This window comes from Ylistrum balloti, unplaced genomic scaffold, assembly GCF_031769215.1.
Source record: "Ylistrum balloti isolate Yb309-2 unplaced genomic scaffold, AGI_CSIRO_Ybal_v1 Utg370056, whole genome shotgun sequence".
Taxonomy (NCBI): Eukaryota; Metazoa; Mollusca; class Bivalvia; order Pectinida; family Pectinidae; genus Ylistrum; species Ylistrum balloti.
In genome coordinates this window covers 1,061,027-1,202,500 of record NW_026782106.1, presented here as the reverse complement: position 1 = coordinate 1,202,500, position 141,474 = coordinate 1,061,027, and the positions used below count along the sequence as shown (strand labels likewise).

The following is a 141,474-nucleotide window of genomic DNA, read 5'->3' as shown; positions in this document are numbered from 1 at the left end:
TATTTATTCAAGCAGTTTAATGAATAAAATAGAATATGTTTAAGTAAAAAAAAAGATAAAGATTATAGCAAACACTCTGGAAACTGTTAGAGCATTTGATTGATAACTTGAACGTTGATCTTGATCGTGTGAGAGGCGTTGCTAGTCTTGTATGCTACAGGTGTGAATTATAAGATGAAAACGTCAGTTTAACAGTGAACACAGCTCAGTGGTGAGTAGACTGGCGACATCCAGCTACAATCTGGTTCATAGTCAATAGACAACAAATTGGACGGAGAGAGATATAAGTATTTACTAACAACTAAATAATTTATTTCGTACGCTTTAGGGGATAACCCGATTTATAAAACATTTCTGCCATTTTTCTCGTGAGTAACATGTGTCAAATGATACAAATCAAGAGCCACTTGTACTCTTTTTGTAAAAGTACACCTCAAGAACAAACTTTGTCATATTCAAATACTTTTTTTCTGCCACACGCCACGAAGTCTCGGGTCAAAAGAGTTCATCATTGTCTGGCGCTAATATGTTGTTAATTTTACTAACACGGAAACGTGTCAAAAGTTCATTTTCCTTTTTAGTCCTTGAAAGTTAACGACTGATGGTTTCCTTGATCACAATTTGAAGAAAAAAATGATAAAAATATTACCGTACCACAATTCAATGTAAAAAAAAACATTGTGTAATTATAACATAGTCGTTTTACTCTGAAAGGTGTACGGTTCACGGTAAGCTTAGTCACTAATGTATTTCATGTCACTGCATAAAATACACCAGAAATGTTTTGGTTTATGTTAACATATTCACATTCCAGAAAGCATTGACGAAAATTACATTGAATTTGGACAACTTAAACTGAGAAAAAATCACGGATGATGGAATCTTGTAAAATGACTGGACTTCTTTTTGACGATATCTTTGACAGGTTTGGCGATAAGATCTTCCAATACACTATCGATATACTGTGACTTTTTGTTTTCACAACGAAACTGAATTTATCGAAGAATTTATCAAATCAGGCCACACTTACATTACACTGAAGATTTCTCTTATTTGAATAACACAAATTTTATTTATTATGTCCATCGTATATATTCACCAGTCTTAGAAATCAAGGTAAAACAATTTTGTTTCTAAATCAGTCGTTTCGATATTTTCCTGCAACGTAACGAAATAAATTGTATATATCCGTGATGATTTATCTGGGATTCTGTTCAGTTAACATGTTTTGTTTTATGTTCCCAATACCACGACTTCAGCTAGCATATCGATGAACAACGTCAGAATTTCTAAAGATACAAGTAGATAAAGACTGAGGGAGCCACTTTTTTCTTATTGAATATTATTCAGTTTTGATATTTTATAATACTGGGTGCTTCAGTTCTTTTCGTATTTGTATGCGATATAAAGTTAAATGTGTTCGATGCCCCTTAACATGCCTGGTTGTTTCGATTTTGTAAACCTTGCTTTGATTTCAGAACTTGACATTATTTGGATTTTCATGACGAATGTGTTAGATGAAGCATAAGACACTTACCCTACAGGAACGCATAGTCTTTCCCTTTCTATGCCTTTTAAAGGTGTATTTCATTTGTTCACATTTTGTTGCCTTTCATTCCTTTTGTAGTTGCATTGTGTTTTTTATCAAGCAGATGTTTAGTTGGTTTTTTTTTTTTTTCACTTCAACCTACCAGTGAGGATTCTAATGCTTTATTCATTATTCTTACTGGCCAGTGTGGTCGAATAAAAACTCTGGAAGGCCTCATAGCTGTTTATACAGTTGTCATTCTTATTGCCTTAAATTTTAGCTGTGAATAATTTACTATTTTAACATATCTACGTTTTCGGTCACAAATATGACATTTCAAAAGTCGTATAACTTTTCCTGTCCTGTGTATTCAAAGCAATGAGTGCGTGATTAATAAATATCATGATACGTATTTGATTTTCGCAGTTTGCGTGTGTCAACGGGATTCTACTACAATCTCTCTATTACTACTTGTCAGGTAATTATAACTTAGTGAAAAAAAGCATTGCTCAAAAGACGCACAATCAAATATCACCTTTAATACAAATTTGAATAGGATACAGTAGAGACAAACCTTAAATCTAATTGCATTGTGTACCTATTTCATCCTTCCCAAACACGTCAGTGAAGCTAAGGGTGGTGGTAAAAAGAGCAAGTCATCTCTCGGTTTCAAGCAATATTTTACAGGGCAATGAAAGTAGTTTTAAACAAAGGTTTACCTTCTCGCCTTACGCATGCATGGAAATAATGTGACATTATGGTTGATAGAGAAAAACAAGGTTGACCTCCAGTTTCACATAGAGGAAGGCGACATGCAGTCTGTCGATCTGTGTCTTGGTATGTTTTCGGACACAGATTAATGTGAAGTCATGTCCATTTGTAAAAGGAATAATTCATTACACTTTCTATTTCTATCTGATCCTGTGTGAATGTCCGAATGAGAAATTAAATAATGACCTGCGGGTTACGACAGCAAATTGAAGCGCTGTCTTGTGGCAGTCCTATACAAAAGTAAAGTACATATCGTTAAAAGAGGAATTGATGAAAAAATGTATAACAAAGTGACGGATGTTAAAGCTGGAATGATTTTGTTTATTCTTCTTTGGGATATAGACACTTTTAATCGCTCGCCACAAAGTTAAAGATGAATGGAAAGATGATGCCTCTGACTGAGGAATTTTGTAATACTTTGATCCATATTTAACGTTATAATAAGCATATGCCTCATTCAAAATCACGTTGCAATTCAGCAGCGCTTTGTTGATAAGACATTTTACAAAAACATAAAGGCGTCCATTACTGATAACTTAATATACCAAGCAAACGACGTCTTTCACTGTTTAAAACATATTCTTTTTCACATCCTTCCTTTAATTAAGGGCGGTACCTACTGAGGTTGACCAATTTCGTTAAAATATATTTTCAGAGATACTTATAAACATGCAAATGTGAGAGTGATATCTAAGGATGAAGTGATAACACAATACCTTGTTAAGGAGTCTGTTATTGCTGACAAGGGGCTTGAGAATGATAGGTAGGGGCGATAGCTCATGTATTGAAACAGTTATTCCTTCTGCCCTTTTTAATCCTTCTGATATATCCAAAATTTCAATTTCAGGGTAAAATAAGGTTGTTCGAAGAATTTCGAAAAAATAAGGTCTTCATACATATCCAGGATCTACGAACACATTGACTCATATAAACAGCAATTTCTTTCTTTCGTCTCTTTTTCTTTCTATATATTTATTCCTTTCCTTTTGTAAATCCTTTGTAATTATTCTGTACAAAATACTACAAGATATACACTTGTTGACAATATCCATACATTATCCATTATTCATATTGAAATTGAAAGCATGAATGTTATTCATGATAATTCTTGATTCATTTAAGATATAAGTTTGACTTTTTATTTACAACGTTTCACATCGCTCTATAAATATAACATGTTTTCATGAATGTTATATGATTTATGTTATCTATTTGAAATAAAACATAAATGGATGTTATGTTTCATGTCAGTCTCGGTCTCTCTTCTCATGTGTCGTAACTCGTGTCGAATGTGTTACCTGTACAAAGCGCTGTTAGCTGGATCCTTGTCAAAACAGTATGCGTTCCGTAAATATTAAATATCCAATTGGTTGCCTTGTTTGTTGAATATTGATTCAGAAAATATTTCCATTCCCTCCCCGAATTTTCAGAGAACTATCATCCCTTGTGAAAATACAAACTAATAATTCAGACTGTAACCGCAGTCGTTAAGATGACAGTTACGTAAGAAAGAGATAATATTTATTAAGGGATTGGTAGACTAGCGATATCTAATACACTTTTGGAGACTAGAAAAATATATCACGTTTTTTCACATGAAATGTATCATTAACATCTCTTAAGTAAGTAAATGAACAGCGCTAAAGATCAGGACATTGACATGTTTAAAGTAGTTTACCTAAGAAATATTTTACCTTAATTTTCAATTAACTTTAGCGAAAAGGCCGACAAATAACAAAATCTTAATTAAAGCTCAAAAATGACGAAACGAAATACATGTATATGAAAATAATACATCAGAAAAAGTGCAAAGATAATACGACCAGGTTTTCCGACAGGGTAAGCGTTTTTGATTTATCGACGACATCTGCAATGTTTATTTTATCTTGATAAACAATAAGAAAACCACTGTTTCTTGCTTCTTACTTTATGCTTATCATTATATAAACATACTGTAAATTGTCTTTCATTTTCTTAGTCACATGATTTTGTTGATAAAGTTCGTTCATCATGAACATATAAAATTATGGATTAAGAATAACCACGAGATTACAATAAAAACCATTCCCCTTTTCAAAAATGTCTTCTTCGAACCAAAAATTACCCTTTCGGATGCTTCTTCTTTACAGAAATTGACAACACGAAATTATGAAACTTCAATCATCACGCTTCGCAGCATTAATTTTAATGGGAAGTTTTTCTCGTAGGAAACGTTTTTAGACCGAGGTTAGCGGCTCATGAAAGAGAGTTTATTGTCTTATTCTTTTATTTGAAGTTTTTGTGTGTAAATATGATACCCAGGGTCAATTTTTGTAATTTTAGCAAATCACATTATCAATATATATTACCATAAATGTATGGCCTTGCTAAGTCCTTCGATAAGTTCAACCACGTATAAACACGAATAGTTGGGTCAACAGATGGGCATTGGTCGTCCCTAAGGATAAACAAATATTGTTTTAATATCTCCAAAAATTGAATAATTTTCGCGAGTATATCTATCCATGAAAAAGCTGTAGTGTACAGCCTTCTACCCATAGACTTGATTAGACTTGGGTATGGAAGTGACCAGGCTGGAAAACCAAATATACTACATGTCATGGAAGAGACGTCTTACAGATACTACAAATAATCGCAGCATTGGTAGACGGAGACATTGTTCACCTACATAGCAAAATGTAAATATCTTAATGCATTATCCCCAAACCGTTTGTTTGACTATAATTTATAAAAGTAATGATGGTCATTTAAATATGCTGAACTGTAACAAATTTCGTTCTTTTAACATGTTCTGCATGTCTAGCAATACTTCTGGTTTGTAATAATTGCTTGTGTCAACACAGCATGCATTCCCTACACGAGTGTGCTAGAAACCCAGGTGCTCGAATCCTCTACATTCCGTGCGACAACAGAAAATACCTCGCAGTGTTTTAATTGAAGGTGTTATTTGCCCTCTTCTATGGCAATATACTGGAGAAAAAACAGATTTCCTTGCATCGAACAGATAGAAAGGTTCATAGTCTTATGTCGTTCATCTTCAAAATATGAAATAGCAGACAGACACACAAACCATTTGTTTAAACATGCCACTTATCTGAGATTATGACGTGAGCTCAAACCGGATTGTCTGTGTGGATGGCACACAGCAGATACTCGGGGCAGTCAACCATAGCCACAAGGTTACATATGTACATATAACCGTGGGAAAATCATTTTTCTATCTCACCTTCGACGAGCTTTAAATTCTGTAGCATTATTCAACCGGCATGAATATCTCTCATCCTATTTAATCATCCCATCAGCATTACAGACAGGGTCAACAGCTGAAATAGTTTTTTGGGGTCTCGTTTTCGAGAAACGTATGTAATATCATATGAAAACGATATTGTGATCCATTCCGCACATTCAATTACTTTTCAGACAGATGTGTTGTGATATTACCTTGTCTTGTTGCCAAAAATGTCTACATATAAAGATACAGGTAAAAATTAATTTGCATGCAAAACAATGTTTAACGAAACATATCTCTTAATAGTCAATATAAGTAACATGTATACAAAGCAATTGTAAATATTAACAAGCATTCTTATAAAACGAAGGCTTTCTGACAGGCTTTGGGGTCTGTTCCCTTGTCGAAGTAACAACTTCTTAGTTATTATCAGTGCTTAAGGATCAGCATTAGGATAGTGTAACGACTGGATTGTCTGTTGACAGTAGAATGTGAGTTTTCAACTTGATGCCTTCGGCAATAAACATTAGTGTGGTGATATTTCCGTATGAACACACGGATTCTTACTGAAACATATAACAGCCTCCCGAAAACACACGCACTCAACACATGGAGGCTTACCCAAACGTATAACAGCCTCCCGAAAACACACGCACTCAACACATGGAGGCTTAACCAAACGTATAACAGCCTCCCGAAAACACACGCACTCAACACATGGAGGCTTACAAAAACATAACAGCGAAATGACAGAACAGAAAGATAAAAAAAATAAAGAAATAAAACAAATTTGTCAGAAATCATTATTATATTTACATTAAATAGCCATAATTATAGTGAACTAACATATCATGTTAATGAAATCTTGGATTGTACAAAAGACATACAAATGAATAACATAATTTAATATAAATTTAGATTTAAGTACAGTTAAGCCAAATGATGACTCAAACTGCATTTTGTTTGGACCAATGTAAGGTCCACCCTTTCTTTTTGTGACATTTCCGTATGTTCAGTACTGAAAATGGCAGTTGCTACTTCCTGCTTCCTTCAGCATTGTGGTATTGTATTAACTAGTTTGCCATTTGTCAGTGCAATGTGACCAGGTGAGGTGTCTAGTTGGGGGCCTTCAACGGTATACTTCAGTATAGTAGCGTTATAAAATTGACTTCAATCCCGCACTATCACAACTATACACGACCATTTCGCAGCCTTCCAGTAACACGCGCGCAATACGTGCATTCATTTCGCATCAGGAAGTACACGGTGGCCAGAGTAGTCTCATAGGGAAATATTTCATATGCTTGTGATGCTCGTTAGTTTGCCTGTTAGTTCGTTGTTGTATACCTTGTCCTCAATTTAGAATGTGACATAACTTACGAAGATCGACATGACGGGTGTCGTCGAAGGAGAACAAGACACGTACTCCTCCATAACATCTGGCTTTATTTTCGTTGTACTTTTTCAAAAATTTCCGTGAAAAACTTTCATTTGTTTTGGGGTAGTTTTCATTTACTTTTACTTTTGATTATAACTATGTTGACATGTTGATATTTTGTTGTTGTGATTATACTGTACAGTTAACGACTAGGATTCTTGTCATCAGTGCATCGATGCTGTGTCAAGGTGATGGTTCCAATGGGATGGCACTATAGAAGCGTACTTGAGTGACCTTATGTCGGTCATATGTCCAATAAAGTATACTAGAATGCCGTCAAAAAACCCACACCCGTCATATGATATATTTATGTCATACAGCTATCGGGAAGCCATTTCCCATTTTTAGACACATTTGTTAAATTAATCCGCCCTGTATCTTGTGACATAATTCTGGTACACAGCCGTCAAAAGACCTAGCGTCTTGTGATACATATTATACTGTCACACAGGTAGGACGTAAGCTCTGTAAACGGTTTTTATACTGTCTCACGTTAAGCCCATGGCAGGAAGGCCTTGGATTCTGTCATACGGAGACTTACCGTAGCTTCCCTTAAACACCCGCACATGCACTATATGATAGGTGCCGCAGTGACTAAGTGGTTAAAGCGTCTGTCGTTATCCTTATATAAACATTGAAGTATATTGGGGCTGATATTTTATCCTATGCTACATCTATTTTTACATATATCATACTACATCCACAAATGACATAAAGCGTCCATAATGCCTATGTGTCTTGAGACATATATTATAATGCCGTGACTAAGTCCAGAAGTGTCTTGTGACATGTTTCTGTTATACAGCCGTCACAAAGCTTATAAGTGTCTCTTTTTATATATTTCTCCATACAACTGCTACAAAGCATATAGGCGTCTAGTAATGATATTTCCGACATATATCCAAAAAACCTATACATTTTACTTGACACATGCATGTCACACAGCTGTCAAAAATCCTATACAATTTGGTTACAGGCAAGGTGGTCTTTTGTGGTGAAATACTGGACCCTTTTAAGGACGGATGTGATCAGATCTATATCCTCTCATGTCGGCTACCACCAGTCAAAAGTACTTGTGACCCGTGGTTTGACGGATACGTTGACAGTTATGTGAGTGAATATGACAGGACACCAATGGATAAACATTGTAGTAATACATATCTCTTTATCCCTTATCATTATGTTGTTAATGGACAGACATGTATATAATTATAACACCACACAGACTCCATATCACAACCCGATACTCAGATACTCACTTCGGACAAAAAAGCTGATTATTTTAATGCATTGCTGTTTGATTTGATAGGTCAACAGGGAACACTTGTAAATTAATATCATAGTTTTATACACCAATGTGAAATTCTAAAACTGACTTTAAATCACACTAACTGTTGTACCGTTCAGAGTACGCGCTTAATTGACGTTTAATAAGTATGACTTTTAATAAGCATTCAGAATTGAAAAATTAGAAAATTAATAAAGTAGCATTGCTAAAACGTATACATATATTAATTTCTGATTTGGTTGAGTTTGATTTCATATAAACTCCTCCTAGGTTTACACATGTTTGTCTCCTAGCAGCTTTGACGAGTCATAGAAATACGAACAAAATTATGATCCATATAAAATTAATTTTTGACATAAACTCTAACACTACATGTGTATGTAATGGTGCTCTTTACTAACATCCATTTATCATCCATTGATAACTAACACCAAATGATGTAATAGTGATAAAATTGACATCAAACCAGCCCGTAGAGGGGGTGCATTTATGACGTATTCCTACGGGACCCAGAAGACCAGACTAAAGTGCACAGCATCCCATATACAACTACCGGTTAAACATTTCTCATTCGCCTCCGTTGACATTCATCCTTTTTAAAAGTGATATTATCAGACGGAACATCTCCATTTGATACCAGTGCACAACATTTTAAATTACTCGACAATCTAATTAAAATGTATCTAGTTCCGCTCCGTCCATCCCTGCATGTAGATATGTATGAGGAGAGAACGGAGCGAGAATAATGATCTGCATTCTGATCAGATAACTCCAAAGCTGCTGGTCTGTTCCACAAGGTATATTGACATGGCGAACGTCATCAAAGAAGCAGAAGGCGTTTCCCCTTTCTGAACCTCTTGTTGTATTCTTGTCCCTTTTCACGAGTCTCCTTGTAAATCAGTCTCTTTATTTTTTGCCATAGTTTCATCAATTTTGGGTTTGAATTCAGATTCTGCTGACATGTTGGAAGGTTTTTTTTTATTTTTCAACAATGTAAATGCAAATTTGATTACTACTTCTTTTTTGGGCTTTTCTGAATTAGTAGGTTGCTAAAATGAAATTATAATAATCGTCATCATTTAATTAAATGTTAATGTACATTTCTGCTCGATATGAATATGATATTCATTCTCAACTGCAGTACAATAGTATTAGGTTGGAGGTTGGCTTTTTATGATATGAAACCATCCTATTATCCCTATATATAGGATCATTAAATAGCCATGTTGCTTTTCTTTACTGTCGTTTTGTTTCACGTGTAATTATATCGCAATAAAAATGTGTATAAAATAGGTAAATGGGTGTTGGGCGTGAAAAAGACTGGGAACGAATTTTTTTTTATTTTTTTTTATTTATTTTTTATTTATTTTTTTTTTTTTTTTCATGTCCTATTTTGTATATCACTACAGCATACACGAAAAGTTATGTGTATTATGCCTGTTATGTAAACGATCGCACCAGAACGTATGCTGAACATGAGTACCCGAATGATAATAGTATATAATAATCCCGCATCGTAAAGCATAATCAAAAGATTACTGTCACCAGTAACAGAGAAAAAAAGACAGCTTTCTTTCTCGTTTTCTATGCTAATCTTACAACGTCCATAAAGTGCGTATATATACATACTTAATCATTTAAAATATTATTAAAGTCACACCATATGACCTAGGTTTCACAATAACCTATGATGCATGATATCGTCAGCCATATCCTCTATCGTCACTGAGCCTAGCCAGTATCAAAGGCACCGATGAACTTCTATGGTGCAGAGATTGCATTTATCTATGGTGCTATTTAAAAACAAATTTGAATCACTTTAAAGAAAGCATGGTTTCGGTGTGTTTAATTGTGCTTCTTTGAAGTCACGGTATTTGCCGTATCAGATGAAACATTTTCCACCGCACATACAATAGAACACACCGAAACGCTATGGCACGTGCCAATGACGAATACTTATCCTCCTTACCGTATACCCCTCCCCAGGTGAGACGACAAACCACACCTGATGGATTTTGTACATACCTGCTTCGTCAAATAAAACCAAGGTTAGGAAGTACATATCTGTTTTGAAGCTGAAAATTCTCATCGGAAATTTGGATTTCGGATTTAATCACAGGCTCAATGCTCAATGCTCAGGGCAAACCAAATGCAATAACTTGTTGACATTTTGTTCGTTAAAAGATTTGAGGACAAAATATGAAAACATAATGTGTATATGAAACTACCAAGACATTTCAACAGTCAATACATCACAAAAACATTGAGATAATCCAGTCACCACTAAAACAAGACACTATTTAAACATGAATTACCAACACTGAACCACAAAATGTCCACAGAACCAAATTATATACAAAGGCTATCAAATTCATTACATATAATCGGATGTAAATCAGTCACGTGAATCAAAGCGCGACAAGAAACTAAAACAAATTAATTCATTTAATGGGAAAGCTTAACTAAGAATATTAATTAGCCATTCGATGAAGGGGGTTACAAAAAAAGACAGAAAATGAATTAGGTTTTATAATGAACATGAAATCACCCACTACAAAGGTGGTGTAACAAGCACCTGAGACGAATGAATCCATTGAATGGAATGCATTTTAGAAAACAGGAACCGGTTCAGGCACATGAAGGAAAGCATTATAAAGAACCGGAAGTAAATTAGTCCCACAACGGAAATCTTAACCAAGAATGAATAAGTTATTCGAAAGGTCACGGAAGGTGCTTTAAAGAATTTGATCTATCTCTGTCGAAGTCATTGCGTTAAACCGCGACTACTTTGGGCTCAAAAGTTCTGCAAGTAACAAATCTTAATCGGGTACTCGTTCATAGTCGTTCTTACCTATTTTGGATCCGTCATGCCTTGGTAGAATAAGAATGTTTAGCAATCATCAGCGATTTAAGACATGATGTTCGTGTCATCGAATACTTCAAATATTAAAATTGGATATAAGGAAATGATATGATCGATTGATGTCTGCCAGCAAGTCCTGATCAGTAATCTGTCATCTGTTCAGAGGGCTCTTTACTTAAAACTTCCTGTATTTAAAAATGATAGACAGTGGTAATACTTCAATTGACATACCAACAAGTAAGTAACATCTGAAAAAATATGCGTATGAAAAATTAAAACTAAAAATTTATCAACTTGACAAAAGATTAATGAAAACCTTACATTTCTTATTTACATTTTTAAACCACACGTAATAGTTTCCACTATAACAGTGGGGGGCGAGAGTTCATTTTCATTTGCATATGTAATTTTTTCTGGTCAATGAAAATAACATGAGTTATTTGAATAATCAAGAAAACCTATACATATTTCGGGTACAAATCTACAAGTGTCTGTTCTTATACTACAGAGGGTTTTTTCGTCACTTGCCTCACAAGACCAATCATTCAGTATGCAAATGTATTTGTCAGTTTGGTAAGTATTCAATAACAGAGACGTGCACAGATATTACCGCGAGGAGGCAGAGGGGGTAGACATAACATTTAAGAGACATGATTTATGACCAATTTAACTTGCTCGCGTGATTACTTCTCCTGACAAGGTATTTTGAAACTCTCAATAGGTATATGGACAGATGAAATTAAGGAGTGCCGACAGCACCAGAAGATGTAGAAATTGATATTTACCAGATCAATATTAATACTGGATTATATGAACTCAACCACTGATCATTCTAATCATGGCCTCTGTTTGATCAATGTTAAATTATTGCTTCATTGGAAGCTCTTTCATTTTGAAAGTTCATCAAGTTACTACTGAAACTGTTACCGGACATTGGAAAAGTTTGCGCTGTGCAGGTTTTGCGAAAATCTGTATTCTTTCAAATTTCTGCTTATTTAATTTTTTTTTTTTTTTTTTTTGCGATTTCGTTGTCTCAGAAATTTGAAAGTTGAAAGAATTTACATACCTAAGAATGAGAGTCCTCAGGTACATGTAGCTACATCAGTTCTAAAGTGTATTACACGACTAGAGAGTCCTCAGGTACATGTAGGTACATCAGTTCTATATATGTATTACAAGACTAGAGTCCTCAGGTACATGTAGATACATCAGTTCTATAGATGTATTACACGACTAGAGAGTCCTCAGGTACATGTAGGTACATCAGCTCTATAGATGTGTTACACGACTAGAGAGTCCTCAGGTACATGTAGGTACATCAGCTCTATAGATGTGTTACACGACTAGAGAGTCCTCAGGTACATGTAGGTACATCAGCTCTATAGATGTATTACACGACTAGAGAGTCCTCAGGTACATGTAGGTACATCATAGATGTCTATAGACATGTAGTTACACGACTAGAGAGTCCTCAGGTACATGTAGGTACACCAGTTCTATAGATGTATTACACGACTAGAGAGTCCTCAGGTACATGTAGGTACACCAGCTCTATAGATGTATTACACGACTAGAGAGTCCTCAGGTACATGTAGGTACACCAGCTCTATAGATGTATTACACGACTAGAGAGTCCTCAGGTACATGTAGGTACATCAGCTCTATAGATGTATTACACGACTAGAGAGTCCTCAGGTACATGTAGGTACACCAGCTCTATAGATGTATTTACACGACTAGAGAGTCCTCAGGTACATGTAGGTACATCAGTTCTATAGATGTATTACACGACTAGAGAGTCCTCAGGTACATGTAGGTACATCAGCTCTATAGATGTATTACACGACTAGAGAGTCCTCAGGTACATGTAGGTACACCAGCTCTATAGATGTATTACACGACTAGAGAGTCCTCAGGTACATGTAGGTACACCAGCTCTATAGATGTATTACACGACTAGAGAGTCCTCAGGTACATGTAGGTACATCAGTTCTATAGATGTATTACACGACTAGAGAGTCCTCAGGTACATGTAGGTACATCAGTTCTATAGATGTATTACACGACTAGAGAGTCCTCAGGTACATGTAGGTACACCAGCTCTATAGATGTACACGACTAGAGAGTTACATGTAGGTACATCAGACTATAGATGTATTACACGAGTCCTCAGGTACATGTAGGTACATCAGTTCTATAGATGTATTACACGACTAGAGAGTCCTCAGGTACATGTAGGTACATCAGTTCTATAGATGTATTACACGACTAGAGAGTCCTCAGGTACATGTAGGTACATCAGGATGTATTACACGAGAGAGTCCTCAGGTACATGTAGGTACATCAGTTCTATAGATGTATTACACGACTAGAGAGTCCTCAGGTACATGTAGGTACACCAGTTCTATAGATGTATTACACGACTAGAGAGTCCTCAGGTACATATAGGTACACCAGCTCTATAGATGTGTTACACGACTAGAGAGTCATCAGGTACATGTAGATACACCAGCTCTATAGATGTATTACACGACTAGAGAGTCCTCAGGTACATGTAGGTACACCAGCTCTATAGATGTATTACACGACTAGAGAGTCCTCAGGTACATGTAGGTACACCAGTTCTATAGATGTGTTACACGACTAGAGAGTCCTCAGGTACATGTAGGTACATCAGTTCTATAGATGTATTACACGACTAGAGAGTCCTCAGGTACATGTAGGTACACCAGCTCTATAGATGTATTACACGACTAGAGAGTCCTCAGGTACATGTAGGTACACCAGCTCTATAGATGTATTACACGACTAGAGAGTCCTCAGGTACATGTAGGTACACCAGTTCTATAGATGTATTACACGACTAGAGAGTCCTCAGGTACATGTAGGTACACCAGCTCTATAGATGTATTACACGACTAGAGAGTCCTCAGGTACATGTAGGTACACCAGCTCTATAGATGTATTACACGACTAGAGAGTCCTCAGGTACATGTAGGTACACCAGTTCTATAGATGTGTTACACGACTAGAGAGTCCTCAGGTACATGTAGGTACATCAGTTCTATATATGTATTACAAGACTAGAGTCCTCAGGTACATGTAGGTACACCAGTTCTATAGATGTATTACACGACTAGAGAGTCCTCAGGTACATGTAGGTACACCAGCTCTATAGATGTATTACACGACTAGAGAGTCCTCAGGTACATGTAGGTACACCAGTTCTATAGATGTATTACACGACTAGAGAGTCCTCAGGTACATGTAGGTACACGACTCTATAGATGTAGAGCTCTATAGATGTATTACACGACTAGAGAGTCCTCAGGTACATGTAGGTACATCAGCTCTATAGATGTATTACACGACTAGAGAGTCCTCAGGTACATGTAGGTACATCAGTTCTATAGATGTATTACACGACTAGAGAGTCCTCAGGTACATGTAGGTACATCAGTTCTATAGATGTATTACACGACTAGAGAGTACATGTAGGTACATCAGGTGTATTACATGTAGGTACATGTAGCATCAGTTCTATAGATGTATTACACGACTAGAGAGTCCTCAGGTACATGTAGGTACACCAGCTCTATAGATGTATTACACGACTAGAGAGTCCTCAGGTACATGTAGGTACATCAGTTCTATAGATGTATTACACGACTAGAGAGTCCTCAGGTACATGTAGGTACACCAGTTCTATAGATGTATTACACGACTAGAGAGTCCTCAGGTACATGTAGGTACACCAGTTCTATAGATGTATTACACGACTAGAGAGTCCTCAGGTACATGTAGGTACACCAGTTCTATAGATGTATTACACGACTAGAGAGTCCTCAGGTACATGTAGGTACACCAGCTCTATAGATGTATTACACGACTAGAGAGTCCTCAGGTACATGTAGGTACACCAGCTCTATAGATGTATTACACGACTAGAGAGTCCTCAGGTACATGTAGGTACATCAGTTCTATAGATGTATTACACGACTAGAGAGTCCTCAGGTACATGTAGGTACATCAGTTCTATAGATGTATTACACGACTAGAGAGTCCTCAGGTACATGTAGGTACACCAGCTCTATAGATGTATTACACGACTAGAGAGTCCTCAGGTACATGTAGGTACACCAGCTCTATAGATGTATTACACGACTAGAGAGTCCTCAGGTACATGTAGGTACACCAGTTCTATAGATGTATTACACGACTAGAGAGTCCTCAGGTACATGTAGGTACACCAGTTCTATAGATGTATTACACGACTAGAGAGTCCTCAGGTACATATAGGTACACCAGCTCTATAGATGTATTACACGACTAGAGAGTCCTCAGGTACATGTAGGTACACCATCTCTATTGATGTATTACACGACTAGAGAGTCCTCAGGTACATGTAGGTACATCAGTTCTATAGATGTATTACACGACTAGAGAGTCCTCAGGTACATGTAGGTACACCAGCTCTATAGATGTATTACACGACTAGAGAGTCCTCAGGTACATGTAGTTACACCAGTTCTATAGATGTATTACACGACTAGAGAGTCCTCAGGTACATGTAGGTACATCAGTTCTATAGATGTATTACACGACTAGAGAGTCCTCAGGTACATGTAGGTACACCAGTTCTATAGATGTATTACACGACTAGAGAGTCCTCAGGTACATGTAGGTACACCAGTTCTATAGATGTATTACACGACTAGAGAGTCCTCAGGTACATGTAGGTACATCAGTTCTATAGATGTATTACACGACTAGAGAGTCCTCAGGTACATGTAGGTACACCAGCTCTATAGATGTATTACACGACTAGAGAGTCCTCAGGTACATGTAGGTACACCAGTTCTATAGATGTATTACACGACTAGAGAGTCCTCAGGTACATGTAGGTACATCAGTTCTATAGATGTATTACACGACTAGAGAGTCCTCAGGTACATGTAGGTACACCAGTTCTATAGATGTATTACACGACTAGAGAGTCCTCAGGTACATGTAGGTACACCAGCTCTATAGATGTATTACACGACTAGAGAGTCCTCAGTGTAGGTACGTGTAGGTACACCATCTCTATTGATGTATTACACGACTAGAGAGTCCTCAGGTACATGTAGGTACATCAGTTCTATAGATGTATTACACGACTAGAGAGTCCTCAGGTACATGTAGGTACACCAGCTCTATAGATGTATTACACGACTAGAGAGTCCTCAGGTACATGTAGGTACACCAGTTCTATAGATGTATTACACGACTAGAGAGTCCTCAGGTACATGTAGGTACATCAGTCAGTTCTATAGATGTATTACACGACTAGAGAGTCCTCAGGTACATGTAGGTACACCAGTTCTATAGATGTATTACACGACTAGAGAGTCCTCAGGTACATGTAGGTACACCAGCTCTATAGATGTATTACACGACTAGAGAGTCCTCAGGTACATGTAGGTACATCAGTTCTATAGATGTATTACACGACTAGAGAGTCCTCAGGTACATGTAGGTACACCAGCTCTAGAGGTGTATTACACGACTAGAGAGTCCTCAGACATGTAGGTACATCTATAGATGTATTACAGGAGAGTCCTCAGGTACATGTAGGTACACCAGTTCTATAGATGTATTACACGACTAGAGAGTCCTCAGGTCATGTAGTACATGTAGGTACACCAGGTACATGTAGGTACACAGTTCTATAGATGTATACCAGTTCTATAGATGTGTTACACGACTAGAGAGTCCTCAGGTACATGTAGGTACATTAGCTCTATAGATGTGTTACACGACTAGAGAGTCCTCAGGTACATGTAGGTACACCAGTTCTATAGATGTGTTACACGACTAGAGAGTCCTCAGGTACATGTAGGTACACCAGCTCTATAGATGTATTACACGACTAGAGAGTCCCATACATGTAGGTACATGTATAGATGTATTACACGACTGAGAGTCCTCAGGTACATGTAGGTACATCAGTTCTATAGATACATGTAGGTACATGTAGGTAGCTCTATAGATGTATTACACGACTAGAGAGTCCTCAGGTACATGTAGGTACATCAGTTCTATAGATGTATTACACGACTAGATCCTCAGGTACATGTAGGTACACGATGTATTACACGACTAGAGAGTCCTCAGGTACATGTAGGTACACCAGTTCTATAGATGTATTACACGACTAGTACATGTAGGTACATCAGTTCTATAGATGTACTACACGACTAGAGAGTCCTCAGGTACATGTAGGTACATCAGTTCTATAGATGTATTACACGACTAGAGAGTCCTCAGGTACATGTAGGTACATCAGTTCTATAGATGTATTACACGACTAGAGAGTCCTCAGGTACATGTAGGTACATCAGTTCTATAGATGTATTACACGACTAGAGAGTCCTCAGGTACATGTAGGTACATCAGTTCTATAGATGTATTACACGACTAGAGAGTCCTCAGGTACATGTAGGTACATCAGTTCTATAGATGAGTTACACGACAAGAGAGACCTCAGGTACATGTAGGTACACCAGCTCTATAGATGTACATGTTACACGACTAGAGAGTCCTCAGGTACATGTAGTTACATCAGTTCTATAGATGTATTACACGACTAGAGAGTCCTCAGGTACATGTAGTACATGTATAGTACACCAGCTCTATAGATGTATTACACGACTAGAGAGTCCTCAGGTACATGTAGGTACACCAGCTCTATAGATGTATTACACGACTAGAGAGTCCTCAGGTACATGTAGGTACATCAGTTCTATAGATGTATTACACGACTAGAGAGTCCTCAGGTACATGTAGGTACATCAGTTCTATAGATGTACTACACGACTAGAGAGTCCTCAGGTACATGTAGGTACACCAGTTCTATAGATGTGTTACACGACTAGAGAGTCCTCAGGTACATGTAGGTACATCAGTTCTATAGATGTATTACACGACTAGAGAGTCCTCAGGTACATGTAGGTACACCAGCTCTATAGGTATTACATTTAGAGAGTACATGTAGTAGTATCAGCTCTAAAGATGTACTACACGACTAGAGAGTCCTCAGGTACATGTAGGTACATCGGTTCTAAAAATGTAATACACGACTAGAGAGTCCTCAGGTACATGTAGGTACATCGGTTCTAAAAATGTATTACACGACTAGAGAGTCCTCAGGTGTATTTAGTACATGTAGGTACATCAGCTCTAAAGATGTACTACACGACTAGAGAGTCTTCATGTACGTGTAGGTACATCAGCTCTATAGATGTATTACACGACTAGAGAGTCCTCAGGTACATGTAGGTACATCAGTTCTATAGATGTATTACACGACTAGAGAGTCCTCAGGTACATGTAGGTACATCAGTTCTATAGATGTATTACACGACTAGAGAGTCCTCAGGTACATGTAGGTACATCAGCTCTATAGATGTGTTACACGACTAGAGAGTCCTCAGGTACATGTAGGTACTTCAGCTCTAAAGTGTATTACACGACTAGAGAGTCCTCAGGTACATGTAGGTACATCAGCTCTAAAGATGTATTACACGACTAGAGAGTCCTCAGGTGTATTTAGTACATGTAGGTACATCAGCTCTAAAGATGTACTACACGACTAGAGAGTCTTCATGTACGTGTAGGTACATCAGCACTAAAAAAATATTACACGACTAGAGAGTCCTCGGGTACATGTAGGTACATCGGTTCTAAAAATGTAATACACGACTAGAGAGTCCTCAGGTGTATTTAGTACATGTAGGTACATCAGCTCTAAAGATGTACTACACGACTAGAGAGTCCTCAGGTACTTGTAGTCTACAAAATCTACCAAATATTTTTGATAAAGCGCACTACTTCATACTCTTACATCAGTTGGCTAGACCTAACTTCTAACACAATGTGTCTTATTTGGCGACGCTAGATAATATGCGCGAGACTTTCGAATGCAATTTTACGTTCATATCTCTCTACTTTTGTAAATATTTCATATTTAAGTCGACACTCGTCTATTTATTGTATATTTATCTACCTGGTAGATATTTACTGCTGAATGGCAAACGTACTATGACATATGTTGATAGAGGCTAAACATTTCACCGTGGGTGTAAAATACATAAAGTAGATAACACTGTAGACACGTATAGTCTTCAATGATTTCACGTCTAATTACACAACTTTCCTTCAGCAGGTAAATGAATCTCAGAGGTATTGAAAACATTAAGGTTCGTTCACCTTCGTAACATTTCATACAACGATTAAGGTTTTTTAAAGAAAAGGGGAAAAATCATAAATAAACATGAACAAGAGAGGTAAAACGTAACAAACATAGCACTATATTTAATTACAATCCTATCACTGACAAATGTATTCTAGAGGCCAAAGAAAAGATGACGCATACTGCTAGACAACAACCCTTTGGTTAGATGATGAAACAAAGCTTACATGGAAACTTATAACCATGTATGAATCAAACAGACAAAACGAGGTCTTCACAATAGTCAGGGCCGGTAAAAAGAGTCCTTCTTATGTCAATTGCGTCACTAATGATACGCTTGTCGCTGAAAAGGTCGCACAGGAAATGTATATATGTCAGCTATTTGGTATGCTCCATTGCCATATCTGTTTGAAAAAAGACAAAGCGAAAGGCCGCCGACAAAGAAATGACATTGAAATCTGATCTGTCAGTAGACATGAATAGTTCGTTGCTTCTAAGAGGATCATTAAACATAACAAATGTTCATCACAAAAACGAAATATAAACTTTAAAACACGCATTCCATACTCCATATCACAGGTGGCTTCTTCAAATCATTTGTTTTATGAAGGTTTGCCTGACTATGATAGCAGACATATGTAAAGTAAAGCTGATTTTAAAAGTTTAATGAATTATAAAGCACATTAAATGTGTTAGCTATAAAGCACAAAGCGGGATGTCACTACCGAGTATATTTGAATGAATGTGACATAAAAAATCACATGTAAACAATTATTGTAGAAAGTTGAAAAGAGAATATCGATACTGATTACATTTCACAGTTAAAGATATGTTTTTGAAATGAAAGAAACATGTTTGGATATTTCTACTCAATTTTGACTAATTAGATAACAATACTTATAATAAAAGTTCCAAATTATCTCAGCGTGAACTGCGGTGGCCCTAATACAACTACCCTACAGATAATGAAGATACAGTCTTTAAACATCAGAGGAAACTTAAATGTGTTGATAATGACTAATCTCAATTTAAGTGTTACTGATTTCCATGTTATATTTACCCACTTTATTTCAAATTGTCTGAGTCCTGTAGCTAGGATATAAATCTACTGTGCGTTATCTGACAGAGTAATGATAGAACAAAAAAAGTCACAGAGCAATTCAAACCGGCAGCAATGAAGATATGGGGAAAAAACAAAATAAGTATTCCTTGTCAAAAATATTAAAGTCTCCCTCAAAACTCGATGATATCATCTATGTAACCAGCTGGCTGTCGAACTTTCTAACAAAAAGTAACACCAGAAAAGAAAGGTTACAGAACAAATATTGTACGTCACTTATATTTCGCGGTGGTTTTATTTTCGCGGTAATACACTGGGAGAGTCGATTGCGAATTAAAATCCTTCGCAGTTATTTGAACGAAATTAACTCTGAATGATGTCCATATTGGCTACTGATATCGGCGTCCTTCCAAATTCAGTTCTCTGAAAGCTCATCATTCGCGAATTCAAAGTCATTTCTAAATCAACTTTCGCGAAAATATGTAAATAAAAACAAAAAAGATAAACTCCTCATTTCTGTCTGAAATATTTTAGTTTACTAAACAATTGGATTTTGATAAGGTTTTCTTCGATTCAGGTAATTAAATAACACGTTCTCGACCGAGAATTATGTAAATACCAACAAACCATCAGGTATACTAATAGATATTGAAAACATCCAACTTCCTATCACACAAGAAAACGGACGTTTTTCCAATAATATCCTAGAGATCACCACTTAACGTTCTCATTGTCATAGAAAAACTATTCCAAAGATGACATTAAAAACCTATGTTGATATTGATAATTTATTCAACTTATAATGATTAATCAAGGTCTACTGAATTAATGAATCGTGAAGATAAACTTGCACATCACCGATATAGATATCTTAATATGTTCTGTTAAGATATGAAGTTCCTCGGGGTATTCTTGTAACGACACCTATAGAGAATCATACTTAAACCCAAATGGTCGTTAGATTTTATTATCATTGATAAGTGAGTGTTATTATTATAATGAAGGCCATTTTTCCAACCTAACACCTTTCACGTCCATCTGCTGGTAGGATCGTAGTGTGAACATTGGTAATCTGTTCTTGGTATCAACGTTGAGTATAGTACTAAACACGTAAGAAAGATATAGTCGTGATACAGTATAATCATAATACTCGATCTGAATAAAGTTCGGATATCATATAGATCTTAAAAGAACAGTAGTTAATAAATTTATTTTTTGTAAGAAAAAGAAAAAATATAAATAAATATGATCCCCTAGGAAGGAACGGAATTACAATCTATGTACTTAAAAACCTCCGAAACATTCAAATACAACGATGGTACCGATTTTAAGTGCATTTTTGATATTTCAATTTGATAAATTGAAGATACATTTACAACAACAGGTAATTCCACGGTAAATATATTTATCAAACTTGGGATCACAAAATACGACCCTGTGTCGTATCAAATTGATATCTATATTTCGGTTTTAAAAAATGGAGTTTTACTCTATGTAACCTTGCAATTCACATCAGAATTCGCACCTGTGCAAAACTAGAAATGTCACTTCAGGTGTTTCAACCATTGTAAAAAGTTATGCTTGTGATTTTGATGACTTTTGTTCAGGTATATATTACAATGAGGTAAATACACCTGAGTGACCCTTGGAACGACGACGCGTTTAAAGAAAAGACAACAATTAGGCAAACTACGTTTAAAAAACGAGACACAAGCGAATAACACCTTAAGCTACTAATTTAGTATTAGATAAAGTAGAGCGAAATAATGAATAAGCTCCCACCATGATATATATGTTTTTTTTTTATAATCAGGTCTTTTTATACTATTTTTATTGCTTTGGGAACAAAAATGTCTTGTCAAGTCATAATCATTTAATACACTTGCATTTAGATACACAACTTTAGATACTTACTTAAATCACCAAAAATGATAAACACAGAAATAGTTTAATTTACACTGTTTATAAAATCTTGCTAAAGGCGAAAGAGTTTCGCATACAGCCTGTCATACTAAAACATGTGAACGACGCATATAAGGAGGCTCATATATACCGTGTCAGTACAATAGGTAAAAGATGTGCAAGATCACATCACCGGGTTTTTAGAGATGTAGGGAGATAAAAATAATGGGGACATTAAACAATTTTTTTAAAAAAAAAATCTATTTATCTATGCGAAATGAAGTTGGATGTATTTGGTGCTCGTTAGTATACGTGTTGGTTTTGTTGCTGTTTTCTTTGTTCACATTTGGGAACATGACAATATTTATATGGATTGACCAATATTTACTACATGGATTGACCAATATTTACATGGATTGACCAATATTTACATGGATTGAACAATATTGACATGGATTGACCAACATTTACATGGATTGACCAATATTTACATGGATTGACCAATATTGACATGTTTACATGGATTGACCAATATTTACTACATGGATTGACCAATATTTACATGGATCGACCAATATTTACATGGATTGACCTATATTTACATGCATTGACCAATATTTACTATATGGATTGACCAATATTTACATGGATTGACCATTATTTACATGGATTGACCAATATTTACATGGATTGACCAATATTTACATGGATTGACCTATATTTACATGGATTGACCAATATTTACTATATGGATTGACCAATATTTACATGGATTGACCAATATTTACATGGATTGACCAATATTGACATGGATTGACCAACATTTACATGGATTGACCAATATTTACATGGATTGACCAATATTGACATGGATTGACCAATATTTACATGGATTGACCAATATTTACTACATGGATTGACCAATATTTACATGGATCGACCAATATTTACATGGATTGACCTATATTTACATGCATTGACCAATATTTACTATATGGATTGACCAATATTTACATGGATTGACCATTATTTACATGGATTGACATGGATTGACCAATATTTACATGGATTGACCTATATTTACATGGATTGACCAATATTTACTATATGGATTGACCAATATTTACATGGATTGACCAATATTTACATGGATTGACCTATATTTACATGGATTGACCAATATTTACATGGATTGACCATAATTTACTACATGGATTGACCAATATTTACATGGATTGACCAATATTTACATGGATTGACCTATATTTACATGGATTGACCAATATTTACATAGATTGACCATAATTTACTACATGGATTGACCAATATTTACATGGATTGACCAATATTGACTACACGGATTGACCATTAATTACATGGATTGACCAATATTTACATGGATTGACCATTATTTACGTGGATTGACCATTATTTACATGGATTGACCAATATTTACATGGATTGACCAATATTTACATGGATTGACCTATATTTACATGGATTGACCTATATTTACATGGATTGACCAATATTTACATGGATTGACCATAATTTACTACATGGATTGACCAATATTTACATGGATTGACCAATATTGACTACACGGATTGACCATTAATTACATGGATTGACCAATATTTACATGGATTGACCATTATTTACATGGATTGACCATTATTGACATGGATTGACCAATATTTACTACATGGATTGACCAATATTTACATGGATTGACCAATATTTACTATATGGATTGACCAATATTTACATGGATTGACCATTATTGACATGGATTGACCAATATTTACTACATGGATTGACCAATATTTACTATATGGATTGACCAATATTTACTATATGGATTGACCAATATTTACATGGATTGACCAATATTTACATGGATTGACCAATATTTACATGGATTGACCAATATTTACATGGATTGACCATAATTTACTACATGGATTGACCAATATTTACATGGATTGACCAATATTGACTACACGGATTGACCATTAATTACATGGATTGACCAATATTTACATGGATTGACCATTATTTACGTGGATTGACCATTATTGACATGGATTGACCAATATTTACTACATGGATTGACCAATATTTACATGGATTGACCAATATTTACATGGATTGACCTATATTTACATGGATTGACCAATATTTTCATGGATTGACCTATATTTACATGGATTGACCAATATTTACTACATGGATTGACCATTATTTACATGGATTGACCAATATTTACATGGATTGACCAATATTTACACGGATTGACCAATATTTACTACATGAATTGACCATTATTGACATGGATTGACCAATATTTACATGGATTGACCTATATTTACATGGATTGACCAATATTTACACGGTTTGACCAATATTTACATGGATTGACCATTATTTACATGGCGGAGATGGACGATGACGAAACACACGAATACACGTCCACAACACCGGACCTCGGTTGTTCAAAGGCTGGTTAAAGATAAGCAGTGGTTAGTGAAAATTTTCAGACAATGAATCGGAAACATTCTTTATCATGCTGTACGTGTAAATTTGTAACGTCAGGTCATATTGATATATTGTGAGTTTTGTGTTTACATGTCACACTCTTGTTTGTTCAGTGGCAGCAATTGGAATTTTTCACGAATCACTGTTTAATACGATCCTGGTTTTATTATCTTGTACTTCCGCTAATTATTTCTTTTGTTCATATTTTGCCCTAGTACTATTAAATTTGAGTAGTTTGGATGATGGTGACCATTTCTGTCCAATCGCTTTTTTCTTTTTGTGTGTGTGTGTGTGTGTTTTTTAATTAGAGGTGTCAACATTACTTGCGATTACAGTATGCAATGGAAATAATGCGGTGATAACAATTTCCAAAAATAAATATTTTCCTCGTACTATTTACAACAAAATTATTCATACTTTGGCTTATATTCAGTTCATACAATATATTTTTATCACTCTTTTCTCTCTATTTATACTTAGTTTCTTCGAATTTGTTGGGCACAGGTAACTATTAGTATTTACAGAGATATATATCTCTAGAAACTGAAATAATGCTAAATAAGAATAAAACATATTTGTTATTTAAGACAAAGTTATTGCATTGTACGGTCATCTTGATGTTCATTGGTCAGAGTACATGATGATATGAGAGCTGCCCGTCACTTGTGTCTCTTTTCTACAATGTTTTGAATTGAAAGGAGTTGTTCGTTTGTGTGATCTCACCAGCACGGCTATTATTTAAAATGGACGAGTGAAATAAAATGTGCCTCAAAGAAGGCGATACACATATAGCACCTCATTAACAATCTTTGCAGGTTTCTTTATCGCGATCATGTGACCGGTGGCATGACGGACAAGCATCACAAGGACATTTTTATACGAATGATTCACCGGATGTTGGTATACACCTTGTAAGTGCTTTGCATGGTCATGTCCTGCCTATCAAAAGCTGCCATACATTCTGGTCGATGTGGACAGAGCGTGTCATAGCATGCATAACCATCGTCTGTGATGGTGTCATCGCGTTTTTAATGCATCATATCGACACTGTACAATACTTTATTGTATGTTTATGTAGTCTCGTATTGGATTATATATTGCAAATGTGCCAGCAACACTGATAAGAATAATGTGATATTTTATTAGAAAATAAAAGCCAACATAAGTTTGGTTTAATAAAGAAAATGTCAAGTGTCGAAAAAATTGAGATTACATTTGAAATCATAAAAACATATATTTTAAATGACACGCCCCTGTTTGTTATCATTTGACTACATTATAGGAAGCAAAATGTCTCCAGAATACGTTTATTTGGTGTGTATTGACAGACACGCGCTTGATGTCAGATAACATTGATTTCCTGTTTTATATGCTGATTTTAAAATTTGAAAATAAAAAGAATTCTTTCAAAGATCTTTTTTATGATTGTCTTTCCCTTTTCATCAATGACATAAGCGATCCATCACTTGGTCCCAGTTTTACACGTATAAAAATGTATGAACATGGTACATGAAAAATGAGAAAAAATTCAGCTCGGCTGTCTTCACTAACAATCGCAATGGAAAACCTTCATCGAAAAATATCAATAATAATGATTTCGTAAAACCTTAACATCATTATCTGTAACTCTATTCTTAATCCTGTGGCAATAATTCGGAGTCAAGAACACTTCAATGTTTTATTTACCTTTACGGTAAACGAAAGATCCAGGATTTCAGAAAGAAATTCATCTTAAACATAATTTTAATTTTTAGTCTCCGTGTAATACCAACACCACAACCATGTTTCATTCCACTGTCTTTGAAACAAAACAGAATGACAAAGATCTTAAAAGTTAATCTGCATCAAAGAAATTCGATGGGCGTCCTCACATTTTGAAAATTTACTCAGATGGTAAGGAAATGCAAAATCAATGCCAAAATTAAAAAATTAAATTGAATTGCCAAAGTGCTCCAAACAAAGCAAATATTTCCACGCTCTCATGCTTCGCCCACTGTCTAGTCGCACCGCCCGGAACATGTCTATCAGTTCCACATAATGGGACTGCAGTGCAGATGAACTGATTGCTGAAACATTGATAAATTGATTAATTGTATCATACAACAATAACTGACATCAATTACAACTTTTGAAATCTAAATTGTCAATGATTTTAATTTCTTTATATAGCTCTTGTTGTTTGCAGCGAGTACCGTTACACCTGTTGTTTGGTAGAGATCTGGAATGCCAGAAACGTGACCAAACTGTTTGAATGTGTCGCTGTGACAGTGAAGCGTCAAAGGAAGGTGATACCCGAAATCGTGGACTGCTAAGCACATTAACAACACATAAACACGACATATTATTTTAGTCCAGTCGCTCGAAAGGAAATTTCCACCCTGAGACGTGTCATTTAAATTCCAATTTAAATTTCAACCTAAAACGGTCAATTTTACTCCTCTAAATTGCCCATATGATAATATACCTATGGGAGAAATGGTACATTAATTGAAACGTACGGAAAATGTCTCTACCTGCCGCACAATAGAGGGGAAGGACATCGAATGTATATAATATAAAAATCACTTGACAAAAAGGTAAAGTTGAAATTTTCTATTGTTAGCGATTTGATAAATGTCTCGGATAATGTTTAAATCCGATTGCCGTAAAGTGGCGCTATTGTCGTAAACAGTTTGAGGTGTCACCTGCGTCGTTAACACTGATGGTCAAAGAAAAGCAATTTTAACTAAACTCCTTTCACGGGTCAGCCGGTGATCGTTACTTGTGGTACCAGGGTTACGTTTTGACATTTTAATTGGAGATTGATGAAGGTTTTCTCTTCGTTTTGTAGACTGTGCTCGAAAGTTTCTTTATAAAGTCGGGTTTATCTTTTCGCTTTCAATACTGTATGATGAAGTCACTAATTCAATAATGACGTGATACAATTAATTTGCTGATATCAATCCGGCTGACTGCAGGCGAACAGGTTCAAGGTTATTTGGTACACGCTGCCAGTCTCATGTATTGAACAGATGATTAACAACACGTATCATTATACGTTACAATGATTTTTAATTATCATAAACAGTGGCGGTCCTGATTAAAAAATAGGAAATTCTTAGTGCTACGTACTACCATCACCATCATTACTACTACTAATGCGATATGCCATTCTGTTAAACATGAACCATTTAAAACAGCTAATTCACTGGTATTCCTTCCCAACTACAACGGGTTAACTGTTTCACCACCCTTGATGTTCACATATCACTACTTCTGTTAAATGCCAAAATGAAAGTTGACTTAATCCATTATTAATGTTCCGTCATGGCTTTTTAATCTTTGGGAGGTTGATTTCTCCCTTAATGAAAACAACTGAAAATATGTAACTAAATTTCAATCTATTATTTCATTATTTCATGATTTTTGTACATGTAGTCGTCAACACACAGACAAACAAGTAACACAGGATTTCTAAATATGCGAGTTGATGAAATTTAAGGTAAATTATTTACTAACATCATAGTGATCTCATTGAGAAATATTCTATTTTTGTGAGAAAAATGAAGCTTGGAGTGTAAAAAGCCTGTTGGTTTGCTTGTTTGTTCCTTTTTTGTACACCTTGTTCTCATTTGAGAATGTGACGTTACTTACTTAGATAGACCAAGGTTTACATGGTGAGTGTCGTCGACGAAAACGAAGACGGTTACTATCCTGGATACCTGGTCTTATAATCCTTGTACTTTTTCTTATGTCTCCATGCATTTTTTTCTTTTGTTCATATTTTGCCTTTTTGCATCATCGAATATGAGCTTGAATTATGAGTTAGTTGAAATATCAGTATTTGCTTTGTTGTGTTTAAGTAGCTATTACTTTGTAGGGCAAATTTATTATTGTCTGATTATGGTAAACTGTCTGCCATAGGATGGTGTTGTATTTATGGCATCAGGTGAAACATGAATGATCAGAAAAGAACGGTGTTCCTGGTGGTTTTTATCATTGTCTTATCTAATTGCTCATCATTGAGTTCTTTTTTACAGGTGCCTTTATCTTTTCTTGAACTGCTCAAATATCTTATATATGAGTAATATATATATAGGAAATGTTTTAATCGGATAAGGAGTTCCCACCACGAGTCTGTGTGTCATGACGCATTTATTCTGATTTTTGTATTCTTTATTATAATCATAACTCATCTTGTCGGTCCTACCGTTAAAGTTGATTTGACAATGTGTAAGTTATATAACATTGTGGTTAATATTTGCACCTGGAGTAGATTACCGAAACATTGGCGAACAAAACAAACATTGCAGAATAAATACTTGTTATTGTGTTTAATGTAAATATAAGAATGGCTTTCACTAATGTTTGATATGTTCTTCATTTTCATGTGTTTTAAGTTATATATTATATCCCTGCCTTAGATTTAACTAGAAATTTATCTGATATTATTGTAGGTGCTGTTATACTATCGTGTGATGATCTCGAGAGGATGATGTATATTACAAATATATCAAGGTTATCCTAACATGTGTAATGTTTTAATTGTCGTTGCAAATCACCGTTCCAGTTCTTTCATAACCTTGGCCACTTTGAAGGTCTGTTGCTGGTACAACATGACATGAATAAAATGTATGTTGAAGAGGTGGTTATTCAATCAATATAGCACTAGGAGTAATTTCGTTGATAATCTGAACAAAACATCAGTCCAATAAAAAAATGCATCGTTTTCCAGTAATGATTTGTTCTATTAGTACTGTCAGAACTTGTGAGTATTTTAAATCTAAGTTCCGATATTATTCCGGACACCCTTTCCACATCATCATCAGTATAAATGATTGTAAGCTGAATAGCGTTAGAACAAGAACAGTGATGTAGCAACATTTATCGTACAAACAACTGTTATCTAACTGCCTTACAAACAACATAAATCCTTCATAATCAGTCATATAACGGAAAAAATTGTTTTAAGAAATAAGCAAATTCCATGATAGCGTTAGGAAATTGTCCTTTTACGTTTGTGTATTGTTTGTATCTACTTAATATATGGCTACGTTTTGTGTAATGAATTCTAAGTATTTAAGGATTGAATGTAAAACAGATTTATACCATGTTCGTGTAGGAGGAGTTAACACATGTCACTATGTCACATTTCACTACTAAAGAACAATTGTGCCTTAGGTTAAGACATAGGTTAAAACATCGTTTGCAGTCATTCCGCTAATGTCCATTCAATAAGTTTACATTTTCGTTTTTTGTTTTGTTTTCTTTCGCACGATGTACAGATGATGAGGGCGCGAGTTTTCAGTGCGTTTAGTTTTGTTTCCTTATTTTTTGTTTAATCTTTTTAAGTGATGGCTAAATGCCCATTAATATCTTTCCATTCATGTCTAACAATTTCAAGCCCTCGCTTTTCCTTTGTTCGACTTCTTTAGCTAGTATCCCGCTGTGCTTATAGCGTCTGTTTTACGTAAATCGGCAGCGCTCGTAAATTTGTTTTATTTCCGAAGTATTGCAAAAGAGGCGTTTATTTTGATTTTTTTTTTTATAAATATGCTTCATGTTAATAATTGATAATTAGAAAAATAATCATCTTACATGTGATTTTAATGGTATTATTAGCAGAGAGCATGCCAAGCTCTATGTATCAGAAGACAGTAAAGCTAATCAACAATGTTGACAGGTGCGTGCTACAGTTGTCACATAATTGAACCTGTAGCTTAGATAGAGTAACCTCTTCACCTTGACACAACATCATGCCATTCTCAGTGATAGAAAGTGATTGTTAAATTTATCAGTAATTTTCACACAATGTTTCCTATTAGACGTACAGGCCGTGTCTGCTTCACTGTCGCTAAAATCGATCTTACATACCATGACCGCGTATAATTACCGGTAAGTATATTACCGCTTCATACCATCATAACGACCTTTTTTCAATTATATATTTTATGGCATTCTGGGTGTAAATTCACTCATTAAGTCCACGGCATATATATATATGGTATTCTGAGGGTGTGGGCCAGGAATACGATACCTGGTGATTATGTGTGGTGAATGTAGGTTTTGCCATCTTGTGGTGGACGGCAAAGGGCTGTCTTTTCTTGGTTTACGATGACAAACAATACGTTCCCACGGTTAAAGCTGAGCACTGTCGACTCGGATGTCACGAAAATCCAGGTGCTCGTTTTAAAGTTGAGACACTGTCAATAAAAAAGAAACAAGTTAAAAACTGGAAAATGTCCAATGTTACAGACGGATTTAGGGAATTGCTTGGTATAATTCTCACCTAAAAATAGTTAGACGCAGTTTTTACGGTATGGAAATTCAACGCAAAATTTCTTTTCTTTGATTTTAAGTGTCTCACACATAGTTGCAATTTCTGTTTCATACTAAATATTCTAACTATAAATGTTGTCTGGACATAAAACTGCTGGAGAGAAAATAACGATATACTATATGGTGGTCGATGGATAGTGTGGCGCAGCTTCCTAGGTTTCTCAACAATGCGGTGGCAAAGTGGGTTTTTTTTTCAAAAGGTCTTGAATGATATGGTCTTTATGTTAATACATACTTAGGATGATTAAAAACTTACCTGCCGTTGACCCACTTTGATACACAAGATAATACTCAGACGAAGATATGTTTATAATAAAGCGTTTGATAATTTAATGAAAGGGTTTTTTGGCTGTTGATGCGTTTTAAATATAAGTAATGAATATATTTTTAACAATTACTTTACCAGGGACCAACACAGGTCAAAATATTTAATAACGAAAAGATAATTGAAAACTGTATAATCAGCTATTCTGTGTTAAAATTTATCATTTTAATATCAATAAGATTAAAGCTACCAATGTAGTTATCAACGTTTAAATGAATGAAGGTTAAAGTCAGTCGCTAGTAAGTACATACAATATTTCAATTGTTAATAAAGATATATAGAGAATATTGAATAGTTTCTCGTTAATATTATATATATTTCACAAGTTGACAGAATATCTGTATGTTTCACTTGTATGAGTAAACTATATCTTATATTTTAATCATCAAAATTAATTATTTTTGTCGTATATTTCTAAAGGATAAAGACATGAAAATGCCTAATTGGAATAAAGCATTTTTTAAAAATCATTTCGGGAAATATTAGCGTGTTATTTGACGTCAGATAGTTTGACAGCAAGACGACGCCATTTTGCTTAAGCTGATGTACGTCGGTAGTATATTTTTATGCTTTTATCTGGTAAGAATTCACTTCCAAATATTGTTTTCATATTAGAGAAAACAAGTTATGCAGATGATTTTAAGTGCAGTGACTACTAAGTACCTCTCTAATTGATTAAAACTATAAAATTCATTCTTATCTGTTCTTCTTTTTTGTGGTTTGTTTTCAACCATTGGTTATTATGAAGATTATTATCATCAAGATGGTCTTACTTAAACGTTGAAAGGAACGGGTATCTACCTCCTCCTGTGAAAAATCAATGCTTACTTGTTATCGAACATGTGAGGTATTTCTGAATGGACTCAGCATTATCATGTAATTGCTATTCGGTTCATCATCGGTTCCTTCATTCTTGTAAGAATAAATCATCCCTTTTTACAGATGCAAAATTACAGGCAATAATTACAACGAAATTTTATACAATTACAAAAATGTTTGGTTGAACTTTCTATCCTACACCAAAGTTAACAATAGATGTTTATTTGAATTGTATGTTTTGTTCGGGCAATTTTCATCCGGAAATATATATGATACAAACACTAAAATCCCTTACTGATAGCATATACAGGAGTATCTCTGAAGGTTTACCTTAACTTGATTAAATAGAACAAACGTACTGGAGATTTTGAAAGTGTGGACTTTATTCTTGTGTCAAAAGGAAGGCTGTAAACCAAAAATGAATATTCGGCATTAGTATCGAAATCACAATAATCAGTGAACGAATAATAAGATACTTGACCATGAACTGATGCAAACTGGTTCTAGGATTGAGTTTCAGATTCTTTTAATTTGAATAAATGAATATTAAATGATAATTTCACTCAAAAACAAATATATATAAATTCTATTAATAGAGTGACGAAGTATAAAACCATAGCAGGCACAGAAATACATCAACTGTTGATCAATAAGCAGGCGATCTAAAATATGTTATATACGAAGATGAGTATCTAGAAGGGAAATTGGCTTATTCAACTGACGGACAGGGAATACCCTTCATTAAATACGCATGTTCAAAAATAAACATTGTGAATTTCATTATCTTAGAACACAGTTTTTTGGTAACACAATAATCAAAATCTGCAATAAATAAACTTATGGTATCGTTTTCTGTAAAATGTTCTGAAATGTTGAAGGCGACTTGAACTCGAGAAATGACCTTTTCCCCAATCCTAAGATTGCTCATCCGCTACTATATAACAATTGATAATAATATGCTCTCACACCGTCGAATTTATTCTGATGTATTTCTTTTCTTATTTACTATTGTGTATCCTGTTCCAGATTAGCATATTGTACTGTGTATAATCACAGGCACACGGATTTTATTTTTTTGTGTTTTACATAAGAGACAATAGATGCGTTATAATGATAAGATATATCGCATTTTATACGACATTATTTGCAATACGGTGATAAACGATACCATTTTGCAGAACGTCAGGACTTGAAGTTGCCGTGAATTTTTTCGATTTATGTTACCACCGTGCACTTAGCCGTTACTTAAAACTTGGCATTATGAGTTCATTCGGCTGGAAGCTAATACCGTTGAAAATGGCAGTGGACTTCAACAAAAGCTATAGTGTTACTGTGGTATTATAATATGTTGAAAGGCAACATATGAATGAAGAGTGTTTTGAAATAAACCATTGTACACAAAATGCTCTGTTCTAACATTTTATACAAATAACATTTACTCATCATATACTGACACAAACTTTTATTATGCACATGCCATTCTGTTTACAGGATATGGGTATGTTGAGAAGGATGTTGGTTTTAGGCGGAAATGAACTCCTATTTCTCATTCATTGGCACCCCAAGCGAATACATAAAAATCTATTGTGTTCAACAATGTATATTTTTGCTATTCACTTATTTATAGATGATACGAAAATATTAAAATATATTTGATATTACTAAGGACACTATGATATATCATTTATATCTTTTAACAACTGTTGTTATATGCCCATGTCTTGGAAATATAGTTTCACTTCACAAACATTCCGTCTCTTCGCATTGTGCAACGCTGGGAACCAATGAGATATCTGTTCTGGTTGTGTTTAATATTGCTTAAAGTCCAATCGGTACCATGCTCACTTATGGACGTACTCACCATGGTATTTGTTGTGGACTGTCAACAAACGTTTCAAACGTTTATATTTACCCAATATTATTATCATCAATCTACACCTTATCATATCAAGGTGATTATCGGTCAAGGTCAAGGTCTCATTTGAAAACCTTGGTATGTCACTACATTTAAAGGTGTGAGGGCATTACATGTTGCATGTTCCTGTCCTGCATTTAGGACGTAAGAATTGTACCTGTTGTTCCCATGGTTATAAGAAATCTGTTCTGTTTCTCCTTCTATATTGATTTTGGCTCTGTCTCACCTTTTGCCTTTTGTTGAACGTCCGCACCGTTGAGATGTCATATTAGGTGACGACAGGGCCTCCATTGCTGCTGGTTATGATTTCTCCGATGACTTCTGTTTAGGAAATATCAGAGAGACCAAGAATAGGGACTGCTGTTTTACAATTTATGACTATAGATGTTCCTCTTAGCATCCTCTTCAATATGACCCTTGCTGTTGCAAGGAAGTTCTAACCTGTAAACTCAAATCAAAAGTTGTAAGGAAGTCTTCAGCTTTTGTACCCTGGCCGAGGCATTCCAGTCTTTGAAAATGGTAGTTACTACTAGCTGGTTTTAGTTGATGACAGAACGTACAACACTGTAACCCAAACACTCAGCAGAGTAAAGCTACTTATTGACAGCATAATGTGCCTGGTGAGGTCACCGGCTGTGTGCCTCCAGCAGTATGCCTCAGTGTGTTAGTTCTGAAAAGTCGGTTTCAGTTCCACATTATCACACTTTACACTCCCCTTGGATTTAAAGGGAAGTCGTTCTTAAATTATCATAGATTCCTAGATGTTGATAGGACGTAAACACATAAAACCAACCTAAAACATAATTGTATAGTTCATATACACAGAAGCCCTTTCTATTTTAATACATTATAAATATGTGTTATATACATTTTGATATTTAAAACTTTTTTCGATTTTTTCGTTCAAGGTAACCGGTTATACGATTAATGTGGTTTAAAGTGCAAAATTATCACCTTTGATATCTTCATATCGAAATCATTATGTATGCAGTAACATGGATTCTGTATGAAACGTGGTGATTAAGTATAGATAAACAGGTAGCATATATGTAGGCAGGATAATCGACGTCAAAGTTGAGCCTGGTATAATTACTAGTGATGCAGTACTAATACAAAGTATCATATACAAAACTATAACAGATTCACAAAAGGGAGATAATCGGAACTTATTTATTGATAAAATAGTATATACAGAAGGCCTGTACTCTATTATATTTATACAGATCGACTGAACTCTATAATATTAAATACAGAACGATTGTACCCTATACTTGTATATACAGAATAATTGTATTCTATAATGATATATACAGAACGATTGTACCCGATACTGATATATATATATAATAATTGTATTCTATAGTGATATATACAGAATGATTGTACCCTATACTGATATATATATATAATAATTGTATTCTATAGTGATATATACAGAATGATTGTACTCTATACTGATATATATATATAGATATATATATGTATTCTATAGTGATATATACAGAATGATTGTACTCTATACTGTTATATATATAGAATAATTGTATTCTATAGTGATATTGTACCCTATACTGATATATATATAATAATTGTATTCTATAGTGATATATACAGAATGATTGTACTCTATACTGTTATATATATAGAATAATTGTATTCTATAGTGATATATTGTATATATACCCTATACTGTTATATATAGAATAATTGTATTCTATAGTGATATATACAGAATGATTGTACCTGATACTATATATAATAATTGATATATATATAATAATTGTATTCTATAGTGATATATACAGAATGCTTGTACTCTATCCTGATATATATATAGAATAATTGTATTCTATAGTGATATATACAGAATGATTGTACCCGATACTGATATATATATATAATAATTGTATTCTATAGTGATATATACAGAATGATTGTACCCGATACTGATATATATATATAATAATTGTATTCCATAGTGATATATACAGGATGCTTGTACCCTATACTGTTATATATAGAATAATTGTATTCTATAGTGATATATACAGAATGATTGTACCTTATACTGTTATATATAGAATAATTGTATTCTATAGTGATATATACAGAATGATTGTACCCGATACTGATATATATATATAATAATTGTATTCTATAGTGATATATACAGAATGATTGTACCCGATACTGTATATATATAGAATAATTGTATTCTATAGTGATATATACAGAATGATTGTACCCTATACTGATATATATATATATAATTGTATTCTATAGTGATATATACAGAATGATTGTACCTTACCTATATATATATATATAGAATAATTGTATTCTATAGTGATATATACAGGATATATATATATAATAATTGTATTCTATAGTGATATATACCCTATACTGATATATATACAGAATAATATATAGAATAATTGTATTCTATAGTGATATATACAGAATGATTGTACCCTATGTATATATAGAATAATTGTATTCTGTATAAATATTATATATATATATAATAATTGTATTCAGATATATATTGTACCCTATCATATATATATATATAATAATATCATATTATATGATATATACAGTGTTCACGTATATATATATAGTAATTATTATATATACATTAATGATATATATATATAATAATTGTATTCTATAGTGATATATACAGAATGCAAATATATATATATAGAATAATTGTATCATAGATATATACAGATAGCATAATATATACAGAATATATATACAGAATGATTGTACTATATATATATATATATATAATAATTGTATTCTATAGTGATATATACAGAATGATTGTACCCGATACTGTATATATATATATAATAATTGTATTCCAGTATATACAGAATGATTGTAAACTCTATACTGATATATATATATATAATAATGTATTCTATAGTGATATATACAGAATGATTGTACCCGATAATATATAGAATAATTGATACTTTTGTTATATATAGCGTGATATTTAACTTAGGGTCTATTTAATTATAAAGGAATTGATAGTAGTAGCATAATCTAAAAAGTCAAATTTTAGCCTCCATTTGATCGAGTCGCCCATTGTTCGTCGTATCGTCAGTTCTCAAACAATTCTTGCTATCGCTGTTTTAGAGAAGTAATGGAAGGCTACTTAATTCCCTCCCTCTACATAGGTTAGGTTGGAACAGATTGCTAGAAAATGATGCCTTCAGACGGCAATGGTTTCTTTCAGTGATTCTTATCGTGATTTCTTCGACAGTCGACAGTCTTGATTTTGGGACTGATCAGAAAAACTAAATGGCTGACAAGCGGCCATCTTGCATCTGACAGTTAAAGATTATTATCGCCTTTTGTGGATGGTATTCAAATTTTGTATAATCCAGAGCAAATTTAGAGGAAAGAGAAAATAAGGGAAAAGATTAATAGTTGACAGTGTTTAGTGTGATGATATTTCGGATTTGTGTGTCTCATTGTCCCTTAATAATGACAAATATCTGCAAAAAGAAAACATTGTGGAAGAGTGGAAGAATTGACGAATAAATTTTCCAACTTCATGACGGGATTTCACGATAAGGAAATCACTAAATTATCAGAAATATCTCACAATGCGAGAAATGCGCCTACGTTATCTTTGAAACTATGAAAAATTGATATTAAAACGATAAAACATTTTTGTTGCATATTTTAAGTGGAAGCAAAACAGATGCCATCAAAATTACAAAAATTGACCAGTAAAATTCGTCGTTTCTTCTGCATTTCAACATTCATCAAACAGAATAGAATTTTCTTACCTCTGAACCTCTTCATAGCAACAGTATTGACTTCAAACTGTCCTAAAATGATAGTGCGGGTGCATGATTACATTTCGATTATAATTGTTGTTGATCCTTCGATAGCAATGTCTCAGTTTTGAATTATAAAGAAATATATTGTTTTGTTTTGTATCGTTTAATGTTGTACGTTATCGTTAACAGCTATTGTCATTCAAAGACTTATTTAGTTATATGATTTACAGAAAATATCAACGATTTATAAACGTGATATATGGTTTATGTAAATTTTAGAAAAAACTATCGACTTATAAGGAATTCCCAGAAATCTTACTAAAAGCATTTAACATGAAAATGAGAGTAAGACCAGGTGTTTCTTAGAAAAAGAGTCTGTAGATCTAGATCGATTAATATCTCTATTCTCGAAAAAGAACCGTTAAAAGTACAATAAAATTGAACACACAAGAAATCGAGATTCATGGATGATAAAGATACTTTTGTGCCATTAATCTTCAAATGCATATTATTTTATAAAATAGTTAACACACAATTAAGAAATGACCGTCACTGCGATCAACAGTCTGTCGCAAAACCTTGTCATCAAAAACAATCAGGAATCTTGACATTTTTATTTTAATGTATTTCATCTTGTGCTGAGATTGGCTTTTTTTATTCACAACCTAATACATGTATAATCGTTTTTTTATCTTGGGAATGGAATAAATGAGGTATTGGGTTCCAACTGGAAAAAATGTCAAGATGGCGAATAGGTATAGGTTGTTCCACTTTTTTCTGTATTTACCATAACAATAGGAATGTAACATTGGTATAATAGTACAAGATATGGAAGGAGCCTGGGATGAAGCTTGGTACAGTAACTGGTTGGGTAGTATGACTAATTATTTATGTATCACTGAACTTGGATTTCGACTTCTAATCAACTAGGATTTCAATATTGAAAGGTAAGGTTAGGCTCCCACACTATTACTTTATTTTAGTATCACTGAATTTTAACTGGATTTTAACTTGTGAGCTTAATAAAGTCATGTTTAAACATATACCTTCGATAGGTTTCACATATACCTAACGGACAACCTTTATCAGGTACGAAATGACTCATTCCTTCCTTGTCAAGCCATATTAACAAATTTTACAAACACTAGTAATAAATATTCTCTTGGTAATGCTATTCATTCGTAATGCCATTACTTTGACAATTGCTGTGGAGACTTTGGAAGAGGACAAAGAATAGAGAAAAATGTTAATAAAAGTTTACTGACCAATAATCGCACGGATTGCAAATTACGGGAAGGATATGTGTAAACATTGATCTGACATGGGGCAGAAATGCCTAAATAGAACGGCCGGCTTACAATCTTTTTTTATTTTCTAATTACGATACGTATCAAAGATATGATAATTTTGTTCGCTATTGGTCATTTTGATTTAAGAAACTGCATTTACAGGACAATTCAGACTTGTTAGCGAGGTACACAGGTTCTAGACAACAGTCTTTGAGTAAAAAAAGATCAATCAAGCGTATTATTCTGTAATGTATTTCTGTGATGTTCATCAAACGTCTAAACATGTAACAGAAACTGTTAGTGGTCACCGACCTGTAGACTTACAAATCTCCTACCTATCAAACACATAAGCTTTCGTACAAACAGACGTGGTGCTTTAAATCTCGCATAGCCACAAAGAAACGTATGGTGATTCTAGAAATGTTATGTTTGCTTTCATCTATAGTCACCGTGCCGCATATATTTTTATGCCTATTAGTATATCATATGCCTTGTAAGTGTGCAATTCTTCCTGCTTTCTCACGCTCCATGAGTGCGTGCCCCGACGTGAACAGTATCTCCGGGATCACGTCAGCTATTCAACAAGTATAGCCAGGTGATAAAACTCAGGTAAGAAAAGAGGCGTGGCTTTCCCACACTCTGTGTCGCGTGCCAAACTTCGTACCTGTTGACAAGCTTTGTAGAGGAATGATAGTTTTACCTGTGGGGCGTCCGCGTTCCAGAGGTGATACCCAATGAAATGCGGGCAGGCACGGGTCGTGTCTGTGTCGGAAGGCTGAGTGACACCGAACGACAAGGCCAATACACTTTCCCACGAGGCAAAAGTATGCGACATTGCCCATGTCCAAACATGTATTTACTGCTATAGGATTGGGATATGGTGGACTGGCCAAATCACCAAAGAAAGGAAAAGAAAATATGTCTTCCATGGATTCAGACACTGAAAGTATGCTGTCCGAAAAAGTATCATCTACTGCTTCTGAGAGCAGAAAGGTAGGTCCAGCATTAATTAGACTTTTATGTCGTGACGTGAATAGTTGTTTGTTGTTATTGAGACAAGGCGACAGAGTATATATATACTTATATATATAACAGTAAAGCCTAGAATGACTTCATCGATGAAAGTATTGATTATAACGTAAATTCTGTACATACTGTTTAGTAAATGACATTTGTCATCATGAAAATAACCGCAGTGATTAGAATTTAAAGTCGTTCCATGGTAAAATTCCTTCAAAATGTCATTGTTTAACAAATGTATAATAACTGTGCCCAAAATGGCGAATAGAAAGGCAGCCGTCCTTACAACACAATTATTTGACACTGTCTTCATTGTTTTCACGTGATTGTTCCTTGTTATTCAGAATTCGAAACCAATCATGGAGAAACGACGTCGAGCACGAATCAATGCAAGTCTGGCAGAGTTGAAGTCTCTACTACTTGAAGTAATGAAAAAAGAGGTGAGAGAATCCCTTCTCTGTTACAATGCCACAGAGAAGCAGTACTCTGTTGGTAGATTGTTGCCAGGAACTCATTTCAATTAGTTGTGTTGTCACTTTTTGATTCTTGATTACTTTCAAGAATTATAAATTATCTATACTATGTCAAAATAGAAAAAGAAAATCACGAGAGAATATTGTTATATAGTTAAATGCTTGTTGTATTAAGCTATAAGATGCAGTCTTCTAAGAAAACATTACGTCATTTCTTAAAATACAATATTACCAACAGAATGTTGTTTAGTCAGAAACCTTTGATAGATATTAATTTTCTTTTATGACACATAATCTCTCAAATTTTAAAGGTCTTTGTCAACAAAGACATCAGATCTGATATAATTTCCAAAACAAACTTGTTACAGGTGATTGTGGGTTTTGGTGTCATGTAACCAATAAGAGGGAGACTAGACAACAAAGACGTTATTTAAACGTAAACACCCTTCAGAACAATACAACAAGTGTGTGACATGTTTTGAGCACTAACGTTATTTCATATCTTCTTTGTATCGAAAAAAAAATAGGCAAAAACCAGTCGTATCCTCTTTTGTTTATAATAAATTCGATGATATTATAATCAATTTGATATGAAGAGACACTTTTTTCGTAACGAGGAGAAAGAGTCATTTCGTTGCGATTGCTAAAGATACACTAAATGTGTTTTTATTCAGTACAGATTGTGTCCATATCAATGCTGGTGTATAGACGATTGCATACGTAACGCTTATAGCCTATTTACTTATGCTATTTTTACCCCAGCAACGAAAGGTTAATATGATTCATATTGTGAAATATGTTTTCATCCGATAATATATCTCAAATAGGTATTCAGTGTCAATTATCTATGAATATATCAAATATCTTCCGTGTGTTATGTATGAAACGATGGTCCTATGTATGAAACGGCTAATTCACATTATATAGCTGTACCATTCGTCAAGCTTCATTGAATCAATGGCCCAGCGGTCCTCAATACAATCTTTCTTTGTGCCACGTTCACACGATGAAATGATATGGTAAATTACCTTCAGGTGAATGTTTCTAATTAACCAACTCAGATATGTGCGTAACCCATACTTCAGGTAACCAAGGCATATTGTTGTTATTGTCCCCGAGGGTCATTGCTGATGTACAAGACAGTAACACTTCCTGTAGGTTATTCTTCGCAAGCAAGGTTGTCACTGAGGGTTATTGTTTATATATAAAATTGACACTGAGGGTATTTATTGATACATACGATTGTCACTGAAAGTTACTGTTGATATATAAGGATGCCAAACAGGGTTGATAATATTTAAGGGTTATTGATATTTAAGACCGCCTCTGAGGGTTATTATGATAAACATGGTATATTGGATTGATGGAGAGGATTAGAATTTATATATTATACAGTTATCATGGGTCAAGATTTTTACTGGGGGTCTATATTAATGTATATGATACCAATATTGAGTTTTATTATTGATTTGAAGGGACGTTTTAGTGATTTATGAAAATGTCGCTGAGGATTTCGTGTTTAAAGGTTTTGTGTATTGTTTTAATCTCTGTCGAGTATTTTCCCTAAAGTCAGATTACAGTCCAACAATGAGGCTTTGATGTAACAGCACTGATACAGTGAAATGTATAAAACAAAAAGTTAAATTTAAGTTTAGTAAATCATAGAGTAAATAATGAAACCTATTATTAAACCCGTAGTTGTTACTTCTTCCTTCATATCAAACTGTGCTACTTACGTTAGGCTGAATTGCAAAAGGCATTTCTGACAGTGAATATAATTGTAAGACAATGTGAAGGGAAATCCCTGATGTCGGAAAAAAATCGCAGGGGAAAAAATCAGTAAAAATCATGTGAAGTTGTTAAGAAGTCGGTAAAATTAGCCAAAACATTATATGAAAAAGTGAGTTAAAGTGTCACAATGCCATCGTATCAAACGCCAACAAAATGCTTTTAGACATCGTTAAATGTTTATATATAATTACACTAAGACTGGAGAAGGTTCATTTTCCCACGGTCTCCTGTTTATCTTGTCACGTACAAGGCACGCATGACTGATCGGCCGACTTTTCTGGTCGTCTGCTCGCAAACTTTGACAAGCCATGTACTGGTATTACTCAACAAGGTATCTTACCTGGGCAGAAGAGGCCAACTTTAAGGATATTTAAATCTCGCGTCTCTTTTTCTCTTATCAGACAGCGTTCAAAGCTACAGCCTGCAGAAAACATATTTAGGTGTAGAATGAGGAACCAATCAGGAGAAATCAATACTGTACTGTATTTCCTTGTAAGAAGACTTTAGATCCGAGATACCTGATATAAAAGTTGTTTGCTTAAACCTCAATCAAATTAAATGGCTTTTATAACAATGTATAGAGTTTGATATTTAACATGTTTACACCTTGTGTATCGTGAGTGCAATCCTATGAGTGAGACAATTTACAGGAAAAGTAAAGCTCACTTTATATACAATATTTTTTTATTCAAATGTATCTGCAAAGGTTTATCACTTCCATGTGATATATATTAGTTTTTGGCTCATAAATTATTGAAACTCTGAAGTGGCACTTTCAATCCATATCTATTTGAAAAGTCTTTTCCTGAACTTGGATACATTCCAAAACTCTTTTTAATGTAGGAAAATAGAACAGGAATTTATTATTTGATTCTGTATGAAACAAGATTTTCATTGGCCAATCTTTTTATATAATTACCCCATAATGAAAACAATCCACGTCATCTTGTAACGTCACGTTTGATTGGCCAATGCGGCGATGTAAGAAAGAATCACAATTCTTAACAAGAAACATTTTTACTCGCACTCTAGGAATCTACATGTAATATCATCTATTATATATTGTACAAAAAATCCACAAGTTTCAGAAAACTTCGTGTTATTTAAAAATGAATGCAAGACCGATGTATGTTTGTAAGGAAACATGTTTTATATAATCGAATTATGAAATACAGATGTACACTGAATTAAGAATTACAATATGTATTGTGTTACTGCTGAGGTTACCTTTTCATCTTTTTACCTACATTTTACATCTTGAAGGACGGAACTGTCATAAGACATCTCCGTATCTTTCCGGTACTAACATTTATACAGCAGTGGCATTATGTGTCTTATCATAGCAAATAAACAGATAGAACCATTATGAATATTTATTTCATCGACTATAAAGTCGGTTATCACAATAGAGTACTGCAATCTCTTAATATATATATGGATATATAATGCAATTCTACTGAAAATTTAAAAGTAATTTTTCAAAAAGGAGAGAGATGTTCATCTGAAACTGAGTTTAACAGTTATTTAAGTCAAAACGATGTAGGAAATATTTTTTGTATGTATCAGGACATCAATTGGGTAGTTTGTTGTTAATTGACGAGAGTTAAAACACATTAGTACTTAAGTGTTGGCTATTCAACCATGTACGTCGTTATGATTTGTCGTCAGATCTGGAATGGAGAATTGTATAGACCGGCCATACATTTGTATCTGGTGTGATAAACATATTAATGCATCTTTCTATAATATTTGTGCTTGAAATCCTGACGATAGTTGAGCCTATTTATTTGATAGATATTTATCACCAAGTGTGACAAAACTGCAAGATGTTATGATTGTCTGCGTTGTATAAGAAACGGGTCATTGTTATCACCGTGAATCCATTATAGCATGATTGATAATTTTGTCTTATTCCAGGGAGCTCGTCAGAATAAAATGGAAAAGGCTGATATTCTAGAGATAACTGTGCGACATCTTCGAACATTACAGAAGCAACAATTCTCAGGTATGTTTCTTATCTGTTTCTCCTCATTACCTGTATGCGTTGACACTTAAATGAATCTGGGTTACAATAAGATAACGTTGCTGGATGGTTAAGTGAAGTATTTTTGTATACCTTGTTCTCATTTGAGAACGTGACATTACGTACTTGAATTGCTCAAGGTTTACATGGCAGATTTCGTCGATAAAGCAGGAAATGCTTACTCTTCTAGAACACATGGTCTTATGATCCTTGTGCTTTTTCAGGATTATGTTCACATATTAGTATCTTCATGTTTATTCAGGCATGCTTATTTTGATAAAGCTATTATTGTTTAATAACAATGAAATCAACACAAGTTAATTTTTAATATTTTCATTTTTGTAGCTCTTGCAACAAGCGATCCTTCTCTGATCAACAAATACAGGTTAGGATATAATGAATGTGCTTCTGAAGTAAGTTCTTTTCTTGGATCAATGGAGGGATCGGATGCAGAAGTGAGGTCAAAGCTTCTTAACCACCTCGCCAATTGTATGGTGAATCCAGAACCTTCATCACAAACATCGCGAGTACCTTCATCTCAGTGTTTGGATAATCTCAGGTCGTCACCACCTCAAACCACTGTCCTATGTAAAAGCGAGGATATCCAAAACCATCCTCACCAAACGCCACTTCCAGACAACAATGTCGTTCAACATGTTATTCCGAATGGTATGCGAACAAATATTATAGATAACAGGGTTCTTACTATTCAAGCCCCGGAATCAATTGTAGCAAATACCTTAAGTGCCACTATTCCTACCACCACTGCTACGTTACCTGTGCAAGGATTAATAAACACTCAATCTCTTCAAATCCCACAATTCCAGCAGCAGCAACAACAGCAACAACACGTACAACAGCTTCAACAACAAATCGTGCAACAGCCGCAGCAGGTTCAAATTCAGGCAATCCAACCACAATCTACGGTACAGCAACAACCAAGCATGCAAGTACAGAAGCTTGTCAGCGGTGTACAACTTATACCAACCAAAATGTCAACAGGAGAGATGGCGTTCATTATTCCTGCCAATCTCTTGTCCAATGGAAACATGAATAACTTTGTTATTCCAATGTTGCAATCACAAGCGTTAACAACACAGGTTTCCACCGCAGTAGCTCCAGTAACTGTGGCCTGTACGCAGGCTTTAAACACTGTACAGACTCAAGCCATCAAACCCGTTCCCGCCGTTCCCAGCATTCCGACTCGGCCGAAGGAACCAGTGCCTGTTTACGGACAACCTAATACTAATATCAATGACCAACCAGTTATATATGTTCAGGGCGAGGCGCTCAGAAGCAGGACAGACGAACGCAGCGAAGATCATTTTAATATTTCTGTGTCGCCAAATAAACAAGAGGACATGTGGAGGCCCTGGTAAATTGAGCAGCATTCCGATTTATAGTCTATGAAATATTATCAGCATGTCTGAGAAAACAAACAAAGGCGTACGGTATAACACGTTAGGCCTTTCAATCCAATTTAGTGCTACTTTTTACAATAATGTTCATTATTAACATTTATATTGTGCCTTGATATGTTGCTGCACACGTTCAGAACATCACTATAAATTGTTGAAATATTGACTGACTAAAGGTTAGTTATCATATAATGTCGATTAGTTTCTCTTATTTACTCACTTTCAAATTTTAGATTCACTGAATGATAATCTCATTGTTGGTTGTTGAAATATTCGTCTTCCATGCTATAAGATAGCAACTTAGCAAGACATTTTACAAATCGTATGTTTTCTATCATTATTTGTTACAATGTTAATATATTATCAGAATGGATTATTAAGATTGTCGATTATCAGAATACTTTGAATTAAAAGATGATGATTCAAAGATGTATGTGATAATTTGTGATATATTTGTGATTAACTACATTGGCTGTGTAGAAGTATTCTCTATGGAATAAACTGCTATTTTCTAAATGTTTTATTTATAGATTTAACTATGCAATACATACATATCAATAAAAACAATTAACTTCTTTAAAGTGTCTTAGTCTTTTTTTCATTTTCACAAATTTATGGCGTAAGTATGGAACAAACAGTGTACAACGGTGTCTTGACAGTTGGTGGCAACTAGTGATATTCTGAAATAACTTTAAATCTTTGTAGAAATCGTCACAAAATAATTGGCTAAATAATATTACCGAAACGTCGAATACTCGTGTAACCGCACTTAATAAGTTAATATATCAATTATGAGACTGACTGCATAAATATTGTATTGCGTAATTGAATAATAATCATAATAATGTTGATATAAGAAACTGTTTAATTACCCTTTACATCAATTCTTTAACATGTCTAGCTGAATTTACATTTACACCGTGATGAGCAGTGTCTTTCTATTGTACGTAATGTTGAGCTGACTTCGATGAAATATGAAATTCACCTGATTAAAATGTATTTGTAAATGAAAATATATTAATTTTGAAGATTTGAATGGTTTAATGCAAAAGGTGAATTGCCCAATAGGTGAAATCCTCTTCTATCAATTAGAACTACCCACGGTCAATTATCAGCGTGTCGCCACGACATGGAATGGAACTTATGGCGACACAAGATACACTTGTCTAGTAAGGTTGGCCTATTTACGGAACAGTATTTGACTTGACTATTTAAAGTTGTTTCATCAACACAGAAAGGATTTTAAATTTTATGTCTCCTGTTATTTGCAGTACAAATAATTGCTGTTGACCTCCACGCCCTCGACTGGCTTTTTCTTGTTGTAAAGACAGTGGAGCAAAGTGCGTCAATACAAAAAAATATTTACATATAGATGATTGCGTAGAGTTCGATGGAAATATCGACGAAATGAAATAAATCCTTGTTTATTGTAAAAATTATTTTGTCAAATATTCGAAAAATGACAATGGTAACCATACTAGACCTTTCCTTTGAAAAATATACAATATTGTATCGTTATGTAGCTTTTCATCTGAAAATGTTCGTTTGTGAGTTTTCTGATTTCATAAACGTTCCTCATTTTCGTGATGGCTTCATCGTGGTTAGTGCTTTGAATAGTAGATTTTCAAAACAGTAAGTCTATTGATGGAAAAATTGCTCACATATTACATATGGCATGAATGGGGGCGTTCCAGTGACTGCAGTCCGCTTGGCATGTATTTGGAGGAGGTTTTCATTTTGTGAACCTGTCGCAGTATGCTGTCTTTTTATTTCTGGGTGGCAAAATATCTTGTTACAAAATGTCAAATATATTGTATTTTGGCGTGCTCGTTGGCGTTTTAAATCGTCCACTTACTTTCTGCTGTACCTACCGCAGATTGCCCAAAAAGAGAGCCGTTATCATCTGTTAATTCTGTTGTTGTTTATATAAATATATATATACATATATCGTTTTTGTCTGATCGACATTATGCATATGATTGCATTTTAATAATCACACATTAAGTAGTTTTATATTTGCATCTAATAAGTGTGTATGATTAACGTAGAACAGATATATCTCGTTAACCGACTGTTACTCAATGTTGGATTTATCCACTACATTTTGTTCTTACTGTAACAATGGAACTTTTCTGAGTAAAGTGATAAAAAGACATTGAACTCTTCTCCACTAAATTTTGCTCGCCTTGGCTCGCAAGAATAAAACCATTTAAGACTAATTTCATAAAATCACATATAAAAGGAAAACAATTCATTCAAGATTTCAAATGTATGATAAATATTTTTTTCCATGATTCTATTATTGAATGAAGTTATAAAAACTTTTAACCTTCCAACCGTCAAGATTGGTTTTTTATTATTATTATTATTATTATTATTATTATTATTATTTGGGTTTTTTTGGGTTTTTTTGTTTGTTTTTTTTTTGTGTGTTTTTTTTTTTTTTTCTTTTAGAGGCTCTCTACTTTCACGAATTTCAATGCTGTTTGCAATTGATGACTAACATCCCTCGAGTCTTTTGTTATCCTGTATCGTAAACCCACGTCTCCATTGTTTTACTGCTTCTGATATGCCCGCGTGTAACGAGATTTTTTTTATTATTCAAATCATCGTTTTTACCACACGGTGTAAAATCACTGGTTCTGAACGTAAATCTCTGTATTGTAATATATCGGACATTGTCGACATATATTTATAACTTCATATTACGATCAAAATGTGTAAAACAAACAAAATATGTATTTACCAAAGAAACTCTGTAAGAAGGCTGTTACCGGGAAACAACCTATGAACTATTGGTATTAATTGAGATTTTAATGACAGTAGAAATGTTAGTAAACAAGGTGGAGACGAACTGGATTTCGCGTGACGCTTTCCTATATTCATCATTGTGTAAGCCATTGTCTTGATTCTCTGTACAAACATTTTTACCAAAATTCGAACATTACACAACGTTCATTTAGAAAGCATAATTGTAAGAAAACTGAAATCGGACTGAAATTGACCAGCTTCGCATTCATATTGGTGGTGTTATGAGCAATGAGTTAGCCTTTGGAAGCTAACAAAACTGATTACTTTAGATTATAAATATGGGCCCTTACTGTGAAATTAGATAGTGTAGCTCGAGGCAACTGCTAGTAGGAGACACGATGATGCGTCACAGATGAGCAATTATTGATTAGTATGAAAAAACGTTCAAAAGTTCAGATCAACATGTTGGTGTATTTTCCCCTATTGTTATCGGATCTTTTCATGTGGTTTTTTATTTTTTTACTGATATCTTCTGTGTTCCGTTTTTATAATTTCAGGTCTTCAAATGTTTATACACTTGCAACTAAATATCTCACCGAAGCTTCCACTATTTGTCAGATTGTATGACACTGTAGTATATTGTGAGTGACTACTTTGGTTAATACTTATTGAATTTTGCTGTATCAGAGTGTATTATACTTACATAATTACAAACAGTGTCATGGATTCATTTATTCTCATTCAAAATCATTCCCAGAATCGTAATAAATTTATAGTAACAACAAGAATATATCAACATGTCAACAGAACCGTAATCCATACCCCAAAACAAGAATATACCAACATGTCAACAGAACCGTAATCCAAACCCCAAAACAAGAATATACCAACATGTCAACAGAACCGTTATCCATACCCCAAAACAAGAATATACCAACATGTCAACAGAACCGTAATCCAAACCCCAAAACAAGAATATACCAACATGTCAACAGAACCGTAATCCAAACCCCAAAACAAGAATATACCAACATGTCAACAGAACCGTAATCCAAAACCGTAATCCATACCCCAAAACAAGAATATACCAACATGTCAACAGAACCGTCAAACCCCAAAACAAGAATATACCAACATGTCAACAGAATCGTAATCCATACCCCAACATGTCAAAACAAGAATATACCAACATGTCAACAGAACCGTTAACCAACCAACATGTCAACAGAACCGTAATCCAAACCCCAAAACAAGAATATGCCAACATGTCAACAGAACCGTAATCCAAACCCCAAAACAAGAATATACCAACATGTCAACAGAACCGTAATCCATACCCCAAAACAAGAATATACCAACATGTCAACAGAACCGTTATCCATACCCCAAAACAAGAATATACCAACATGTCAACAGAATCGTAATCCAAACCCCAAAACAAGAATATACCAACATGTCAACAGAACCGTTATCCATACCCCAAAACAAGAATATACCAACATGTCAACAGAACCGTTATCCATACCCCAAAACAAGAATATACCAACATGTCAACAGAACCGTAATCCAAACCCCAAAACAAGAATATACCAACATGTCAACAGAACCGTTATCCATACCCCAAAACAAGAATATACCAACATGTCAACAGAACCGTAATCCAAACCCCAAAACAAGAATATACCAACATGTCAACAGAACCGTTATCCATACCCCAAAACAAGAATATACCAACATGTCAACAGAACCGTAATCCAAACCCCAAAACAAGAATATACCAACATGTCAACAGAACCGTAATCCATACCCCAAAACAAGAATATACCAACATGTCAACAGAACCGTAATCCAAACCCCAAAACAAGAATATACCAACATGTCAAATATACAGAACCGTAATCCAAACCCCAAAACAAGAATATACCAACATGTCAACAGAACCGTTATCCATACCCCAAAACAAGAATATACCAACATGTCAACAGAACCGTAATCCAAACCCCAAAACAAGAATATACCAACATGTCAACAGAACCGTTATCCATACCACAAAACAAGAATATACCAACATGTCAACAGAACCGTAATCCAAACCCCAAAACAAGAATATAATCCAAACCCCAAAACAAGAATATGCCAACATGTCAACAGAATCGTAATCCAAACCCCAAAACAAGAATATACCAACATGTCAACAGAACCGTAATCCAAACCCCAAAACAAGAATATACCAACATGTCAACAGAACCGTTATCCATACCCCAAAACAAGAATATACCAACATGTCAACAGAATCGTAATCCAAACCCCAAAACAAGAATATACCAACATGTCAACAGAACCGTTATCCATACCCCAAAACAAGAATATACCAACATGTCAACAGAACCGTTATCCAACCTTCAATTCTATAAAACTAGGACAACAACAAGAATATGCCAACATGTCAACAGAACCGTAATCCAAACCCCAAAACAAGAATATACCAACATGTCAACAGAACCGTAATCCAAACCCCAAAACAAGAATATACCAACATGTCAACAGAACCGTAATCCATACCCCAAAACAAGAATATACCAACATGTCAACAGAACCGTAATCGAACCTCTAATTTGATAAAACTAGGACAAAATATGAACAAATTTAAGCGTCTTTTGCTTCTTCGGCGACACTTGCAATGTTAATTTTGGTCAATATAAATAATACCACGTTACCCAAACAAGAACAGGATACAACATGTATATCGCTGTGTGTTCGATCTAAAGTGGATTACTTATCGTTGATATATAGGAATGACACACCCACGTAAAACAGGTTTTTAACAACTCCATCATAATTAAACCTCATTGTGTCAATGTTGTTATTTTCGAGGATTCAGTTTTTCCGCAGCTAAAAATTGAAATCGCTAAAACAAACACCTTGGGAATAAATTGATTTCCATAATATATTTCATGATTCTGGTGATAACTTGCATTCCGTTGGTTTCAATTTTGTAGTAAAAGTGCGAAAATTTCGATCACCAAAAAACAAATCTTTACAACATCTAACTATAAATGATTTAAGATGATATATTTTGTTACTAGAGGTAATGTAAACACTACTCCAGTTAAGCATTCTCATCACTTATAACAGCTGGATCGGAGACAAACAACAAATATTAAGAAAGTTGACGTTACTGTTGTACCCGTGCAATGTGTGTACTATTCGTTGCCAATCTAAAGATAACTAGCCACTAACAGTCAAAGATACTAAGCGCTGTCTTTCTCATGACTAGGAAATACCTTTTCAAACTGTTTATCAGAGAGGGTTCAACTGAGATTTTTGACTATGGACAAAAGCATATTACAGAAAAGATTTAGTTTGAGTCTTATAATATCAACGCAAATTAATATTAATAGAACTGAAACCATGAAAACTTAAAACCATGATACCGAAATGAAGTGGTTTTGATGATGTATCTAAGATTTATGTATAATTATATTCATATGAGGGGTTAATGGATACACCAACTGCAATCCGAAAATAAGAAGCATAATGCTAAAAATAATCGATGAAAATAATTCTACGCGAAAGTGAAATCTCTCGAAACTAAAGAATCAAGAAATACTTCAGTTCAAGAAATAACGAATTACATTATTTCCTGGTATGTGAAATTTATTAACGAATAAATACACGTTCTTATTACACAGATAAATGTATCATAATTTTAGTTGGAAATGTACATCAAAAGTCAAGTGCTTTTCTATGCATTTGGATTTCAGTCAGCAAATTTAATTTTGAGGAATAATTTCTCCTTCTTCTTTATTGTACTTTCCTTGCAAATTTGAAATTTTATGTACTTTATCATTTCCATTTATTGAACGATGGAACGGATTGCTTCGAATATTTGTATACACTCTGTTGTAATTAATCGAAGTCTTTTTCTTTATCTTGTCTAAAACCTGAAAAACTGATGTAAAGCTATTCGTAATTACCCCATATTAAAGACATAGTTGATTTCCGTTCAAGTATGCACAAGTACTATTAATAATTACATTAAGATTCGTTGTATTTGCCTAGAGTAAAGACATTTCTTGATCTGCTTTCACTTTTGAAATGATTAAAATTAACATGTTTCATTAACAATGACATGGACAATAAAACCATTGCTGAGCTGACTGTTTTTATCAAGAGCGTTATCAACATTTATGCAAGTCTTTTCTTATAGCCTACTCACGATAAAGTTAATTATGGTGGTACCTGTTCACGCATTGTTTTCGCTTTGTTTGGTCTCTCGCTCCGGATGTGACACCTGCCCTTACCCTGAAAGCTATTCTCTGTTTTATATGTGTACACATACATCCGGTCAGGAACTCTGAGCGAAGCCTTACTATAACACTTGAATGTCTTGCGTTATTCATATTCTTCCCTGTCATGTAATAATGTACGTTTTCTTCCCCTCGAACGAACCTTTTTCAGTCTAACGCCCAAAGCCATATGTGTATGCAATGAACGCTTAAATGTGTCATTTAAATCCCCGATTCATTACAATGTTACTCTTTATAAATATTGAACAGATTGCAGCTTAATTGTGTATGCCGTATAAATGCTAGCAGTACACAATGTCATACTTCAGGGACGTTCCCACCTTCACCACCAGTGTACACAGCTTTATGGCCATTCTTTATGAAACAATAAAGATGTTCCGTGTTTCTCATAAAACATATTCAGAGAAGCCCGATAGATTTAAACTAGTTTTTCGTTGAAAATGACATTGATCCAATACAATACATGGCAAATATCCTAATTTATAGTTGTTACATAAAAAAAGGATATCTTTATTTTGCTTGGAAGGTGATAGGGCGTTGTTCATTTTAGAATATACTGGAGTTGTAGTCTGCGCTAGTGTTAAGTTAATACACTTCTTTGTAGTCGATCAATGATGTGTTCAGTGATATTATGAGCAAGTTTTAACTTAATCGTTATGGCAAACTTTTTATCTTATTTCGATATATGGTCTGTTTGGTAATTGCTTGGAACATTTCTGTATCTGCAATTTCTGTCTTGTTCAGTATATATCAGACATAGATATTCAATTGTGGATATCTGATTGGTTCCAAACCGGCTTGGGAATACAAAGGCCCCAGGTTAACTTTCTTTTACAAGCATCTTCTTGATTTGGAGTCTGATTGTGCTGATGCTCAAATACAATTTAGTTGAAATTCACATTATATATATATATATTACACATCTTATCAATTGTTCTATTAAGGGATTGAAATTACAACAAGAAATATTCAAAACATCCAAAATTGATAAAAACTTTGAAAAGTGACTAGGTGCAAACTTCTTTGTAAACTTTCCCATTGTCGTCTCCTATGTTTTACATCACATGTGACTCCAAGAAGTCAAAAATGCTGTATGATGCGCTTACATTAATTATTTATGTAGTGTATCATATTCTGAATTTGAATTCTGGAAAGTGACACTCATGTGTCATTTCCCTTGTTTTGTGTTCAGGAACACCTGGTCTTAACATTATGAATGCACTTCTTGTTATTTTATACCTTGTTCTCTTTTGAGAACATGACATTACTTACATGGATTGACCATGATTTACATGCCGGGTGTCTTCGATGGAGCAGAAGACGCTTATTCTTCCTGGAACAGCTGGTCTTATTCTCCTTGTACCTTTTAAGGAGCCTCACTGTGACTCTTTCCTTTATTCATATGTTGGTCTAGTTATATTGAAATTGAGTTTGGATTATGATTCTGTTGACATGTTGGTATTTTCTTGTTGTTTCTCCAATGGGTTTTCATATATTCTACAAACAAATGGGTTTACTCACGCATATGTATGCCTCTATCAGTTTCAAAACAACTATTTATCAAATTGTGTTTTTATCATTAATTTTTTTTTACAATTATTGCGAAATCAGTTATATCAACCAATCACTGCTTTTGTCCCTGGTGGAAGCGCGGGAGATGGAAGGAAACAGGAGTACAGAATACTCAGTGTCGGAAAGGCGACGCCATTAATTTTCACATATATTTGGGAAAAAACATGAAAACGCAGATAAAGGCTAGTGTGTTACCACCGCGCCATTAGACAACACTGATCATATTATAAAATGATGAAGTGGTAGATAGCATATTTAAAAAATATGATTTCGAGTCATTATCCATAGAGCTGATATTTCCAAAATACAATGTGACGTCAGAAAAAAAACATTGTTAATTATTATGAGTAATACGGTGTCTTGCAAGAGCCCTTAAATGCACGTAATTTTCTAAAACTTTATTATCGTATGTAATATCAATTCGTCTTGTATTGGAAAATATATAAAAGTCGACAAACGCTGTTTTAGGGCAAGCGTTTTCATATTGAATTTGCATCTTCTTTTACTGTGTGCCGAGAGGACCCAAGGTAAACACCTAACTCATCTTTGAATGAGATATTCATTTCTGTAAAGGTAACGGAATAAACAAACAAATGACAGCGACCAATAAAAAATCTGTCATAAATGTCAATGGACATCACAACAATTTATGTTCTGGCGAAGGTCTGGTCTTTACAATCGTGTCATCAAACGTTTGTTGAATATTAAACATCGAGATCCTTACATGAAAGAAGATATGGTTTCCCTTCAAAGGACGTAAACCCATGACCCTAAGGTTTTACAGTATTGTATTGGGGCTAATTATAATGACTTTAAGGTGATTCATATCAAACATGTAACACATTTTAATTTCCTTCCGATGTTGCGTACAAATGATACCAGGAATTGTAACTCGTGCATACAGAGATTAATCTGGATGATGTATGCTGTTTCATTTGATTCGACGATGCAGATAATCAGACTGAACTTATACCAAAGACCTACTTAACATAGCGTGTTCTTCATATTCATAAACCACGTACTATCATATAAGGCACATTCAAGCCAGGTGTTCTCTAGGAAGGTGACTAAAAACATAAACTTTCGCATGTAAATTGGATGTTACAGTATAGCAATTGTTCACGTGCTAGGATAATTTTTATTGAACACAATAAATTTACAAACCAGGTGTTAACTATAGGGGGTGTTGTGGAAGTACCTGATCGTACACTAGACCAAGTCTGTATAAACAGAATACGACCCTGGAATCTCATCGACATCGTGTCTACGCATAGAAATAAACGTTCTCGTCATACTAAAGATATGTCTATCGATTGAAAACCATGACCTGTATTTTATCTTAATGTTGATTTATTTCATAAAAAAAGACCAACTTACAAATCTAATGTAGTAAAACACGAATGATATAGTCGTCAAATAGACATCAGTTAATAAAAAATCCACTTTGAGTTTGGTTTTTGGTTTCGTTTTTAGGGGTTTTTTTCTATGTTAGTTAGGACTATACATATGTGTACCTTTGATGTGATAGGAAGTGTTTTGTCTCTTTTCCTTGTGGTATTCTATATCAATTACTTTTATCAAATGTCCTTCAAAGGAAATGTAGAAATGAGAGAAAGCCGGAATTGTATACAGAACACATTTAAGTATTATTATACCTATAATTAGTAGAAGCTTGCAGGTGCATGAAATAAGATACGTTAGACATGACTGAAGAGTTATTGTTAGTCATAATGCCGCTAATAAGGTAATTATATTATACTGAGAAAGGGTAAGACACTTGCTGACACATCGGAAAATCATTGCATGTATCTCCTTAAGAGTTCGTCTTCTCTGTTGTACCATTGTAACCTGCCATAAAATTATGATGAATTATGATTTAAAGCTAAAATACTGGAGTCAGGAGGAAGGTATTAGATTCATTTATAGACTACATAAGCCACACATAGTAAGTTTAAAGAAATTTGCTATTTTAGTTGCCGGGATTTCCGTTATGATCCGTTTGAAGTGAGTCGTTCTATTTTATAATTTCCATAGGTAATTCAGTCATTTACATGTGGACGACACGCTGGAATAAAAGAAAATCGACCTAAACATTTTATACAGAAAAGATTTCTCATTCAAAGACGAAAGTCTGTGTTCCTTCAAACCAAATTGATAACCAGTTGAAATGGTTTTTCAATCAACATTAACAATAAGGTGTAGTCTTTAAAGAAACTAAATCTTATACTGTACTGCATGTATTGAAACTGAATAAATGATATTCTCATTAAAAAGAAATGAAAAAAATATTAATCTCTTTTTAATGTTTACCTTGAGATTGAATTCGGAATATGACAACAGGTCTATTTCGCGAGCAATGTCAGGAAGTATAATAACATATCAGTATAACGGACACATGATTTTATCTTGTTTGTTAAATTAACTGAAAATTTCTTGACCAGTGTGTCTGTCCTGATGACCAATGTTGGAGTAGTGAATCGCCGGAGGAGGGTACGATAGCGAGCGAGGGCGACCTAACTGATGGAATGATACAGGGTATTGCCTGAAAAGCTGTCAATCAGAAGACAATACATGAAGAATCAAGAGTACACGATTGGTGTATAGAAAAGGATTTGTCACCTTTATAGTAAGTGAAATAGGAAGCAGTTATCATTTATTTCAAATCAATTATGTGAACCAGTTATGTTTATAAAAGCTCATAAATGAACAAGTTTGACATATGATCACTGATGAGTATAATGTAAACCCTTAGGGTACAGGTATCCGGGCTCCAAAAGCAGAATGTCTATTGTGTATTTAACATTTAACTAGTCTCCTCTCTGTCGACTCAAAAAAAAAAACCCAACTGTTTAAACATTTATGAATCAATGGTTATATACATAAACATTATTGCCTTTGTGTATTAAAAGAAATCTATATAAAAAAAACCGCTACACAACTACATGAAAGTTACTTATTTAATAATGATTGTAAATATGAACGGTGATCGTGTTAATTTGACGCTTTCTAAAAGGTATCACCTTTTGTCGTTATGAACTGTATTAGAAATAAGTCAATTTCCCGAAATATACATATTTCTTACTTCATTGCCCTTTACAATGATGATAGATTTTGCCGATTAAAAAAGCAGCATGTGGCTATAAATATATTCTGCTTACAATTTACTTCGTTAATGAAAAGAATATCAAATGTAGTTTTACACAGAGATGACCGATTAAGTAAAATTCTAGTTTTATTTTTTTTCAATATTTAGAGGATTTTTGTATAAAAATATATTTGATGGAAAAAATATTAATATTTAAGCTGAACTTAAAGTGCATAGGCGTCAGAGTGATAAAAATGTCTTATGGATCAGGTAAACGGAGTGATTAATATCTAATTAAGGCTGATATTTGTAAACTCTGTAGTGGCATTAGATATTCACATTAATCTTAACGTTTAAAACTTTAAATAGATACCTCATAGGGCAACACTGAAGACAAGTAGTGCCGTGCTGTCAAATGAAATCAATGTTAATGACTAGTACGATAAAGTAGACTACTGTATAACGTCACACACATACCAATCATAAAGCTGGGTTTTATTGATATATTCTGTCATATGGCATATCCTGCTTCTCTGTTGATATATTCAATACCCATTAGAATAATGAAGAACGAGATTTTTTCACAAATATATGTCTGAAGCTTTTACCTGAACCTGTAGTTCACATGTTCCGATTTGATTCCCCGAGCTCTTATTTGACCATTTCGAAATTTGATTAATATATTTTTAATGAAAATGATGTGTAAAGATTTGTTAGCCTATGGCTGGTAAAAGAACAACTTAACTCCTCCATGTTCTGGTTTAAACAGCAATGATTTCATGATTATAACCTAACTACAACCTGCAAAGGCCACACCTTAAATCACAGATCATAGCAAAGGTTAAAATCACTGTCAGTAACAAAGGAATATCCAAAGACGGCACACCTTCAATAAAATAACTGTCATAACCCAGGTTAAAATCATTGTCACTACCAAAGTAATATCTTAACACGGTTACACTACGAATAAAATCACTTCCATAAACAAAGTTAACCCCAAGACGGCACATCTTGAATAAGATCATTATGAGAGCCAAGGATATATTCCTAGACGGCGCACCTTAAATAAAATCATTATCATAACCAAAGATATAATTTCAAAAAATTGTGTTTTAACTTAATACCACAAGGACACCTTCCTGGTTTAGCTTTAGAAAAAAAAGGTCAAATGCATGAAATTAATATATGTATTTCAAGTTTTGTGAGAGTACTAGCACGTGTACAGTTTTAATAACGCCAACACGTCCATCTATAATATCATTATTTTGAATATGTATTTTATTATCGAAAGATCCATGGGTACTTAGAGAAAGCATATCTAAAAGTTATCTAGTATGTAAATCGGAGTATTTAGTTTAATGAAACCAAGGAAACTATTCTAATGGTTTCTGTGATTTTTAAGATGTTGTGGACAATCACAACTACAGACTGTGGTTTTGTTCTGCCTTTCACGTCCCGTTACTGAAATTAATAGGTTTTAAATGTCCGTGGATAAACGCTCTTATGATAACATCGAATGCCAATTTAGCCCTAATAATTCCCCGGATCATTACTCATTTGTGTTTTAGAAATATTCGAAATATTCATGTTGATCACTTAGTGTTAGAAACTTAGAAAAACATAAATTCCAAAAAGACAACTCCATTGTACAAGGGTGATGAAAACGTGATGTTTTAATTTCAGGCAGTGTTAACGCACTTAAAAGTGATTAATACTCTCCATCTCCATTGTGACGTACAAAATAAACAGCACTGGGGTCGTTTCGAGGGAAATCAACACAACCAGACATAGCCGATGTCTACGCACAATCTGCATTCCACTTCTAAATCCACGAAACAAAACCGATATACTACCAAAATAATGATTTCAATGGAGATTCTTAACTGTTACCATGGTACGCATGAATGAGTGACTTTGTCACTAAGTCAACTTTACTTATGAATCTTGTCTAAATGCATATAACACCACGTTGCTAAAAATGAGCAGTAGGATAATGATTAAAAAGTCTATGTATTAACTATCCACATCGAACACGTTGAACCACAGATAAAAAAGAAACTATCTCATTTATACATCATACACGGCTACGTGAAGCGGCATTCAGTTACATAACAATCGGTTTCATTATTTGACAAATTTGTTTAAGAACTTTTCTTGAAATGGGATGTGTAGCATTTCTATCATGTATAAACTCTAGGGCGGAAAGTATGACAAACCCCCATATCTATACAATTTAGAGCTGATAAAGTAATATATTTATATGTATTTTTGGAAATGTTTGTGAACCATTACGTAACGATAAACATGATTTTCATGTCCAAAATTACAAAGGAATAGCCGAACTGAGCAAATATTACAGAGAACATTTTCATTATATAACAAATAATTTTGTCTTTTTTGTGATTGGCCTACATATAGATGTAAGAAAACTCAATGTCGACTCCGAACACCTGCAATGGTAGTTGATGCAAATTTGTAAACCTAGTCCAATCATGCAGTTTTTAAAAAGGAACCTTACTTTCTGGTCTTTTTAATGACGCATTATTCATTTCTTTTCTATTTTGCTTTTCAATGGATAATTTTGAAGCCAAATAGGTCGTGCTCCCGGATTCAGAAAATAACATACTTATTTTCAGTTTGAAATTGAAATTGAATCTTCTTGTAAACAACAGAAAATAAAATGATATGTTTTCAGGAAGATAGTACAAAAGACGTACAAATGAGTGCAACCTAAATACAAATTTAGATTTGAATACGGTAGAGCCAAACAATGAAGTGAACTATATCATACAGTTGTTTCGTCCGTTTAGGAATTGCAAGTAATGTTGAGGGCCTAAATTTTTAAGCAAGCATCGGAGGCGACAGAGGAAAATCCAAACTGATCAAAAGAATAGCCAAAATAAAGATGGGGAGGTGCGCCATATTTCCCAATTTTCATATATCAGATAAAGTTATGAACATAGAGTTAGTGACAGTAGATGAGCCTTAGAAAATACTTTTTTGTGAACTAGAATATCTTTCAGCAAAATAGAAAAATAAGAAGTGATAAACATGAAGTTCGTCAAGTCACAACACATAAAACTATAATTGGACGATGTCTTGTACTCTTAAGTTTCTCTGGTTTTGTTAATCGACCTGTCAAATACAATAGTATGGCTTTTCTACCATGTCAGTTATCTGTATACAAATGAGCAATATGAGGGTGTGTGGACCTAGTAATGTCTCCGGGTCATTTACAATTTTTATTTGACTTTCAGGTATTGTAGTCCATTATGTTTGTTAAAAATGAAGAAGATGTGCTGAAATAAAAATGATGTTAATGTCAGGACCTTTCATATAATATATATACGCTTGTTGAAAAAGCTTTTGAAATAAATCAAATAAAAAATGTTATTACCTTTTTGGATCTATCATAATCTAACATATATGTTTATTTGCCTTTTAAACTCGCTCATCATATGTTTTTTTATGAAATAGGGGTCAACCAGTAGAGTCTAAGGTAAATCGTCTGGGCGTCTGGCAGCTCTTAACACTTTCAGATATCGTGTTGCGGTCAGACTTCGGACAAAGGCCGGGTCGACCTGACCAATGGACAAGGAAAAGTGACAATGTCACTTTAAGTGTAATTGTCCGAGATATACTATACCATTAAAGAGAGGACGATACCAGACATACAATCACAATTATTGTATTTTAAATTCCGGAGACACTTTCCAGAAGCGAGCGGAACGTGTACAATGGTATACTGATTTGCCAAGTGATTTATGTGTGAAATAGGCTGTATTTAAAAAGAAGGTAATTTTTAAGTTCTCACTCTAATAATTAGTTGTCAACATAAATAAAAATAAATTAAGTACAAACAAAAATGTATTAAATTGCCAAGCATCCATGGAATCGTTTGGATCATGCTGGTATTTATAACTTTTTCGATTGTACTGATATATATCATAGATTATAGGTAGTTATCGATATAAATCAAATCAAATGGAGACAATGATGTTAGCATCAGCTGTAATGTGTATACTTTAATAATGCAACTGTACACTGTGCATTCAATTAAAATAAAATGTTAACACGAAAATGTGAATTAATTTGTATACACAATTTGAACTGAATAGCTAGAGATTATTTACACAAATGGGGATTAATTACAATACCTTATTCAATCTCAGTAGGAGTATATTAACACATAGCCATTAAGAACATCAGAAATGGATACAGGATAACACACTGTTTCAGGATATACTCTTCTGAAAAGGAAAAACTCCATTATTAATTTTTTGTGATTTTTGAAAAGTTTGATTTTAAAGATTGTACATAAAGACACACAAGTGGTAAACACCTTTTAATACAATTTTAGAGTTAAATACAGTAGACTCAAACAATGAAAACTGCATCATACATCTGTTTAGTCCTTCTATGACTTGTCAAGCTATTGAGAAAAATCCAAAGTGATTAAAAGACGGGGAGGTATTCTAGCATCATAATTAAAGAAAAAAAAAAGTGAAGAAGAACACGAAAGATGTTATGTTGGAATTCATTTTCTACTGAAATATGTTTTACTTCAAATCTAACGTCAAAGGAGGTGATAATTAACGTTAATATGTGGTTCCTACATTAATCCATATGTTAGTGGTGAATTATACTCCAGCAGTTTAACAGCAATTACCTTTCGGACAAATGAGATAAATGTACCAGTTCGAAACGATGTCCAGTTTTACAATACATTTTATAATTTTTCTTTAATAAAAAATTGTTATCAATTTATTGTTTTGTTATAAAACATTGTTATTTATGTATTGTTTTGTTATAAAATATTGTTGATTTCCTTAATTACATTTTCAGAAAACATTACTGATTTTCTTAATTGTTTTAACAGGAAACATTTCTTTCTGGATTAATTATAAAACTTTCTATATGGCTTTGTTATAAAACATTTTTGGTTTCTTTATCATTAACATTACGCGTCTTTGATTGACTAAAGAATCGCGTTATCAAGCAACCAATGTTTCGTAAACAACATGAACACATCATATTTTTTAATACTTACCCTCATGCCTGAGAGAAGTACTTTCAGGAAAAACATCATTTCTGATTTCAATATTTTCCACGTATGACATTATCGTTCAATAAATATAGTTTAACATTACAAGCGAATTGATGAAAAAAATACTTGGTAAAGAAAAACACTCGACGTTGACATAAATGCAATTCGGAATATTTCCATAGTTGTGTACTTGACTGATTGTGTTACAATTTGAGTTCATTAACCACGACATCAACTAACATAATGATTAATGTTCTATTTTGATAAATGTTGCGAAAGAAAATTATTTTCGTTCTATCAATAAAACCCACCATCGTCTATATGGCTAAAAGTACTTTCTCAATGAAGACAACTGAAGTGTATCAGCTATGAATGTCTCAGTTTCTTTGGTGGTGTTGATATTAGAATTACCAATATGACCCACATAATCGTTATTTTTTTAACAAATATTCACCTCAAAATACCAAGTCTGATTACTTATCATATCGTTACTGACTACATTATAACGACGAATGTATAATTTCCCTTTATTGCAGCTCTGAATATGAAATGAACTTTGAAAATACAAAAGAAATATATATATGTTAAGTCCAACATAATCAGGTGTGGACGATTCCACATCAAATTGCTGTAATACTACGGAATTTATGTCCGGATTCTAGGCCACCCAAAGATTATTTTAAATAACTTCCGAGACAGAGTACATGTGATATTATTAGAAGAAATAAACCGTGGCATCGCCTTGCAATGTGTTTGCATCTACGATAAAGTGCAAGATACACCTGGGTACAAAAGCTCTAACAATGTGAAACATCAGTCAGTGTAAATCTTAAATATAATGGTAATAAATGCTTTATGTACAGTGACGGAATTTGAAAATAAGTCGTGTTGACTCCCAAATACACATGAATAGGACATTTCAGTACAGTTCAAAATTAGATATACTATATGTCAGATAATGAATTTAACTACGTCATGCATCATTATTTGGTTGATCTCCCACAAGAGTACTAACTATTGCAAAATACTAGATTGTTGGATGTTACTGACGAGGGTTTATTTCTTGGTATCATCTCATCACTATTGTATAGATCATGTTGATTATAAGTGTAAAATTGTACACTGAAATGGAAGTACTGGGGTGGTCTGTTTGTACTTAAAGTTTACTCTCTGTGATATGATACAAAACCTCTGACATTAAAACACTGTTTCTAAATAACATATTGTCTGTGTCAGTAAGAAGACATAAAATGTATAGTACTACATATCTCTTTCTACTTTATCTAGAAATGCTGTATCACTTTTAAGAGCAATTGTGAGCTTTGTTAATGATCGATCTTATTGACAGTAATGGCTGTCAAACTCACCTGGAATGGAGAATAATATCTCAAATATGTCATAACATCATGACAACGTATATAAAACATAACTACACGTTTATCATAAAATCGTGTCCTGAATCTCTTTTGAGATATGGGTAAAAAGATCATGATAAAATTCAACATTTTGTACAATACAGGTTAAGATGTGAAAAGCACTAAAATAGTAAATCGATTCTGGATGATTTTACAAAAGATTATAGAACACTTAAATACAAATTTAGAGTAAGAAACAGTAGCGTAGACTGGCAGTCGACAAGGGAAACTCAAAGGTGATAAAGAAAAAACCAAAATCTAGACAAAGAAGTGCACTATCCCCAGACTTGGATTTAACTCTTTATTTTCATATATCTGAGTACATATGTATATAGTGAAGCGTGCCACTATTTAAATGAATTAAATTGACTTGTTGGCCACCAGAAATCTCAAGAATTGTACAAAATATTTTAGTACATCTCAAAATACAGATGAGGGTAGTCGAATTCAAAAATTAAGAAATCATATTAATAAAGACAATTCTTACAGACAATCTTTTTAAATTTATATGAAAGATTAAAAAAGAAAGCAAGAAAAAATACTATGCAAACACTTCTGAAAAGTACAAAAATAAGACTAGGTGTCCCTGAATAGCAAGCGTTTTTTTGCTTCATTGACGACCCCAATATGCAAGTTTAGTCAATCCAATAGTTAAATCCACCTTCTCAAATGAGATAAAGGTATACAAAAAATGAACGAAAAGACAAACTAACGAGATTTAAACACGTCAAGCTACATATTGCACAAAGAAATAAAGTATTTCTCGATAACATCATTGTGGGTATAAACTTTGTGATTCATTGCTGACATAAGATACCCTGTCTAATCATTCCTGTATATTGCCATTCTATAATTGGTATTCTTCTTACGTAAGGCATGGAAAGTATACGGATATCGATAAAATTATGTAAACCCGAAAATTATTCTACACCTGTCCAGGCATTTAATGCAAGCTAATGAACTCCTCATGCTTCCGTTCCCTTTTATTAACAAGTAATATTTAACCACTTCGTGCACTTCATTTCTATACGAAATAAACCTGATAGGAACATATCAAATGCTGTTATCGCATGATGTGCACGTGTTATCATGATGTCACGAGATCAACGTATTGTTAATCCAAATGTTTGCTTTTATTTCTCTTAATAACGAAACGGAACGTTCGTGAATACTAACAATAAAAATATTTAATCATAAATATTTACAATTATAAACAGTTATGAAATATTAAACCAGACCCCGTAAAATATGCAATGATTTTTTAATATACATTATCATGTATTTGTAAATATTCATTATGAATTAATGTATGTAAATACTTATGTTAATCTATATGTTTAAAAATGTGCCATCTAAAATATGTATAGTTTACGAAACGACTTACATTGGTAAATAAATATATTTAAAATGATTGCATTTGTTCAAGATTTTTTTTTATTAATTCAGTATCCTTGAAAGTACTATGTAGTTTAAAATGTATAACTGTAAATTTTCGTCACATTTAATGTTCGCCCTTTTCGTCCATGAACAAGGAGGGCGAATTTAAAATTGGCAAAAATTTCTTTAATGTATATAATTCTTTTGATGTAATCCTCAGAGGGCAAAATGACCACGATGCGAAAATATCCGATATACAGTATCTAAAATATAGATTACGAGAACAGCTTTTACTTAAGTTCTTGTATTTACTACTCTGTGTAATCAAACGTTTTTAAAAGGTAGACAGACAGTTACGTCTTTGTATAGAGGAAATTTCTCTTCTTTCATTAAGCACAGATGCAATGTTCTGGAACAGTAAACGCCGTCCCCCTGCTGGTTTTAAACGACACACGTCCATCACGGACAAACAATATATCTTAGACCTGTCACTAGTAATTATCCTTGGTTTCTTATCTCCCTTTGAACATCGCTCTCTTTTTAAAATCTGAGGTGACGACCAGCGCTTTGATGTTACCTGTATACATAAAAGGTATGATGGGTTTATTAGCATCAGTTGACTCATCCATGAAAAGTCTATGTCGATAGGCAAACAATGAAGAACGCCGATATCTGGCCCATTTTACTTTTCGCACATTATATCATAAATGTATTTTTTCTCTCAGATATTTATATATTACATTTCACTGTCAATTGTGTATATCCTGTAACGAAGAATCTACTAACAAACCTGACAGCCAAGGCTTGAAATGTTCACTTGGACGAGAAAAGGGGTTGAGAACATAAAAAACGGGGCCAAGAAGATTTGTCAGAGACGATGAAAGAAAACTATAATTTACATCTCGTGTACAATATATTCACTACGTACCATAAAACACATTTTCTATACAAATCAATAGGAATTGATGCCGTTTCCTTAATTGATTTTGTCGCCGAAATGCAAGCCAAAGGCGTAATCGTCGAGACGTTTTTTAATTGGTATGTCACCGACGAGAAAGTACGTTTTTATTACCCTTGAGTTTAGCCTGGTTATATTATAAACAACATTCATTAAAGCAGACATGTGTGTTTTATAGTAAAGAATGTCAGAGCGCCAGTTTTTTGTAAGGATAAGGCATTTTTATCGTAATTTATGACTTTTAGCTAAATATCAAATTTTTTAAATGCTGAAATCTGCAAAAGCGTTAAGACATTCAGCAGATGTTCCTATTTTTTGCTCCATTTCGTTAAACTTTAGGTTGACATTTTATGATGCCAAAGTATTTAAAATTCTGTTCAAAAACATCTTAGGTTTATATAACAATCAATCTGGGTGTCCGTATCACACATCTCTGCTTCAGACCCTCCCAAATCTGAAGATGTTTTCTTTCATTTGTAATATTCTGTTATGAGTTTATTATCTTCTGTGATTAGACAAGAATTCTTCAATGCCTCGCAAATCACAAAATGTTTCCCTTTATTTTCGTTGAACACGTTTTCTTTCACTTTGTACTACCCTGTAAGTTTATTGGTTTACTACCGTGTTTGATTATAAATGAAACAATGAAATCCGGTACATGTTATTTCCTTTACATTTGATCATCAGGGTGACAAGCTAACTATGCTGAGATAAAACCATATCAATCCACCAGTATCATATAGTCATATCTAGCTTAGTTAGAAACACTTACATCTTAATTTTATTCTGGTTAATTCCCACATCTAATATCAAAAAGATTATAAATTCAAATGAAAAGCTCTTTTTAATAAAAAGAGATTGGATGATGAAAGTTAAGTGTTAAATCATTAATTGTCAACATTGTATTTTCAAAAAATGGTATTATTAGTGTTACTGCACTTTTTTTTTTTTTTTTTTAGAAAACAAGGTTTGAATCACTAAATACATCTGAATGTTACGTAATATTCGTATTTTTACTGTATTTTATCAAAATTCTTTATCGCATCTGGTAAAATCATCACCGTATGTAAAATCCGTTTTACTTACTCTTGATATAATTAAGGTAAGATTTTGTCAGTGTTTACACCTATATGTAGTTTGTAAACATGTCTCTCCAATCTTGACCTGTTAATTTAACATATAACCTGACTTGTTGTCATTTTCTAATCTGTTCAAGATATTGAGAAAGTTTCAATCAAACTCACTCTAATAAAACACCGCCCACCAGTCGAAATAATATGTATGTCCTATATCCCGACTAAAGAAACTGTTTAGGAAAACAATTTACGACGGTTTGTAGATAAAATTACGGAATTTATTAACCTCTATATGAAGCAAAATTCTAGAAATATTTAAGCACAATGTTTAATATCTCGGCATATTTCCAAGTATATTTCAGTCGCATCCAATTTAAATAGCCTCCGTTTTGAAATCAAGTGTCAAGAATAAACAAAATTAGGTATACCAGCCACCTGTGCCCCCTACGGGTTTGTTGTAAAACTCCCATAGGACAGATTTGTAAACAAAACGCTATCGAATGTAATCCAACAGACAGTTGAGGGGGTCGGAAACTAGTGTAATCATTGTTTTCTAGAACGTATGAAGTTCAAGTGAGGTGGACACGACGGATTTTAAGACTGTCCACTTCGTTGTGTTGACCGCAAGGACACCTTTTGTCCAGTTATTCAAACCCATCGGTCACTTAAGTCACTGTGGTCAAATCCATTTATTCATTTCAGTCATTTGTGTCGAAATAGGCAACGCATGGTAAGCTTGGCGACAGCTTAAGTATAATAAGATAGGGACAGTTTAATCATTATATAAAACAATTATCGTTATTATTCACAGCTAATATTTACAGATAAATGTAAGCTATTGTATTTTGTTATGCTTTTTTGTGTAGTCAGCAACTTAAAAAGAAAGTTGTGTTACTGAAGTGTGAGAAGTAAGAATAAGCCTCATCTATCTGCACGTCTAGGTTCCCAAAAATGAAACTGTATTTCCCGAAATGACATGACCGTTTTACAATCCTCAACAGTCATGCACACTATACCGTCTTTTTTAACCCTTAGCACTTATATCAGACGCATTCGTTTAAAACCATCAAAAGCAGTGCCCAGTACTGTCTTTTAGGATAACAACAGCCATATTAATGCCGTCTTTTAGGTTAACAACAACCATATTTGTACCGTCTTTTAGGTTAACAACATCCATATTTGTACAGTCTTTTAGGTTAACAACAACCATATTTGTACAGTCTTTTAGGTTAACAACATCCATATTTGTACCGTTTTTAAGGTTAACAACAGCCATATTTTTACTGTCTTTTTAATTACAACAGTGATATACATACTATCGTTAAGAACAGCACTAGTCATATACTAACCGTTTTTTAAGAATAAAAACCATCATATACGCACCGTCTATTAATATTACTCCTCTGTACCGTCACATTTAGTATTAAAGTGTCAGCTAATCATAGAATGTCGTCAATAAAAAGAGACAGCTTTAGTTTCGTATCTATGATAGTAAAATAATACCCAGTTTGAGATATTTCTAGAGTTAAAGACAGATGTACAAATTTATGTGTTTCGTAAGATGCAATGTGGTCTATGTAGAAGCTGACAAATCTTTACCGTCTATTAAACCCGTACTTCACGCTCTCACACCCAAACACCCATGTAGAGTGTCAAAATACTGACCACTCATCTGGCCCTTGTCCAGATTTTGGAAGGTCGAGTAGGGCCACGGACTTAGGTCACACAAAACTGACCACTAACGATGACCGCTGTCCACTCTGATACGCACAAATAATGTCTTATCTTTTGTATCTCGCCTCTAGTCTTAAATGTGTGCCCTCTTTTTCGGGTTTTCTTTCATTTTGAGCCGTGAAGATAATTGAGCAGCTAGATATGACCCGCTCCGCTAAAAAACATGCAATTAAAGGGGCTTTCATCATTTACACCGTCAAATGTCCCCTTCCCTCTGTCGCCTGTTTTATCTACATCTCCGCCACATGCCTTCAGGAAATCAGAAATCGTCACGATTATTTAGCGCAGAGACAAACTCAGCTCTAAAAAAATTATTATCAGTTTAACTTCAGTTTCCCGTAAGTATGAGTGTTTTGTAAACCGTTCACCAATACGCTTTTTGTAAATCTCAGAAGAATGTATATTCAGGTAACATTCTTACATCATTCGGCTGTGTGATGCCATTTAAAAGACAACAACAAAATGCCAACTGGTGAGAATAATCATAATCCAAACTTAAATTCGATAAAACTAGGACACAATATGAACAATAGAAAGAGTCCAAAGTTGGCTCAGTATCTAGAAAGTCTTTGTCATCTATCTCGTGACTTGAATTGATCTTTAAAGTAAGTTTAGTACATGACACCGCCGCACGATTTAAACATATATATACACATTTCCCCTTTGACAAAGCCTCGCGCCAAAGGTACATAAATCCACGCGACGTCCATTGGTCACGAGAGAAGCACGAGGCATGCTCTCAAACGTACGACGGTTAAGAAAAAAATGAGTGATTTTATAAGCGTATCAAGTATATGGAATGTGACAAAGGTTTGCAAAGCACCCAACACAAGTCGATAGTATCTATATAGAATCGTTCGCATGACAGAATACGTCACTTTCCGACCTAAAGAGGAATAATGTTGGTACTTTTAAATAAGGTATGACAATGCCACAAAGAGTTCAGATATACCACCAAACAGTTGAATGACCATAAAAACGTCACGTGACATATTGTAAATCTCATATACATCACAAGTAACCATTCCACTACTTTGTATAGGGGACTTGGAGTAAATATTATGCTACGGGTAGATATTCTATAGTCATAAGTCATATTACCCATTGATTGCGGTGCTAGACTGTAGACAATATGCCCGTTAGTCGGTATCTATAGACAAATTTATAAACATTTATTTATAAAAAGTTATTAATCATCAACGTCTATCAGTCAGTTTGTCAACGTCAGAATTGAATATGCCAACATTTAGACAATATGTATGAGAGCTTTGGTAAGTACAAATATCAAGTTTTGGTCAGTTGGTACATTAACATTTGTCAGTATATAGAAGTTCATTGGTTGGTATGCCAACATTTGTTGGTCAGTATGTCAGGCTCTGAAGCACTATGCCAATTTGACAGCATTTTACTAGCATTTTGCCTGCACGTACTAGTTGATAACTGTTTTTTGTTTTGTTTTTTGTTTGTTTTTTTTTCATTATAATTTTGTTTTGTTGGGTGTTAACATTCTTTTCTCTAATCCAATTTGTCTGTGATAGTTTTAATTTCTCACTGTCATTTATACATAGTACACAAACCACACTGTACCGGTGGAGCCCTACACACCACACCAGTAGTCTGTCCGGAGTTGTGACACCTGTGATTTACAGGTGAGAAATCACTCCACTCCCCGGTCAGTATCAATCCGTAACTTTCACCCTATCACTAGGATTTACTGGTCACAGTGAACATTCATCACAAACCCACACATCAAGTATTAGCCAGTCTAGTGTATTTCCTGAACAGTCGAAACTTCTAAGTCCTTCTCAAGAAAGGAATACACAAAAAATACTTCGATAAGATATCATGTATAATACATCTATTCTGGTGCATTCGGCTTGAAAATCATATTATGGTGACAGTAAATACATGGTTTATATCAGTGTTGAATCAACAGACTATGATGGCCAGACTTTTGACAACCACAACCATTGTTCACCTGTAAATGTACACATAAACATAACAACAAAACAGTTGTTCCTTGTTCTCGGTCTGACTAAGGCACTACACAGGGCGTGTGTAGGAACTTCTCCACGTGTCGCTTTCGCCCAGCTGGTATTTGGAAAGTTGACAACAATAAACTATTTAATCTTTTGCCTGTGGTGAATAAAGTGGAAAAGTCTCAAAAAGGAGACACGTCGAGTTGGTTTCATTAAATATGTGTTTATTGGAGTACCCATTGTTAAAAACTAAATCTTTCTTACCAGTAAAGGGGAACAGTGTTCATATTTGTATTAAGAAGTATTACTGTCCTCTCCCCTGTATTCCTTCCGAATGTTTGGTTTGTATGGGTTTCTCATCTTGTCAGGACATGTAGACCAAGGATTCTCATCTCTGTACAAATCATTGATTGTTATTACAATCAAATTGTGTATTTTCATGGAGCCCAATTTTCGTGGTTAAAAAACACTATTTTATGGTTTCATGGATATATATAGCTAAATAGATCTACTAACTTAACAGGTCATGGACCTCTGAATTCAAGGATTAAGTGTACACACGAAATCGATGAAAATATATCCCCCTAAAATTAATATTCAATATAGTATAAACAATTCTGTGTAGCTTTTCTGTTGTTCTTTTTTAAGGAGAAACATTGATCCTTAATTTAACCCTCCCGTTACTTTAACAGATAACGTTTTTTTAATTTTCTCGGATCACATTAATCAAGTGTTGAAAAATTAATAAAGTAAATAAACAAATTAATAGATATAAAAAAAAAATGATCTTATTATATGATACGGATCCTGCTTAAACACGTATGTTTTCACTATTCAGTTTTCTCATTTTCTAACGTTCTAAGCAACATTTACTATATTCATATGAGTTTCCTATCATTTCTTTGTTTCTAATTTCAGTCATCAAGATCTCGTATTTGTTTATTCACACAACAATTCTTCCATTGGCCAACTAAATGTTTTCCTTTTTCGAGTAAACTTAACCGTTTCAATCAGTGGTGTTCATTCCAGAGTTCAATAGTATTTTCCAAATTCAGTAACACTTCTGGTTTAATAAGTGTGTCTTTTACACAACGATTTGCTCTTCATGAAAGATTCACTATTTTACATTTTTGTTTCTCCTCTGTTTTCATTTTTTTTCTTTTTCTTTCAATGAAAACCTTCTTTAGTTCAATTAAACTTTTTTATGTAAACCACTCGGTGTTTTTGAAGACTAAGTGAATTTGGTGTCCGTTTATTGCTTTGAATAGTAACTACAACATGAATAAATTAGGATGTTGGATTAAAATAATGATAAGATAAAACAGAACAACGCATGTTGTAACGTGTGGATGCTTAAAATCACTTTTTATTAAGGTGTTATAGAAATATTCTAATGTCCATATAAGATACTTTCCATCTGTTTCTCTAAATTGGTTTTATATTCATCTTATATTCTACTGACACATGAACCTGACAAGTTAACTGATTTCCATTCCAAATTCAATGAAATTAGGCAAAAATACCAAGGGAAGAAGACCATGTGGTCCAGGAGATTAAGCGTCGTCTTCTGCTTCAACGGCACCACCGGCCATCGAACAGGTAAAGAAACACCAATATGTTTTTTTTCTCGATTGTTGTATGACCTCGCGGCCACAATGGTAATGATACAGCTTAATAAATTATTTCGCTTTGCTATATCTAATTCTAAATCTTAGTACAGGTGTTATAGATTTTTATAGTCTTTTTAGTAGTATAAAAATTTAAGACATAATACAGACAAATACATATATAACGTATAGATGGCGACTGTAACCACTTTTCAGAATATGTTATTTGTTGGTAGGTCACTTCTTTATAAAAAAAAGAATTTTCCAATTTTCATGGAGATTCGGTAGATTATTTGGTAAAGAAAACTTTCAAATCACTTTTCCTGATACCATCGTCAGGGGCACTGGCTCTGACGTAACGACTTCTTCGATTTTATCGTAAAATCATCATTTTTGAAAATTATCTGAACAATGGTGTAGAATTTGATTTTTCAGATATCCGTGTATCTTGGCTGATTTATAGTGCCAGATATTATCTTTTCAATTAAAGAAGGGACTTTGAAAATGAGTTTAGATTTTTCTTGAGAATGGCTAATATACGAGCGACTGTGTTACACACTTACCAGGGACCTGATACTGGCTAGTTGTCATTAGCTTGTGATAAAGATCATTCCGAAGACGATAGCAACGAAAGTGTATTATTGAAACACGTATCACACTGGAACATCAAAGACTGAAAGCAAGGGTTGAAATAAACCTGGGCATGATTTTATATTTTCTCGTTTATTGATAGCCATCTTTGTATCTATAAAGAATTTCACAACTTTACACAAAATAGTAAGAGTCCCGCCAACACTGATGCGGAACGCGAACTATAAGGAAAAGCGAGCGGTTTAGATAAAGAACAATTCTAGTTTTATTACTGTTGTCGAACCCTTTCCACTACTGTTAAATTGATAAAGATCTGAACAATAATTAAATTCTCAAGATTTCTCATCACACCTTTAAAAACAGAATTAATTGTTCTCAAATTTCTCTCCATATGTATCCATACGTATTTTTTAATGACTTTTGAATGGATCGTGTTTACAAAACTCGTATATATCATATTTCCCATCGTTTTTTAAATGTTATTTTTTAAATGCTATTTTTTTAATACTGCTGTAAGGTTTACGATTTCTTGTCTTGAATATGATGGGTTTCAAACTAGTCCACACAATACAAATGTGTAATATATATACTTTGGAATTATATTTCTCAGGTTAGAATTTTTTTCAAATGCTAATTTTTTTTTATGAAAATGTACGGAATGTGGTAACTTAGTAAAACCTAAAACATTGCTGACAAATCCGTCTAACATTGATATTCTTTACGTACTCCAATCTTACTTTCACATTCACATTTAGATTTTAAGATTTGTCAGGTTTAAAACCATTTAAGAAATAAAAACAAGTACAACTATTTTGGTCTTACCAAACAGAACGAAATCTAGATATATTGCTCCGTAGAAGCACAGTAAAGTGCCTATAAGTAATATTCTTGAAGCAAGACAGTTCCATTTGAACTTTTCGCCATGTCGACCAAAATTGAAGCACATATGAAAAAATATATATTAAATTTATTGTAATAGCAAAAAATTGTATACAGCATTTGACGCAGGAAGGAAATTGATTGTAAACTGTATTTTAAGTGCAGACAAGAAGACTTGTCAGCTGGTGGTAGGAAAGAAAAGTGGTGATTTGTCGTGAAGAAAACCAGACTGGAGACCCTGTAGGAAGACGGGTTGGCTATCACTGTATAATAATGTATAGAGACACGAGTGTAGTCGTGCATGACATATTTCACAACTCATTACAACAAGTCGTGGGAAAGTATCACTGCTTCACAAATACATATAAAGACTTACGCTTGTCTATGAACCGGCTAAACTGGCGCATTTAACACAGGCATTCAATATTTAATTGATATCGTTTTCCCTGGTTCTGGGTATTGATTTGATGAAATAAACATCACTAACATCTATTTATTCAATTTTTAACATATTAAAATGCAAAGGCGAAATAAGTTAATGAATCATAATTTCTTTCTTTGGGGTGTAGTATGTTTGACAGACACCGTAATACCAGTAGCTTGTGAAGTAATTCAATTGAAGAGATACGCTTTTTGACGAAGCTATTTAAATTGGAAATTCCTGTACGGTGAGAGAATTAGACAAACATTTCGCACACATCTGCTCTCGAAATACGTTTTTACTTGTGAGAACGTGTTATTCGGTAAGTCGTTGCGGATTGTACGAAAGCAGTCATGCTGGTGCACATCTACACATTGAAATTAAACTTTACAATATTCTTTAACCATGACCATGTAATTTAGCCACTAAACCGTATCAGACAAATCATCATCATTTAACCTCTTAAGAGTTTTGTCTTCCGTAGATCTTATTGTAATATCTGAAAGCTCCAGCTTTCGAAAAAAAAAGATTTGATAATTATCTATAACTTCAACGACTTTGTACATCAATAGATAAAATGTTTATTACTTCTATCGATGTCTTATTCCTAACTACAGTTTTGTTGTGAATTAACAAAATAGTTTATTGAGTACGGAAAAAATCAGTGGTTTATGTATATTAGTTAAAATTTCCGCTTCAGGTGATTATATATCCAGCATGTGACGAGTCACTAAACGTGTCTTTTGAGACACGGAGGCATTATAGCGATCGTAACAGTTAAAATATGTCGCGAATAGATAGCAAGAGACGTTCGGAACACATTTTCACGTGCAAAGAAGTACCATCTTTATGTGACAATGCCCTTAAAGCGTCATTTGACAACGTCTCAACTTATTACTAGTAAAACCACAGTTTTAGAAACAGTACAACTAACAGCAATAAAATTTTCACGTTAACACTGATATATTCAGTTGTTCATACCTCTGTAGCTAAGTCAGAATGCCGTGTGTTAGGTTTACGGAATTCGAAGTTAAAACCCGCTGATGGGCTTCCGTATAATATTACCAATAAACTATACGATTCATTGATAGAGTCCAATTTAAGTTATGGAACAGCAATTTGGGGAACACAGTACTTTTCAGGCATTGCCGAGGTGGACGCTTCTCTCTCGGAGTTGCTAAAAATACTCAGAGAGTTGAAGAGGCATGTGGATTAAGCTGAATCCCATCTACAGTACGACATTGGATACCAATTATAGTACATTGGCACTCACTTAGAAATACGGATAGCACATATATCAACTTTCGTTGTATCCACTGGTATAGACGTGTCGCTAATCGTAGTTGTAAAATCTGGTATTTTAAAATACAAAGAGTATGGAGGACCTCGGTTTGAATGCCGCTCTAAATACGACGTGATGCATGTAACGTTGTCCGTAATGCCATGAGTGTTCAATTTGACAAAAAATGGCTGGTCTCTATGTAACCCCAAAGCCCAGCTTGGTGTGGGCAGTAATAATTTAAGACCTTATAGTAAAGTTAAACATGTATATCCATGTTAAGTCTCTCTCAAGGTCACAACATAACACACTTGTCAAGGTCAAGTATTGAGTTGCAACACTAAGTCTGGAGACGGAAAGGTATGAGAATGTGCCTAGAACGGACAGAGCCTGTCATTTCTGCGATGACCCTATAGAGGATGAGATTCAATGTTATTATCCAATGTATGACGACATACTGGACAGTTATTTTAACAGTGCTACACGTATTGAAGTTAATTCTATTGATTTCAGCAGGGATGCGAAGGTGTAGTCTGAGGTTATGTTAAACCCCTTCATGATATCAATAAATGTCGGAAAGCTATCACTCACTGTTAGGCGTGGCTATTTTGTTTTATTGATGAATTTATCATGAACTGTGATAATTTAAAGGGAGAGACTCATTCTTTAACATTATATTTCATAACGAACTATGATTTTTATGCGGTATACTATAGTCTCTTTCATAGTCAATCCTTTCTATGTTAAGATTTAGAGTGTAACTGTGCGAATGAAAAAAAGTGAGACTCATATAAATATCTGTATCTGCGCCTTGTATTACTGTCCGTGGTGATTGCTGTATAACACAATAGATTTCTACAGACATTCACTTCATAATAGTTTTTAATATGACCAATCGCTAACTGGAGAGGCGCGTATTAAGCTAGCATCGCGTCACTGTTAAAGTCCTGGGTCCGGATCAGTCGTTCACTGCTTCATAAAACATTCTAAGTATTGATATCATAGTTTTCTAACATTAAACTACAAGAATAAAACTTTAATATTTCTTACACCCCATAAAAACGCATCACTACCCGGATGTGATACCTGGATGACGATATTTGTTTAGGTCTCGAGTAATAGGATACCGATATGAAGTTCCACATCGCTCTGAATGTTACTGACGTGTCTCTGAATCAGACAAAAGACCAATGTTTTCCCATGATTAAGTTTATATCGGAGTAGAGATGGGACAGGCGTGCATTTTTTTCCTTTCCTTATGTATAATCTTTGTCTGAATTCTTTTGTTTTACCTACCTAATAATCTTGGTGTATCTTGATTCTTTAATCATTGCTCTTCTGCCCTATGCTTTTTATGATTTTTTTTTTAAATATTGTTTTGTATGTTATCTTACTCTTGGGTCGATATTATGCTGCATAGCTGCTAATCTAAGCGGTGATGATATTCTCGCTAATTCCCGGTACATTAAAGTGATCGCGAAAATTTAGCCCCTGAAATAATGAGACACATGTGTTTAAGACGTCATTTTACATACAGGGCGCGAAATTCGTATTCTTTAAAGGATATTTTGATCGTTTTAAAAGAAAATCGCGAAAATTTTACCCGTGAAAATTGTAAGAGAAGGAACATCTTTGTAAAACTTAAACATCTACACCATGTACATGAACAAGGAAAGTCATACATACCCGTTGGATTTTTAGCAAAAGAGTATTGATATAGGATGTGTTACATTGGTATATCTCATACCTGGGGGGAACAGAAAAAACCGCTTTAGTCAAAATCAAATGCACAGATTGATTGACAGGTTTTCCGTCTCCGTGACCCCCACCATGTCCGGGTATCGTCTCACCGACGAACGTCAGAGTTCATAAATGCTTCTTCTTAACCACTAAACATGTAACATAAAACGTTCAAGTAAGCACTGGTTTTCTGTTTACTTTTCCGTATGTGGTTTTTAGGAAAACAAAAACTTCCCTAGACTATCAAATTTGTTGTGGGAAAGTGTTTATACCCGTGAGAAATCACGAAATCTAACAAATAGATATTATTTCATGGAATTGTGTTGTATGTTGTATTTGAATTGCAAGAGTTGTAGCATACGCCCTCTTGTGCTACTCATTACATCACGTGTTAAACATGTGATATGATTCTATCATACGCATTCTCTGCCATCATGCCACATGTGTATTCAGACTACGAGCCGTTGAAACAGAGCATACTACAGCGCACCTTCCGTTGGACGGAGACTGTCACAAGTTATGTTCAATAAAACCTGAATCGAACACAGAACTAAAACGTCTGAGGCACAGGATTCAATACTGCATGAAAGGAATTAAAGATGACACTGCTTGTTTAGTTGCAGTGGAGAAAAAAACCCAAAAACGAACTTAAGATAGAGCAGGAATGTTATTGAGGTTACGGAGAAACTCAAAAGAGATAGAGTTTCTGAAGGCTGTTGATAGGAACATGGACGATAATGACCAAATCTTCATGAACCTCCGTACACCGATCAGCTTAGATGTCACTACCGAATTTAAGATAAAATAAGGCCGTTCTAAAAAACACATAGAAAGAAAATGAAAATAACATCTTTATCTTCAGACTTACAATTACCAATCAAATTATAATTTGACTAAATTACTAAATAGACTCGAAAACAGCGACAAAGGCATCGCAAAAAGAAGAAATTGCGTGACTATTATACGGAAGACACGGAATCCCGGAACTATGGAGATCGCACGGAGGGTAGTAATAACACAATATAAGTGAGGGTGGCATTGACGCTACAATATGTTATTTAGATAAGCCAAACTTGTATGGGCAGATCTTTTTTCGAGTCTGTTGAATAGCAAACTTTATTGGTGTAATAGACTTAGCGAGCAGAGGTAAAAATTCTAGGAAGCAGGTTGAATCAGGAAAAGTGTATCCAAACTTTCTGAAATAAACTTATAATAGAAAAGACAAATAAACAAAAATATATACCCTGAAATGGCAGGTCTGTTATTCTGAACAGCACATTACGTAATTAATAAAAGAGGACTCCATGAGGGGGAAAGAGCAATGGTTTCTTTGGAGCGAAATAACTTCCGAGTATACCAATATGGATTATTTCGAAAAGGCAGACTAACTGCACTGCAGCTGATAGATGTGACAACTGGACGAAGGTTTTTTTTGTCTATATTTTATGAATTTTAAAGCATTAGTGGAGACTCACTTGAACACATTGATCAAATCAACAATAGCAATAGCATTTGTAATCCGCCTGGATGTGTATTGGGGACAGGTTGGTTGTTTTTATAACCATAAGATCCAGTGTCTGGGCATCAGACGTTTCTTTTGGTAAAATGATAAAGCAGTTATAGCACGCTTTCTTCGTCCTCGGTCAATATTGGTCTTGGTTGGTGTAATACAATCCTGGACTGGCCTCATTAACGTGATATAATTGTATATATATGATATCTTATTTGGTTGGTTGCCTATATCTCACCAGTGTCGGTTTGTTTCTCACGAAGAGCTGTGCTATCGAGGTTGTCGCAATGTCACTTTTTAGCTGATGGCTGTGGATTCCATGAAGATCTGTGCTATCGAGGTTGTGGAAATGACACTTTTTACCTGATGGCTGTGGATTCCATGAAGATCTGTGCTGTCGAGATTGTGGAAATGTCACTTTTTAGCTGATGGCTTTGGATTCCATGAAGATCTGTGCTATCGAGGTTGTGGAAATGTCACTTTTTAGCTGATGGCTGTGGATTCCATGAAGATCTGTGCTATCGAGGTTGTGGAAATGTCACTTTTTAGCTGATGGCTGTGGATTCCATGAAGATCTGTGCTGTCGAGATTGTGGAAATGACACTTTTTACCTGATGGCTGTGGATTCCATGAAGATCTGTGCTGTCGAGATTGTGGAAATGTCACTTTTTAGCTGATGGCTCTGGATTCCATGAAGATCTGTGCTGTCGAGATTGTGGAAATGTCACTTTTTACCCGATGGGTAAGGATTCCATGAAGATCTGTGCTGTCGAGGTTGTGGAAATGACACTTTTTACCTGATGGCTGTGGATTCCATGAAGATCTGTGCTGTCGAGGTTGTGGAAATGTCACTTTTTACCCGATGGGTAAGGATTCCATGAAGATCTGTGCTGTCGAGGTTGTGGAAATGACACTTTTTACCTGATGGCTGTGGATTCCATGAAGATCTGTGCTGTCGGGGTTGTGGAAATGTCACTTTTTACCTGATGGCTGTGGATTCCATGAAGATCTTTGCTGTCGGGGTTGTGGGAATGGAACTTTTTACCCGATGGCTAAGGATTCCATGAAGATCTGTGCTGTCGAGATTGTGGAAATGTCACTTTTTACCCGATGGCTCTGGATTCCATGAAGATCTGTGCTGTCGGGGTTGTGGGAATGGCACTTTTTACCCGATGGCTAAGGATTCAATGAAGATCTGTGCTGTCGAGATTGTGGAAATGTCACTTTTTAGCTGATGGCTCTGGATTCCATGAAGATCTGTGCTGTCGAGGTTGTGGAAATGACACTTTTTACCTGATGGCTGTGGATTCCATGAAGATCTGTGCTGTCGGGGTTGTGGAAATGTCACTTTTTACCCGATGGCTCTGGATTCCATGAAGATCTGTGCTGTCGGGGTTGTGGAAATGTCACTTTTTACCCGATGGCTAAGGATTCCATGAAGATCTGTGCTGTCGAGATTGTGGAAATGTCACTTTTTAGCTGATGGCTCTGGATTCCATGAAGATCTGTGCTATCGAGGTTGTGGAAATGTCACTTTTTAGCTGATGGCTGTGGATTCCATGAAGATCTGTGCTATCGAGGTTGTGGAAATGTCACTTTTTAGCTGATGGCTCTGGATTCCATGAAGATCTGTGCTGTCGAGATTGTGGAAATGACACTTTTTACCTGATGGCTGTGGATTCCTTGAAGATCTGTGCTGTCGAGATTGTGGAAATGTCACTTTTTAGCTGATGGCTCTGGATTCCATGAAGATCTGTGCTGTCGAGATTGTGGAAATGTCACTTTTTACCCGATGGGTAAGGATTCCATGAAGATCTGTGCTGTCGAGGTTGTGGAAATGACACTTTTTACCTGATGGCTGTGGATTCCATGAAGATCTGTGCTGTCGAGGTTGTGGAAATGTCACTTTTTACCTGATGGCTGTGGATTCCATGAAGATCTGTGCTGTCGGGGTTGTGGGAATGGCACTTTTTACCCGATGGCTAAGGATTCCATGAAGATCTGTGCTGTCGAGATTGTGGAAATGTCACTTTTTAGCTGATGGCTCTGGATTCCATGAAGATCTGTGCTGTCGAGGTTGTGGAAATGACACTTTTTACCTGATGGCTGTGGATTCCATGAAGATCTGTGCTGTCGGGGTTGTGGAAATGTCACTTTTTACCCGATGGCTCTGGATTCCATGAAGATCTGTGCTGTCGGGGTCGTGGGAATGTCACTTTTTACCCGATGGCTAAGGATTCCATGAAGATCTGTGCTGTCGGGGTTGTGGAAATGTCACTTTTTACCTGATGGCTCTGGATTCCATGAAGATCTGTGCTGTCGGGGTTGTGGGAATGTCACTTTTAAGCCGATGGCTAAGGATTCCATGAAGATCTGTGCTGTCGGGGTTGTGGGAATGTCACTTTTAAGCCGATGGCTAAGGATTTTAAGATCTGTGCTGTCGAGATTGTGGGAATGTCACTTTTAAGCCGATGGCTAAGGATTCCATGAAGATCTGTGCTGTCGGGGTTGTGGGAATGGCACTTTTTACCCGATGGCTAAGGATTCCATGAAGATCTGTGCTATCGAGGTTGTGGAAATGTCACTTTTTACCTGATGGCTCTGGATTCCATGAAGATCTGTGCTGTCGGGGTTGTGGGAATGTCACTTTTAAGCCGATGGCTAAGGATTCCATGAAGATCTGTGCTGTCGAGATTGTGGGAATGTCACTTTTAAGCCGATGGCTAAGGATTCCATGAAGATCTGTGCTGTCGGGGTCGTTGGAATGGCACTTTTTACCCGATGGCTAAGGATTCCATGAAGATCTGTGCTATCGAGGTTGTGGAAATGTCACTTTTTACCTGATGGCTAAGGATTCCATGAAGATCTGCGCTATCGAGGTTGTGGAAATGTCACTTTTTACCTGATGGCTTTGGATTCAAAGCAGATCTGTGCTGTCGGGGTCGTGGGAATGGCACTTTTTACCCGATGGCTCTGGAGTATATGTAACGAACCTCCCATATATTTTTCATTGATTTATCGACAACTATTAGGAGTCCCCGCCTCAAAACGTCCCTGGCTGTTCACAGGGGCGAAAATCCCAGCAACCAAACAGATTAGTGTAAAGTAATGTAGAGTATCAGACAGATTTATTGGGGCGAGGTGAAGTCGAGGTTCCCTATAAATCCGACTAACCTCTATATTTCTGTAGGCAGAGAATAAATAACGACGTTACTGTTTGGAGGAATTATCGTATCGATTTATGGTTTTATGGCAATAAGAAAAACTGAGGCAATCACTTTATTATACATTATCTCCAAACGAAGAAACCCGTTCTATACAAACCACGAAGATCCGATTCAATTATGTAGCGACAAGGTAGCAATGACACGTATATTTTGGCGATCAAACTCTCGCAGTGACGTATATCGTAATGACGTCTGCGGTCGCATTGTCTTCTGTCAAGCTGTCTTCTAACGGTATCATAAGACGGTAACAACGTGACAACAACTGTACAGTAGGTTGGTAGAATCTACATCTAGGTAAAATAAACCTATTAAGATATATTGATAATCATTTCTTGAGGGGGGTTTGGTTGATAAAGCATGTGCGATGTTCTTACAAATGTCAACGCTGTAATGAAATTGAAAACAAGGCTCTTGGATAGCACGTTGTCACGTTGTCACAATGGGTTAACGTTATTACAAGTAACACTGTTGTATATTTACATTAATGATATTTGTACATGGCCATTGTCGACCAGGAAAAATGACGTCTCATGTTCGTGGCTTTGAAAAAATAGGATCATGATAAACAGAGAAGTCACGTGGCAAACGTTTTGTACGAACAAAAAGTAACAAACCAAAAATAAATGGTCTGTCTATATACTGTATGTGTTATAGTTAATTATATGAGGAAGAATTTGAAAACATTATTTATCTATATGGTGTTATTATATTACTGTTGTATAATCATAGAGATCAGGGTTCGAGATGTTGGAGAAATGATTTAACTAATTTTGAAATTGTCTCAATGTCTTTTTATAACATCGCCTTTCTTTACTAAAATTCCATCACAATTTTGGAACTTTATATATATAAACTGTTAAACAATTTCATGAACAAAATATAACGAAAGCCATGTTCATCTGAACAGACACCTAAATTGTATACACGCACAGCCGACTTGTTCCCACACTAGAATAGATTGTACTGTATAATTTTCTTTTTTCTTTTTCAATTCTCGGTTGAAAAGTTTCAGTTGGCATGAGAGACAAAATATGACGTGTGGACTGTTCTATCCACCTGTTAGATCGAGACATCTCATCATTCTTTATACACTATCGCACTTAATCTAGTATCTATTTTATAAACAGAAGACGGTTGATGTTAAAAGCAAAGAAAAGAAAAAAACTGATTTCATGCTGATGTCATCTGTTCAATTGTTAAATGAATTCCTGTTTTTAATCATAAAATTGTTTATCATCTTCGAAAATTACGACAGCAGTAAGCGATGTAGGTATTAAAGTATCGTCATTCATTGTTATTGGTAGTATTTTGTATATAGTTTGTCTTTATATCCATCAGGGACATAGTTTGAGAATTATTCAAACTTCAGTGTAAGCTCAAGGTGCATTTGTCCTTCAAAATTTTGGGTGGTGCCCAAGACTGACAGTTATCCGTCACAGGAAAACTGGCACGCGCCAGCAGTCTGGTAGTCCCTCCTCCCGCTCGAGTGATGGCAGCACCTGCTGTCATGTACGAGCCAGCCGCGTCACAGGTAGACACCAGGTAGAGACTACTTACCTGGGGGTACGAAGAGAGCGTGGGAATACAAAAACGCCAGTCCATTTAGGTGTTACCTGATATATGACAGTGTAAAAGGGGCCGGTAATTAAAGCGACTTGGCAAACACTGGTTTTGTGTATGACGCGAGGTCTAACATAAGTCTGATTTCATGTTTGTTTTAAAGCAGCGCCCTCTGTACTTTATTATCGTCGTTGAATTGGAATGAAGTAAACCAATTTTTTTTTCTGTTATATAAATCCTTTAAAATGTACGTTATCTCTTAACATATCTTGTATATGCGATATAAGCTGGGCGTTATCTTTAAATATCCTGCTCATCAGACATAAAAAAATGTAGGTGAATACTCGGAAAAAATACATATTGTTCGGAGTCCAACATGTAAACGTATCTGTAAGGTCATTTATAGGTAAATAAGTGCTAAATACTTACTAACTTCATACATGTGTAATATTTAACCTGTCAGATACTAATTAATACGCCATCTTAAAAGGTTGCAACAAAATAATGACCTTTGAATAGAAATGTTACTTTGACTACGGATTAGATATAGATAAGAAATGGGATGGTTTCATGTATCGTCCGCTACACACAAATATGTATCGTTGAGGGGTGTGGGGCATTATAAAGTTTTTGCAAGAACACTAAGACCATGATACCTGTCCGGATGTGATATGTATATATTCCTGAAACATTATAAGCCCGTGATACGACAGATATCGGCATAACATGGTCTTACCGTCAATCTATTAACATTTAACTAAAGGATACTCACAGGGGGAAAATGAGTTATCGCCCCTAACACTAAACGTCACCAGGCGGACAATAAGCGTAGGTCATCATCCCCCCCCCCCACACACACACACACACAAACCCCACACCCACTCTCAACCACCCCCACACACAAACACACCAACACTCACCCACACACATACACACCCACACAACCCAGGGCAATGAAATTAAGAAGCGTGGGCTACTGTCACTAACACATTACTAAGTGGCATTAACACTAAGTGTGCGCAATTGTCGCTAACATTTCACTTAAAGCGGCACTCACAGTAAGAGTGTGTTATCGCCACTGACATACAACTATCGCTCCTAAAATACACTGGACGTAACATGTTACTGAGTGACTCACATTCCTAGGCGGCAGTCACTTTGTTTATCGCCATTAACACAGGTTGCTAGGTGTAACACATACGTTACTAGGTGTACCACATATGTTACTAGGTGTACCACATGCGTTACTAAGTGTACCACATACGTTACTAGTTGTACCACATGCGTTACTAGGTGTACCACATGCGTTACTAGGTGTACCACATACGTTATTAGGTGTAACACATACGTTACTAGGTGTAAGACATACGTTACTACATGTACCACACAGTTATAAGGTGTAACACATACGTTACTAGGTGTACCACATAGCTATAAGGTGTAACACATACGTTACTAGGTGTACCACATACGTTACTAGGTGTAACACATACGTTACTAGGTGTACCACATACGTTACTAGGTGTAACACAAACGTTACTAGGTGTACCACATACGTTACTAGGTGTACCATATACGTTACTAGGTGTAACACAAACGTTACTAGGTGTACCAAATACGTTACTAGGTGTACCACATACATTACTAGGTGTTCAACATACGTTACTAGGTGTAAGACATACGTTACTAGGTGTACCACATACGTTACTAGGTGTACCACATGCGTTACTATGTGTGCCACATACGTTACTAGGCGTAAAACATACGTTACTAGGTGTGCCACATACGTCACTAGGTGTACCACATACGTTATTAGTTGTACCACATGCGTTACTAGGTGTACCACATACGTTACTAGGTGTAACACAAACGTTACTAGGTGTACCACATACGTAACTAGGTGTTCAACATACGTTACTAGGTGTACCACATACGTTACTAGGTGTACCACATACGTTACTAGGTGTACCACATGCATTACTAGGTGTAACACATACGTTACTAGGTGTACCACATACGTTACTAGGTGTAACACAAACGTTACTAGGTGTACCACATACGTTACTAGGTGTACCACATACGTTACTAGGTGTAACACATACGTTACTAGGTGTACCACATACGTTACTAGGTGTACCATATACGTTACTAGGTGTAACACAAACGTTACTAGGTGTACCACATACGTTACTAGGTGTACCACATACGTTACTAGGTGTTCAACATACGTTACTAGGTGTAAGACATACGTTACTAGGTGTACCACATACGTTACTAGGTGTACCACATGCGTTACTATGTGTGCCACATACGTTACTAGGTGTAAAACATACGTTACTAGGTGTGCCACATACGTTACTAGGTGTAACATAAACATTACTTTAAGAAAATGTGGTTTATACTACCAAACACTTTACTTGATAACACTCTCAATAAGCGTAGATTATCGCCCCTAACACGACACTTAGTGATCGTCACGCGCCTTACACTTTACTTGATAACACTCTCAATAAGCGTAGATTATCGCCCCTAACACGACACTTAGTGATCGTCACGCGCCTTACACTTTACTTGATAACACTCTCAATAAGCGTAGATTATCGCCCCTAACACGACACTTAATGATCGTCACGCGCCTTACACTTTACTTGATAACACTCTCAATAAGTGTAGATTATCGCCCCTAACACGACACTTAGTGATCGTCAGGCCCCTTACATTTTACTTGATAACACTCTCAATAAGTGTAGATTATCGCCCCTAACACGACTCTAAGTGATCGTCACGCCCCTTACACTTTACATAATAATACTAGTACTTAGCAGGAATTCGAACAAACACCATTTAACATAAATATGAAACATTGGACGCTGCAACATTATCCACACGCTTTTATTTATTCTGTTTCATATCATTCTAACAATTTACCAACCAAAAGGTTTACCGTAAAGAAATAGTAACAGATCGATATCGCGAAACATGATCCGAAAAAAAAACAAAGATCTGTAGGAGACTTCAAAGAAGTCGTAAAGAAAAATTCCTACAAGCCAGTGTTGTATCCTCAAGTACCGACAAGGTACACGATACATCGGCAAAAGATGAAAGATCGAGGGCTAAAACAGGGAGAAAATTGGGGAAATTCATTTTCCTTCAAATTTATTTCCGGTATCAGAGTACCGTGTCGACCGTCTACAAGTGAAGGAGCCATGATAATTTCGTAGCATTTCTGTTTCTATGGGGTCATTGGGTATCTACTGTTGTTTCATTGTATTTTACCTGGCTTTTCTTAAGATAATACACACATATCCTGTCCCCCGGGCTCTGATGCTAAATATTAAATTAATAAATGCTGTCCGCTTCCTGTGGCTCGAGGCACCACAGAATGGGCAAGGCGGATTGTAAACAAAGACCTTTATCAATCTAAATACGTATGTGAGTGTGAAACAGGAAAAAAGACAATGAAATATTATGAAATACCTACAATTTTGGAAGGAGGTGTAAACATAAAGTAAACATTTTGGATATATATGATAAAAGCTATGTGTCTTAATAATGATAGTCACGGTGTCCTTATCACATCTTATATATACAAATTGTTTTACAGAATTCTATATCTCACTTTCATACAAAATAGCTTAATCGTTAATTAAAAAATCAGACAGAAAATATGAAGGTTTCAAAAACGTAACAGTGGAATAAATGATGGGAAGCAATCCAGGTGGCAGTTGTGAAATACAATAGATGTATTTAGAATTGACCTAATTACCTATCTTATACGATTTTACTCTTGTATTACATGGTATTAATACCATTTCAATGTCGTGTGTGTATGTCTTCATGGATATATTAACAGGTCGAGGACGAGATTTACACAGGGGGTCTGTTCCAGTTTACTCCCCGCCCTATGTCATGTTTACTCGTCACTATGTGTCATGTTTACTCCCCACCCTGTGTCATGTTTACTCGTCACTATGTGTCATGTTTACTCCCCACCCTGTGTCATGTTTACTTGTCATCCTGTGTCATCTTTACTCCCCACCCTGTGTCATGTTTACTCCCCGCCCTGTGTCATGTTTACTCCCCGCCCTGTGTCATGTTTTCTCCCCGCCATGTGTCATGTTTACTCCCCGCCATGTGTCATCTCCCCACCCTGTGTCATGTTTACTACCCGCCCTGTGTCATGTTTACTCCCCGCCCTGTGTCATGTTTACTTTCATCTGTGTCCTCCCGTGTCCATGTGTCTCCCCACCCTGTGTCATGTTTACTTCCCGTCCTGTGTCATCTTTGCTCCCCGCCATGTGTCATCTTTACTCCCAACCCTGTGTCATGTTTACTCCCCGCCCTGTGTCATGTTTACTCTCCGCCCTGTGTCATGTTTACTTGTCATCCTGTGTCATGTTTTCTCCCCGCCATGTGTCATGTTTACTCGTCACCCTGTGTCATGTTTACTCCCAACTCTGTGTCATGTTTACGTTTACTTGTCATCCTGTGTCATGTTTACTCCCCGCCCTGTGTCATGTTTACTCTCCGCCATGTGTCATGTTTACTCTCCGCCATGTGTCATCTTTTCTCCCAACCCTGTGTCATGTTTACTCGTCACCCTGTGTTATGTTTACTCGTCACCCCGTGTCATGTTCACTCCCCACCCTGTGTCATCTTTACTCCCCACCCTGTGTCATCTTTACTCCCCGCCATGTGTCATGTTTACTTGTCATCCTGTGTCATGTCTTCTCCCCGCCATGTGTCATGTTTACTCCCCGCCATGTGTCATCTCCCCACCCTGTGTCATGTTTACTTCCCGTCCTGTGTCATCTTTACTCCCCGCCATGTGTCATCTTTACTCCCAACCCTGTGTCATGTTTACGTTTATTTGTCATGTTTACTCCCCACCCTGTGTCATGTTTACTTGTCATCCTGTGTCATCTTTACTCCCCGCCATGTGTCATGTTTACTCCCAACTCTGTGTCATGTTTACTCTCCGCCCTGTGCCATGTTTACTCTCCGCCATGTGTCATCTTTTCTCCCAACCCTGTGCCATGTTTACTCGTCACCCTGTGTCATGTTTACTCGTCACCCTGTGTCATGTTTACTCCCCGCCCTGGGTCGTGTTTACTCGTTACCCTGTGTCATGTTTACTCGTGAACTAATGATGTATTCCTGACGTATTGCTTCAATACTCACGTATCGTTTACCTGGAAAGTATGCTTCGAAATCAATTTCTTAAATAAAATATAACAACTTTCACCTGACGATTTCATCATTTTGTTAGATTCAGATCTAGACAAAAGCTAATGTTTATTCTTCGTCATGTTTATAAATTCACGTCACATAATATGTTTAGTAATGTCTGACGAAACGCATTATAGAAGTTACAATTTACCTTAAAAACCGTTGTTCATTATGATTAAAACTATTCATAATGAATAAGGAAAAATGTCGCCTGAAGCAAATTATGTAAAACAGGGTCAAAGAAATACGTCAAACCTGTGGCGAGGATCGTGGGAAACTATCTTCAGCCATACTTACACAGGTAGAGGAAAGGCGACCATTCTAAATTGGCAAAAATTATCAATTCAAGTAAGTGTTTAAAGACTAAATATGGTGTAGTATATGTATGTATGATCCATCATCCCATACCTTGTTGCTAGCTGAGAACACACTCTCGTCATATAGACTAATATCCCTGTTGTATCTCACTGCATGTCGTAAGACGCGACTACTTGTGGACCACCCCCTGCAGGGCCGGGAATGGTTTCTCTATAAAAGGTGACATTGGAGAGCCCGAGAATATTGACTGATGATCGGAATATACCTCTAAAAATATCTTGATATTGTTTGTCTGTCTGTTGTTTTTGTTCTCTACTTTTGGTATCCTTCTCAACCTCCCTCCTCATATAACTCCGAATTTTGAAAGAACATTTGACCCAGTAACAATATATAAATAAATAAATAGCCTGCTACAGTCATTTTGAAAAATAGAATAAAAATGAGACGATTATCTCGTTTTCACGAGTTAGTTTTCTCTATTTCGTTCATCTCTTGTTAAATTGTCCCACTCTTTTTAACGCACTGTTTATATCGTTTACACGCGCTGGTTATCTCGTTTACACGCGCTAATTATCTCGTTTAAACGAGTTAGTTATCTGGATCTCGTTTAATCGCGTTGGTTGACACATTCTTACCTGATGATGTGTCGTTTCATCGCGATAATCATCTCATTTTAACACAACTGCTCTCTCATTTTCCTGTACAAATCACAGCGACCTTTACCCTCACCACGGACACTCCCCATCCATATCGGTTTTACTTTCTCGGAAAACTGAGAAACGGACCCGTCTGTGCTGATGTGGTCGTGTCCTTGGATGACATGCGACGGTCCTTGCGTATGTTGTTCAGCGAGGTGGCCACCATATACTTCAAGAAGACCACGCCTCAAATTGACTCTTGCTATTCACAGGGCGACAAACCTAACAAACAAAGAAATAAACAAACCCAGGGACAAGCCTTGATCTCGGGGGTATTGAAGTACATGATTTTGATTAAGCACATCAACACCTTTTCAGCTATTTGTTTCCAGCGTAGCATGGACTGGAGAGTAAGACTGTGGAAATTCCTGTCAATAGGACCCATTATAACATCGGCCCGAAGTTCTTGGAGACAGGCCGGGGTCAAAAGTATCATAACATCGAAACGCCTTCTCATGGCGATGATATAAATCAAGTTTGAATGAATTCCAATTGAAACAGAACTAAATATAACAAACATGGAGCCCGAGGTGACAAAAAGATCAGTTTTGATAAAGCACCATAACACCCTTCCACTTAAAAAAGTATTGATTTCCGCCATATCTTAGCCTGGAGAAACATTGTTGAAATTCCCTGAGAGTGATGACCAAATTCTTGGTACTTATTTGAATAAAGAAGGTTCCTACTAAATTTCACTGAAATTGTTTGCGGAGGTTTGAAAAGAACTAGCAAATATCAGCTGTTGACGGACGCACGACAGACGGACGACGCCCAGTGACGGAACTAAATGTGTCAGGTGAAAATCACGCCGATAGAATAGACAGTCAATTAAATTTTATCCAAACAAGTTCTCTAAATGGAATATCAGAAAAAAAATCAAATGATACCATAGGACCTTTAGAACTAACCTAACTGGGAATCGTTAGCGAGAGGAATATTATTGTAACTATAGACCGGGATTTCTAATGGTCGTATACTGTATAATATTAAGTCAGGAAATAGTTGGATAGATAGGGAAACTTGTGAACACTAGTAAGACCTTATCTAATATAAATCCGTTTTACTGCGAGTGTCTTAAATCTCAGCAGAGTGAAAACGTATGGAAAGGACATAAAATATATAGAGGGCTACCAAACTGGGTCCTAGTACAAGTTAAGTTAAACACCGACGCATTCAGAACCCATGTCGAAACTCAACCTACCAGAACTACAACACTCGATGACCAGAGGAGATGTGATCGCTGTATTCAAGACAAGGTATCTGGCATTAGAGTGACAAAGAACGTTTACAGATGGAAAAACAGGAGAACTAAAGGTTACTAAAGAAAGTGTCTGATATCTGGTTTTGTTTGAATGAAAGAAAACACTTCTTCAGTTACCAAGTTTTACCATTCCAGAAATTTTTAGATGGACAAAATGAGTTTTCTGTTACTCGAACTGCACTCAGTTCATATGAGACTGTTACACATCATTTTACAATGGTTCTGATTATACAATTGAGAGAGAATGACGGACTGCCAATCAAAGCTCTTAATCAGTTTTGTATGGGAAGGGAAGTAACCCTCACAAAACACTTCGTAACAGGCCTGAAGTTCCCAGTAATAAAGTAATGATTGGACCGGTATGGGTAATGGGATTCACTTAATTCCAGTTTCATCACGGTATTGTGCCATTTGTTCTTAGATAGGTGATTCAAACCAATCTTTTGTTGACTTCAGGACCTGAACATTCCCACAAAGTTCAAACAGCGCCATGTCTGAGATAAATCACATTACTGACCACGATTAATGAACATGTTACACAAAGGCAGACATGTGGCCATGTTGAAAACTGTCAGCTCTATTGTACTGACAGCACTGGAGAACAAGTTTTAAAACGTGTGTGCAGATTTCTTATTATCTTTTTACTTTCTATCAAAGTTTTCATCATCGTAACGTAGTAAAACGTTCACATAAACTTGTTTAATTTTCATCAAATGATATGTGACTAGCCAGTGTCTATTGTTTAATCCGTGGATGAACTTTTGTAACGAGTATAATAGTTCATAAAAACACATACTGAAGGTGTCATCTTACACTGTAATACAGGTTATCTGTCTTATGATATTTAACGTACACTTACAGAAAATAACGAATCAATACCCTGTCCTGTGGGAAGTTTTTGCAGGATATGATAACATGGAGATATTTCATTTTTTGCGATGTTATCATAACTATTCAATAATGTACATCTGAAAACCCTCCTTAAATACCAGTCACATGATGTCATCTTCGATTTTCTGTGTATATGTGTGTACTTCCCACAAATACAAACACATGATGTCATCTTCGGTTTTCTGTGTATATGTGTGTACTTCCCACAAATACAAACACATGATGTCATCTTCGATTTTCTGTGTATATGTGTGTACTTTCACAAACACAAGATGCTATCTTTGGTTTTCTGTGTATATGTGTGTACTTCCCACAAATACAAACACATGATGTCATCTTTGGTTTTCTGTGTATATGTGTGTACTTCCCACAAATACAAACACATGATGTCATCTTTGGTTTTCTGTGTATATGTGTGTACTTCCCACAAATACAAACACATGATGTCATCTTCGGTTTTCTGTGTATATGTGTGTACTTTCACAAACACAAGATGCTATCTTTGGTTTTCTGTGTATATGTGTGTACTTCCCACAAATACAAACACATTATGTCATCTTCGATTTTCTGTGTATATGTGTGTACTTCCCACAAATACAAACACATGATGTCATCTTCGATTTTCTGTGTATATGTGTGTACTTTCACAAACACAAGATGCTATCTTTGGTTTTCTGTGTATATGTGTGTACTTCCCACAAATACAAACACATGATGTCATCTTCGATTTTCTGTGTATATGTGTGTACTTTTACAAACACAAGATGCTATCTTTGGTTTTCTGCGTATATGTGTGTACTTCCCACAAATACAAACACATGATGTCGTCTTTGGTTTTCTGTGTATATGTGTGTACTTCCCACAAATACAAACACATGATGTCATCTTTGGTTTTCTGTGTATATATGTGTACTTCCCACAAATACAAACACATGATGTCAGCTTTGGTTTTCTGTGTATATGTGTGTACTTCCTACAAATACAAACACATGATGTCAGTTTTGGTCTTCTGTGTATATGTGTGTACTTCCTACAAATACAAACACATGATGTCAGCTTTGGTTTTCTGTGTATATGTGTGTACTTCCCACAAATACAAACACATGATGTCATCTTGGGTAATCTGTGTATATTTGTGTACTTCCCACAATTACAAACACATGATGTCAGCTTTGGTTTTTTGTGTATGTGTGTGTACTAACCACAAATACAAACACATAATGTGTTCAATATTTGGAGAGAATTACATATGCAATAACATTTCAAAATTTACATTTCATCGTGTGTATCGTAATGGCAGCACAATGGTAATCTCTCCGTTCCCGACTCTAAAAGTCCCTAGATAGAATGCACCATTGCCATCGTTTTTTGTTTTGTTTTTTGTTTTTTTTTTTTTTGTGTGTGTTTTTTATCACAAAAGGAAAATAGACCGTGTGATATTGAAATATTTCACGATACCAGTTAAATTATTTATGAATGTAGAAAATGAGCATCTTTAAAATATATGTCACGTGTCATTTGTCTTTGTTTTGATTTAGTTTGTATTTCTTATACATGTTTTGTGTTTCAAGAATCACGCAACTAAACCAGCCAGTTATATGTTGTTTCACTAGAAGATAGATGTTATATGAATGTAAACTTCAGCTTGGGTTTTACAGAAAACGTATCTGGCATTATGAAAGTGTACAGTTTTATTGTATTTTAATGTCCATGAACAGATTTACAGGAATGTTCCAACAATCAGTGTTTACCTATCAAAAGGTTGCAACTTAAGATAGTTAAAAATTCAATAAACGGATTAAAAGAGCTTGTAAGAACCACGCATACAGATTAACATCATGCATAGAAAATAACAGAAAATAAAATGATAAATACCACAGACTAAAGCTTTACCAACCTAAACAAAAACTTAAAGAGTATACCGAAATTCAGCAGACCGTAACAGACTTAGCACGACCGAACTCTTAGAAGCGAGTAGGATTAGGGGAGAAAATCGTATTTTAGGCTGATAAACAAAATGAAAAATCATAACTTTAATGTTGAAACGTTATGCTCAGTTTTTGATACTTATGTTAGTAGTGTATTAACATATGCAAGTGAGGTGTGGGGATTCCATAAAGCTACTGATGTTGAAAAAGTACATTCACATTTTTGTCAAAAGATTTTAGGTGTTGCGAAAAGTACAAATCATGATTTAGTTTATTTTGAATTAGGAAGATTACCAATGTATATTGTCAGAAAATTGAAAATAATGAAATACTGGACTAAAATCAAAGATACAGATAATTGTGTGTTGAAAGCATGCTATGAACAAAGATTATTAGATAATGATGAGTGGATTGTAAATATTAAGTTAGAACTAGATACATTAGGATTAGGGTACTTATGGAACAGCAGTCTTAACAGAAAACTAGTGTACAAGTTAATTGAGTGTAAGTTTCAAGAAATTCATATTCAAGAATTGTTGAGCAATATTCGAAAGTCCCCTAAAGGATATTTATATCAGCATTTGATAGACAATTTTGGGCTGCAGTTTCATTTAAGGAAACCTATCGACTATCGATTCAGGAAATGCGTATCAAAAATAAGATTATCATCACATCAGCTCAATATTGAAAGTTGTAGATATAGGAACGTAGCCAGATAAAATAGGATCTGTACATTATGTAATAATAGAGATATTGAAGACGAATTCCATTTTATTTTGAAATGTCCCTTTTATGTAGATCTCCGATCTAAATATTTGTAATCATTATTATTTTCGCAAACCTAGTGTGTTCAAATTAATTAAGCTTTTAAGTATAAACAATGTAAAGAAATTAAATAACCTCGGAAAATTTATTCATTATGCATTTAAACGGCGATCTGAAGTATTATAAGCAAAACCATTATTAGATTTGATTTGTAAGGAGTTCAGTTTTTCATACACAAGGGGTATGTGCGGATTCGCACGTAAGCGAGTGAGTACTGGAGTGTTTTCGCTTAAGCATGTGTGCTTACATGTATGTGAACGTGTGAGGGTGTGTGTGATTATTGTTATTAGGGATTAACGACCATAATAGAGGACGTTGGTCCCAAACAATAATTAAAATAATAGTGATAGGTGTGTGTGAAAACGTACTTTATGATTTATTTACGTTCTGGATATGTATTTATGTGAAGTTGTACATGTTTATTATACATTATTAAGCATACTCGTCAAGGGAGGTCACTCTCCGTATACATTATATGGCAATTATAACATGTTTATGAATGTATGCATAATATTCATGTAAACCTATGGGCTGTAAGGCCCCCCGGAATAAACCTGAACTCGTGTGTGTGCGTGGATGTGTGTGAGAGGATGAGGGTGGATGTGGTCGTGCGTATGAGTGTATGCTACATGGATGTATTATATATTATATATGTTTATGTCTATGTTCTACTTTTGTGCCTATGAGTCGTAAGGCTCGGGGCTATTGAAGAAAGAAAGATTAGGAATACAGGGACAAAATGAACGGTGTTTTCGGGGGCTTTGTTCATGTGACAACCCAGGCTTACCAGGAAAATCACACGACTGCGTTTTGAAGACGTGTTAAAATCCTGCTTTTGTATACAACAGTAAAAAATCTTTAACTCGGTGTTTCAAACTATTCATTTCAAAATACACTATTTAAGAATCCTTACGAACTCAGACAGTAATGTTGGGTATTACATTTTGTAAATTGTGATAATCAAATTCAGTTTCCATACCCGTTAAACTAATTGCGCTCAACTATTTTTAGATGATATCATTGTGTATCATGAGAAAGATAACGTATATTAGACGTATGTAAAACAGATCCACTACACCAGAACCATTAGCTTCTAAAGCTTCCCATGTTTTTGCTTCATTTTTTCTTTTCTTTTTTCTTTTGCGAAAATATTGCTACGTAGTTGTTTTTTTAAACTTGAATACCTCTCGATAGGTTGTTTTTATTCGTTGCATTGAACTTAAGTGGAACAGCACCATGTATGCTAATGACTCTACACCCACATGCACCACTTCAGGAAATCAATATGAGAAATACACCTAATGGAACATTTAAAGGTCACTATGTATGAGGTATTTAAATATGCAAAGTGGATTTTACCCGATATTTCCGGTCTGCGCTAGATCAGATACAACATATTATAGAAAAAAGTAATTAACAAGGACTAGAAAGGTTAGTTTTTAATTGCAGTGATTGGAGCATAAATAACTGTAGATTTACTTATTACCTTTATATTAAACCCTTTTTATTATCATTGAAACGTAGTAAAAGTATCAAATGAACTTGTTTACATTTCATTTAATAATGTCACCAGCTAGTAACAAAGAACTAAAGCACAGATGTGCTTTTGTAAGGATTGTGCATAATTAATGGAAAATGTTAACACATATTGAAAGAGTGATTTTATACTGTAATAGAAGCTATCTTAAAAAACACACAAAGAATGCATACTTCGTTTCCCCAATATCTCAATTATCCGAGAATTGATCCTTGTCTGATTTTAATATGTTGATAATGAAATATTGATTTCATTTTATATAATTTGAAGATGTGAAACTATTTTTACTGCAGAATAATGTTAATAAAGCATACATATCAAACAGAGTGGCAAGTTCAAACTGGCATCAGTTAAAATTCATTATCATTATGGTGGTGGTGGTGGTGGTGATGACGATGATGATGATGAGTCATATGTGTGAATGTTAATATGTGTGTCTTGTCTTGTTATCTTCATGTATAATGCAAAATTTTGAAAAATACAACAAAAAAAATGATATGCATTAATAGTTCCTTGATTGATAAAACTTATATTTCATGTTGAAGGGCAGAAACTTCGATATAAATATCAAAATTTCCACCCTACAAGATGAGATATAACTGTAATTTATCAAGAAATAAAAATTATTCCGTTTATGGCATTTTTTTTTTACACCTTTTGTTAATGCTAGTTTGATTTTTGATTTGTGCTACACACTCGGGGAAAATCTCTCCACCCTACAACGTGAAATATAACTGTGATTGATCAGGAAACAGAGAATATCCTCTCTGTACAAATTCACTTATAAATTCTTCATTTTATTCTGAAAAGAAACTAAACACATTTCTGAAAATTTCTAGAAATTTTATTTACTATATCATATCTTACTATCAAGTTTGCCACATGTTAAAAGTGACCCTCTGGACGTAAAATCATGTGGTCAAAATGAGGGCAGTGTCTGTCAATTTGGGGTGAATACTGTTTAGATCATGCTTTAAAAAACAACCCAAAGTCAAAGTTAATGACCAAATCAACAGGTAGATCACTTTGAAACGATGAGAAAACAGAGCTTGATGTAAAGAATTCTTATTTATAGAATATACAATTTGATACAGAGAAATGTTACTTTAATTTACAACAAAAACAAATTAACTTAAAGTCAAAACGAATCATGTTTTTTTTCTGCTTTATACTTGTTCTTTTTGAGAAATGATGAAATGAAAGAAAATATTTATATTTATGTTAGGTTCAAATGTTATCAAAGTTCTGAAGAATGCAATTGATGAGGAATTTGCTAGTATATAATCTCAGAAAATCCAACTGGTTCACAACAATTCATTTCTATATATATACACACACCATAAAATTTACCTTAAAAATATTGTTTCCTCATAAAAACTACATTCTAATATCACAGTATACATCTGCATACTTGACTTGAAATGATTTAAACACATGTTCATCTTTATAACAAAAATAAAAGACTTGTCTCTGTTGTACTATAAATGTTTCACAGTTACTATTATATCTCCGGTTTATAGATTTTTAATGAAGAAGATTAGTTACATTAAGTGTAGTTCACACAAATGTACTCCTGCATTACAATGAAAATTTTCAATCTTTGCACAAAAAAAAAATATTTATATTCCAACTGCAACACAGGAAATTCACTGTACCGGTCATGAAAATATTCAACACGTTTGTAAAATAAGATATATCATAATTCATTCATGAAAATGAAGTATGACATACACATGTAAAGTATAACATATTTTATAGAAGATAATTAATACATGTATGAGCCAATGCTACAGAAATCCCAAATCATTGTGATTTTATAGATTAGTCATGTAGAATAGGAATTTTACTTCATTCTTGTTATCATTCTGAGAACATACACAGAATTTTTACAGAGAAAAATAAAAGTTGGGTTTTTTTCCTGCGAGAAAGTTTCAAGTTCAGGAATAAGTTCTTGCTGTATATTTCAGGCAAACACTTTCACTACACAGCTGAGTAGAATACTCAATGATTTGCTGTTAACCATCAACATATTTATACTTCATATTTTCAAAATTGTCTGAAGATTTATGGAACATTTCAGTTAAAAACCCTACATTATTTGAGTTGAAAACAGAATTTTTGTCCTGTAGATTTTTTTAGGATAAATACGGTGCATATAAAGGAAAGATTAAGTACAACAGTATACAAATGATATGGAATAGATCTGCACATGATCAACACATATGTCCTCATAAATTGTCCTCACAACATCTCAATATCCTCACAACTAGTATCACAAAATTCATCCTTATTGTCAACTTCATCAAAACAGTCCAGTGTTTTTTTCCTCAAAAACTTCCAAACAGATATTCTAGTTACCCATGCTGAAGTTAGCAGCCATTCTAGACCGACGTTTTGTTGGCTGCCCTGAAGATTTTGACTGTTGGTGGCTTTGTCGGGGAGATTTGGCAGAAGTTGCTTCTTTTGGAACCTGTCCATTTAGTTCAGTCTTGGCTGTCTGAGGCTCCTGCATAACAGATTTTTGAGATTTATCACCAAACAAGTCACGGGCAGTGTTGGGTGGCTCAGACCTGCTGTGATCCTTATCTGACCATGGGCTATTGTCAGATCTGGGGCTTGTGTCCATTAACTGCCCATTACTGTCTCTGCTCTCCGATTCCCGTCGTTTACTAGGTGTTTTACGAGTGACCTGACAACAACAGAACATTTTTTTCTTGACAATTGTCATCAATATGAAACAAGCTAAACATCAAACACAACAATATCCTATCATTAAACAACATGATAAAGATTTCCCGAACCAATTTAACTTGCGACATGGAATAAAAGAAATTAAAACCACAACATCCAAAACAGCAGATAAATTGATGTTTCTGGTATCCTCAATTGTCATAGTCCTTTTTTGAAAAAGATATTCATGAACTGAAATTGATTTGTTTTAATGATAAAGGTTTGTTTCAATCGAAATCTTATTAAAGAAGATCATCTTTATCAATATTCACCTGCATGGGTACAAATGGATTAGATTTGGGAGGAGAGGCATCTTTGCTGTCAAGGCCTTTGTTATCTGCTCGTTGATTGGGTGAGACTTTCTGTCTTTGCATCTGATAATGCCCCTGATTGGGTACATAGCTCATATTTCTGTTATCCTGTTTGGATGTCTGGTAATGTCCTCGACTATCATGATAGTGAGGGGGTGCCTGCTGCTGTTGTTGGTGGTATCTGTTATCTGAATACTGATTGGCTGCTTGGTTTTGTCTCCCCTTCTGTGATTGGTTTCCAGTGTAGTTAGGTGGTTGTGAATGATGACCTCTGGGATGTTCAATAAATTCTGGATAAAAAAATGAAATATACTGTATGTTTATTCCTTGTTTGTCTAAATGTTTGGTAGTATTAACTGATCACATGGCAAAAAAATAATAATGCTGTATAAATGATACAGACCTGTCTATACCTCCTTGATCTGTTGTGCTAATTACATTGTTTTAACAGTAGAAATCACTTGTCAATGTTGAAATTTTGAAGCAAATACAAACAATGTATGTGTATTAATAATATTTACTATCAAAACTCATAAATAAAAGAAATCAGGAGATTACCACACGTTTGATCAATACGAATGGGAGATGGGGCTGGGAAGTGAAAATTGTGAAACTACCGATTGAATCAGGAAAGTTGGCAGGTATCATAAACACCACCACTTAAATCTTAATTACAACTTCAAAATTCATTAACTGTACAGACCCTATATTGCTGCACAAAGTACCTTGTAGTATGTGTACATCTGTAGGTAGAACCATCATTCTTGTAGTATATCAATACAAAGATTTACGTACTACAGCCACATCACTGTAATGCTGCAGCTTTTGTGACAGAATGTTTATTTTAGGAAACAGTGTGTCATGTGATGAAATAAGCCACACATGACAGAAAACAAAAGATGGTGCTGAAATATTTCTGCTGTAAAACAAAGAATGATGAGAATTCTTATCCTTTTGTATCAACTGGTCTAAAGACAGTTTACCTCCAAGTCAAACAGACAAAGTGAATGTATTGCCCAGTTGTTGTTTGTGTCCTGTTAAGACTTGACAAAACATCAGTATTCTTTATTTTTTCAAACATGTAACAGGTTACAACAAGAAAGTCTACAAAAGGTCGCATAGATTCTTCTGTTTGTATACAGTATACCAGGATTTTTTCAAGACGGGTTATTTTTGTCTTTGTACCGTTATACACAAATACACATCAAGATGATTTTGCCCTCTGAGGATTACCCGGTATATAAAAGAGTTATGTAAGTGTAACAAAATGTTCACCACTTCTTAAATTTGCCGTCCATGTTCATAGGCCAAAAACGGCAATAAATAAATGGGGCTGAAAATTTCCTGGTACACAGTTATTCATTTGGCCCCACATTTATCACACAAATGACAAACCTTTAGGAGAAACAGGTTTGAAGGCTGAGTTAGGTGAGGAGAACTGAGGATGCTGCATCATCTGGGCTGGCATGCCACCAAAGGCCCTTGGTGTCATCAAAGGGTGCATGGCTTGTGGAGGCATCTAAACATATCAAACACAGGTAAATAGACACAGTTCATCATAAAACAGATTGCTAAGATGTGCATTCCATTCTCACATTAATCTCGCACAAAAAGAAACCCCTTCACCAAATATAAGTACCAAATTATATTTGTTTACTCTCATGTATAAACCAGCTATATGATGAATGTGCACCTTAACCAAATCCAGGAGTGGACAGGTTCACTAAAAATTACCTGTCCCATGTCAAAGAGAAACGTACACATATTATTTTATCAAAATGAAAACAAACATGGTAATAAAATGATAGTTTTTTTCATCAAAAAGAAACTGACAAATACATGGCATTAAATCAAGGCCTACCAAGTTTCAGTAATATCAATTGAAAACTGACAGAGATGATCTCTAGACATAATCAAACCGCTTCCAAAAAAAAATAAAGGGCAATAACTCTTCCAAAGACTGTCAAAACTTAATGTGGTTCAGAAAAACATAATTACATAAATAGTTGTAAAGCCTACCAAGTTTCAAAGAACCAAATTAAGATTAAAATGTCGAAAAAAAGGGGCAATTACTCTTCCAAAAACTGTTGAACCAAACCAAAATAACTGAAATAGATCACCAAAAACTGAGAGAGGAGATCTTTGGGCAAGATTATGATGAAGACTTTCAAAAACTGAACAGTTCTTCAGGAAAACAACTTCATTTGTTGGTGATGCCACCAAGTTTGAAAGAGACTGATTAAAAAATGTAGGAAAAGATCTCTGGACCATAAAGTTCACATTGGAATGATAGTGCCATATCATAATATGTCCTGTCAAAATTTTTGCAGGCATACAAAAACCAAAGTCATATGTGGACATGTTCCATATAACATCTTCTTGCAAACCAATCACTAGCAGTAGGAACAAAACACAGGCTTGGGTGGCAACTCAAGCACCACATTTTTGCCAAGAGATGAACTAAAACTGATTTGACATTATGATAACTTCAGCCATCATGAAAGTTTGAGTGAAATCTCCCAGATATTGTTATGTTTATCTTATTAGATGCCAAAGGGAGATAATCTGATCACTTACCATGTTTACAAGCACTACACCTGCGGCACTTTCAGCTGCTTCCTCTTTTGTGCGAGTTTTAGACCCCATGAATCTATGTCCATTGGAAAGAGTAACAACACAGCAGAAGGAGCCCACCTGAAATCACAACAACAATATATAGAGATGGATTCACTTACCTTATCTGTTTAAATAACTAAACCCTACAAAACCTTTCCTGAATTAATCAATGAGTATCCAGTAATTCTATTTGTCATTTTACTCAAATACAACAGGCATGTTAGGATCTAACACTTAGAAAAACAAACATTCATGTATTTGCGACAGAAAGAAATGATTCATCATAAACTCATTAGCTGCACCTGTTTGACAATGGAATGTTCTCTTGAAGAAAAGTATAGTCATCATGAGCAGAAAAGCTTGGCTTTATTTTCAAGACTGTTAACTGATTGTAAAGATCTTTGTAACACTTTCTAAATTCATGTATTGTCAGCATCACATTGTGTCATCATCAATCTGCATCATAAGTAGAAAGTTTTATTTAATTTCTAACTGACTTATCATAATATAAAAATAAATATTGTATTTCATCATTAAATCAAAGGTGTCTACTCTACATACACCAGTATGAAAAAACAATGGCATAACTTGATCAGCCATTTTATAAGTAGAAATTTTCCAATCAACAGCCTGAGATGTAAGGCCCTATGTCCAATATAACTGCCATCACATTCCTTTGTTCTTTATCAAAGAGAACATGCTAATAGTTTCTTTTAACTCCTATTACAAGGGGCCCCACCCCATAAAAATATTGGAATTTGTTATGTAACTCAAAGGTCAAAAGGTCTCATTAAAACAGTCAAAAAGCTAGGGTGTTGAGATGTATATCTTTCTCTTCCATAATTTCTAACCTAGTTTTCATACAGGTACATACCTTTCCAAGAAAATCATATTTAGGTTCATGTAGACCCATCATTTTACACCTGGCAACTAACTCCAGCACAGGATTTCTGGTCAATGGAAAAGAAGGAAAAAATCACAATAGGTAAAAAGAAAAACCAAGATGATAAACAAAGCCAGCCATCAAATTGATAATACAATCTGAATCATATTTAATTCTAAAATAAGAGGCCTAAGGGTCTTAACAGTCATCTGAGTCACATTGCTTCGTGTAACATGTCATAGAAATGATTTTGTTAAAAAAGTAATATAACTTTTAACTATATTGTACACAAATGCAAATGCAGATTGTGTATACATTGACTGCTTTCTCAAGCTAAGGCTTCTTACTAAGTTTGAATTTAAAGAAATTTCACCCAAGATTTGAATTTCTCTATATAAGATTTTCCACCCAGGAACAGTAGAACATCTTTGAAATTTCAGTCAATTTGACCCAGTTTTTGAGACTTTGTCTTAGGTGACCTCAAAAGTCAAAGCTGCCTTAGAGGCCATCTGTATATAAAAATACCTGTCTATAAAGACCACTGGTATTTGGTTCCAATGTAATGTGAAAGTTAGTGAATTTCTATATAAAGGCTCTTGTGCTTGTTAAGATCATTTTTCTTTTCTGCAATGAGTGGCCTGCGGTCAGGTTTGACTGTACATAACTATATGACATAGCTTTGCAGAAATGATATCAAATTGCTTATTATAAATTCTAAATAAAGAAAAGAGCTTAAATTACTACTACAAGTTCTCACCATTTTGCTTTCTCTTAGAAAGAGTTATTTTCCGCTAACGTATACTAAAAACAACAAGATAAAATGTGATATCAATCCTGACAGTTTACTCTTCTATACAGAAAGACAAAAACACACATTCTTAATATAATTTCATTGATAATGTTTAATATTATTTAGCATCATCCTCATGAATGAAGTTACCAAATTTCCAAACACTTATCTTGCTTTAAAGGCTTACACAAGACAGCAAAACTTTACCATGAATACCTTACATAAATGTGTCCTACCTTTGTGCTGGTTTTTGTAGTTGGTTGCCTTGGTGATGTCCTCTAAACTGAACATTGGGATGTGTTCCCCTGGCCTGGTATTGTGAAGACTGCTGTCTAGGGCGATTTGTCATTGGATGCATCATGGCAGGAGGCGGGACCTGTAGTGGTGGGGGGTAGGGATGCACTAACCCTGGCGGCAGGGATGTGTTGGAAGTAGTGTAGTTTCCTGCAGATGTGTTTGACTTTGAGGCGGGGGCTTGGGCTGCTGATCCCTGGGGTTTAGGATCACTATGGTGGGATCTGTCATCATTGATTGTCTCTGTTGCATTAGTTTCAGATTTTGCTGCATGTTTAGCTGGCTGCATTATACCTAAACACATTGAATGAAAATAATTGAGATGTTACATATGATGGAAAGTACACACCCCAACAGAAAGAGTTCTGACAAACTGTTCAAAGCTTTGAGTAGTACTATTTCACATTCTTTTCATGCAGTATAATGGTTGTTCTAATTCTTTGTCATTCTCAATCCACCATTAAAACCTTAACAACCACAGAAACCTTAACTATGTAGATACAACTGTCAATCTCATTCGACCACAGAAACCTTAACTATGTAGATACAGCTGTCCATCTCATTTTACCACAGAAACCCTAACTATGTAGATACAGCTGTCCATCTCATTCGACCACAGAAACCTTAACTATGTAGATACAGCTGTCCATCTCATTCGACCACAGAAACCTTAACTATGTAGATACAGCTGTCCATCTCATTTTACCACAGAAACCCTAACTATGTAGATACAGCTGTCCATCTCATTTTACCACAGAAACCTTAACTATGTAGATACAGCTGTCCATCTCATTTTACCACAGAAACCCTAACTATGTAGATATAGCTGTCCATCTCATTCGACCACAGAAACCTTAACTATGTAGATACAGCTGTCCATCTCATTTTACCACAGAAACCCTAACTATGTAGATACAGCTGTCCATCTCATTCGACCACAGAAACCTTAACTATGTAGATACAGCTGTCCATCTCATTTTACCACAGAAACCCTAACTATGTAGATACAGCTGTCCATCTCATTCGACCACAGAAACCTTAACTATGTAGATACAGCTGTCCCTCTCATTTTACCACAGAAACCTTAACTATGTAGATACCATCTCATTTTACCACAGAAACCCTAACTATGTAGATACAGCTGTCCATCTCATTCGACCACAGAAACCTTAACTATGTAGATACAGCTGTCCATCTCATCTGACCACAGAAACCCTAACTATGTAGATACAGCTGTCCATCTCATTTTACCACAGAAACCTTAACTATGTAGATACAGCTGTCCATCTCATTTGACCACAGAAACCTTAACTATGTAGATACAGCTGTCCATTTCATTCGACCACAGAAACCTTGATAATGTAGATACAGCTGTCCATCTCATTTGACCACAGAAACCTTAACTATGTAGATACAGCTGTCCATCTCATTCGACCACAGAAACCTTAACTATGTAGATACAGCTGTCCATCTCATTCGACCACAGAAACCTTGATTATGTAGATACAGCTGTCCATCTCATTTTACCACAGAAACCCTAACTATGTAGATACAGCTGTCCATCTCATTCGACCACAGAAACCCTAACTATGTAGATACAGCTGTCCTTCTCATTCGACCACAGAATTCTTAACTATGTAGATACAGCTGTCCTTCTCATTAGACCACAGAAACCTTAACTATGTAGATACAGCTGTCCCTCTCATTCGACCACTGAAACCTTAACTATGTAGATACAGCTGTCCATCTCATTCGACCACAGAAACCTTAACTATGTAGATACAGCTGTCCATCTCATTTTACCACAGAAACCCTAACTATGTAGATACAGCTGTCCATCTCATTCGACCACTGAAACCCTAACTATGTAGATACAGCTGTCCATCTCATTTTACCACAGAAACCCTAACTATGTAGATACAGCTGTCCTTCTCATTCGACCACTGAAACCCTAACTATGTAGATACAGCTGTCCATCTCATTCGACCACAGGAACCTTAACTATGTAGATACAGCTGTCCATCTCATTTTACCACAGAAACCTTAACTATGTAGATACAGCTGTCCTTCTCATTCGACCACTGAAACCCTAACTATGTAGATACAGCTGTCCATCTCATTCGACCACAGGAACCTTAACTATGTAGATACAGCTGTCCATCTCATTTTACCACAGAAACCTTAACTATGTAGATACAGCTGTCCATCTCATTCGACCACAGAAACCTTAACTATGTAGATACAGCTGTCCATCTCATTTTACCACAGAAACCTTAACTATGTAGATACAGCTGTCCTTCTCATTTTACCACAGAAACCCTAACTATGTAGATACAGCTGTCCATCTCATTTTACCACAGAAACCTTAACTATGTAGATACAGCTGTCCATCTCATTTGACCACAGAGACCTTAATTATATGCCGATAATCATTTAAATTCCTGACAATTAAATGAATGTACATTCAAAACTGGAGGCATTAGCAATCAAGGAAAACTGTTATTTAAATCAATATTGTTAATTTCAGCCATTTTAGATTCAACTAATACATTGTATAAGAAAATTGTTTTGATTCTACAGCTAAGATGAGACATAAGAATACAACAGCCTATAGGTGTCTATCAGAAAAACTCCTAGATACATTGACATTAGCAGTTCTCAATATCATGTCTCCTTTTCCCACTCCATACCTTCAAACAGTTCCTGAACAGACATTTGTCGTCCATAGGTTTTAGGACTAGGATTCACTGTTGTGTTGACTTCCTGCTGTTTAACAGGTCCAGGCTCCAAAGAAGATGCTGATGAACCAATGTTCAACATCTGTTTTATTTCAGCCTACATGAACAATAATAAAGAAGGTTTTAACAATTAAGTGTAAAGAAATTAATGTCAACACATTCGTCAGGGAAAAAAACTTAAATTAATCATTTTTCACCATGTGATGGGTTTATTCAGAAATTATCAAGCAATCATTATGATTGTGTTGAATGATGTATAAAATTTATTTTAATGACTTCATACAATTTTCTAAAGGATAATGTTATAGTATTCCAATATATAAAAATCAGAATCCTTCATTTGTGTGTAAGTTTGATAATTCCACCCTTAAGGGCACATCAAGACTTTTCTAATATTTGATCTTATATTCTCCAGAACTTCAAAAATTTTACCAAAGCAAGAAAACTCACATCAGCATCCCTGGCTGGACTCTTACTACGAACAACAATGGACCCATCCTCCATCGTAAGCGTGGAATCTTGACTGGATATCTCCAGAGATTTAATCATGGCACTAAATTGATCATTGTCTACACTGTGTTGTAATTTATTAGCTTGGCTAAATAGACTCTCCACAGAAATCTTGGAGTCCTCTGTTGTTACAGAAACTAAAGGTTGATCTTTTTCTAATGGAGGCACAGATGGTTTGGGCAGTTTTTCCAGCGCTGCAGCAGCCATACTTAGAGTCATTCCTGGTTGCTCCTTACAAAGAGACTTTCCTGGTTGATTGATACTAATTGATGTTCCTGGTTGATCCTTACTAGGGGACTTTCCTGATTGATCCAAGTTCCCAGAGGATTTTAATTCTTGCCACATATTTAGGAAATCCGAGTTCTGCGGTTCCACGAAAGCCTGTCAAATGACACATATACCACATTACTATCTTGAGCTGGTAATCAGCATTTGATTCCGATATACATTGTTTTTTCCTAAATATCATAATTAAAAGGTTTAGGATGAAGATATGTAAAATTTCACTTTGACCTTTGACCTGGTGATCCACTTTGACCTGATTAGACAACTCAGTTTTCTTCATGATGTCATAAAAGAATAATTATAAGTGATATATTCATTTACAGTTGAACCTGATTATACTGAAGAGCTCAATTAAATTGAAATTCTCTGGATTAAAGTGTACAGTTTTCAAACAAATGGAGTTCAACAACGACAAATAAAATTGGCAACAAATTCAAATGTATTCATGTCCATAAAATGAGGTCTTATATTCCAAAACAAGTTTTTGATCTAAAAATGAAAGAATAAATCTGATACACTTTTATTTAGGTTGGAAGTACATTCATTATATCAGAAAATAAGTTTTACAGTAAAGTACAATCACACATGTTTGATTTCACATTTTCTATTATGAGCCCCAGCCTGACCACTTCTTGGTTCAGGAAACCCCTCTGAAATTTAGCACTGATACCATCACGCCAAAGTTTGAAAACGAGGCAGTTCCTTTTGTAAACACAAACACATGATGGTGGACAGAAACGACAATGACAGTAGTGACGTAGTCAGCACAGGATTTTGTTATGGGTGTAGCAAATGTTGTTTAATAATTCTAAGTCAATTGAGAATAACGAAATAAGTAATTCATTGCCAGCTGTTTCAAGCAGGAAGCCATATTTGTTTACAGGTGATGGTGTTTTGTGCACAAATGTTGCCATATAGGACGCACAAATTAACATATCCTGATTGTTGATCAACAGAAAAGAATTTCCTTTTGTATAATTATTGATAACCTCTTTCTGTGGATATTTCAGCGAACACAAACTGTTATTGTTCATCAGGCTATACACTTGATATATATATGCAATAATAAAATAATCGAAAAAAAAATTGTTTTACCGTAATGTTGCCTTAAAGCAAGAATTTAGATTAACAAATTTTACAGAGACCAAGAAGACATTTGGACAGAAATTTTGTTCTATTTGAAATAAATCGGTATTTCAATATAACTGAGTTTGACTGTATCATGTATTTTTGACAGCATGTTCCAAGTTCTATTTTTTACCTAGCAGTGATCTTGACCTCACCTAAGAAGCTGTATAAACCATTATTGCACAGTGAATCATCATGTGAAATTTCAGAAGTTTGACCCCCCTGTATGGGCGTCATAGAATATATTTTTGTCAGTGTATTTCCAATTCTATTTTTTAGCAACAGTGACCCTTGACCTTGACCCAGAAAATTCAAGTTTAACAAATTTTCTCTTTTTATCTCCGACATGCGAGACTTAAAGAAGGGAAATAACTTTTCACCAATTGTGATAATTCCTAACAAAATAATTTCATTAAATAAATGTTCCTATCTTAAATTCAACATGTTACCTTTCCTGTTTGGCCTTTGGTTCCATCCCTCTTGCCTGGTGTGGATTTAGCAGACTGTGTGACCTTTGGAGTGACAAACTTTGGAGAAGATGCTCCACCCTCTGCGTTGAAACTTTTCCAGTGTAAATCAGACTGCTGGGATGGGTTTTCCAACTGTTAGAATCAAATCACAAAATATATAAATATATATACATATGTTAGGTGATTCTGTATAAATTGACCTTGGCACCCTGAAACACAGATACCACTATGCTGTATAGTCCAATTGCCTAAAAATATCAAGAAAAGATTCCAAGGTCCTTTACTATTTAGAGGAATCATAAAATGAATCTCTCCTGTTATTACTGTGTTGTCTGTTCTCTCTATTTCCCTCTTTATTATAACTGCTTTTCCTAATAAACATCTACCTTTGAGTGTTGGCTGTATCATTTACTTTCCAGTATCTACCCAATGTAATCACACCTACCTTTGGGTGTTGGCTGTACCACTTACTTTCCAGTATCTACCCAATGTAATTACACCTACCTTTGGGTGTTGGTTGTTCCACTTACTTTCCAGTATCTACCCAATGTAATTACACCTACCTTTGAGTGTTGGCTGTACCACTTACTTTCCAGTATCTACCCAATGTAATTACACCTACCTTTGAGTGTTGGCTGTACCACTTACTTTCCAGTATCTACCCAATGTAATTACACTTACCTGTGAGTGTTGGCTGTTCTCTTTACATCCCTCTCTCCAGTTGCTGTTCACTCTGTTTGGACTCCCCCTAAAGTCTTGGTTAGAATCTTTCCTTCTCCAGTTGTTATCCTGCTCAGAACGTAAGTTTTGGTACTGCTTCTCTCCCTTGGTAAAGGTTCTATTGTCATTATAATTACCCGGGTTTCTGTAGCGATTGTCACTTCTACCTCCCTGACTAGCTGCTGCATAAGACATATTGTTTGATCTTGTTGGAGAATCAAAGTTCTGCTGCCTTTTGTTATATGACTGTTGATTGGCTGAATTGTGATACTTGTAAAGAGCCTGTTGGTTGGCTGCTGCTTTTCCTGTTTTTCTCTCATTCTTCCGTATCCCATGAGATAAGTTAATCAGTCCTGACTTTGGCATTCTGTAGCCTTTGCCTGGTGAACACCTAATAGGACAGATAAATAAGGAAATGGTGATTCTCATACCATGACTACAAACCACTCCTACAGAAACAAAGTCCTACAGATTTGATTGAGGATCTTCACTCTAATATAAAAATCTTTTACCAGCACCTGATCTCAGTAGGTTGATAACAGCATTTGATGACCAATGTTATCATCAACAAGTCCACAATGCTGAATAATGTGTGATAACTGGACCATAATGACACTTACGATAATGTATCAAACAAGAAACCTGGAAATCAGTTTAAAGTTTCACATCACATTCAAAGTAATATTTCATGTCTACTAAGAACATCTACAAGTAAAACTAGAAAATATGTGTTAGACAAGTAGGTCCTGCTCCCAACTATTATTGTTTAAATAAATTCAAGAAGTTGTCAAGATATCAAGTGTTTCTTTCCAAAAAAAAAAAAAGAAAAAAGGTTAATTAATTTAATCACATAAGAGATTTACAATTACATTGCCTCAAACAGTACCTTAGAGTGATCCCCCCTTGGAACTCGTCATCAAACACTATGTCATATATTGTGTCGCTTTCCTTTTCCTCTAGATGGATCCCAGTGACCGTGCCTCTCAGACCAAACGGTACTGGATAACCTTTCCTTACATTGACCACTCGATCAAACAGATAGAGCTCCACAGACGGGTCTGGTAACATGTTCCCCTGTCCAACCATTGGCTGGAAGTTAGAGAAAATGTTTAAAATATACATGTAGGACTTGTAGGCAAACTGGTCTCAATCTTGATTAATGCAAGACGTTGGAAAACAAGTTATAGAACATATCTTTGGATATTGTGTGGGAGGTCCATATTTTTTACATTTTCATCAAAGTATGAGGAATGCTGATATCTCATCAGAAAAATAATTCACTATCGTAAATTTTGTTACAGAAATAAAATGCAAATCATTAAATTCTTTCTCAGTATGATTGGATTTTGTTGGTTAATATCCAATAACAATACATGTACTATGCTATTAAATTTATCATCTTTTTAACTCTAAACTGAATATAATACACCAAACCTACAAAAACCTGTTTCAAGTTACAACAAGAGATCCCAGAGGGATTCAAATGCCCACCATTGTTTGATCATAATTTGTTCTTTTCCCATCTTGTCTCTTATTTGATCTTAATTAAATGACATGGAAATTCTTAAGAAAAAGGAAAAATAAATATTAAACTGTCAAATCAAAGATGGTCTCCTTTCAGCAATTCTACTTTTCTAACCAGTCCCAAAATCAAATGGGTTAACTAGTGACAAAGGGGAACTTACATATGAAATTTGATTCATTTGCAGTGATAGGAGGAACATGGGTAACATCATATGCTATCCCCTTCCAACTAACCCGTGTAAAATGGAGAGGCATCATACAGACAATTTACATCATATAAGAGGTAACTTTATCTTATCTAAATATAATATTTAAACAGATGACTTTACCTTGAACAACAAGTGTGGCTTCACTTGCATCTTTACTCTGCGCTGTTTCCTTTTATTGACTTCCTGAAAACAAAATAATTTATACCATATACTGGAAATGATAGGGACATACTCAATGGTAATCCTTGACAATAAAACAATTCATACCATAAACAGCATCTAATAGTCAGATATGTAAAATTCCAAGGAAGTCACTCTCTGTAAAACAAATCATAACTATGATAATGCAACATCATTTATGAAAATATTTTGGAGATTCACTATCAAAGGTTTACCAAAAGGCACAACCAGGGCACTAAATTAGTATATACAGCAAGTTCTGTGAAGTTGAATTGAACAGTTCTGAAGTTACAGCCTGGAAAGGAACATTAACACTAATTTTGTGTTTTTTGGCTATGTTGCCTTGGTAACAGAAAAAGATTAAAAAATAAAAATAAGAAAAGTTGTTGATAACAAAAAGCACAGTAAGAACACTAACTTAGTATATACAGCAAGTTTTTGTGAAGTTGAGTTGAACAGTTTTGAAGTTATAGCTCGGAAAAAGCCCTCGGACAGACGGATGCAAGCACAGAGCCTAATTTAATATCCACCACAAACGTGTTTTGCAGGGAATAAAAAACAACACAGAACAAACAACACTGGATCAGCATTAATTCTTTGCATTGACTTCCTCAGCTGATGTGGAGGCTTCTCTGATAACACATGACAAAGTTGTCAAATATTTACAAAACTGCTTTAAGCAATCATTAGCTGATACAGAGAACTATACAAGTCACTGATAAAGTGAAAAAATGTCACCATTCAAAACTTACAATGACTTTCTGGACTTCCTCCTCTACTGCACTGATAACACCCTGATCCAGTATCTCCGCCCCGGCCTTCATGATCTTCACATTACTACAAGGTAATGACTTTACATAGTCTGTCATCTTCTTCAGGCTGTGTGGGCTTCAATTAAAAACATTATGTGAATGATAATTAAAATATAGAACAGTCTTAACAATACACATCTTCAATACTTGAATAATCACAAACCTGACAAAGTTTTAGAATGTTGACAAAATTCCACTATGATATTTTGCCAGAGATGACGTATCTTATGGTACATTCAAAATGGTACTTTCTAATCAATGCATTAAAATTTGCAGTGAAATATGAAGCAAAGGTTAAATGAGTTGGGTTTTTTTCACCAAATATTTCATCAGAGATTAGTAGCTATAACAATCACACTACAGTATACATAGACTACTGTGTATAGCACCAAATTCAAAATCTTGTTGTCAAATACTACATCATCTCTATCTGACATCAGAGAATATGTTTTTTTTCCAACACCTTTTTCTGACATAGATTTCCTTTATGTTTGGAATAACTTTTTGCTGTCAATTTTTGTCTTTAAAATGTAAAATTTCCTGTATTTGTTTCAAAACTGACCACCTCAGCATTGTCATTGTTTTATGATTATAAAAATAATTTTTCAATTTGTGTCAGGAAGACTTCAGATGAAAGAGGAAAATATAATCCTTGACCTTTAATTCATTACTTCAAATAGCTTTTGTTTATCTTACTGTATCTTTACCTTCCATCCTTAAAGAGTTCTGTCTCATAGAAGTTATCTCCCCTGCCACTGTCTTTAGAACTGATATAAGACCATATTTCAGGAAATCTGGAACAAAAATCACAAACTTTAAGGTTAGACAATTTCATGAACAACATATGAATGCTGTATTTTTTCAATCTTTCTGCAACTTGTTCAACAATTTTATCATTTTCCAATTAGTTTTGTAAATGCTCCATTCCTGCTACTGTTTAAATTTGCAAATAATTATGTAAGAAATCAAAACCTTGCTTTATCCATCATGCCAAAACTGTTTATCATACAAATACAAAATAGTGATATTTTCTACTAGATTATATAAAGCTAAGCCACAAACGTCTTTTTGGTTGAAACAGAGATTAACAGATTAACAAAAAACACAGAGAATACTGAAAAGAAAGTTCCCTGTGCACATTGCTTGTGCATTTGTTGACAAGCTAAGCCCATCTCTCACCTTGGCTGAAATATTTAAATGCAAGTGTGTTTTAGTTCTACATGTGTGTCTTAGTTGTCAGACTAAAATAAAACATGGCTTAGTGAAGTTGAGATGAAACTAAAGATACAACAGTTTGAATCAGTTAGTTTTATTTAGTCTAAGATTAAACTAAGTAGAAGTATATTGAATACAAATTCTAAAAAATATCATTCAAGTTTATCCTAAAACAAGAAAGTATGATGATCAAAATGTTGTTTTCTTTTATCTTTTTTAAAGACATTTTTAAATCATTATTAAAGTAACAAGTACAGATGAAGTTTGAGTTTAAACCACAAATATCCCCAACTTATAATTATGAAGGAGGATTGTTAACACATGTAGTGTTATTGGTTTGAATACCTATGATGTTTTAGTCTCTATCATGTTGTGGTTGACCAATACTGATGGCGAAAGTTAATTGATGAGCGACGATGTGCTTACAATAAAACTACATATCACATTCCTGTTCTGTATCTCTACCCATGACTAAGCCAGTGTGAACTCAGAACTAAAAAAGAACAAGCCGTAACACTATAACAAATATTCAACCTGACATGCCAAACTTCAGTTAAATTTTCCAATCCAGCACAGAAAAAAAGGAGCGTAAACTGGAAACAAAATTCACAGACAGGTAAATTTAACCTGTATCTCTACACCATAAAAATACACCAGAAATTACATTCCAATATTTCCCTCTGTCATAGAGAAAATAAGCAGAAACCAAATCACAAATGAATGATGACAGAGGCAACACTATGCCCAGCTATTTCATAATGAAACCAGAAAGTGCTCTATAAATTTAGGTAATTTCTCATTAAATACCATATAATACCATATATGGTAATGATCATTTGACTTTCTTATTTCACTTACTCTCTCAGATATTCACTGACCACCTGTAGGGCTTTGTCCGAGTAAGTCCATCCCTCTTCTGTCTTCTTTGTGTATCCAGGCACCTCCTCATTTCTCTTTGTAAACTTCAAGTTGAGACCGATATTAGTTTTAAAACGTTCATTTGGATTGTCAGGTGACCCAGGAGTCACCATGATGCAGCCAGTCATCCGTGACAGAAAGTGGGAGGTGATGGAAAGCCGAGGGGCAACAGCATATCCAGGATAATACTGAATCCCTAGATACTGAAATATGACAATAATCATTTAGTAGAGAAACTACCTAAGAAGTATGACACTTAACTGTGACAGAGCACCTATTTCAATTCATCTCCTAAGTAAGTCTAAAAATACATGAGTAATGACTAGTAAACATGCACTTGGAACCAATGTGTCTAAATATAGAAAGTGTACATCCAGAAAGAAGGGTGTTAACCATGTATATTGGCGATATTATAATTAAAGTTGAAAAATATGCAAGAAAAGGCAAAACAAAAGATTAATTTAATGGTTGGATTATTCCTGTACCTGTGACACTACCATGTAGGACTCTATATCACTAGCTACATTCATTATTATCAAAGACAATGGGTTGGGTTTTGACCAGTACTTGCCTCAATGCATATGAAGAATTAAATTAAAGGACACTTACCACTAGAATTGGTTTAGTAAAAATGTGTATTGAAAACAAAAAAATAAGGAATTTTATGATGTCTGTGTGACCTCATGAATTCAATGGATCTTACCAATCTATAAACAATGACGTTGGAAATAGCGTCAAAATTAAACACATAAAAACTTAACAGTTTTGGTCTTATTTGTCTTTTCAATTCTTTGGTATCAGCACAAACTTTTACAAGTTTTTGAGGAAAGGATTTAAGTTACATCTGATCACACTGGATTAGTTTCAGTTGCCTAAAAGTTGGTACATGTGTACATTGTGTTTCAAAATTGCATTCAAAGCAGGGGAAACTCTCATGTTTTAGCACATATTGCTTCAGAGAGCAACTTTGATGATCTGTAAAATTAACACACAACACATATCCAGTATGTTTACTGGTATTTGGGTATAGCTCACTGAAATAACCTATCCAAAATCATCAAAATGGAAAATTAATTTTTTTATTCTATTGCTGTTCACGTTTAGGTCAAATCTGGCGGTTACACGCCATTACTCTTTAACACTGGTTTAGTATCAGAATTCCATGGTGATTAATTAATCTTAAAATACACTACAGGTCAAATCAGAAATGAAATTTCAACCATTTAACCTGAAACAGTCGACAGGTAATGACCTTTTCAGGCTAAATGACACATGTCTTTGATAATTCACCTAACAAGTAAAAACTCAGGACGATGGGAGAAATCTACAAAAGAACCAAATCAGACAAATGGTATTTGATTTTTCATCTATAAAATGGCTGGAGAATAATTATTTCAACAAAAGAGCTTAAATTCTTGACTAGAGGTTTATGCTAGATGGTTTGAAAAAGTGTGAGACTGACATGTGAAAAACAGTGGTAAACAGTACAACTGAGTGTTACTGAACATAGAACTAATTATGTGGAGAGTGTGAGGCTTATATCATTAATTATATGGAGAGCATAAAACATTATGTCCTGATGTTGATGGTATGATTTAGTGTTAGTCAACGTGACAGTATTTATATGGAAAATGTAACACTTACATCCTGACTGTCCTCCACAGAGGTTAGTGAAGGTTCCTCAAGGATTGACACATTTATTCTCACTCGGGAATCGTCTTCTATATCAACGACCTAAAAAACACACCATAAGAATTGTTTCCTCTTCAATTTTTTAAATGTTTGACTACAAATCCTGATCTGCATGTATCGAAAATAAAATATGATATCAATTTGATTTGATATCAAAAAAATGTTTAAATCTCTTCTTCATTAATTATATGTGTAAGTTGATGCAAATTTTTAGCCATTTAAATAATTATTATCATTTTTTTCTTGTGAGTAAGAAAACCACACCTTCCAATTAGACAGGTAATCATTTGATTTCAAGTAGATGTTACATTTACCTCCCCCTGACAACCATAGTGAGGCCATCCCAGCATGAAGACAGCTTCCTTGGCAGGAAACAGCTCTCCAAGCGTGCTGAACTGGCAGAAAGATGTGTCGTACACATTCAGGTTCTACAAAGGAGGATAAAAACATTGTTTTTACAGGCTATAGATAAATATTAAAAAAAAAAACAACAAGAAAACACCAACATGTGAAAATAATCTTAATTCAAATTCAATAAAACTTGGGGGAAATCTGAACAAAAGAATGATTTACATGAAGACTTATGAAAAAGTACAAGGAGAATAAGACAGGTGTCCGGAAGAGTAAGCATCTTCTCTTTGTTCGATAACACCTGCCATGTAAACCTTGGTCAATCCCAGTAATGTCAGATATAAGTTATGTAAAACCACAGACTATAAACATAGATCCCCTGCCAAACCTTGCAGAACCCCTCAGGGACATCAGAATAAGCTTGAGACCTGGAGACATCAATCAATAGGCATTTGTTTCCAGGTTAAACAAATACCAAACACGAAACTTCCACCATAACAAAATGCTAAGTTTCATGATTGATGCGCTGATCTGTGAAGTAATTTTGATTAGTTTTTGACAGACAGATCAAATCTATTAGCATAATACTCACCAACCTTTGTTGGACAAGGAATGATAGCCAATCAGAGGAGTAGCTGAATGGTTGTTTCAGATAAATAAAACTTGAAATAAAATATTTACCTTGACAGATGTTTGGTAAAGAAAAGTCACAGGATTACTGGCAAACTGTTTCTCCAACACAATCTTTCCATGTGCTCCACAAACATACCTGTCAAAAGAACCGAAGGTATAGTAACTGGCAAAAGTATTGTCCCATGGTTAAACACTTACATTTACCATCAAACATCCAAACTTAAACACTCCCATTTACCACTGAACAATCACATTTACAAGTGTAATAAGACACTGTCAAACACTGTAGACAGTGAACCAGGATTATTCTTGTAAAAATACTCACTTCCTGCCCACAAGAGGTAATGCCCTAAGAGATACATGAGTTTGACCCACATCCACTCCGAGGCGGTCATGATACCTGACAAAGCAAAAATCAACATATCAAAATTATTTCAAAACAGAATGACTTTCTGATTCATTGATTTTAAATAATAAGCTTTTTCTGATGCACTGTAACAGTGGTGACCATATATTGGGGGTAACGGTGTGTCAAACAGGTTAATTCTGTCACACAGAGCCAGTACTTACCTCTCCCTGATAGCTAATACAGAGCCAGTACCTACCTCTCCCTGATAGCTAACAAAGAGTCTGTACCTACCTCTCCCTGATAGTTAACACAGAGACAGTACCTACCTCTCCGTGATAGTTAACACAGAGACAGTACCTACCTCTCGCTGATAGTTAACACAGACCCAGTACCTACCTCTCCGTGATAGCTAACACAGACCCAGTACATACCTCTCGCTGATAGTTAACACAGACCCAGTACCTACCTCTCCCTGATAGCTAACACAGACCCAGTACCTACCTCTCCCTGATAGCTAACACCGACCCAGTACCTACCTCTCCGTGATAGTTAACACAGAGACAGTACCTGCCTCTCCGTGATAGCTAACACAGAACCAGTACCTACCTCTCCGTGATAGCTAACACAGACCCAGTACATACCTCTCGCTGATAGTTAACACAGACCCAGTACCTACCTCTCCTTGATAGCTAACACAGAGTCTGTACCTACCTCTCCCTGATAGCTAACACAGAGACAGTACCTACCTCTCCTTGATAGCTAACAAAGAGTCTGTACCTACCTCTCCCTGATAGTTAACACAGAGACAGTACCTACCTCTCCGTGATAGTTAACACAGAGACAGTACCTACCTCTCCGTGATAGTTAACACAGAGCCAGTACCTACCTCTCCGTGATAGCTAACACAGACCCAGTACATACCTCTCGCTGATAGTTAACACAGACCCAGTACCTACCTCTCCTTGATAGCTAACACAGAGTCTGTACCTACCTCTCCCTGATAGCTAACACAGAACCAGTACCTACCTCTCCGTGATAGTTAACACAGAGACAGTACCTACCTCTCCGTGATAGTTAACACAGAGCCAGTACATACCTCTCCGTGATAGCTAACACAGACCCAGTACATACCTCTCGCTGATAGTTAACACAGACCCAGTACCTACCTCTCCTTGATAGCTAACACAGAGTCTGTACCTACCTCTCCCTGATAGCTAACACAGAGACAGTACCTACCTCTCCGTGATAGTTAACACAGAGACAGTACCTACCTCTCCGTGATAGTTAACACAGAGCCAGTACCTACCTCTCCGTGATAGCTAACACAGACCCAGTACATACCTCTCGCTGATAGTTAACACAGACCCAGTACCTACCTCTCCTTGATAGCTAACACAGAGTCTGTACCTACCTCTCCCTGATAGCTAACACAGAGACAGTACCTACCTCTCCCTGATAGCTAACACCGACCCAGTACCTATCTCTCCCTGAACACAGACCCAGTACCTACCTCTCCCTGATAGCTAACACAGAGACAGTACCTACCTCTCCCTGATAGCTAACAAAGAGTCTGTACCTACCTCTCCCTGATAGCTAACACAGACCCAGTACCTATCTCTCCCTGAACACAGACCCAGTACCTACCTCTCCCTGATAGCTAACACAGAGTCTGTACCTACCTCTCCCTGATAGCTAACACAGAGTCTGTACCTACCTCTCCCTGATAGCTAACACAGACCCAGTACCTATCTCTCCCTGAACACAGACCCAGTACCTACCTCTCCCTGATAGCTAACACAGAGACAGTACCTACCTCTCCCTGATAGCTAACACCGACCCAGTACCTATCTCTCCCTGAACACAGACCCAGTACCTACCTCTCCCTGATAGCTAACACCGACCCAGTACCTATCTCTCCCTGAACACAGACCCAGTACCTACCTCTCCCTGATAGCTAACACAGAGACAGTACCTACCTCTCCCTGATAGCTAACACAGAGACAGTACCTACCTCTCCCTGATAGCTAACACAGAGACAGTACCTACCTCTCCCTGATAGCTAACACAGACCCAGTACCTACCTCTCCCTGATAGCTAACACAGAGACAGTACCTACCTCTCCCTGATAGCTAACACAGAGTCTATACCTACCTCTCCCTGATAGCTAACACAGACCCAGTACCTACCTCTCCCTGATAGCTAACACCGACCCAGTACCTATCTCTCCCTGAACACAGACCCAGTACCTACCTCTCCCTGATAGCTAACACAGAGTCTGTACCTACCTCTCCCTGATAGCTAACACAGAGTCTGTACCTACCTCTCCCTGATAGCTAACACCGACCCAGTACCTATCTCTCCCTGAACACAGACCCAGTACCTACCTCTCCCTGATAGCTACAACATCCTTCCTCCAGATAGTCTGGTCAGAGGGGGTCATCTCCTCCTCCACAACTCTCGTCTTTGTCTGGCCACCCTCACACTTAGTAGTACTAAGTTCATATCTACCAACAGCAGAACAAGATCAGAATCATGCAATATCCAATATCATTGGTTAAAATATTGTAAAGACATATATTTTGTTTATAATCTTATTTAATCACTTTTTATGCTAAAGATATGGTGCTAAAATATGATTTCTTTTCTAAATAACAATTGTTATGCATGTGCAAATTCGTCATTGTGTGTATTGCTCTAAAACTTAATTGGGCCAAATTAGATATGATTACTATGTTAACTATGACCACTACATGAAAACCCACCGTGTACCACCATCAGAAACAGAGACAACCTTGACTTCCATCATATGAGGCCAATTTACAAACACGCTGGTGTGCAGGACAGAGTTGGCAATAGTCTTTATATCCTGGGGAAAAAATTATGGGAGCCAAATAAGAATTAAGAGTTAAGATACAAAGTTTATAACAAACTTCAGTGTTTTCAATATCAACATGTTAAACTCTATTGATTACATGCATTGTTTAAAATTAAAAAAAATTTGTTCAGATCAGGCATATGCCAGGTACATATTCAATAAATCTCTAGTGTGATATGTATACCCTTTAACAATTAAAGAGTGTGTATAGACTGCTTTGACAGTTTTAGTGTTTCTGTCTATTTCCACATGTCCTTATATATGTCCTTAATCTCAATTTATAATCACAATTAAGATGATAAATCAAATGGGTCAACTTACCTCATCTTTTACTGGGAGAAGTGAAAGCATCATATTTTCTCCACGACTATTGGCTGAAAACACTTTCACACCCTCTTTCTTCAAGTAAGCCTGAAAAAGGACAGAAAATATTGTTCATTACAAATTCCTTGACCTCAAACATTTTATCTGCATGGAGAATAAACTCAGCATCAAAACAGGGAGAGGATAAATGTTATCAAATCTTGCTCGTCTGCTGAACACCTCAGCCTCTAACATCATAAAAAATATTACAGACAAAGACATTATTGAAGATCTGTAACTGGTTCCATATTACATCAATTTTCATCACTTCCTGTTCGAATACTAAGTTAGAGAGTTTTATATATGTATTTACTTTATCAGTACATGTATAGGACTTTTATGAGGTAGATATTTGGGTGGTGGAAGAGCTTCACCTTATGAGATGGATATTTGATGGTCAAAAATCCTTACCTTATGAGATAGATATCTGAAGGTTGAAAACCCTTACCTTACGAGGTGGATGTCTGAAGGTTGAAAACCCTTACCTTACAAGGTAGATGTCTGAAGGTTGAAAACCCTTACCTTACAAGGTAGATGTCTGAAGGTTGAAAACACTTACCTTATGAGGTAGATGTCTGAAGGTTGAAAACCCTTACCTTACAAGGTAGATGTCTGAAGGTTGAAAACCCTTACCTTATGAGGTAGATGTCTGAAGGTTGAAAACCCTTACCTTACAAGGTAGATGTCTGAAGGTTGAAAACACTTACCTTATGAGGTAGATGTCTGAAGGTTGAAAACCCTTACCTTACAAGGTAGATGTCTGAAGGTTGAAAACACTTACCTTATGAGGTAGATGTCTGAAGGTTGAAAACCCTTACCTTACGAGGTAGATGTCTGAAGGTTGAAAACCCTTACCTTATGAGGTAGATGTCTGAAGGTTGAAAACCCTTACCTTATGAGGTAGATGTCTGAAGGTTGAAAACCCTTACCTTATGAGGTAGATGTCTGAAGGTTGAAAACCCTTACCTTATGAGGTAGATGTCTGAAGGTTGAAAACCCTTACCTTATGAGGTAGATGATTGAATGTAGAAAAGCCTTACCTTATGAGGTAGAGGTCTGAAGGTTGAAAACACTTACCTTATGAGGTAGATGTCTGAAGGTTGAAAACACTTACCTTATGAGGTAGATGCTTGAAGGTAGGAAAGCCAGGGAAATACACATCCTGTCGTGTTTCTTTTAGTAGCCCTTTCTTGATGAGGTGACGAGGCAGTTGGAATTCATCTTTGGGGATCAGCGTTAGTCTGTCATATAGTGAAGTAAAAATTCTTTCATATAGTACTACCTGATTAATATGCAACAAATTTTACTTCCACGAACAAAAAGTACAACACTTGTTTATATTGTTCAATACATGTAACTTACCGTGCTGTCAAATATTTTAAACATGTTCAAAACCTCACTTTACTTACAAGGCTCCGACAGTATTATGTAACACTGAGGAATAATTCATTGAAATAATGTTTTTCTTCTTAATATATGCTTCCAGTACTTTCTTCCAATTTTTTATGTGATTATACAAGTTTGTATATTAAACTTGAATAATCCAAAGCAGATTTTATAACATACTTCACAGTGATTTTTTTAGACTGGTAAAATCCAATGTTGCAAGAATTTTTTATAGATTTAATCATATGAACAGATTAAATTGGCTCTTTTGTTCAATGTTGGAAAGTGTACTGGTAAACAAAAAAGAAGCAAACATTGAACCATTTTTGCAAACCCAGTTGAAATGTTTATAAAGTGATACGGAAAAGTTCCAAGCATGGATGAGGGGAAGGTGACGGAAGATTGGTTATGTTGTCTTAAAACAGTAAACTCATTGAGCATGGTTGATGAGAATATCTAAGAAAGTTCCTGGTAAGGATGACAGGTAGGAGGCAGGAGAATGGTGATACTGTTGTAACACTGTACTTACTGAGCATGATTGATGAGAATATCTGAGAAAGTTCCTGGTAAGGATGACAGGTAGGAGGCAGGAGAATGGTGATACTGTTGTAACACTGTACTTACTGAGCATGGTTGATGAGAATATCTGAGAAAGTTCCTGGTAAGGATGACAGGTAGGAGGCAGGAGAATGGTGATACTGTTGTAACACAGTGTACTTACTGAGCATGGTTGATGAGAATATCTGAGAAAGTTCCTGGTAAGGATGACAGGTAGGAGGCAGGAGAATGGTGATACTGTTGTAACACTGTACTTACTGAGCATGGTTGATGAGAATATCTGAGAAAGTTCCTGGTAAGGATGACAGGTAGGAGGCAGGAGAATGGTGATACTGTTGTAACACAGTGTACTTACTGAGCATGGTTGATGAGAATATCTGAGAAAGTTCCTGGTAAGGATGACAGGTAGGAGGCAGGAGAATGGTGATACTGTTGTAACACAGTGTACTTACTGAGCATGGTTGATGAGAATATCTGAGAAAGTTCCTGGTAAGGACGAGGGATAGGCAGGCAGGAGATCAGGGACATAGTCAAAACACAGACTTGGACTGTGACAATTTCTCTTCTTTTCTGAGGGTGTCATCTGACATTCAACTTTTTCCATGGCAGTGAGCAAACGTTTCTACAAGAAGACAACAATAAAAGATCCTGTCCATTTTGTACAGATACAATTATTTGTTTACTAAAAATGCAAAAGAAATGCTATTTTTCATTTGATTAATTTCTTTTTATTTTAAAAATAAAGGCTTTACATATAAATTTTAAGCGATCTGTTGAATACCATTATCATTAGCAATAAAACCATGAATTTATACTACCATGCCTTTACATTAAGTGGAAATTTAACTTGACTGTATACATGAGAGACAATTAGTCTAGAACACTTATTTTATAATTGTTGAATCTGTGGATAATCTTAATCCACAAATTTATATATCAGTGAAATAAAAAATTAAAAATTGACAGGAAACTTGAGTACTAGTGGATTTTGTGGATAACACATATCCCCCAAATCAAAAGCGAAGAAAAATACATAATTTTGTAAAACCACGAATTTGAGCCCAAAAAAAAACATAATTTTATGCTAGTCTTGCAGACTGTATTTTCCCAATCCTAATATCATGAAGAGTGTACCTCATCTATGAATGGAATAAGGACGACAGCCTCCCAGTCCTGCAGCTTTCCATTGAGATCAGTTTCGAAGTTGACCGGGTAGAAATCAATGATTTCAGAGTTGTCCATTAGCATTAAACTCTGTCAAGTACAAATAAGCTTACAAAATTAACTGAAACAATAAACCAGAATTCCATACAGTCAGTAAATATACATCAACATAATCAGGATCTTAAATGAGTTTTTATTTATGATTTCATGAAGAGTCTTAGAAGTGAATTTTTTTTTTAGCCTTGGTATGCAAACATTGCAACGTTAAGATGAGTTTCATAACAATCTCAAAGTTTCATATCTATTATCATTCAATTAAGAAAGTTACGTTTTGATTGGTTTTAAAGTCAAAATATAAAGGACTAAATCAAACAGAGGCAACCAACATTGTTGTGCGATTTACAATTCATGATGTTATGTCATATTTTATATCATAACATCAAAATTGACAAGGAATTGATTTCTGGCTCGCGAAACCAATGAAATATAGGTACTGAAGGCTATATTACACTTTTGACATATGCTTAAAAAATACATCGGCTAATTCAGTGGTTGATTACAAGATAGATAATTTTGCCTTTTGTCTATTTATGTTGAATGTTTACATATGCTCTAAACCAACTGATTTTGCATGGTTTTTACTTTGGCAAATTTATATTTGAAGCATAATCACAAAAATTAATCACTGAGAATTAAAACATTGTTAATGAATTCCCATTTTCATTAGGAATATTTGTTGTAATATGACAACAGTTTTCAAATTAACATGCAGTATATCCTATATATATATAGGAGTACAGTACATATAGCAAGGACAGTTTGTGATTGGTAAATGAAACACTAAGGGAGAGATCTGTTTGAAATCTGACTTGGTCATTTTTTATATGAAGCAATGCAAGCCGTTAATTATCAGGGATTTACCTTCACAATGCTATCTGAAAAAAAAAACAAGACACCTACTAAATTTGAAACTTAATTAGACTTGTGTTCCTCTGTGTGTTGTACCATATGCTGTTAATAAGGCATAAAAAGTCATTTGGGTCTATGAACAGGTCAATACTGGCAGGTGTCCCTCAAACATCCCATGGTAAACTTACCTGTTGGGATTAAATAAGTGAGCAGATAGGTGGCTCCCAACAGGGTTTTAATGAAGACCACACACTTTGAATTTTACAATAGTGGCCCAGAATCCTAAGTAAATTTGTGCAATAATAATTCAACATGATGTCGTATGTCATCTTTTCTGTAACCTAGAATGAAAACTTTGTTGATAAAGTCAACTTTGGCAAACTAGAAGACCATTTCCAAAACATATCAAAGATACTATGACCCTGGAGTTAATGGTTGGCATTAAAAGTGTGTCAAGGTCATTCATATGAATGATTTCGAAAGTCTTCGTTCAGCTTCCTGCTGTGTTAATTTAATGATAAAAGGCCTCTTTGTTATCAAGAAGAATTTGTTCTTATAGACATAGCACATACAACTTTAAGTCTGTGACTGAGAAAGAGGTTATTGGTTTTCGAGAAGAAGTTGTTTAAAGATTTGTGATTTTAAAAGACAGTCAAGGTCATTCATTTGATCAAACTTGGTAGGCCTTTATCCCAGCATGCCACAGGTCCAATGTGACTGTCATGGGCATTGTGGTTATGGATTTCAGACGGACGATAAACCAAGACATTAGTTCACTAACCATTCATGGAGGTGAGCTAAATTTCTGTATCTCTGTCTGGAGATTGTTTATTGTTAGGTTGAATGTTTGTATAGTGTTTTGTAAGTACATACCCAGTATGCTTGAGGCAATAGGTCCTTGCTGTTAGATGGCAGTACAGCCATCAACTGCTGGAACGGTAGAAAGGGTTTACTGCGGTCAAACTGGATTTCCATATGTTTGAAACTCCTAATATCACTGATGTATGGTGCATAGTGGTGGGGATAAAACCTGTCAAGGAAGATATTCATTAGAATTTAATATCATTAAAAGAGGTTAATATTAAGTCAAAGATATGATACTATCAGAACAGAGGTATTTACCAACTCCAAAATACTGCTCCATCAGAGTAGAAGTATTTACCAACTCCAAGATACCACTCCATCAGAGTGGAGGTATTTACCAACTCCAAGATACCACTCCATCAGAGTGGAGGTATTTACCAACTCCAAAATATCACTCTATCAGAGTAGAGGTATTTACCAACTCCAAGATACCACTCCATCAGAGTGGAGGTATTTACCAACTCCAAGATACCACTCCATCAGAGTGGAGGTATTTACCAACTCCAAGATACCACTCCATCAAAGTAGAGGTATTTACCAACTCCAAAATACCACTCCATCAAAGTAGAGGTATTTACCAACTCCAAAATACCACTCCATCAAAGTAGAGGTATTTACCAAATCCAAAATACCAAAATACCATTCCATCAAAGTAGAGGTATTTACCAACTCCAAAATACCACTCCATCAAAGTAGAGGTATTTACCAAATCCAAGATACCAAGCCATCAGAGTAAGTATTTACTAACTCCAGGACACAACTCCATCACAAAAGTTATATCAATTGATTTCAAGAAGCCAATTTTAAAGAGGCTAATGACTTCAAGGTAAACTAAAGTATCTTAACTCACCAAATATAGGAAAGCATCTCGGGAATTAATATTTACCAAACCGGGATCGTCCATATAAAATAAAACTTACCAACTCCAGGATGGTACTCCATCAAAGTAGTAATACAATATCCACTGTATACCTCGCACATAACACTCTGCTTGTTCTCTCAACACATCACTGTAATGTAAGTGGAGAAAACAGAATGATTGTCATTTTAAATCGACGGAGGCAGTTTTCAGCTGTGTGAAACTGTCTTTTGTTTAATCTGTTCTAAGCAATGATCCAAATTAGGATCATCTTTACTCCAAGAACTTCTTTTACTCTTTACATTGTCACTTGGGATGAAAGTGCCTATATGTTTAACCTAACATTACTCAGAACAAAATTAAAGACTGATGTTACCTAGCCATAATATATGACCATAGAATTGTAAAATATATTCATTTCCTCACTCTCACAACTTTTTCACTATCTGTTTCCTTACTCTGTGAACTGTTTGTAGTCCATTTTTGTCATGTAGTAGTGACGTTTGTGTACTCGAAACTCCTCGTCAAATGTGGAACCATGACTGTCTTGTTTGATATCAGGTAAGTGATGAAATTCTAATCCATCCCCATCTGTAACAATCATGTGATATAATCTTTCTTTTTACTTCATGCGTCCAAGTTTTCAAAATCATTCAAATGCTAATGTGGAAAACGCTTAAAAAGGAGTCAACCAGAGAACTGTACATAAAGTGGGAGCCAGACAGATATTTTTTTACTTCAATTGATGCTAATTCGCACTGTATAATATATTTCAACAGTTCAAATTTTTATAGCATACCATTACAAATAATAATTTTCTCAGTAAGGTATATTACCCATAAAGTCTTCATCAAATTCCTCGTCCACATTAACTCCACTCTCCTCCATCAAGGCAGCAAACTGATTATCATCCTGTTTTCTCTGAAAAGAACAAAATACCTGTACTAAGTTTCAGCTGACAAACAAATCTTAACACCATCATCAGACATGAAATGAATAACCAAAATGAGATTGGCAGATTATCTTCATTCAAGCAAAACCACTGATCTATGAAGTACATCTAATTAATACCTATATCTGATGTACATTAAAAAGTGGATATGATGACCTTTTCCTCTGTTTACCTGTTTTAGTTTGCTTATTTCCTTATGGTGGTTTTTCTTCCTTGTAGGACATTTTTCTGTTTTGCTTTCAAGCCATTTCAGATCTGCAAATGTCTCTTCAAATTTTTCAAAGTCAAACTGAAATTTAAACAATTATTATAGGATTATCTGTGAAAAATTTAAATCCTTGTAAAAGTACATGTTGTTTCTAAATAATAACATTTTAACATGGGTAGATCGCAGTAAAGTCAGTTTTTGTTATATTTACAAAGTAATTAAAATTCATGTTTTCATACAATAACGATATGGGATTCTGGCAGTAAAACAAGGGAGATAACTACATGAGTATGTCCATCTTTATAATGAAACAGTACCTAGCACAACAATAATCAATTTGTTTCATCCAACACATCACTTCCATGCTTCCAGATGATAACACATGGGCAGAGGATAACTCAGTGTTTATTTGAACATGTTTTCTTTTCAATTCACCAATCTGTCCCATGGAAAATAAGACATCATTCCCACCAAATTATGTAGGTCAAATTGTACAAATGACCTTACCTTGGCTAGTTCTGTCATGAAGATCTCAAATCTGTCCAGGTGTAGTTTGCCACCAGTATGGAGATACCCTGGAATGATGAGTTTATTACATGAGATTTATAAAGATAGTCACTGTACTCAATTATCCTACTTCTATCTTGCAATACTACTTTACCATTGAGAAAGTTACTTGTCCATGTCCAGTAAGTTATATAAATTTTGTACATCTAATTAAATTACAATTCTTTTGCTCCCCAATTAAAAGATTCCCACCACATGGTTTGTACTAATCAGGATTTCCTAGTGTAATTATTATTTACTGGTTACTTTTAATAACAGTGTCTAATGGATGAAGAGTCTAGTTTCTATTTCATTAGTACGGCTATTATAAAAACAGCAGTCTGTCCCTCACCTCCACAGCGAGGTAACACATTGATGTATGTCGACCAGATGAGTGGCAGAGCATCATGATTGATGTGTAGGTTAGGTAGATGAGGAATGAAGTCGTTTCCTACCAAAAACCCCATCAGGATCCAGTCATCAATAACCCTTTCAAGGTCATACCCAAAGGGTAGCTTGTCCTGTAGATTATAACCATCATAATTACATATTGTCATGTTAATTTTGTACACTTTAAATCACCATGGAAACCATCAACCTTTCATAAAAAATAATGAAAAAAATGTATCATGACCACAGGTTCTGGTCAAGATTTATTCAAGTCATGATCAATTGATGTACTCTTACAGCAAAACTGACATTAATTTAATATATTCATTAAAGAACTGTAACATATCACACTGATTTTAAATACATTCTAACAACATTCTTGTACCTGTAAAGCATCACCCAAATATATACCATATTCATTAACTGTATATCTAAAGTCTACATCCAATTTCAGCTGAAAAATATAGTGTACACAGTACACAGGAAAATTTTTCCTCGCAGTCTGACTTTCACTCTTTTGACCCTTTGTCCAATACAAGGACAAAAAATGATGGGCTAAATCTTAATGTTAACATCAACAATGGGCAAAAGTGAAAAGTTCATGATTAGTGTGAAAGAAAACTAGGCAAATAATTCATCACTCAGCAATTTCTCTCAGAAAACAGATGATTTAGGCAGTGGTATAGGTCCATCAATAACAAGTTTTTTTCCTTACCTTCAATGCTGAAAATTCGAAGTCAAGGTATTCTCGAAACAAGGACAAATGTAAAAGATGGAAAGTTGTCTCTTCAGGTGTTGATGGTCTGTGAAAAAGAATATATCAAGATTGAAACATTACACATCATACTCAGGTGTATACATCACACATCATACTCAGGTGTATACATCACACATCATACTCAGGTGTTAACATCACACATCATACTCAGGTGTATACATTACACATCATACTTAAGTATATACATTACACATCATAATCAGGTGTATACATCACACATCATACTCAGGTGTATACATCACACATCATACTCAGGTGTATACATCACACATCATACTCAGGTGTATACATCACACATCATACTCAGGTGTATACATTACACATCATACTGAAGTATATACATTACACATCATACTCAGGTGTATACATCACACATCATACTCAGGTGTATACATCACACATCATACTCAGGTGTATACATCACACATCATACTCAGGTGTATACATCACACATCATACTCAGGTGTATGCATCACACATCATACTCAGATGTATACATCACACATCATATTCAGGTGTATACATCACACATCATACTCAGGTGTATATATTACACATCATACTGAAGTATATACATTACACATCATACTCAGGTGTATACATCATACATCATACTCAGGTGTATACATCACACATCATACTCAGGTGTAAACATTACACATCATACTCAGGTGTATACATTACACATCATACTCAGGTGTATACATCACACATCATACTCAGGTGTATACATTACACATCATACTCAGGTGTATACATTACACATCATACTCAGGTGTATACATTACACATCATACTCAGGTGTAAACATTACACATCATACTCAGGTGTATACATTACACATCATACTCAGGTGTATACATTACACATCATACTGAAGTATATACATTACACATCATACTCAGGTGTATACATTACACATCATACTCAGGTGTAAACATAACACATCATACTCAGGTGTATACATTACACATCATACTCAAATGTATACATTGCACATCATACTCAAATGTATAAATTACACATCATACTCAAATGTATGCATTGCACATCATACTCAAATGTATGCATTACACATCATACTCAAATGTATACATTGCACATCATACTCAAATGTATGCATTACACATCATACTCAAATGTATACATTGCACATCATACTCAAATGTATGCATTACACATCATACTCAAATGTATGCATTACACATCATACTCAAATATATCCATGATTTATTTAACAATTACCGAATAACCAAGTATTATATGGTAGACACTTGTTAAGATAACTAGCATTTTCATGACAGATACATAATAGCAATTATACAAGTCAACAAGTGTATTTTGGGAAAGTTTTGAATGTTGAGAACAGTCCACTAGTGTATCCTGTATGTACAGTGTAATAGTAACTAATACTAGAAAAGTCAACACTAAACTGACTCATCCAATACATCGTGGAAAGGCATCAAAACACTCAACTTACTTTTTTGAGTCTTTTTTACCAAATTTTACTTCTTCTCTTAGTAGGGAGAAATGAGGTTCATGACTTGAAAGACCCAGCATCATCTGTTAAAACATAGTAGACTTCCATATCTTAATACAGTCATACAAAGTCAGAGTATATCTGTTGGCCATCAGGTGTTTGATATCAATATTATAGTAGCTTAAAAATGACGTTATTTAAGTTAATCAGACTGCTTTTCTGCTAAATATTAGCCTAAACAAATACCAAAAAACTAAACATATTAAAATTCACATTAAAATATCTCTCATGGTATTCAAGAGAATAAGATCAAATTTTAAAATTCAGCAGAAAATATCATAATTACCAGATCAGCATCTAAACCATACAAGCAATGCCTTGTGTTGTGGTCATAATTTGGCTTGGATTTCTCATGGCGGATATAATCCATGATCTTGTGTTCTCCCTCACCAGGCGTCTACATGACAAACACAAATCATCACATTGTAGAAAATGATATGTGAAAATAAAATGAAACAGAAATTTAGTACCAGTTATTTTACTGAAAGTTGATCTTGCACTTCTTTTTGAAAATGGTAACACGCAATTTTACAAAAAAAATATCTTTCAGCTCAACTTCCTCACTGTTTAACTTCTGTTGTACAAGTAATTTTCTTTGTGTTCAGTTTACATTTCCAGGCAGATCAATACAGCTGACACATTCTGCTCTAATTTGGGCCTGCTTTATACAAATTATTTTCTTTAGGACTACTTGTACAGGAGATTTAAAGTTCTATTTTTTGTCTAATAAGAAGAGGGGATGTCTTGTTCTAGGCTGGTAAATATGGATGATTTCCAGTTTTATGTTAATTACATGGGGGTGCAGATTACCTCATGGCCTGATAAGTGCACCTGCACACCTTGCCATAGTGGATCTGTGGAGATCTTGTTCACAACAAAGTACTTCAACTGTTCCTGCAGTCGTACCATGAACTCAGTACCTGTCATCCAGCAGCAAAAACATTTTGTTCAAACATAAGATAAATGTTTTGATCAAGTAACAAGGATTAAAGTTAATGATAAGGAGATTAGAATTTAACTTTTAAAAAAAGAAACTACATTAAATCACTTGTATTTTGTATCAGATTTATTTTCATGTGAATATATAAGGAGAGCCAAATGCAAATTCAAATCTTTCATAATTATTTGTACAATACTGTTGATGACATCCTAGCACTAACAGCTATTGGTTGCCAATATAGGAGCTTTTAGTAGTTCATATCACTAATCTCATCCTGTGTTTTCCCTGGGACCCTTAAATTTATCAGTTGTAAGAGTCTGGTGACTCACATCATTTATAAGTAGAGTAAAACTCTATACTGATTTTTTTAGGGTAGGAGGGGGGTCCTTTTTCAATTGAAAGAGTCATAATGAAGGTATATGGTGGACAGTGATATCCATGCTCATCAGGCACGATTTCTACATTTTTTTAAGATCAGTGTTGACAAAATTCTGATTTCCTAAATAAGTCTGCAGAGGCGAGTTTGCAAAATAAAATATTCGCGAAACAAATTTAATTGCTGTACCTTTTATTGCTGAAAAATATCAATAACTAACAAACACAAATTTGGGAAAATGTGTATTAACAAATATTGTTGTGTTGTCTTAATGGATTCTATTATATATCATTAACTTATCTGTAGTGTTTACTGTTGATGCTGTTATACAGTAAGAATTTAACATATCATGTATATATGGAAGAATGTATATGTAAGTAGCTGCAAAAACAATGCTTCAGATTTATATTCCAGTGGACAAAAACAAGAAATTACAAGGCAATATAATCTAACTATACCTGGTGTAATACAATTGGAGTCAAATCTTTTCTCTGTAGGAAGTGTTTCACCTGACTCCCTTGCTTTGCGTTCTAATTCTTCTGCATCTCGTGCAGATCTGTAAAAATCAGAAATATTTCTATATAAAATACCAAAATTATACTAAATATAGAGTAGAGAGATTTGATTTTGTGTTGCAGATCCTCTGCAAAGAATCACCTCTCAAACAACCCATGTTCTTTGTAGTCCTAACAAGAAAATAGCAGTGAAACAGAACTGCACCAAGAAAAAAAAGTGTCAGTAAATACTAATTATTCTGACATACCACCTTATTGTATATTAAAATTAATCTATATTTGCTAAGAAATGAGGCCTACAGAGTGATAGCACTGGATTGGGAACACAACCCTAAATAATAATGACCTGAATCTTCGTCCTCGCTGTTGGTTCATCTTTGCTCGGGGAGCCACACCATCTATTGCCATGAAGAAAACTTTCTTTGGTTTGATGGTACGAAACAAAAACTGTAAGAGAATGAAAATCTATTAATTAGACAAGAATTACAGCATTACAGACACATGAAAAAGACCTAAATCAGTAAACATGTATATAGCAAAAACAAAGGTCATACACCAGTAATAGATATAAAAGTTATAAAAAGCAATTTTTTATAGGAAAATTGAGTGAATTAGAAAATTTCAGTTAAAATTGATCTATTAATTATCTGCTTAAGCTATCATTATTATCAGGTCTGAGGTTGATAAAGAGATTTTAAGTTTGTGTGTCAATCAATTGAAAAAAATCCAAGGACACACATTCTTGATATCAACATCTGATACTGTAAGGCTTAATATTATATTGATTTACAAAATCATGTGTACCTCCAGGTAATAAAATATATCTTTAAATATTTTCTCTTCTGTGATTCTGAAATGTGGATTGCCATCATCAGGGTGTGAACATGTGTGGACAACGCCATTCATGTCCAGGTAAAGGTTGTCAAACTCAGGAATCTACAAAGTAAACAAAAAAGATGATCACAACTGATGGGTCTAAGGTTTAGCATATGTTTCCTAATAAGTATTCATTAGCCAGCTGGTTAAATCATGTTTCATAATAATCATTTCCTTGAGTAATGTTCAATATTAATCATGTTTTTCATGAATAGTTAATCAATTTGCATCAGCTGAATGTACTCATATGTTTTTTTTCTGATAAAAAATTGATAGTTAAAATAAGCATAGTCAATAAATGCGTAAATATCAATAAATAATCATAAATGTGAATACTGACATCAAATTATTATTTCAGAGACAAAATGTATACCACTAACCGTGATATGAAAATAATGCAATAGTCAGGTTATTTAATAAACACTCCTTTGTTTATGTTTACACCAATATGTCTGAGTTCAGCAGATATTTATCCTCTGTAATGAGCAATTGGGAATTTCACAAATGCAATTTTTAAATTGCCAAAGAGTTTTTAATTTTGCCTTTGCCATTGTATGTCCAACAGTGTGAGAGCTTCAGTGCAATTACCACCTTTTTCAAATGCAGTAGGTTTTTTTATATTTCTTTCATTCTGCTAATTTCGTTTCCATCCACACACGATGAGAGGATAATGAAATGTTGCACAATTCTTGGAAAGTATTATGTCCTGTAAACTTGATTATGAAAGTGGTCGTCTTACCTGAAACTCCTTTACAACTTCACTCAGACATGGAAAGCGTTCGCTAATCCATCTGTAAAATTTCGGAACACCCATTTTCCAAACGTGATACGTCTGCGAATGTTTACTGCTTTAAGCCACCATTGAATCGTTAACAGTACTGCTGCTTTACACTTAAAGCTCTCATTTTTTTCAAACCGGATACGGATATTTCGACTCCAAAATAAAAGAGTTCTACTGTCGTTTTTCTAACGCAACGTCAACTTCCGGCTCCTCTTGTTGCAGCTCACTACTGAAGAAATTATGGAATATCTCGAGAAATTTGTACCGGCTTTTATCAAAAACATTCCAACACATATGGTAATTATTCCTTTTCCTCAGAAGGAATCACTTTGAGTGTTTCAGAATTTTCAAGCCTCGGTTTTATAATTCAATGAAATTTATGGAAAGTGCGAAAATGTAGCAGCTGTTCGCCGACGATATTGAAAACGAATTATTAATATTCTTTTACCAGCTCTATAAAATGAGTATCTGATAGTTTCAAATAACGTTCGATGATGCAGATTTTGCTTTAAATTACTAAATAATCGTGCTGGATGTATTTCCATATTTTAACGTTGATCTTCTTTATTTCTAAGAAAGCCATGTTTTAATGCTTGCTTTTTTATAACTATTTATTCAGTTTTGTAAATGACATGAAAAAAATCTGTCTAAATTTAGATATGGGTCTTCAGTATTTATCAACGTTCCAATCAGAGCACGGACATGATAGTTTCAGTTTTTTGATATTTTTTCCTGTTTCTTTGTAAGATTTGCCTCCCCTCGACTGCTCTCAGTATATTGATCATAAGCAGGGCCTGGTATATGATACTGTAAAACTGGTTTTGGGGAAAAAAATAAACGACACCTTGATATCAATACAAAATTGGTGGAGTACAAGACCAAAACAAAATTATCCATATAATTTTGGAACTGTATTGTTCCATTGTTACTGATTGTTTTTGTTAAAACTGGTATATTGTAACTCGTCAGAGGTCGGTTACATTGAGATGGCAACCTTATATGTATAAGATTGTGCAGGCTAAGCTTGCATTAGTGGAGCAGAATGGCATTAGTATGCTAAAGTAGACACAAGATATCAGAGAATGGAGCAAAATGGTGTAGAATGTTACTATATGTGCAGGTTGATGCAAGATAGGAATTAGTGAATGAAAATGGCAAGAATGATGTAGGGTAATGCAAGGGCAAAGAGTGGTATTAGTAAATCAGGATGGCATTGTAAGCTAGTATAGGATGTTGAGGCAAGGTAGCAAAAGTAGAGTGAATGGAAGAAGATGGCATAAAGTAGTGTAGGGTGATCCAAGGTAGGGAATAGTCGTGCTGGTAGAGCAGGAGACATGGTGTTGTTGCAAGGTGGCAGTATGGATATTGTTTGACTCCAAAATTAGAAGAGAACCTCAAGGGTAAAGGAGTCACAGCATACAAAGTTATGTGTTGTTTTACAAAACAAGTGGATTGAGACAACTATTGCAGTTATTCTTTGTTGTAGTAATATATTTGTTTTTCTTGCCATTTTTTGGCAACCAATTGACATTGGTTTAATGTTCTTCACACACCGACTAAACACCCACCAGTTTGGTATCTTTCACACACAAATTTAATATCCGTCAGTTTGGTATCCTTCACACAATTTACTGTTGGGTTTGATATCACTGTTCACTTTCATGTTTAGTGTGCAGGTCAGTTCACAGATCAGTACAAGTTGCTATTTTTGTCTTGTTGATTTTCTGGACGTCCATTGATATGTTTACTTTGACAGTCTAGAAGACCACTTCATTCTTGGTTTGAAAACAAGAATAACACTAGTGAATGAAAGATGGTGGACTCTGATGGTAATCATTGCAAACAATGTACATATTAATATAAGTGAAATGAATAACTTAATCAATATGTTGTAGAAAACAGGAAAAAATGGTTGACATATTGTAAAATCTCTGCTTTGAAGAAAGAAAGTCAATGAATATATAACATTTCTAAAGTGTCACTTTTTCATTTGTTGTAGGATTTTGATGGACAGAAAAGGGCAGAAAAATGGTTCCAAATCATTATAATGGTGTTTGGGGTAAGTAAAAGGAAGGTTTTGAATAACAGACCAGTTTTCACTGGGATGGAACTTGATAGAGCTTCTGTATTAATATTGATAGACTTGGATTATCATTTTATATAATTATGTCCAATCAAACTGCTCTATTTTGAAAATTATTGTAATATATATACTGTACAGTTGTATAGTGATATAATACGCCGGTATGGTATTGTAAATGGAATTCCTCTTAGCCCCAGCCAGCCCACTGATTTAGATCATACTTTTGGTATATAATCAAGAATTTATGTTGTATATTAATGTCAATAATTGTGATAGCATACAATAATATGTACTTGCCATTCTTTAGATCATCTTATCTAGAGGATGAGGATAAATTATTGCTTTTGAGATTTGTCCATTATTGTGGGCCAGACTGTATACTTTCCTGTTGAAACACCACTCCTCCTAAATCTCAGATTCCAACCAAATTTGGTCTGAAATATCATTCAGACAGAGAATCATTTCTTAAATAGTTGAAGTTGATTTGAACCCTGTTGACAGGGTTGAGGCCCTAAAGGGGAAATTATTAAATCATGCTTTAAAATGCTATTCCGCCTTCAGGCCTAAGCAGGTTTAAATCAAATTTGGTCCGAAACGTTTTGAAAGATGACAGTCATTTATTGAATAGATATAGATATGTAGGGAAAAGAGAGGAGGAGGGCTACAAATGCTGCTATTCTTCCTAACCACTTGTGTGGATTTCAACCAAATTTGGTTGGAAATATCACTAGGGGAGGGATATCATTTCTTAAATAGATAAAGTTGATTTTAACCCTTGGGAATATTGAGGTAGGCAGTCTCTAAGAGAAATGACCATATTTGCTCTGAAACATCACAGTGGGAGGGCAATCGGTCTGACACTATGTTTCTCAATAAAAGTATATGTAAATCTGAAGGCTAATAGGGCCTCTTGTTATCTTTATGTTTATATAGGAAGTGGATACAAAATCCTATATGTATGCATTATTTCCTACAGGTGGTCGGCTTTATTTGGGGATACATCTGCCAGCAGTTTTCACAGACCATGTATATTCTCATAGCCGGCTTTGTTATCTCCTGTTTTGTAAGTTTGGTATCATTGTGTTGTTTTATAATTTTATAGTTCAATATGTATTTTGCATGTAATTTCAGCTATGCTGTAGGTTAGGTGTGTTTATACTTGTTTGATATTACAACTTCTGTGATACATTAATTCTGGTAAAGATAGGTTTTTATAACTTCAGGAAGTGGACTAGTGGATCCTTCTGTAAGCCAAGTACTTACATGGTACACATCAAACTTTTCTATAATATGATAAACATTGAATAATACATACAGAAATGGATCCAGTAAAATTATATCAATCTTTTAATTAAAAATCCTATTGCTGTTCACAGCTGACATTACCACCTTGGCCGATGTTCAGAAGAAAACCTCTAAAGTGGCTAAAAGTGAAACAAGAAACAGAGTCAGAATCAACAAATAATGCCCCAACAAGTTCAGGACCAACACATAAACAAAGAAGAAGATAGACTTGTTTTGTTTCAGTTTATTTTGCATAACAGTTTATAAGTATGCAGTCAAATTTTTTTTTTTTTTAAATCTTAATTATTCATTTGATAATGTTTCATTAACAACTTTGCATTGTGACAGAGAATTCAACAGATGCAGAAAATTCTGCATGTTAAGATTAATTTGAGAAATGTGTCCATTGGATGATTTTTGTTTGAATATGTAAAAAGTATTTCATTTACTATTTCTACAAATCATGAAGATAGGGCCAAAATGTTTTTCGTAATTCAGGATACAGGTGACCAATCAATTGAAAAACCTCACAATGATTTGATATTTTTTTGTTCCTGAACACATAATATTTTACATATAGCTGTGCTTACATCAGTAATAAATAAATTTTAAATTAACGCATATGTGACAATGCTACATTTTCTCGTATTAGAACATTTGTTCTGAACATAGAATTACCTCAAAAGGCAAAAACTCATTACTACAAAAACGAAAGAGTATCATTGATCTCAATAGCCAATTATTGATTGATATAAGTATGAATGAGGTTATTTGACATTTAGCTTCAAAAGTCCTGCCTCTGTATACAATACATTAACGAGAGAAGATACTCCAATGTACATGTGGACTACCAGACAAACATAGGACCACAACAAAATATCAGTGAAGCAATCAATATTTACTATATTGTTCTTATTCCTATTTGAATTGATTTGTGTATGAGACACTGACAGCATAGAGAGGAAATGGAACAATGCAGAAATAAAAGCAAAAAGATGGGAAGGGTTGTATTTTACTTAACATTTGTGATTGGCTCTGATTGTTGGAAAATAACATTACCATATTCGTCACTTGTCTTCAGGTATTTTAAATTGTAATTAAAAAGAGTTGGACAATTTCTTTATTTAGTTTGGAGTTTCATATAATTATATTTGCCTTAAGTAAGAAATACCTGTCTATAAAGGCCATCACTTTTTTTGTCCCAGTGTAATGAAAGTCATAGTAATTGCACCAGAATATGAAGGTCCCTGCTTATAAAGGCCACTCTTCTGCTCCCTTGGGTGTCCATCGCAGACAGGTTTACATTTACTTCAGATTGGTTACACCAACATTCTGGATTTGACTTCCTCAGTGTTGAAGATATTACATATATTTATATTATAGAAAACTCCTTCATAAAAACTAATGATTTACTGGTGACAATGTTTGAGTGTGCTGATTGTTGACTGCGTGAGATGTATGTATGTGATTATTAGAGTGTCGGTCCATTTGCTATCTATAAAATATGAGTTCATATACTAATTTCAAGGCTATAGATAGACAGGAAATCTTGTAAATGGCAGTTTGCTGTAGTTTTCACCCATTATTTATAATCTTCATAAGTTAATCAAAAGGTGAACTGATTGAAAAGTGGATGTCACTTGACAGCATGAAAGGCATGTTTTCATTTTACAACATTTTCTCTGTTAACAACTACACAAGATATGATAGGAATGTTTTCATCCTACCAAATTGGACAAAAATCAATCATCTGAGCGAAAACTCATTCTGTAAACCTGGTCATTTTGGTGCATGTTTCATTACCTCTAGAGAACTTTACCAAAAGGTAAATCTGTAGATCATTGAATTATCTAGTCATGCAGAAGTCAATATAGTAGACGTTTTGTCACATACAATAATTGATCACTAAACGATTGTAAACAACTTTGATTAACATTGATTAAATTGTTGGGGTATAAGATACATTTGTAATATAGAGAACATTTGAAACTTTTGAATAAAAAGATAAGGTTTCTACATTTACTGTTTTGTTTTCTCTTTTTTAGCTGTGATATGTACAAGACAAATTATACATGTTGGGAGTACAAGTCACCTAACTAGTCTACACTGGTGGTTAATTTCCTAAAGCAATGCTATGCTCATGGTGTGTGTCTCGAGAGCTAGACTGCTACCCCCTGATTCTGATTGATTGTTGGGTTATCTCCCCCTGGATAGGCAGGATCATTAAGAAGGGGCCTCCTTAGGTTGTAGAAGCTGGTTGTTACCTCTCTGAACAGCATGCAAACGACTGTCTCATATCATCCAACACAATTAGGGTAAAGCGTCTTGCCTAAGGATACAACCATGTCTGGTCCATTTCCAAGCTTCCTGTGAAACATAAACCGCCACGGGTAGGGAGCGTCTTTCCCTGAGGTTACAAAAGTCAACACTCCAACCAACTGAGCAAGAACTATAACACAATAAAAGGCTAAATAGTGAATACATTTTAACTGGAAAAAAATAAATCCCAAAGTGATCTTGGTGCCCATCACTGTATATATGAGTGCTAATTTAGTGCTTCGTCAGCAGGATATTTTCCCTTCTTTTCTCTTATTTTCAGTTCGTCCATGAATGACAGGGGGCCAAATGGAACTTACATATGAAATATGAAAATGATCGATCCAGATTCAAAATTAAAGATGACCTATGTCTGCCGTTTTGTTGTTACAGTCGTCAGATGTCCTAATTTTTACTATTTTATTGTATTTGCACGGATTCAAAATATATTTTTGTAACATTTTTACTTTGTATTTACCCCTTATATATATTAATGAAAGAAAGCTGTGAGCTAATTTTTTAAAATAAATTTGGTAAATATATAATTTCAATAACTGTTCAAACAGTTTTCAGTAACCTTGCTTCTGCAAAAACTGACACGTCAAAAGCATCATAATTCAAACTCTAATTTGATGACACTAGGCGAAAAAGATAGTTAACGATAGAGAGATTTACCCCTTAAAAAGTACAAGAAAGTTAAA

At 34.9% G+C, this 141,474-nt stretch overlaps 3 protein-coding genes across 3 annotated transcripts; 2 read left to right on the top strand and 1 right to left on the bottom strand.

The window, feature by feature from the left end:
• The first annotated feature begins 40,162 nt into the window (after positions 1–40,162).
• On the top strand, positions 40,163–46,008 carry LOC132549423 (protein hairy-like). Its single transcript, XM_060213358.1, has 4 exons — positions 40,163–40,315; positions 40,687–40,782; positions 44,524–44,611; positions 44,975–46,008. Exons 1-4 carry the CDS (start codon positions 40,163–40,165, stop codon positions 46,006–46,008), a joined length of 1,371 nt encoding a protein of 456 aa, XP_060069341.1.
• A 51,666-nt stretch (positions 46,009–97,674) lies between these two features.
• On the bottom strand, positions 97,675–135,180 carry LOC132549398 (5'-3' exoribonuclease 1-like). The gene is made up of 40 exons (XM_060213325.1): positions 135,049–135,180; positions 134,238–134,369; positions 133,780–133,880; positions 133,377–133,474; positions 132,413–132,522; positions 131,889–131,999; positions 131,543–131,625; positions 130,000–130,087; positions 129,247–129,415; positions 128,856–128,923; positions 128,313–128,429; positions 128,025–128,109; positions 127,647–127,779; positions 127,250–127,339; positions 126,339–126,495; positions 124,527–124,646; positions 123,845–124,014; positions 122,563–122,689; positions 121,407–121,496; positions 120,973–121,076; positions 120,595–120,714; positions 118,187–118,261; positions 117,910–117,997; positions 117,192–117,305; positions 116,830–116,919; positions 115,126–115,388; positions 113,760–113,846; positions 112,993–113,128; positions 112,181–112,243; positions 111,214–111,416; positions 110,289–110,718; positions 109,587–109,739; positions 107,665–108,105; positions 107,167–107,311; positions 104,419–104,770; positions 103,384–103,459; positions 102,471–102,587; positions 101,289–101,412; positions 99,855–100,183; positions 97,675–99,541 (listed from the first exon to the last, which is right to left on the bottom strand). The coding sequence occupies exons 1-40, from the start codon at positions 135,121–135,123 to the stop codon at positions 99,203–99,205; spliced, it is 5,973 nt and encodes a 1,990-aa protein (XP_060069308.1). The 5' UTR covers positions 135,124–135,180; the 3' UTR covers positions 97,675–99,202.
• A 128-nt stretch (positions 135,181–135,308) lies between these two features.
• On the top strand, positions 135,309–140,432 carry LOC132549402 (signal peptidase complex subunit 1-like). Its single transcript, XM_060213328.1, has 4 exons — positions 135,309–135,387; positions 137,090–137,149; positions 138,150–138,236; positions 138,550–140,432. Exons 1-4 carry the CDS (start codon positions 135,331–135,333, stop codon positions 138,682–138,684), a joined length of 339 nt encoding a protein of 112 aa, XP_060069311.1. The 5' UTR covers positions 135,309–135,330; the 3' UTR covers positions 138,685–140,432.
• The last annotated feature ends 1,042 nt before the right edge of the window (positions 140,433–141,474 follow it).

Excerpts from the sequence above, each read along its gene's own strand:
- LOC132549423 (XM_060213358.1), top strand. The coding sequence starts at position 40,163 with ATGTCCAAACATGTATTTACTGCTATAGGATTGGGATATGGTGGACTG. Across the intron at positions 40,316-40,686 it reads CTGCTTCTGAGAGCAGAAAG|AATTCGAAACCAATCATGGA; the intron begins GTAGGTCCAGCA and ends CTTGTTATTCAG. Across the intron at positions 44,612-44,974 it reads ACAGAAGCAACAATTCTCAG|CTCTTGCAACAAGCGATCCT; the intron begins GTATGTTTCTTA and ends TCATTTTTGTAG.
- LOC132549402 (XM_060213328.1), top strand. The coding sequence starts at position 135,331 with ATGGAATATCTCGAGAAATTTGTACCGGCTTTTATCAAAAACATTCCA. Across the intron at positions 135,388-137,089 it reads AAAACATTCCAACACATATG|GATTTTGATGGACAGAAAAG; the intron begins GTAATTATTCCT and ends CATTTGTTGTAG. Across the intron at positions 138,237-138,549 it reads GCTTTGTTATCTCCTGTTTT|CTGACATTACCACCTTGGCC; the intron begins GTAAGTTTGGTA and ends TGCTGTTCACAG.
- LOC132549398 (XM_060213325.1), bottom strand. The coding sequence starts at position 135,123 with ATGGGTGTTCCGAAATTTTACAGATGGATTAGCGAACGCTTTCCATGT. Across the intron at positions 134,370-135,048 it reads AAGTTGTAAAGGAGTTTCAG|ATTCCTGAGTTTGACAACCT; the intron begins GTAAGACGACCA and ends TTTACTTTGTAG. Across the intron at positions 133,881-134,237 it reads ATATATTTTATTACCTGGAG|TTTTTGTTTCGTACCATCAA; the intron begins GTACACATGATT and ends ATTCTCTTACAG.